At 32.3% G+C, this 144179-nt stretch overlaps 1 protein-coding gene across 8 annotated transcripts; it reads left to right on the top strand.

The window, feature by feature from the left end:
* Positions 1-40879: 40879 nt before the first annotated feature.
* On the top strand, positions 40880-135609 carry LOC143071327 (G-protein coupled receptor 35-like). 8 transcript variants are annotated; one of them, XR_012976870.1, is made up of 4 exons: positions 40881-41105; positions 79282-79325; positions 106546-106618; positions 134126-134263. XR_012976870.1 is itself a non-coding variant. In XM_076245569.1 (2 exons), the coding sequence occupies exons 1-2, from the start codon at positions 126094-126096 to the stop codon at positions 135255-135257; spliced, it is 1173 nt and encodes a 390-aa protein (XP_076101684.1). In that variant the 5' UTR covers positions 126002-126093; the 3' UTR covers positions 135258-135609. The 8 variants fall into 8 exon arrangements, 1 of the variants encoding a protein (XP_076101684.1); XR_012976871.1 differs by lacking the exon at positions 40881-41105 and adding an exon at positions 69076-69195; XR_012976874.1 differs by lacking the exon at positions 79282-79325 and having other exon boundaries at positions 40880-41105.
* Positions 135610-144179: the final 8570 nt, after the last annotated feature.

Below are 144179 nucleotides of genomic sequence, written 5' to 3'. Positions count from 1 at the left end.
TTACTTCCTATGGTTTTGGTGGCAGAGGAAGTAAACATGCGTCCAGCCAAACTGTTAATTGTGCCAAACAGTCCTCTACCACTGTATGCCTACTTTCAGGCGTAACCTTTCTTGATTTGCAACATTTATTATAGGATACTATGATGAAGCGCCATATATTCTTCGATGCTGATATATCTACCCTTTTTCATAGCATGGACAATCGACACAATTTCGTTGCGCACACCATTATTTCCTGCTCGGTATGCTGCAGCACACAGTTCCAAGCGATCTAGAAGCTGCTTGAAGTTGGAAAAAACACGGTTTGCAGCTCACTGCCAAACTTATATTTCTGGTAGATGTGGGACACGATTCCCATCCACTTGTAATTCTTACTCGCTTTCGGGGTTCTTGAAAAGATGGAATTGCCTTTATACTAGGGATGTCAAAAGATCTGAAATTTAATACTCGGATACTCGGTCAAGATACTCGAGTACTCGGATGAATCTTAAACGTCTATTGAAAAGTTGAGATTTAAGGTGGGATGCAGTGTTTTGTTACATATAAAACTAACGTACTATAAACATTGCTCCTCTGTTTTTGTGTCAATTAAGCAATGAATTACCGACTGCCGTTTTCTACAAATAACCTATCATAATAGCAGTTTGTGTACGTGTTCATGAACCAAATTACAATAAAAAAAAACAAAAATATTTGCATATAAAGTCCGACAAAGTAGCCAATATATGTATCATCTATTCATGAGGAGTTGGTATCTTTTATGATAGGACTTGTCCATTAATTTGGCCACAATAATATTGGACTTCAAATAACTGTTTTGTGTTGCTTAGTCTTCCCTTTTTGCACCATCGTTTATCTGATTTTCTTTTTTTTAAAGCCATGACGTTGTCAGTTTATTTTCGACTTTTGTTTTTTTAAGTTTAAAATACAGAGTGATTAAATTAATTTAATTGTACATCTCATACCAATAACGTTTACATAGAAGTCTTGATTAACAAACAAAGGTGAGTTTTATGGCTTGTGACGAGTTAATTATTAATCCATGAAAGTGTTGATCCGTATACAAACACCGTTAAAAATGTCCCTAATCTGTTGCGTAGGGTTCACCGCCGGTCACTTTGATTTTGTTCTTATTTAGAAATATGATCTGGTCAACAATTTCAGACGAAAGACTGTTTGACTTTCTATTTTTTGTTACAAGTAGTGCACATGAAAACATTCCCTCGGAAGGAAAGGACGTTGCTGATACTACTTTAACAAATAGTAGCCTCAGGATAATCATATCTATAATCTTAATTGATTTTATTTAATATTACGAAGGGGATATTTCAACGGAACTAAAGTGAGTGGAAATGTGAAGAGAAAATATCTCAAAATGTATAACAGGCAAACGAGTATCCGAGTACTAAAACTGTACTCGAGTACTCGGCCTTCCGAGCGAGTACCCGAGTACTCGAGTACTCGTTGCCATCCCTACTTTATACATATCACCGGAACTTTTCATGATCTCTGCATAGTCGTCAAGGTCGTCGTGCTCGAACGATTCTGGTTTCTTTTTCACCATAACTTCCCAGAGGCCAAGGGTTCCTTTGTACTTTACAATATCCATGAACAAATTATCGCCGTCAAAAGTAACTGGTCAGCTTCTGATGAAGATACCATCGTTTTCAGATCGCAATCAAAAGGTGTGGTCGGCGGATGTAGTCATACTGAGCTGCAAATGCTGCTGTGCTCGAGCTCCAAGGACTGTTTCTGTAGGTGGTGCAATTAGTAGTGGGTCGGCAAACTTGGGCGGTGGAGGAGGGAGTACTGGCACTGTTGCAGGAAGGTCTGCAATCTTTTTGGTGATCTGTGAAGCTGCCTCTCGCTAAGCCTCAACCACAGGCTTGAACACCTTGTAAAGGTCCCGGCTAAGTTCAATCTTGTAGAGGCGATGTTGCATATTACTGGCTTGAATCTTCCGTTTGGTGTCTTGCAACTCCCTGACAAGTGCCTGACGCTGCTTAGGGTCGATAATCTTGATAAATGTCATTTATCTAATAGGATCGAATGCTGTTGAACGCCCCTAAGCGTTGGTGTGAACGCCCATAATCAATGAGTTGCGCATGAAGGTATTACACAGCTGATACGGATCCCTTTTCTTCGAAAGATTCAAGTGTCATGGGTATGTGCACTGGTGGCCTCAAAGCGTCTTGGCAGGGCATTGAGGTTGAGAAAATCGCTACACCTTACCATAATGGTGGAGTTCCATGCATTGAAATCACCTCCACCGCTGTAGATCGGTCGAAGGATCACTCAACTGCATTTTCAACATGGAACCCACTCAAAATTGCATTTGCAGGGCCATTCGAACTTGCAGGGCTGGGGTTCCTCTGTGTCCAGATATTATCTATTTATATTATCTTATACCTCAAAGAACTCATTTAATTTGCATATTTTCCATTTGCCTTGGTGCTTGTAAAATCGATGGTTACAAATCCATAGGGCTTGGACCAGCAATGCTTACACAGAGCGTCAAACTGTACTGTTCCTTGGTGAGATCGTTGCAGTGATCGTGTCGGATGTGGTCGATATTCTTAGCATTCTGCTGAAAGAGGCAGGGGAAGTTGGCATTCTCCCGGATCGACTGGCGGGGCAGTGTGAAGTAGTTCTGGCACAGGTAGAAACAATCGACGTTGTCTTTACACGTGTTCTGTTTTCTTAGCATCAAGTCGTCGAACACCATGAGGTTCACCATGAGGTTCTTACGGCTGGGATCAAGTTCTCGGGGGTTTGGTACATCGCTTCCTTGATCGAAAAAAGTATCGATACCACTCGGGTGTCGTGGTGGTGATAAGGTGTTGACCACATCGATCAACGAGTAGGGTGACTTGCCTTTGCACTGTAGTAGGTCTCGATATCTTCTTTAGGGAAGCTTTTTTTCCAGCGCTTGCTCCAACTGCTGGTAGATAGGTTGTTGAAGCGATTATCCGTAGACGTACAATCGATTTTAGTCGGAGCCATCAATCGCGCTGAAATAAGTTGTTCAGCAGCGTCGTCTTACCACAGTCCGATTTCCCAATGATCAACTGACTTATCGATCGCTGAAGTAGGAGGTAGTGATTACTCCTCGCGGGGGCGTTGGCACTGTAGTAAATGTCTTCAACGTTCATTTATTGAAATAACATAGAGATGATTTTCTGCGTGAAAGTCATAGAAAGACGGACACAGTTAACACAAGCGCTAGCGAGGTAATGACCAGCAACGGGCGACGAAGAAAGGTTGGCAACTACAAGGTGTGCGATGCCAAGAAGTCTCAGTTCGTTGCCACAACCGGTACAGGGTTCATGAACAAACTAATCAACCGATTACCCATGGAATTGCATGTACCCGGACACAACTTCACCGGGCGAGGGACTAGACTTAGAAAGCTACTACTTCCCGATGGCACTCGAAGGCTTGGTCAAAACCCATTATTCAAGTTGACCAAATATCTCCACGATCATTGTTATGCCCAGCACAAGGATGCAACCGCACGCAACACCATATGTGACGAAGCTATGCTAGCCTCGCTTAACACCATTCCCAACTGTACCACACACGAACGCTTGGACTGCAGTATCGTCGGACCAATCATCGGTACCAAAGTTCGATTCCGTCTAGGTGTTAAAAAACTGTTCGCTGGACTGATGAGCTAGCTGAGGAGTTGCACAAACCAGTTTGACGTTAGTTTCATAAACGCTGTGTAGCGGTGGGTGGTGTAGATGAGACCTGAGCGGCCGACCTCATTGATATGAGTGACTTCTCTAGGGACATCAAGGGAAATAAATTTATCCTGAGCATTATCGATGTCTTTTCGAAATATGACTGGCTGATACCACTCAAGAACAGGAAGGAGCTGATGGTGCGGGATGCCTTCCAAGCGGTGTGCCCAAGAAGCTATGTACAGACAAAGGCACTGAGTTTTACAACACACATGTAAATCAGCTGCTTCAAAAGCATGGTATCGATCTCTACTCCACCGGGAACGAAGATAAATCGAGTATTGTCAAACGTTGAAACCGCACCATGAAAGAGAAAATGTTCAAATACTTTTCAGCCAACTCCACACGCACCTATATCGATGTCCTGGACGATCTTGATCGCCAGTGCAATACCACCAAGCACCGCTATCAAGATGGTCCCTGTTGCCGCAAGTCATAAGGAGAATGAAAACAAGTTGTATTGGAACCTTTACGGCAGCATACCTCCCATTAATCCACCGCGATTTTCCGAATCACCAAGATGAAAGATACATTCGAGAAGGGATACACCCCTGTCGAGGATAAATAGAGACAATCACATTACGCGGGATTCATACATGTACTTATACGCGTTACCGCTCTCTATATGTAACGTCATGGTTGCTATATATAAACGTCATTGTATTCCAGCATTAAATCATCCATTTGTATAGACGTCTTTTTCTCTATTCATACAACACAACGCAAACTACAATTATACGATCACGAGATTGGTGCCGTGACCAGGATTAAAGATGGATTCGTCGAGAATCAAGTGTATTCGAGCTGGAAATAGAGCCGCTGTCACGAAGTTTGCAGTGACAACAAATATCAAAAAGGCATTTCTGCAAGTTGGACTTCATAAATCTGACCGTGATGTAACTCGCTTTTTTTGGTTAAGTGACCCAACAGATTCAACCAGTCCGTTTACAACATATCGTTTCAAGTCAGTCTTATTCGGAGCTACATGCTCACCATTTATACTGAATGCAACTTTATTAAAACACTTTGAAGAGAATCCTAGTCCAACAGCTTCAAGAATTACACAAGACTTGTTTGTAGATAATGTTTTAACTAGTTTTACTGCCGAAAACGACTTAATGCAATTTTACCGTAATTCCAGGTGTTTATTACAGAAAGGAGGCTTTAACCTCAGATCATGGAACTCTAATTCTAACAGACTACGAGAACTTGCTGAAACAGAAAACGTACTAGATTCCAGTAACGAGGTCAACATATTTGGAATGCGCTGGAATGTTGCGGACGACAAACTTTTATTTGCCGAAGTAGACATAGATTCAACCATGGTAGATGTAACCAAAAGAGAAATATTACGACAGTCGTCTAAAATCTTTGATCCGCTTGGCATACTTAGTCCCGTGACAGTGAAAGCTAAGATACTAATGCAGTCACTATGGAAACGTAATTTTGGATGGGACGAACGCTTACCTGAAGATGTAACTACGCAATGGACTACTTTATCTACAGATCTTAAAGATACAAAATCAGTTGAATTTACCAGACTACTTAACAACGATGGATTATCGCCACAAACAGCAAGATTACACATTTTTACCGATGCTAGCGAACAAGCTTATTTATATGGAGCATGCGCCTACATTGTACAAGGAAAACATTCGCAATTAGTTATGGCTAAAAACAGAGTTGCACCGCTTAAAGTAATTACTTTGCCGCGATTGGAGTTGATGGGCGCCGTAGTTGGAGCGAAATTAGCTAAACATGTGTCAAATATTTTAGGAATTACAGAAATTACATTTTGGTGTGATAGCCAAATCGTTCTGAGTTGGTTGTATTCGTCAAAAATACAAAAACCATTTATAGCTAATAGAATTACACCCCCACTGGACCGAGGAAGTATTCACCATTTCCCTAGTTTTGTCAGAGGTCAACCGGGCAATCTTTTCTACGATCTTTTCATCTATCTTCTCAAGGGTTTCAACCAAGTCCTTGGCCGCGGTGAAAATCTAGTTTCCAGAGTGAAAGTATCTCTCGTTCTCATCATCCGCCTTACCTGTTGGATTAATCTTTTCAAAGGTAGAGTGCATGATCACATTGGTTTGCCCCTTACAATGCCCATATTCTATAAGTTCCCCACGTGACACCCGAGAGACCTCAAGGGGGGTCTGCACATCCATGCCATGATGGGGTCATATTCCAGGTAGTAAATACATCTTTAAAGGCTTTCTACGGCAAATGTACCTCAATGTTATCCCCAGTGGCCTTCCTATCTTCCCAAATCTTTTCCTGCACCTTCTTTAGCAGTCGATCTATCGACAGCCTGCTAACCCCTTTCAACCCAAGTTGTTTTGTCTGGGTGATAATCTCCTTCCTCGTGTGGGGTTTGGGACGACGAGGAAATTTAAGATTTGTCTTCGTTTCTATCACCTCTCAACCAACTGATCTTTCCTCAACCGGGAATACCCTCGAAGGTGGTTCATTTTGACTATACCTCTCAGGGCTTTCACGTTTTCAACTACTAACTCCATGTTCACTATTGGATTCATGTCTTTATCCTAACAATAAAAAAATCAATTTAGGTCACCCCAAAAACACCATCCCCAGTTCACTGTTTTTCAGACCCAGTTTTGGGACCTACAAAACCTATCCTAACACTCTCGATCCTACATCCTTATGAAAAATCAGAAAGTCGTGAAACGTACCCGGTGTGTCTGGATTTTTTAATCCCATAGCTCAAAAATTGCACAGCTCCATCGGTCTCTCTCTTTGCCAAGACGGTAGAAAGCTGCTTGTTTAATCTCTCACATTCCCATGGGCGAATAGTTTCCCCTTTCGAGCACAAGGTTACAATTTTGCAGACTTTTACTTCGTGTCAACATCTTTAATGTCTTTGACAATCCATGTTGAGTCCGGCCTTAATCCTTGCCATTTGAGAATTTCCTCGTCATTGCAGCGCTGTTCTCGATTGGCCTTAACAGCGTCCACTTTTTTTTCAGAATTTATACCTCTTTCGCCGTATTCTATCTCTGATCAGACATATTTTTAATCGTAAAATCCATTGTGTTTATTCTATTTTGAATTTTTATTGTCGAGCCTGCATCTTTTGTTGCAGAAAGCTCGACATAGGGATAGTGATCCGGCGGCGGCGGCGGCGGTGTTAGATTACTTTTCAAAAACTTTATATTTTAGAAGGTAGAAGATCTGGATGCTTCAAACTTTATATATAGATGCCTCATATTACGAACTTTCCGTCAGCCACATGTCCAATGTCATTGACCTCATTTTCATGGTTCAGTGACTACTTGAAAAAAAGTTAAGATTTTTTGTAATGTTAAATTCTCTCTTATTATTAGTAATAAGATAACTATATTTGGTATGTGCATACCTTGCAAGGTCCTCATGTCCGTCAGACAGTTTTCACTTGACCTCGACCTTATTTCATGGATCGGTGAACAAGGTTTAAGTTTTGGTGTTCAAGTCTATATCTCAGATACTATAAGCAATAGGTCTAGTATATTTCGTGTATGGAAGGACTGTAAGGTGTACATGTCCAACTGGCAGGTGTCATCTGACCTTGACCTCATTTTCATGGTTCAGTGGTTATAGTTAAGTTTTTTGTGTTTTGGTCTGTTTTTCTTATACTATATACAAAAGGTCTACTATATTTGGTGTATGGAATGATTGTAAGGTGTACATGATATCTAGCTGACAGGTGTCATCTGACCTTGACCTCATTTTCATGGTTCAGTGGTCAAAGTTAAGTTTTTGAATTTTGGTCTATTTTTCTCATACTATATGCAATATGTTTACTATATTTGGTGTATGGATTGATTATTAGGTGTACATGTCTAGCTGACAGGTGTCATCTGACCCTGACCTCATTTTCATGGTTCAGTGGTCAAAGTTAAGTTTTTGAGTTTTGGTCTATTTTCTAATACTATATGCATTTAGTCAACTATATTTGGTGTATGGAAATTATTTACATACTTATCTATAATAAAATTATGTCAGTCGCGCAGGTTTTATTTGATTGACCTCATATTCACGGTTCATTGCTAAGTGCTATGTGTTTGTGTTTTGGTCGGTTTTTCTTAATTTATAAGCAATAGGTCAACTATATTTGTTGTATTGAAGAATTGTTAGATGTACATGTCTACCTGGCATGGTTCATCTGACCTTGACCTTATTTTCATGGTTAATTGATCAATGTTTCATTTTCTTGGTTTATGTTGAGTTTATGTGACAGTTGTAATAAAGCTTTATATTTAAGACTATCAAAATAATATCAATGATTAGTAAAGAAGGCGAGACATTTCAGCGTGTGCACTCTTGTTTTTTTTGTGTGTGTGTGTGTTTCTTTCTTCCACAAAGAATGTCTTGATTAGGGATCGAATGGTTGCAGCAGTCCACTCCATTATTCAATATAAGCTATTTCTTAATGTTCAAGCGTATTTTAATATTTAGGTCCTTCGTTACTCCTATAATATGTGTTGCTGAACATGTTGACTATATACATTTTGTTCCTCTCGTAATAAGCTTTCTAATGAGGTGTAAGGTTTATCTATTATTAAGGGCTAAAGGGTCACAGCATTCCATTACATTATTCAAAATATCTATTTCATTATTCAAAATTGGCTATTTCTTAATTTTCACGCGTATTTTGGCATTTGATCCTCCGTAAACCCTCTAATGGTCATTGCGGCACATATCGTTTATACTCAGTTCATTCCTCTATCAATAAGCTTTTATTTAGTGTATAAATTTTGCCTTGATTAGGGACTGAAGGGTTGCAGCAGTCCATTACATTATTCAAAATAAGTTATTTTTCAATGTTCACGCGTATTTCGAAATTTAAGTCCTTTGTTACTCCTGTAAAATTCGTTGCGGAACATATTGACTATATACCTTTTGTTCCTCTCTTGATAAGCTTTCGATTGAGGTATAATATATATCTGTAATTAGGGGCTAAAGGGTCATAGCAGTCCATTCCATTATTCAAAATAACCATTTCATTATTCAAAATATCCATTTCATTATTCAAAATTGGCTATTTCTCGATGTTCACGCGTAGTTCGATATTTAAGTCCTTCGTTACTCCTCTAATATGCGTTGCAGAACATATTGACTATATACATTTTGTTCCTCTATTAATAAGCTTTCGATCTAGTTATAATATATATCTGTAATTAGGGGCTGAAGGGTCCTGTCAGTCCATTCCATTATTCAAAATTTCCATTTCATTATTCAAATTTGGCTATTTCTCAATGCTCACGCGTATTTCGATATTTAAGTCCTTCATTTCTCCTCTAATATGCGTTACGGAACATATTGACTATATACCGTTTGTTCCTTTCTTGATAAGCTTTCGATTGAGGTATAATATATATCTATAATTAGGGGCTGAAGGGTCCTGCCAGTCCATTCCATTATTCAAAATTTCCATATCATTATTCAAAATTGGCTGTTTCTCAATGTTGACGCGTATTTCGATATTTAAGTCATTCGTTTCTCCTCTAATAGGGCGGAACATATTGACTATATACATTTTGTTCCTCTATTAATAAGCTTTCGATCGAGGTATAATATATATTTGTAATTAAGAGCTGAAGGGTCCTGCCAGTCCATTCCATTATTCAAAATTTCCATTTCATTATTCAAAATTGCCGATTTCTCAATGTTCACGCGTATTTCGATATTTAAGTCCTTCGTTACTCCTCTAATAGCGTTGCGGAACATATTGAGTTGATACATTTTGTTCCTCTTTTGATAAGCTTTCGATTGAGGTATATTATATATCTGTAATTAGGGCTGAAGGGTCCTGCCAGTCCCTTCCATTATTCAAAATTGGCTATTTCTCGATGTTCACGCGTAGTTCGATATTTAAGTCCTTCGTTACTTCTCTAATATGCGTTGCAGAACATATTGACTATATACATTCTGTTCCTCTATTAATAAGCTTTCGATCGAGTTATAATATATATCTGTAATTAGGGGCTGACGGGTCCTGCCAGTCCATTCCATTATTCAAAATTTCCATTTCATTATTCAAATTTTGCTATTTCTCAATGCTCACGCGTATTTCGATATTTAAGTCCTTCATTTCTCCTCTAATATGCGTTACGGAACATATTGACTATATACCGTTGTTCCTTTCTTGATAAGCTTTCGATTGAGGTATACTATATATCTATAATTAGGGGCTGAAGGGTCCTGCCAGTCCATTCCATTATTCAAAATTGGCTGTTTCTCAATGTTGACGCGTATTTTGATATTTAAGTCATTCGTTACTCCTCTAATAGGGCGGAACATATTGACTATATACATTTTGTTCCTCTATTAATAAGCTTTCGATCGAGGTATAATATATATCTGTAATTAGGAGCTGAATGGTCCTGCCAGTCCCTTCCGTTATTCAAAATTGGCTTTTTATCAATGTTCACGCGTATTTCGATATTTGAGTCCTTCGTTTCTCCTCTAATATGCGTTGCGGAACATATTGACTATATACATTTTGTTCCACTATTAATAAGCTTTCGATCAAGGTATAATATATATCTGTAATTAGGGACTGAAGGGTCCTGCCAGTCCATTCCATTATTCAAAATATCCATTTCATCATTCAAAGTTGCCGATTTCTCAATGTTCACGCGTAATTCGATCTTTAAGTCCTTTGTTACTCCTCTAATATGCATTGCGGAACAAATTGACTATATACCTTTTGTTCCTCTCTTGATAAACTTTCGATTGAGGTACAATATATATCTGTAATTAGGGGCTGAAGGGTCCTGCCAGTCCATTCCATTATTCAAAATATCCATTTCATTATTCAAAATTGACTATTTCTTAATTTTCACGCGTAATCAGGCATTTAGGTCTTGTAATATTCGTTGCGGAACATATTGACTATATACAATTTGTTCGTCTTGTAATCAGCTTTCGAATGAGGTATAAGGTTTATCTATAATTAGGGTCTAAAGGGTCGCCACAGTCCATTCCATTATTCAAAATATCCATTTCATTATTCAAAATTGACTATGTCTTAATTTTCACGCGTAATCAGGCATTTAGGTCTTCTAATATTCGTTGAGGATCATATTGACTATATACATTTTGTTCGTCTTGTAATCAGCTTTCGAATGAGGTATAAGGTTTATCTATAATTAGGGTCTAAAGGGTCGCCGCACTCCATTCCATTATTCAAAATATCCATTTCATTATTCAAAATTGGCTGTTTCTTAATCTTCACGCGTATTTTGGCATTTAGGTCTTCTAATATTCGTTGCGGAACATATTGACTATATACATTTTGTTCGTCTTGTAATCAGCTTTCGAATGAGGTATAAGGTTTATCTATAATTAGGGTCTAAAGGGTCGCCACAGTCCATTCCATTATTCAAAATATCCATTTCATTATTCAAAATTGGCTATTTCTTAATTTTCACGCGTAATCAGGCATTTAGGTCTTGTAATATTCGTTGCGGAACATATTGACTATATACATTTTGTTCGTCTTGTAATCAGCTTTCGAATGAGGTATAAGGTTTATCTATAATTAGGGTCTAAAGGGTCGCCACAGTCCATTCCATTATTCAAAATATCCATTTCATTATTCAAAATTGACTATTTCTTAATTTTCACGCGTAATCAGGCATTTAGGTCTTCTAATATTCGTTGCGGAACATATTGACTATATACATTTTGTTCGTCTTGTAATCAGCTTTCGAATGAGGTATAAGGTTTATCTATAATTAGGGTCTAAAGGGTCGCCGCACTCCATTCCATTATTCAAAATATCCATTTCATTATTCAAAATTGGCTATTTCTTAATTTTCACGCGTATTTTGGCATTAAGGTCTTCTAATATTCGTTGCGGAACATATTGACTATATACATTTTCTTCGTCTTGTAATCACCTTTCGAATGAGGTATAAGGTTTATCTATAATTAGGGTCTAAAGGGTCGCCGCAGTCCATTCCACTATTCAAAATATCCATTTCATTATTCAAAATTGGCTATTTCTTAATTTTCACGCGTATTTCGGCATTAAGGTCTTCAAATATTCGTTGCGGAGCATGTTGACTATATACATTTTGTTCGTCTTGTAATCAGCTTTCAAATGAGGTATAAGGTTGGTCTATAATAGGGGCTAAAGGGTCGCCACAGTCCATTCCATTATTCAAAATATCCATTTCATTATTAAAAATTGGCTGTTTCTTAATCTTCACGCGTATTTTGGCATTTAGGTCTTCTAATATTCGTTGCGGAACATATTGACTATATACATTTTGTTCGTCTTGTAATCAGCTTTCGAATGAGGTATAAGGTTTATCTATAATTAGGGGCTAAAGGGTCGCGACAGTCCATTCCATTATTCAAAATATCCATTTCATTATTCAAAATTGACTATTTCTTAATTTTCACCCGTAATTAGGCATTAAGGTCTTCTAATATTCGTTGCGGAACATATTGACTATATACATTTTGTTCGTCTTGTAATCAGCTTTCGAATGAGGTATAAGGTTTATCTATAATTAGGGGCTAAAGGGTCGCCACAGTCCATTCCATTATTCAAAATATCCATTTCATTATTCAAAATTGACTATTTCTTAATTTTCACGCGTAATCAGGCATTTAGGTCTTCTAATATTCGTTGCGGAACATATTGACTATATACATTTTGTTCGTCTTGTAATCAGCTTTCGAATGAGGTATAAGGTTTATCTATAATTAGGGTCTAAAGGGTCGCCGCACTCCATTCCATTATTCAAAATATCCATTTCATTATTCAAAATTGGCTATTTCTTAATTTTCACGCGTATTTTGGCATTAAGGTCTTCTAATATTCGTTGCGGAACATATTGACTATATACATTTTCTTCGTCTTGTAATCACCTTTCGAATGAGGTATAAGGTTTATCTATAATTAGGGTCTAAAGGGTCGCCGCAGTCCATTCCACTATTCAAAATATCCATTTCATTATTCAAAATTGGCTATTTCTTAATTTTCACGCGTATTTCGGCATTAAGGTCTTCAAATATTCGTTGCGGAGCATGTTGACTATATACATTTTGTTCGTCTTGTAATCAGCTTTCAAATGAGGTATAAGGTTGGTCTATAATAGGGGCTAAAGGGTCGCCACAGTCCATTCCATTATTCAAAATATCCATTTCATTATTAAAAATTGGCTGTTTCTTAATCTTCACGCGTATTTTGGCATTTAGGTCTTCTAATATTCGTTGCGGAACATATTGACTATATACATTTTGTTCGTCTTGTAATCAGCTTTCGAATGAGGTATAAGGTTTATCTATAATTAGGGGCTAAAGGGTCGCGTCAGTCCATTCCATTATTCAAAATATCCATTTCATTATTCAAAATTGACTATTTCTTAATTTTCACGCGTAATTAGGCATTAAGGTCTTCTAATATTCGTTGCGGAACATATTGACTATATATATTTTGTTCGTCTTGTAATCAGCTTTCGAATGAGGTATAAGGTTTATCTATAATTAGGGGCTAAAGGGTCGCCACAGTCCATTCCATTATTCAAAATATCCATTTCATTATTCAAAATTGACTATTTCTTAATTTTCACGCGTAATCAGGCATTTAGGTCTTCTAATATTCGTTGCGGAACATATTGACTATATACATTTTGTTCGTCTTGTAATCAGCTTTCGAATGAGGTATAAGGTTTATCTATAATTAGGGTCTAAAGGGTCGCTGCACTCCATTCGATTATTCAAAATATCCATTTCATTATTCAAAATTGGCTATTTCTTAATTTTAACGCGTATTTTGGCATTAAGGTCTTCTAATATTCGTTGCGGAACATATTGACTATATACATTTTGTTTGTCTTGTAATCAGCTTTCGAATGAAGAATAAGGTTTATCTATAATTAGGGTCTAAAGGGTCGCTGCACTCCATTCCATTATTCAAAATATCCATTTCATTATTCAAAATTGGCTATTTCTTAATTTCACGCGTATTTCGGCATTTAGGTCTTCAAATATTCGTTGCGGAGCATGTTGACTATATACATTTTGTTCGTCTTGTAATCAGCTTTCGAATGAGGTATAAGATTTATCTATAATTAGGGGCTAAAGGGTCGCCGCAGTCCATTCCATTATTCGAAACATCCATTTCATTATTCAAAATTGGCCATTTCTTAATTTTCATGCGTATTTCGGCATTTAGGTCTTCAAATATTCGTTGCGGAACATATTGACTATATACATTTTGTTCGTCTTGTAATCAGCTTTCGAATGAGGTATAAGGTTTATCTATAAGAGGGGCTAAAGGGTCGCCACAGTCCATTCTATTATTCAAAATATCCATTTCATTATTCAAAATTGGCTGTTTCTTAATATTCACGCGTATTTTGGCATTTAGGTCTTCTAATATTCGTTGCGGAACATATTGACTATATACATTTTGTTCGTCTTGTAATCAGCTTTCGAATGAGGTATAAGGTTTATCTATAATAAGGGGCTAAAGGGTCGCCACAGTCCATTCCATTATTCAAAATATCCATTTCATTATTCAAAATTGACTATTTCTTAATTTTCACGCGTAATTAGGCATTTAGGTCTTGTAATATTCGTTGCGGAACATATTGACTATATACATTTTGTTCGTCTTGTAATCAGCTTTCGAATGAGGTATAAGGTTTATCTATAATTAGGGTCTAAAGGGTCGCCGCACTCCATTTCATTATTCAAAATATCCATTTCATTATTCAAAATTGACTATTTCTTAATTTTCACGCGTAATTAGGCATTTAGGTCTTCTAATATTCGTTGCGGAACATATTGACTATATACATTTTGTTCGTCTTGTAATCAGCTTTCGAATGAGGTATAAGGTTTATCTATAATAGGGGCTAAAGGGTCGCCACAGTCCATTCCATTATTCAAAATATCCATTTCATTATTCAAAATTGACTATTTCTTAATTTTCACGCGTATTTTGGCATTTAGGTCTTCTAATATTCGTTGCAGAACATATTGACTATATACATTTTGTTCGTCTTGTAATCAGCTTTCGAATGAGTTAGAAGGTTTATCTATAATTAGGGTCTAAAGTGTCGCTGCACTCCATTCCATTATTCAAAATATCCATTTCATTATTCAAAATTGGCTATTTCTTAATTTTCACGCGTATTTTGGCATTTAGGTCTTCAAATATTCGTTGCGGAACATGTTGACTATATACATTTTGTTCGTCTTGTAATCAGCTTTCGAATGAGGTATAAGATTTATCTATAATTAGGGGCTAAAGGGTCGCCGCAGTCCATTCCATTATTCAAAATATCCATTTCATTATTTAAAATTGGCTATTTCTTAATTTTCATGCGTATTTCGGCATTTAGGTCTTCAAATATTCGTTGCGGAACATATTGACTAAATACATTTTGTTCGTCTTGTAATCAGCTTTCGAATGAGGTATAAGGTTTATCTATAATAGGGGCTAAAGGGTCGCCACAGTCCATTCCATTATTCAAAATATCCATTTCATTATTCAAAATTGGCTGTTTCTTAATCTTCACGCGTATTTTGGCATTTAGGTCTTCTAATATTCGTTGCGGAACATATTGACTATATACATTTTGTTCGTCTTGTAATCAGCTTTCGAATGAGGTATAAGGTTTATCTATAATTAGGGTCTAAAGGGTCGCCACAGTCCATTCCATTATTCAAAATATCCATTTCATTATTCAAAATTGACTATTTCTTAATTTTCACGCCTAATCAGGCATTTAGGTCTTCTAATATTCGTTGCAGAACATATTGACTATATACATTTTGTTCGTCTTGTAATCGGCTTTCGAATGAGGTATAAGGTTTATCTATAATTAGGGTCTAAAGGGTCGCCGCACTCCATTCCATTATTCAAAATATCCATTTCATTATTCAAAATTGGCTATTTCTTAATTTTCACGCGTATTTTGGCATTAAGGTCTTCTAATATTCGTTGCGGAACATATTGACTATATACATTTTCTTCGTCTTGTAATCACCTTTCGAATGAGGTATAAGGTTTATCTATAATTAGGGTCTAAAGGGTCGCCGCAGTCCATTCCACTATTCAAAATATCCATTTCATTATTCAAAATTGGCTATTTCTTAATTTTCACGCGTATTTCGGCATTAAGGTCTTCAAATATTCGTTGCGGAGCATGTTGACTATATACATTTTGTTCGTCTTGTAATCAGCTTTCAAATGAGGTATAAGGTTGGTCTATAATAGGGGCTAAAGGGTCGCCACAGTCCATTCCATTATTCAAAATATCCATTTCATTATTAAAAATTGGCTGTTTCTTAATCTTCACGCGTATTTTGGCATTTAGGTCTTCTAATATTCGTTGCGGAACATATTGACTATATACATTTTGTTCGTCTTGTAATCAGCTTTCGAATGAGGTATAAGGTTTATCTATAATTAGGGGCTAAAGGGTCGCGACAGTCCATTCCATTATTCAAAATATCCATTTCATTATTCAAAATTGACTATTTCTTAATTTTCACGCGTAATTAGGCATTAAGGTCTTCTAATATTCGTTGCGGAACATATTGACTATATACATTTTGTTCGTCTTGTAATCAGCTTTCGAATGAGGTATAAGGTTTATCTATAATTAGGGGCTAAAGGGTCGCCACAGTCCATTCCATTATTCAAAATATCCATTTCATTATTCAAAATTGACTATTTCTTAATTTTCACGCGTAATCAGGCATTTAGGTCTTCTAATATTCGTTGCGGAACATATTGACTATATACATTTTGTTCGTCTTGTAATCAGCTTTCGTATGAGGTATAAGGTTTATCTATAATTAGGGTCTAAAGGGTCGCTGCACTCCATTCCATTATTCAAAATATCCATTTCATTATTCAAAATTGGCTATTTCTTAATTTTAACGCGTATTTTGGCATTAAGGTCTTCTAATATTCGTTGCGGAACATATTGACTATATACATTTTGTTTGTCTTGTAATCACCTTTCGAATGAAGAATAAGGTTTATCTATAATTAGGGTCTAAAGGGTCGCTGCACTCCATTCCATTATTCAAAATATCCATTTCATTATTCAAAATTGGCTATTTCTTAATTTTCACGCGTATTTCGGCATTTAGGTCTTCAAATATTCGTTGCGGAGCATGTTGACTATATACATTTTGTTCGTCTTGTAATCAGCTTTCGAATGAGGTATAAGATTTATCTATAATTAGGGGCTAAAGGGTCGCCGCAGTCCATTCCATTATTCGAAACATCCATTTCATTATTCAAAATTGGCCATTTCTTAATTTTCATGCGTATTTCGGCATTTAGGTCTTCAAATATTCGTTGCGGAACATATTGACTATATACATTTTGTTTGTCTTGTAATCAGCTTTCGAATGAGGTATAAGGTTTATCTATAAGAGGGGCTAAAGGGTCGCCACAGTCCATTCTATTATTCAAAATATCCATTTCATTATTCAAAATTGACTGTTTCTTAATATTCACGCGTATTTTGGCATTTAGGTCTTCTAATATTCGTTGCGGAACATATTGACTATATACATTTTGTTCGTCTTGTAATCAGCTTTCGAATGAGGTATAAGGTTTATCTATAATAAGGGGCTAAAGGGTCGCCACAGTCCATTCCATTATTCAAAATATCCATTTCATTATTCAAAATTGACTATTTCTTAATTTTCACGCGTAATTAGGCATTTAGGTCTTGTAATATTCGTTGCGGAACATATTGACTATATACATTTTGTTCGTCTTGTAATCAGCTTTCGGATGAGGTATAAGGTTTATCTATAATTAGGGTCTAAAGGGTCGCCGCACTCCATTTCATTATTCAAAATATCCATTTCATTATTCAAAATTGACTATTTCTTAATTTTCACGCGTAATTAGGCATTTAGGTCTTCTAATATTCGTTGCGGAACATATTGACTATATACATTTTGTTCGTCTTGTAATCAGCTTTCGAATGAGGTATAAGGTTTATCTATAATAGGGGCTAAAGGGTCGCCACAGTCCATTCCATTATTCAAAATATCCATTTCATTATTCAAAATTGACTATTTCTTAATTTTCACGCGTATTTTGGCATTTAGGTCTTCTAATATTCGTTGCGGAACATATTGACTATATACATTTTGTTCGTCTTGTAATCAGCTTTCGAATGAGTTAGAAGGTTTATCTATAATTAGGGTCTAAAGTGTCGCTGCACTCCATTCCATTATTCAAAATATCCATTTCATTATTCAAAATTGGCTATTTCTTAATTTTCACGCGTATTTTGGCATTTAGGTCTTCAAATATTCGTTGCGGAACATGTTGACTATATACATTTTGTTCGTCTTGTAATCAGCTTTCGAATGAGGTATAAGATTTATCTATAATTAGGGGCTAAAGGGTCGCCGCAGTCCATTCCATTATTCAAAATATCCATTTCATTATTCAAAATTGGCTATTTCTTAATTTTCATGCGTATTTCGGCATTTAGGTCTTCAAATATTCGTTGCGGAACATATTGACTAAATACATTTTGTTCGTCTTGTAATCAGCTTTCGAATGAGGTATAAGGTTTATCTATAATAGGGGCTAAAGGGTCGCCACAGTCCATTCCATTATTCAAAATATCCATTTCATTATTCAAAATTGGCTGTTTCTTAATCTTCACGCGTATTTTGGCATTTAGGTCTTCTAATATTCGTTGCGGAACATATTGACTATATACATTTTGTTCGTCTTGTAATCAGCTTTCGAATGAGGTATAAGGTTTATCTATAATTAGGGTCTAAAGGGTCGCCACAGTCCATTCCATTATTCAAAATATCCATTTCATTATTCAAAATTGACTATTTCTTAATTTTCACGCGTAATCAGGCATTTAGGTCTTGTAATATTCGTTGCGGAACATATTGACTATATACATTTTGTTCGTCTTGTAATCAGCTTTCGAATGAGGTATAAGGTTTATCTATAATTAGGGTCTAAAGGGTCGCCACAGTCCATTCCATTATTCAAAATATCCATTTCATTATTCAAAATTGACTATTTCTTAATTTTCACGCCTAATCAGGCATTTAGGTCTTCTAATATTCGTTGCAGAACATATTGACTATATACATTTTGTTCGTCTTGTAATCGGCTTTCGAATGAGGTATAAGGTTTATCTATAATTAGGGTCTAAAGGGTCGCCGCACTCCATTCCATTATTCAAAATATCCATTTCATTATTCAAAATTGGCTATTTCTTAATTTTCACGCGTATTTTGGCATTAAGGTCTTCTAATATTCGTTGCGGAACATATTGACTATATACATTTTCTTCGTCTTGTAATCACCTTTCGAATGAGGTATAAGGTTTATCTATAATTAGGGTCTAAAGGGTCGCCGCAGTCCATTCCACTATTCAAAATATCCATTTCATTATTCAAAATTGGCTATTTCTTAATTTTCACGCGTATTTCGGCATTAAGGTCTTCAAATATTCGTTGCGGAGCATGTTGACTATATACATTTTGTTCGTCTTGTAATCAGCTTTCAAATGAGGTATAAGGTTGGTCTATAATAGGGGCTAAAGGGTCGCCACAGTCCATTCCATTATTCAAAATATCCATTTCATTATTAAAAATTGGCTGTTTCTTAATCTTCACGCGTATTTTGGCATTTAGGTCTTCTAATATTCGTTGCGGAACATATTGACTATATACATTTTGTTCGTCTTGTAATCAGCTTTCGAATGAGGTATAAGGTTTATCTATAATTAGGGGCTAAAGGGTCGCGACAGTCCATTCCATTATTCAAAATATCCATTTCATTATTCAAAATTGACTATTTCTTAATTTTCACGCGTAATTAGGCATTAAGGTCTTCTAATATTCGTTGCGGAACATATTGACTATATACATTTTGTTCGTCTTGTAATCAGCTTTCGAATGAGGTATAAGGTTTATCTATAATTAGGGGCTAAAGGGTCGCCACAGTCCATTCCATTATTCAAAATATCCATTTCATTATTCAAAATTGACTATTTCTTAATTTTCACGCGTAATCAGGCATTTAGGTCTTCTAATATTCGTTGCGGAACATATTGACTATATACATTTTGTTCGTCTTGTAATCAGCTTTCGTATGAGGTATAAGGTTTATCTATAATTAGGGTCTAAAGGGTCGCTGCACTCCATTCCATTATTCAAAATATCCATTTCATTATTCAAAATTGGCTATTTCTTAATTTTAACGCGTATTTTGGCATTAAGGTCTTCTAATATTCGTTGCGGAACATATTGACTATATACATTTTGTTTGTCTTGTAATCACCTTTCGAATGAAGAATAAGGTTTATCTATAATTAGGGTCTAAAGGGTCGCTGCACTCCATTCCATTATTCAAAATATCCATTTCATTATTCAAAATTGGCTATTTCTTAATTTTCACGCGTATTTCGGCATTTAGGTCTTCAAATATTCGTTGCGGAGCATGTTGACTATATACATTTTGTTCGTCTTGTAATCAGCTTTCGAATGAGGTATAAGATTTATCTATAATTAGGGGCTAAAGGGTCGCCGCAGTCCATTCCATTATTCGAAACATCCATTTCATTATTCAAAATTGGCCATTTCTTAATTTTCATGCGTATTTCGGCATTTAGGTCTTCAAATATTCGTTGCGGAACATATTGACTATATACATTTTGTTTGTCTTGTAATCAGCTTTCGAATGAGGTATAAGGTTTATCTATAAGAGGGGCTAAAGGGTCGCCACAGTCCATTCTATTATTCAAAATATCCATTTCATTATTCAAAATTGACTGTTTCTTAATATTCACGCGTATTTTGGCATTTAGGTCTTCTAATATTCGTTGCGGAACATATTGACTATATACATTTTGTTCGTCTTGTAATCAGCTTTCGAATGAGGTATAAGGTTTATCTATAATAAGGGTCTAAAGGGTCGCCACAGTCCATTCCATTATTCAAAATATCCATTTCATTATTCAAAATTGACTATTTCTTAATTTTCACGCGTAATTAGGCATTTAGGTCTTGTAATATTCGTTGCGGAACATATTGACTATATACATTTTGTTCGTCTTGTAATCAGCTTTCGAATGAGGTATAAGGTTTATCTATAATTAGGGTCTAAAGGGTCGCCGCACTCCATTTCATTATTCAAAATATCCATTTCATTATTCAAAATTGACTATTTCTTAATTTTCACGCGTAATTAGGCATTTAGGTCTTCTAATATTCGTTGCGGAACATATTGACTATATACATTTTGTTCGTCTTGTAATCAGCTTTCGAATGAGGTATAAGGTTTATCTATAATAGGGGCTAAAGGGTCGCCACAGTCCATTCCATTATTCAAAATATCCATTTCATTATTCAAAATTGACTATTTCTTAATTTTCACGCGTATTTTGGCATTTAGGTCTTCTAATATTCGTTGCGGAACATATTGACTATATACATTTTGTTCGTCTTGTAATCAGCTTTCGAATGAGTTAGAAGGTTTATCTATAATTAGGGTCTAAAGTGTCGCTGCACTCCATTCCATTATTCAAAATATCCATTTCATTATTCAAAATTGGCTATTTCTTAATTTTCACGCGTATTTTGGCATTTAGGTCTTCAAATATTCGTTGCGGAACATGTTGACTATATACATTTTGTTCGTCTTGTAATCAGCTTTCGAATGAGGTATAAGATTTATCTATAATTAGGGGCTAAAGGGTCGCTGCAGTCCATTCCATTATTCAAAATATCCATTTCATTATTCAAAATTGGCTATTTCTTAATTTTCATGCGTATTTCGGCATTTAGGTCTTCAAATATTCGTTGCGGAACATATTGACTAAATACATTTTGTTCGTCTTGTAATCAGCTTTCGAATGAGGTATAAGGTTTATCTATAATAGGGGCTAAAGGGTCGCCACAGTCCATTCCATTATTCAAAATATCCATTTCATTATTCAAAATTGGCTGTTTCTTAATCTTCACGCGTATTTTGGCATTTAGGTCTTCTAATATTCGTTGCGGAACATATTGACTATATACATTTTGTTCGTCTTGTAATCACCTTTCGAATGAGGTATAAGGTTTATCTATAAGAGGGGCTAAAGGGTCGCCACAGTCCATTCCATTATTCAAAATATCCATTTCATTATTCAAAATTGGCTGTTTCTTAATTTTCATGCGTATTTCGGCATTTAGGTCTTCAAATATTCGTTGCGGAACATATTGACTATATACATTTTGTTCGTCTTGTAATCAGCTTTCGAATGAGGTATAAGGTTTATCTATAATTGGGGTCTAAAGTGTCGCTGCACTCCATTCCATTATTCAAAATATCCATTTCATTATTCAAAATTGGCTATTTCTTGATTTTCACGCGTATTTCGGCATTTAGGACTTTTAATATTCGTTGCGGAACCTTTAATAGCTGACTATGGGGTATTTTGGGGGGCTTTGCTCATTGTTGAAGGTTGTACGGTGAGCTATAGTTGTTAATGTCTGTGTCATTGTGGTCTTTCTGGATATTTGTCTCATTGGCAATCATACCACATCTTCTTTTTTAAATTTCCTCATTTTTATGCATTTTGTGGCATTTAGGTCCTCCGTAAACCCTCTTATGGTCATTTCGAATCAAAATATAGCTATTGTGTCACAGTCAATTTTTTTCTATATTTTTTTCACTATTCACCGCTTCAATTTGAATAATGAAACATAAACCATTTCATTATTCATTATTCATTTTTCAATAGTGAATAGTGAATAGTGAACTATTTCATTATTCATTATTGAATAATGAATAATGAACTATGAATAATGGACGTACTTCAGCGCGGTCTCTTTAAACTAAAAGTTAGTACTTTTATTACAACAATACTAAATTTTTAGTTAGCGGGTATATTTGTTTTATTACTCCTGCATAATTCTGTCACCGTATTACAGTCAAGTCACTGCAGCTTCCAATCTTATGATGATGGAGCTTGTCGATAGAGTAAACAGGTAAGCTGCATATGCCAATACGATTGAATGGTACATGTAGGTAGATAAAACACACAGTCGGTGAATGGTTCTTAAAATAACACGCAAAGTGGAAAGGGATTAATATAAGTTGCAAAACTTGTTTCCCAATCCACTATAAATAAATATGTTTAAACTAAAATAACTGACTTAGAACATTATCCCTTTTAGACTAAAGCAAACGCTTAAACATAGAATAATGATAAATATGTTCTAAGCATGAAATGTTAAGACGACAATGAATTTAAAAGGACTGACATTTTGATTTGTGATATTCATCTTGAATAACAAGATTTTTTATATACCTCTTGTGATGTCTAAAGTTAAAAATGGATTACATCTTACGACAAAGACGTCCATCAGTTTTATAGACATATTTATTATCAAGAATCTTAATCAAGTAAACACAATCTATACAGTAAGCATGAACTGTCTTTATTTGTCTTGTGACAATGTATTATCTAGCCGCGTCTGTTTTTGGAAATTTTTTATATATAATAAATGTATTTTAGCATGCGAATTGTAATATAGAAAATCTGGAGACAAACTGTCGTCCTCAAAATAAAAGACAATTTATATGTAACTACAGTTATAGTGTTAATGTAATCAAATACAGCTAATCTAAGCAAAAACATTCAGAAATAAGCCAAGATGTTTGGACAATATCATCAGTCAGTATTTAACTCATCCTCTGCTTTGTTTACGTATGCATTTGCTATATTAAAACCATTCAATGCTTTCATTTCTTTTAATGCCATTCGGTTTGCTTATTAAAACTTGTACTTTTTAAATCAAGTACTATCTGACTCATTCCTGATCTAGATTTACGCTGAATCTTGATCTGTTTTGGGTTGTTGTTGCTCTTCATATAAAAAAAGAAGATGTGGTATGATTGCCAATTAGACAGCTCTCCACAAAAGACCAAAATGACACAGAAATAACAACTATAGGTTACCGGACGGCATTCAAGAATGATCTTAGCCCATACCGCATAGTCAGCTATAAAAGGCCTCTTAATGGCAATGTAAAACAATTCAAACGAGAAAACGAACGGACTAATTTATGTACAATAAATGAACGAAAAAAAATATGTAATAAACGACAACCACTGAATTACAGGCTCCTGACTTGGGACAGGCACATACATACAGAATGTGGCGGGGTTAAACATGTTAGTGGGATCCCAACCCTCCCCTAGCTAACCTTGAACAGTGGTATTACAGTTTAACATTAGCACGAACTATAATTAATCAGTTGAAAAAGGCTCAACTCGTCAGATGGAGAAAAAAAGATTTTATGATATTTTCAACTCAAGAACCAGCGAACATGCGCAAATTTGTTAAAAACCCTTTAGTGTGAACAAGTGAATTTGAACACGTATAGACCAGAATATACATGTGTATTCCAATTTATTCTATACTATTCGCTTTTTATAAAAAAAAAAAAAAAAAAAAAAAAAAAAAAAAAAAAAAAAAAACATATTGATATTTGAACAGATGCTTCTCTGTCGTGCTGGCGGCGTTTAGAATGAACAGCATTACCCCTAAATAGTATCTCTGAAATGATGAACGAATGAAGACAACAGTAGTGTACCGCTATTCAAAACTCGTAAATTTATGGACAAAAAAACAAAATCGGGGTAACAAACTGAAACTGATGGAAAGGCATTAAATATAAGAGGAGAACAATATGATGACAGGTCTTCCTGCTGCTTGTGGTGGTGAAATTTCTTCCTTCTGTCTGGTATACTGACATATCGACGAGCTGCCTGCTATGAAGAAATGTCTTTATACTGCCTGGTATGCTGACATGTTTTTTGTCGCCAGTTGTGATGACATGTTTTTTTTTTTGTCGCCAGTTGTGATGACATGTCTTCCGCCTCTTATTTTGTTGGATATAGACCTGTATCTATTGTATAATGTATAATGTGCCTAACTATGTCTCTCGATTAGAGTTCACCCAATATAGTTTACAGTGGCTGTATGTTGATCAATCTATGTGTTTCTGTATTGTGTTTGTGGAATGCTGTTTCTTTTCGTTTTGTCTTGCACTATTGTTGTCTATCTTTTAAATGTTTATTTTTTGCAATTCCGGATCTGCTGATTTTTAACTTTCTAGTATGCATCTTCTTCCAAATAAAATTGTTTTTCTTTTTACATTGTATTGGAGGTTTTTTTCACAAAAAAAAAAACAAGCTTACATTTGTACAACATCGTTTTTTTTTCATTTTTTTTTACCAAAATATTGTTAAGGTACAACGATTCAGTTTGGTTGAAAAAATGCTGTATTCTATGAAATACAATCTGCTAAAAACGAAAAAGGAAGAAATTTTTTTTTTTTTTTCTAAGAGAAGCTAACCATGACTTATAATGTGCCTGGTCTAATTAATACCACAGTCCCACTAGGCCACGATCGCACTACGATCTGTGAAAAAAAAAATGAAAATTTTGAAGATCGTAGTGCGATCGTGCAGATTGTAATAAGGTCGTGGTGAGGTCTTGATGATCGTGATGAGCGTGACCAACTTTGAAAAGGTTCAAAACAATCGTGGTACGGTCGTGGCGAAATCAGGTCGTAGTAGAAGCGTAGTGAGAGTGCAGTAAGATCGTGGTAAGATCGCAAAGGTCGCTGTACCATCGTAGCGAGAGCGTAGCGAAAGCGTGATTCTATTCGGAGAGACTGCGCTACAATCTCACAGCGACGTTATTACGACCTCACTACGACCATCACGTTCTCACCGCGATCCAACTACGCTTCAATTACGACAATACCACGTTTAGACCACGCTGTTCAAGACCATAGTACGATTCTAGCACGACCATGCCGCCCTCATCGCGCGCTTCCTACGACCTGACTACGTTCATACTACGACTTTTATTTTTATTGTCATTTTTACATCAAATATATTAAATATTTCCAGGTTTTGATTGTCTGTATGTAATAAGGACTTCTTGTCCATTTCCACTAACTGCTCAACCATGCCACATTATGATCCATTATGTATGCAAGTGCCTATCCTAAGTCGGGAGCCTGTAAATCAGTGATTGTCGTTTGTTAATGTGTTACATATATGTTTTTCATTCTTTTTTTTTAACATAAATAAAGCCCTTAGTTTTCTCGTTTGAATTGTTTTACACTGTCATTTTGAGGCCTATGCGGAATGTTAGTTGTTAATGTCTGTGTTGTTCTGGTCTCTTGTGGACAGTTGTCGCATTGTAAATCATACCACATCTTATATTTTTTTTATATATATTCACACATCTGTGTCATCTCTACTATCGTTCACTAAAATTTCGTCATTTGAGCATGATGGACCGTAAATAGGTTGTAATTCAGGTTGTATTGGTCGTTCTGACATCTTTGCTGGATCAGGGTTCGTAACTATCAGAGCTCTCTCTGCATCTGAATCAACACCTGCCACCACGCCCAAGTGTTCTACTAGATTTTGGTGACATGACTGTATTGTTTCCGAGAAATCTACGTATTATTCGAAAATAGAAGGAATGGAACTGTATTGATATGGAGCACGATTTTGTTACTATTGCTAAGAACGTGATAAGATCGGTATGAACGTAGTATAATCGTGGTAAGAACGTGTTATAATCGCAGTCGAAGCGTGGTACGATCGTGTTGTAATAGGATAAATCGTGGTATGGTCTTAGTGACAATGTGATGAGCATAGAAAGATCTTGATAAGAGTAATGAGGTCGCAGAATAAGCGCGGTGAGAACGTGGTATAATCGTAGCGGGATCGTTGTAGAAGCGTAATAAGGACGTAGCATCATCCCGAAAGCAACGAAAATTTACATTTTTATGCCGCTCATACAGCGACCTCACCACGATCTGAATTTATTTTAGATCGCGGTGAGCGTGGTACGATCGTGGTCTAGTGGGACGGGGGCTTAACAAATATGAACTATTAAAGATTCTCAAACATGTACTTGTATACAAATACAATTGAATGAAAATAAAGACGTACCTGACCGTTATGTATTTTAAAATGCATTCGATATACATAAAGTAGAATAGCTTGAGAATTTAATTAAAATCTGTAATAATGTTTCATCAAACACACATTAAAAACTTGAAATATTGTTCAGGTTTAATCTACTAAAAGTTACTGCTATAAAATTGAAAAAGGAAATGGGAAATGTGTCAAAGCGACCACAACCCGACCATAGAGCAGACAACAGCCGAAGGCCACCAATGGGTCTTCAATGTAGCGAGAAACTCCCGCACCCGTAGGCGTCCTTCAACTGGCCCCTTAAAAAATATGTTTACTAGTACATGTTTACTAGTACAGTAATAATTGACGTCATACTAAACTCCGAATTAAACACAAGAAACTAAAATTAAAAATCATACAAGACTAACAAAGGCCAGAGACTCTTGACTTGGGACAGGCGCAAAATTGCGGCGGGGTTAAACAAATTTATGAGATCTCAACACTCCCTCTATACCTCTAGCCAATGTAAATAAGAAAAAGTATAACAATACACACATTAAAATTCAGTTCAAGAGAAGTCCGCTGTCAGAAGATGTAACAAAAGAAAATAAATAAAATGACAATAATACATAAATAACAACAGACTACTAGCAGTTAACTGACATGCCAGCTCCAGACCTCAATTAAACTGATTGAAAGATTATGTCTTCATCATATGAATATCAGACACAATCCCTCCCGTTAGGGGTTTAGTATCATATTTTCATAAAATATATGAGAAGAACATAGCCCGTGTCATTCCAACAACTTTTTTTTTTAAAGAAAATGTGTTTAGTTACGATGCAAAGACCCTATAAGTGAATCAATATTAAAGCCAAAATATGCAATCTTTAATGACCTGACAATAGTGTCGTAACCATATCCCTCCTTAATTAGTCTGTTTAAAGGTTTTGTAAGCTTTTGAGGTGAATACTGACATTTTTGTGCTTTGTAAAGAATATTACCATAAAAGATTGGATGTGAAATACCTGAACGTATAAGATGGCTGCATGTTGAGATATATTTACGAATTATTTCCTTATACCGATGATAAAATTTAGTAAATGTTTTGACTAGTTTGTGATATCGAAAACACTGGTGTAATAATTTATCAGTAAACCAGTCATAATTCACAGACAATTAAGCAATTAACATTTTTGAAGATAGAGTTTCATTCATAAAGATGAACATTATTTGTTGTTATTATTATCTTCTCATGGAGAATATATCAATTCTAACTTGATATCGTCTTGATCAAATGTATACACAAATATTTTTGATAGAGTTTGTTATTGGAGTTTTTCAATCTTTATCTCTTTTTCGTCAATACTTAGTCTAGTTATAAGTATATTAGGTTTCCAAAAGAGGGCGTGTCTGATTTCGATAATTACTCCTTTTATCACCAGTTTACATTTCCTGTCGAGTAAACACTTATCATATTAGTGAACAGAAGTCATTATTAATGCATCTGACTATTTACGTGTAGGTACAACATCAAATAGATAGGTTTATACAAAAAAAATAATTTTTAGATCCAGCACACTTTTTCAAATGTTATACATCCATTGTATTACTCTTTTTCGATTCAGAACTAATTTAGTTATTTCGCAGAGAATGGGATCAAATAATTCTTTGAAGATAACTATACTAATCATCGACTCAGTATTATGAAATCATCACTTTCAATAACTGATTTACACTAGTATGACCTAATATGATGTACTTTTATAAACTAATAACACCAAACAAGAGCATAATATACAGCTGTGACAGTTCCTGTTTGTTTGTTATATTTCCTAAGATAGCAAAAAAGTGATATGTTTGTACAATGCTAACTCCATATCAAAGGCTTCATAATCAGGGGTTCATTAATGGACGGATTTTATAACCTGCTATTTATTAAAGGGCTTGATTAATATCGCCCTTCGCCAATTGCAAAGCCTTTTTTCTGGCATGCCAAACATTGGTTATAGTAACAATACACAACTATCATAAGTAATGTAGAAAAAACATCCTATCATATTCTTGGATTCCATATTGGGTTGTATTAACAATGTTACTACAAATATTTATAGTAGGCTCCCTATTAAACAACTTTAGTGTAACCCACTAGTCTTAAATAACAGAACAAAATGAAAAATAGTTGATGTACCATACATTTTTATTTAATTAATGACAATGGAACAGTCTAAAAATAACTTCAAGAGTAAGGGTTAAAATATAAACAGGATAAGAAAATGAAATTGTTTGGAAAACTGTTATTTCATACAAAGTTTAAATGCATCTCTGTATCAGCGTCATTCGAAGACAAAAAAAAAATGACTCAATGAAGAGAAAAACAAATGAATAATTGATTAATATGAAAACTCGTAATACCTCATTGTAATATTTGTTATTTATGTTATACTTTGAGTCTCATTACCAGCACTTCATCTTCTAAACTTTTTAGAATGTAAATTGAATATTATTTGTTTAAATGTTTGTCTTTTGAACAGATGTATTTTTTTATAAAGAGAAAATATTGACAGTTTTATATATTGATCTGATTAACGTTATGAATACAAAGTCAAAGTACATTTGTAACTGAATCGTGCATCAAACTTCTTTACATTGCAACATGTTTTAATGAGTTTTCCCTTTATTTTGTTTTTATAGAGTTATTGCCAAGAAAACAGGATCAGTTAGGGCTACGTTATCAAAATATCTGCCTTGTTGTGCTTTCTTGTTGCATTTGTTTGTTTTAATAGTGATTGATGATGACACAATGTTGACTGCGGTGTCCCTACTTTTAACATTGTTACCTATTGTGTCACTCATCGTTGTCAATATAATTGAAGTGAGAGTTTTAGCTAGCTATAAAACCAGGTTTAATCCAGCATTTTCTACATCAAAAAATGCCTGTACCAAGTCAGGAATATGACAGTTATCCAATCGTTTAATGTGTTTGTGCTTTTGATTTTGCAATTTGATAAGGAACTTTACATTTTGAATTTTCCTTCGAGTTCGGTACTTTTGTGATTTAATTTTTTGTTAAAGTTGATAAAATACATTATCTTATTCAAACGATAAAACTGCTGATAATGATATTGTTAAAATGAATTTAAAATATCTTAAATGGCGTTTCATTAAAAACACATTAAGGATTTCAAAATATTTTTCTAAACATTATACAATAAGAGCTTCATAGTAAATGGAATAAATATAAACATAACTTGTTTTATGATGTTATGATATCATTATGAATGTAATTAGGTAATGTTTCGTGTAAGGCAACACAATAACAATCTTTCAATTATTTAATAACGGCAAACATCATTATCTTGCCTTAATATCAATGATACAAATTGCTATATATTTTTGGATTTCCGAATTTTTGGGTTCGTGCATACCTGATCAAAACATGTTTATTTTTCGAACTGAAATCATGATATCTTATTGATAATATATCGTTCTTGCATATGAGAACCCGGTCCATTACAGAAGATGCATGCAATAGACCCATAAACTATAAGATTAATGTAAATAAAGGCAACAGTAGTATACCGCTGTTCAAAACTCATAAATCCATGGACAAAAAACAAAATCGGGGTAACAAACTAAAACCGAGGGAAACGCATTAAATATAAGATGAGAACAACGACATAACACCGAAACGTAACACACACAGAAACGGACCAAGCATCAGACAAAACACCACAAGAATAACAAATATAACATGAAAACCAAATACATGAATTTGGGATAGACAAGTACCGTGCCACGTCTTATCTCAATTTCTCAAAAATAAGAGAAAACACAAACGACTCAACGTTAAAATGCAACACACACAGAAACGAACAATAATATAACAATGGCCATCTTCCTGACTTGGTACAGGACACTTTTAAAGGGGAATAAAAGTGGTGGGTTGAACCTGGTTTTGTGGCATGCCAAACCTCGCACTTTAATGGCAAAGTTAAATATAACATTGAAATGACAACATAATATTACAGGACTACAATACAAATTAATAGAACATATTCTAAAACATTCTTTAGAAATATATAGTCAGAGTTTAGCTGAAAGTTACAGCCCGTAACAGAAAAGTGATCGAATTGATGTTTCTTTATCGTCAAAATTGCCACGTTATCGACAAACTTAATTGAGTAGTGACCGAACTATTGGTACTTTAACGTTAAAAAGATTGCTGACAAACGTTCATGTGTCGATAATCAAGTTTAATACCGATAATATTGAAAATAATCCTAATAATATGAAACAAAATATGTCCATGCACCATTTCGATTGGGCGAAAAGTAGTCATTTCTTCAAAGTCAGAACAGAAAAAAAGATTTATGGAAGGACGTCTTGATAGTATTATTTCCTTTACAATTTTACCCAAAACTAAAAGAAATATACTGGTAAACAATTAAAAAGGTGTTTGATAGGAATGAAGTCCTTTATTTTTTCGGATTACAATGTGTACCGTACATTGTATGTGTGATGGATTTGAATTCATCCATAACTTTGAAATGTTTTCTCATATGTATACACAAAAGGGAGGACTGGTATTTGTACTTCTGTTAGAATATGTCTTCGTCCGTTTCACATGCCAAACTTTTTTCTAGTACAATTTAAACGGGAAATTTTGTTGAGAATTTTTTTTTATATGACAAAATAACGAGCAAAACTATTTCTTGCAATGACACACACAGAGAATATTTTTTTTAGTAAAAATCAGTAAAAAAAAAATTCTCCAAAATATACCATGGCCAGGACCTGACAGTTTTTAGCAGTTTACAAATGAAAATCGTCCGGAAAACTGCACTTGCTGTCATTTTGAGGAATCATGCACCATTTCACCTATTACCCATAAACAACATAGGTTCTCAATTACTAAAAAAAGTTCTAAAAGATAATTGCAAATCAGAGTAAACATATTAATTTCCTTATATCCAGTCGAAGTTGTCTATAGGTTACACAAAGCTGGTTCTTAAAACGTTTGTATCAGGGAAAACATTTTTCTTTGACTTTTAAAACGTGTAGGGGAAACGGATTTCCTAACCATTCACATATAATATTCCGTATTTCTGATTTTTTGTTCGATAACGTAAATTATACGACTTTTTTATGACTACGTGAACTTGTGCCATTTATTTTTGCTGGTCTTTAGGAAGACAATTTACAATTGTGCAGTGAACGGAGGCACTTATACATAACCTTATAATTCTGTTTGGAGACAAAAATAAATTCCCAATATATAAATATACATGTATGAATATACATGTATTATATGTCGTGTACATGATTGGATTTTATAGATATAACTACCGCACAGAAAAAATATCATGGATTTCGAGGCTTTCATATTCAAGGTTTTGAATTCTACTCTTGTTGAAAACCTGCGGAAAATTCTACAGTTCCTTAAAACATCAATTATTTTTTTGTAAATTGAGTGCCGTCTCCCTGAACATGCTAACACTCAAGTCATATCTTTTCATTTTCATGTTTTCCTTGTTTGTCTCTGTTGGCTTGATTGTTGGAACGGTTAGTGATATCTAACAATATTTATGCATTGTGACGTGTCATCGTATTCATTTTATATTAGAAAACTATAGCAGTTATATTAGAAAAGTATCGCATTCATAAATTTTTGATATTTTAAAAACATCGCTATGATATAAGACAAACATCGCATTGATATAATAAAATATAGCAGTATCTTTAACTTACAGGTGATTTCGGCTTAGCAAACAATTGAATTGATCTCAATTGCGTTCCACTGAATTTGCTACGTGATATTTATTGAATGTGTACATCTACAAATGATAAATCGTGCATTTATGTTTCATTTATTCAACAATTCAATATTCTCGTTTAAATACACCTTGCTTGGTATTACATAAAATAATTCATGGAAATTATACAGCAGACGTATGTCGTGTTAAATGTCACCCTGTTTTAAGAAAAGAGTAATTACTTTATACCGAGAAATCTGCCTTTCTTCGTACAAATGCTAACATTCGTCTGAAATTTCCCACAATGCAACTCGTTGATATAAGACAATATCGCTCGTTGATATAAGAAAAAATTTTATCGAATCGATTCTTCCATAGACTGATCATTGTAGTCATGAATATTTATCGCTTATATTAAATTGATAAAGATTTTATGAAGGTCGCACCAACTGTTTCTACAGCTAAGATCAGTTACATGTAACATGATCTCGTCGATTCCCACGACGAAGCCATTGTTTATGACAACACACATTCTAGATTATGTATTTTTGTTTCCGTCAGTTCGAAAGTATTTGATCATTTCAACTCCTTTGTATTTCATAATATGTGTCATGAACAAAGACATATGTTCGATTGAATAATGATTTCCTCGTAACAAATGGTAGAAATTTCGGAGATCCCGTATTTGATCCTTTGCCGTTAAAATGAAAATGCTTATGACAGAGGTTGATTATAAAAAATTTACTGCGTTAAAAAAACTTCGACTTAAACAATGAAAACTTACACATTGGACATGAAATATTTTGTCGATGAAGAAAGTTAAATTATGTCACTTCTGAAATAAGTTGTCGGTAACGTAACTTATTCTGACGGTAAAGAAACGCGAATTCGATCACTACTATGTTACGGGCTGTACATATCCTCATACCGATAGTTTTCTGCTAAACATCGTCATATAACGAGCTTAATATCTAAATTGTCGGTGCATTTTGTAAACTTAATTGAAAGGTTTCCTTAACATCAGTGGGATTTTCCTACAAAATTAGTTTCAAAATCGATTCAGTATATCCTATCAAAAAGTAAAATCACAAAAATAATGGACTCAGAGGAAATTGAATTCGGAAAGTCCATAATCACATGGCAAAATCAAATAACAAACCGCATCAAAAACGAATGGACAAGAACTGTCATATTCCTGACTTGGTACAGGCATTTTCAAATGTAGAAAATGGTGGATTGAACCTGGTTTTATAGCTAGCTAATTCTCTCACTTGTATGACAGTTGCATCAAATTCCATTATATTGTCACCGATGCGTGAACAACACAAACAGACACAATAGGTAAAAACGTCCAAAAATAGGGGTACAGCAGTCAACATTGTGTTATCATCTTAATCACTAAAAAACAACAAATTTAACATCCTCATTTTGCTTATATTATACGATTTAATTGCGCGTTTGAATGTCGCACAGGTAGACATGAAATAATTTTGTCGTTCAAAGTATGACGGGATACATAAATAAAGTCACGTAAAATAGATGTAACAAATACAGACTTAACAGTAAAAGTAATAGTAATAAATAAAATAATAGTGTGGCTCAAAGTAATACGAGATACATAAGTACAGAGTCACGTCAAATGTATATCACAAAATACAGACATAACAGTAAAAGTAATATTAATAAATAAAATAAGTTAGTTGTTTAAAGTATGACAAGCTACATAGGAACAGAGTAACATCATAAAATAATTTTGTAGTTCAAAGTATGATGCATAAGCACAGAGTTACGTCAAAAGGATATCTCAAATAACAGACTTAACAGTAAAAGTAATATTAATAAAGACAAATAAAAGAATAATATAACACGTTATTCAGATGATAAACAACGTCAGTCATATACAAAACACACCACCAAAAAATGAAAGACAATACAAACACATTGACGAGATGTATAAGTACCGAGCCACGTCAAACGGATATCACATAAAACCAGTAAACAGTAATAGTAATATTAATAATAGAACAAGGACAAATGAAAGAACTATAAAACACGTAGTTAAGATGATAAACAACATCAGTACGCAGAATCTATACATCAGACCATCGTGTATTATTTGTGAAGTTGATACAGAATATTTATCAACAAGGTCTTGGTACCTTCCGATGAACTTTTTTTAGAAAAAGGACGAGACGTTCTTTGACATACCCCTGGTTCATCAACTTTCTACTCAGACACTGATGACGTTTTACAAAGTCTGAGTAGGAGCTGCAAGCTCTTGAATATCGAATAAGTTGGGAAATATATATCCCATATGCAGGTGAAGTTGGTATATTGCTACTAAGGTGGGGGAAATTTACAATTTCAAAATTATAATCGTCTCTCGTTTGTCATAGATTAAGGTACTGAGATGACTGTGTAAGTCAAATTCGAGATGTAAGTCTAAAAATGAGGCGGAGGAAGCCGTGTCTGTTGTTTCTTTAATCTCCAGTTCTGGGGGCTATATTAATGGAACCAAATCAGAAAAGTTCGAATTGTTTATAGAAAGAACATCATCAATATATCTGAAAGTGAAATTAAATAATCTGGCTTCTTTGATCCTCTTGTTTTTGACAAGTTTCTGGAGGAACTCTGATTCATATGAAAATAATATGAGGTCGGCAAAAAGAGGCGCACAGTTTGTTCCAAAGTTATCAAAAGAAGTTACAGACAATTTGCAATCTAACGTATATATGTTAGACTCAGGCGGACATCTCTCATATTTTGTCTGATTTCCGAATTTAAGTAATTAATGCTAACTATATTTGTAGCTATGGGGTTTTCTAGCACCGTGGACGGTGCTGATGTGGTTGATCTAGAAGTCAAAACAGTCAAGGAAAAGATATAAACTAATGCAAACATTGCAGAAATGATAAAAGTTCTTCTACTGAACTTGTTTAACGGAATATAATGTGTGATGTATTACACGTCTAAAAAGTCGGTAAAAAGCTAAAACCATTTAGGTAAGAGTCAACTTTGTCAGAATGTAAGTGATGTTGGCTTGAAAAAATAAATATTATTTATTTATAAATAATTTACGTGAATTTTTAAATGGCTTGACGTCCGTTTACATCAAGTTTGTGGAAGCTACAGTTGAATCTTTACCCTTGTTATTGACTTTTTACCTTTCATTATCGACATTACAATAGAACCATGTATGTAATATCAATGTGTAAGTGAACCCAAAAGCATAAATCTAGTTTTCTTTATAGGGAGGTACAATTTTCCCTTTAATCCTTGGTATCTACCACCGCCCTTATCAATTATAAATCACTTGACTACGTTTTATGCAAATCAAACATGGAACGAAGACCACAAGTATGAACACGTTTAAGTCTTGGACTTCGTGATACGGCATCAGTGCATTTACATTTTCTTACCAGTACAGTGTGCTTTCTAATCTATTGATTTGTACGGAACTCCTTCAAAGTTTTTTTTTATGAAAAGGGTCGCTCATTTTTTATCTTTAATATTTTCTATCAATTTTAGAACAACGTAAAATGTTATAAGTCGATGCAAAATAGTACATGTATATTAATGCTTTCATTTGTGAAGTATACTTTTATTACAACACTTTTCGATAGAACATCTGTATTCTATTTGTTCAGTTATCCAATTTGTAATTTGTTTTTAACAAAAAATTGATGTACTTTTTATCCCTAACAAATGATGATGCACTAAAAACTAGTGATTTGGGAGATTTCGTTTCATAAGTTTTGCTGAACTAATTGCATTTTAATAGTAGACTGATCTAGGTAAAGTTGTTACACCATAGGCGCAGCACGTGACACAGATGAAGATGGATCAACCTTTATCTATTTTTTTCTAGATTTTAAAATTCTCAACGAGTGTCTGCACTGATGTTATATAATTTTAATATGATACTTTATTATCTTTCATTACCTAGGTGTAAAGAAACAGTATGAAAACACATTGCAGGATATTTGTTTTTGTTGTTTTAATTATCAGAGTGTTGACCCATGAAGAGATCTAGACTACTTTGAACGAAACATGGCGGTCATGCCTTATTTATATAAGTAATTGATTGACAGTCATAATAAAGGATAATGAGGTTAAGCTTTTTGTAACATACTTTGGAGGTTTCGTGTTTGTTTGTACTTTACAACTTTTTTTTATTCGGCTGTAATATTATGTAATTTTAGGTACATTTTGTGTGGGTTTGGAAAATCTCTAAGGGCGACAAAGACGAAGAAGTAGGAAATTCTTCCAAAATATTCAATCAACACGGAGGGTTTATTTTATTTGCCTTGTACCACAATTCTCATCAAGACAACTTCAATCGTACATATAGATGAAATATGAATGACATGTAAATTTCAAATTTGAATATCTTACTCTTAAATGTTTAGAAAATGGTACATGTTACATGTTATCTTCCTCGTACTTTCAAACCATAGATAAATGATAATTTTCTTTTAAACAAGCTATCATTTCTGTTTAATTGGAGTCAATAAATGATATCGAAATGAACTGTGTAAAGTACTATTTTATAAATATATTAAGAGTCATTTAATTTAATTGTTTCCCTACATTTCATTAATTCTTTGTTGATGTAGAACGTTCAAATTACAAAACGATGCATTAAGGATGAAATTCCCCTGTATATCAAGCAAAATAATCCATTTTGTTAAACTAATCCTCGATATCCATGGAGACATTTTGTCATTTAGTAATCAGAATGCCATTAAGTTTACTTGTCGCTATTTCGTAGAAATATAAAAGAGACGATATCTAAAACAAGAAAAAAACTTTTAAATTGTTTCGTAATGAAAGTCGAAATGTGAAAGCTGAAGTCTCTTAATTTGTTTTTGATGTGGTGTGTCTAATATACGGATTATAAAAAGCATTTCAATCAATGATAATGAGACAGTTGATAGAGTTTATTTCAGTCTTGGTTGGATTTATAAAATTCTTGCGTTATAGCATATCTTTTATAAACCATATATTTCACAAATGAAGTCAAAATAGAATATTGGCGTTGCAAAACAATCCAATTCGGAAGTTCATTATATATAGATCCAATTCACCCCATTAAAGATGAAAATGTTTCCAAAAAAGAGTGTTTCGTTTGGTGCACATGTGTTAATTGGCTTATCAAGAATATGGCAATTGGTATCCATTGGTTTGAGGGGTTCGATCTTTATATTTTGACATTTGCTTAAGGACCTTCCGTTTAAAATTTTCATCGGAGTTCGGTATTTTTTGTTATTTTACTTTTTAATTAGAGGCAGTTGTTTTCTAATGTTCAATTATCACAAGTAAATCTATGTATAATACAATTAAGTCCTGAGGGAATTGCATGAACTCAAAACGGAACGAGACCAGACGCACCGATAATCGTCTTCTGACATACAGGCAAAAACAAAGCTTAGTCAAAGTGTCACAATATGGAAAAAGGACCATTTTGAGCCCAGTCGATCTTACAACACTTAACTATAGATTTATAAGCCATGTTAGTCTGTCATTCATTTTTCAGAATTATCCCTAGTGGTAAAATCAGTACTGTTACCAATTTGCCGGGCGTACTGTCAGTTAAGATCAGTTCACCAAATGTAAAGCCTGGTATCTTTTAAGAGTTATTTCAGTTTTATTTCCGACTTCCCTGTAACCATTTTATGCCGAGTTTATGGGCATTATGTTTTCTTGTCTGCTCGTCCGTTCTTCCGTCTGTCCAGCTTCAGGTTAAAGTTTTTGGTCGAGGCAGTTTTTGATTAAGTTGAAGTCTTAGTACACATGTTCCCTATAATATGATCTTTCTAATTTTATTGCCAAATAAGAGATTTCCTACCATTTTCCATGGTCCATTGAACATAGAAAATGATAGTGTGGATGGGGCATCCGTGTACTTTGGACACATTCTTGTTAAACTTTGAAAGCAAACACACACTGAATGGTCTAAAAATGGTACTGAACAGTAGTAAAAGAGGGATGAAATATACCAAAGGGACAGTCAAACTCATAAATCTAAAACAAACTGACAACGCCATGGTTAAAAATGAAAAAGACAAACAAACAACAGCACACATGATACAATGAATAAACTGACTTCGAACAAAGATTTTAACATTACTGAATTTACCTAATTTATTATGTATCAGCACATTCACTGAAACTAAACGCTTTTAATTTCTGATCAGAAATTTCTGAAATTCGTTTGCTAGTGTGATAATTACAGTAGTAGTAGTAGTGGCATAATATGAAAGTAAAACATGTGTTGATTAACCTTTTGACCAAATAATTTTGGCTTTAATTGTAGGTTTTTGAAAATAACAGAAAATTTTAAACATTTCCTTATTTCCATTTTAACATATAATTTAAATTCCTTCACTAAATAATCTATTTACAAAGTCAAATGTAAAACTTGTGTTGAATCTTCCATATACATGAACCACTTTTTTGGTTGAAATTCTCAAACAAACAGGAAACATTTTCTATGAAAAGTCACAATACGTCGCCATACTATTAATATTGTAACGTGATAGACGACTGTGATTTAGGATTATTGTAAACAATCATTTCTACTTGAGTATTGTGTGTAACATGAGAATCCAAGTCTTATTAAACTGGTCACTTTAAGGCAATTGGATAGCAATTTATAATGGAACTTGGCTCTAAAAAAGGCATTTAACTGACGTCGATCAGACATTGCAGATCCGTTAATAACGATGATTATAAAGACGTCGCCGTTAAATGATCTCAAAACAACATCTTCTAATTCAATTCTGTGTTTATTTGTACGTAAACGCGTAATTTTGTTCGTCCTTTTAGACATTAATAGTATGTTTTCACTCCAGTGGCTTAAAAAATAGCAGATGATTCGTCTTTGAATAGGAATACTAAAGCATTATTCAGGTGGAATAGCCCAATGCCATGTTTCATGGTAAATGACACTTTAAAAAACACATGAATGAGTCATCTGAATCAAACGGTTTTAACTGAAAAGGTGAAAAAAAAGCGCTTTGACCCTAACAAACTGAGGTACCTTAACCACGTCCTTTGTCTAAACAATTATCTTTACTTTAACCGCTTCATATATTTCTGATAATGTTTTATTGACCTGTGTTTGGTTATTAAGCTCTCCGTTTGTGAATCCAATTTCTAGCCTTATATGCTAATACTTTTCAATTAATTTTAACGTTTCTAGGTTTTTACAATTTGTTATAGCGATGTATTTTTTTAGTGTTTAGGTTTTTATATACATCAAGCAGATGACTTATGTGTAAAATTTGTGTTTACTATTACGTAACAATTTTATCAACGCTTTCACCACACAGTTGGACCCAAGGGTAGACTGGGCTATAGTTTCATCCATGGACTTCTCACACCCGACAAATAAGTAATGGCATGGGTCCATACAGAGAGTGCGTGTACTGAATATGAGTGGCACGCTCTCTACACATAAAAAAAGCAGCAACTCTTTTGATAGTAGCCAGTTGCAAGCATAAATGTATGCCCCTAGACATACATAAAAGTACAGAACTCCAAGGTACAGAAAACATATCATGATTCCACTTGGGACTTTATCTTGGTAGATACATTATGACAGAATATTAATGATATCAGTTGTTGTTTGTTTTGAAGGGAGACATTTTGAAAAATGTAAACATTTTTTTGTAACGGAAGATATTAATTTAAAAATAGATATTTATGCAAGTTGAATAATACAATTCCAGTAAAGTTATGTCAATACACTTGTCAGGCTCGCCAAAAAACTAACAAATCAAGGCAGTAATTACACAAGTAGATGGTGTTTTTTTTTGTGATATCCGCGGTTGTCAGTTGCAGGAAGTTAACAAATGTTTTATATGTACGTACATTTTAACAAAGACTTATGAATACAATGTACATAGAAGTTTAGTAAGGCAGTAATTTCAGTAAATTTCCGTGAAATAACAGCAATATTTGAAAAATTTCGCCACAGGGAACATAAATATGTGCAGAATTCTTCTCGTTTCAAAACAGATTTTAATAAAATCATTTTTTTCGATTTTTGCAGAAGTTATTTCCATATTAAAATTTTGTCATGGAATTTTATCTTATTGATGTGTTTTTCTCTCTTTTGAAATGTTTTATGCAGTGTTTATTGATTGATGTAATAATTACATGTATCAACGTAACTTAAGTCAATCTTCAACATTGTCATTCAACATAATATTCACAATTGTTTGACTTTAAATCAACCGAACAACAAAAACATCTGCACATTAATTTATACAAACTATTAAATTTACGTTTATAATTACACGCATTACATAATATCGCGATTCTCATCGTATTGTGGTCTATACATTTATGTATAACAATACAATACATAATTTATATTCAGTTTATATCCTAGATGGATTTTTATTCATTCAATCAATTACAACAAGCTACAAAACGTTAGATAAGTTGTGCCCATAATCTGTTAGATATGAATAACATTTTGCTGTTGCAGGAAAAGGACAGTTCTATATGAGTTTTATAACAGTTAGCTTTAGTATTGAACATGCAATGTTTATCTAGTATTATCAGTTTTATTTAACACGGACGAGCAACTAGTCATCTGTTCTATTGCCAGAGGTAAGCATATATTACAAAAATGTTTGATTTAATTACAAGCTATAATTGCTAACAGTATGACACATGGCTAGATGTAAAATATTTTTTATAGGTTTAATTTGTTGTTAGAATACAAATCATGTGATATTTATTATTTCATTTTTTAACCGAGATGTGAGTTGTAGCTTCGAGTTCTTAATCTTATTGCTTGATTCGTACAAATAAATTTCAAACAGTGTTTACCAATTTTATTATAGTATATACCCAGTAGGTATGTAATAAAGTTAAAAGTAAAATGAGTAGTTATAAAGCTTGCTGAATCTGTCATATTATATGTGTAAAGAAAGCGTATTTATCCTCTGGTTTGTTTAGTGGTATTATATCATGCTGACATGTTATTCCGAACTATCTCCCTCATATATATATTTATCATATATGTTATAACTTTTAGTTCATAATAAATCATATAACTATATTTCAGTTTGTAAACAAAAAATAATTTCATTTTTGTATGAAGAAGGCCTTAAAAAAAATGTCACACAAACAATGCCAACTCACCTTGTACATTCTAATTTAAATTCTTTGAATATCAATAAAAACATAAACTTGCGACATATATCCGAATCCATAGGTGGAATAATTGTGTTACAGACAGTGCTTATATCACTATTTACAGCATTCTTAAGTCACCTAGATTAATACATTTTTAGTGCATTGTTTCGGAAATTTGTCAACTATTATTATGATACAATCTTAAGCTTATTAAAGTACAGATCATGCATGTGTCCACGCTCCGCTTGCAAGAATCTGACCGCGCTCCGTTATACTTTCAGGCAATATTTGATAAGTATTTGAAAGATTAGTTGGTCTTCTCTGTCTTTGTTTTTACAATATACATGTTACTTTCCAAATTATCGGCCGATTTTTTTATTGGATGATTTAACAATTACCAGAACGGATATGTTGATAGATCGTTGTAAGCCAAACATGAACAAGTCATCTGTGTTTTAGCCACAGTATATGTATTTATGATTAAAGGCGAATCTTAACGATATAATACAGGGACAGAATGCTTTTGAACAGAGCTGGTTTTTAGTAGTTTGTGCCTTCAATGACAGACAAATGCAAATTATCCTCACCAAATCATATACTATGATCTGCCATTTTTAACTGGAGATCGTTTAAGTATCTGACATTTTCCCAGTCATAAGTTTTGATTTGCACAACTTGAAATACATTTCTACATTTATGAACAGTAATAAACTAGATGTGTTGCTTGGTATAAAAGAAAATCAGCAAGTTTGGGTTGCTGTGTTCTTTGGGTTTGTTCTAGTTTGGAAATATATTTACTGGTTTCGGTATTTGTTTAGTCTTTTCCCGAAAAGTTGTCTATATACTGTTAATATACGTCTCGATATGTTACAACTTCTCGGTCGATTTTGTCTATCGAAAAGCTATAATTTATACAGGGCTCAAATCCACAATTAAATAAACCTCTTCTGAAATTTATCCCAACTATGTTAGAACTCCATTTACATGGGTAAATATTTTTTCTTCCATCAGAAGATTTCTTTTAGGTATATATTGTGTCATTGAATTTTATAACACATCCACTATCTTAAAGGAGCTACGAGATATGTAAAAAATCTAAATTATGATCTCGTTTGTTAAATCATTGGTGAAGGTGAAAAAGTGAAATAATCATGATCTTTAAAAGTGAAAAAAGGTAAATCATTTAATTAACTGATACATCCACAAATAATCAATCTTATAAAACGATGATTTACATATATGTTTAATATGAAATTAAACAGACCTAGAAAGATATGATTTCACGAGTTCGCTTAATTTATTTATATCTATAATTTTGTTATATCGCTTATATGACCATAGGAGGTCTTCGGATGTAATCTCGATTTTTGATTGGATGGCGTCTAGACTAAAATACACATGATACGAAACTATATATTATCGAGCCTATGCTCTGTTAACGGTTTATTTTAGACTTTGTATAGTTGGGATTTATGTTTTCCATTGTTATAAATCAAATATGAGAATTTGAGTCAAATCGGTGAAGATAATTTTGAAAGCTAGTGCCCCCTTAAGGTGGTACCCAACACTTTCACTAAAATTAATTTGGCTCGTTTAATTTTCATAAAATTTTGACAAAGTATTTACTTTGACTAATTGACAAAAATATAAAAATTTTAAAAATTGTGAACCAACCAATTTATCAGAAAATTTTCATTGGTTACATAGTAGTTTGACAAACACTAATTTTGATCATTGAGAAGCTTAATATTTCCTTAAAAACACTACGTAATTAAAATGTTTAGCTGATTTTGTAGAGTTATCTCCCTGTAGTGCTAGGTACCACCTTAAATACCTTTTCAAACGGTAATTGCAATCATTTACATCTTTTAATTTTGGTGGAATATGTATCTCCCACATTTTGCTCCATAATATAGAAATATCAAGAATAGTACCTAAATAGATCCTAAACACTTTATACACCGTAGGTAAAATATACCGAACCAAGTGGTGCCTTTAAGACAGCTAAAGTACAATTTAAGAATTTGGCAATTATTGATATGATCGGGAATGTTTTTTTAATTATAAGAAACAAGTTTACTAATGAAGGCATTAGAAAATGTGGTAAATTTGAATAACATCATAATAGTACGGTTACTGCACAAGGATATATAGTTTTTAATCGTTTATGAAAGAGGAACGAAAGATACCAGGGGGACAGTCAAACTCGTAAATCGAAAATAAACTGACAACGCCATGGCTAAAAATGATAAAGACAAACATACAAACAATAGTACACATGACACAACATTAAAAACAAAAGAATAAGCAACACGAACCACACCAAAAACTTGGGGTGATCCGGAAGGGTAAGCAGATCCTGCTCCACATCTGGCAAGAGGTTTTATGTTACTTTAAGAATTTGACCTCATTTTACGATTTAACATCATGAATACAGATTCCAAAAACATAAATACAATTACCACTCACTTTGTTTCAGAAACTTTTAAGATTAAGAAAGTATGCTGAATGTTAATTAGGTTACAGTGTATTTAGTCTGAATATTTAAGTCTGTTAGATAAGAAATACCTTGCATACGATGTTGTTGTCTTTGAAATGATATATTGAAAACATATGGACCATTAACTTCCGCGAAAGAGTAAAAAAGAAGAACAAGCTGATGTGCATTAGTAAATATTTTCAAAGATAAGTTTTACTTATAAGAGACAATCTTTAAGAGGCTTTATCTCTGCCAATATACACTGAGAAAATGTAAGATTTATTTCTCCATACAGCTTTAAACTTTTAACTTGAAAAAAACTATTTAAACGGTATTGATGAATAAAGCAAACTTGATAATTACAGATTCTGAAGCTAATTGCAATTCCAGCATAATTAATTGATTATACGGTCACAACAAAATTCTTCTGAGTTTAACACTAACACTAACTAAAGTTAAATCACATCAAGGAGTTTTGTTTATAAAGTGACAATTCAGTTATTGTTAAGAAGATTTTATCAACACAACTGTGTTTTCATAAACCCATGAGGACATTAGTTGTATGGGTTATTTACTAACACATATCTTTGACAGTAGATACCAAAATGAACAGTCCCAAGTTATAAGTCCAAGAAAGACAGATACCGCCATAGCAGAAACAAACGAACAAAGATGAATAGATAAAAAAAAGTCCAGAACATTACACATTACACAGTGCACCGGAAGGTCGGGCATATACTGCTCCCATTGTGTAGCTCGTTATGTGGCGTACTTAGCATTGCTAAAGCTATTTGCATATACATGTAGATGATAACAGTATTGATGAAAAACAAAACGAACCTAACAGGCAAGTACACACAATAAAATGAAAGTCAATATAATGACACCTACTGTAGACTGTAGACTGTCGTCATTTAAAAGACAGGGACGATACGATATAACAAATTTCATAGATTTATGCAAACAGATGTAGATGTTAATGATTATTTTTCTGAGATAATTTTCAAATTCCAAACGAATAAATCAAATAATGTTTTGTACATGATTTCATGTCAGACGTGTAGGTGACATACTTACCGAAACAGTTGCTACTGGATATCAAACATAGTATACGTGGTAAATATAATTCTACAAAATGGCAATAGTAGGGGAAAAGTGATACAAATAAAAGGAGTTATGATAAGTGATATATGATGCGTCAAAATATAGAAATAAAGCGTTTATATAAGTATGACATTGCTTTTATAAACTCTTTAACAGATACAGATAAACAAAAATATACCTGATTTTGTAGTCATTTTGCGAAAACATCCGAAAAAAACCCAACACGTGACAGAAGCGTTGTTTCATGTGAAGTTAATCGATTAATCTTACTGGTTATTTTTAGCTGAATACCTCAGTTGTTTTCAAATATCTCTGTTGTAAAAACCTGCAGGAGAAATCATTGTACTTGTCGCTTTTGTTAAAAAAAAATCTCTTTCACATGTTTTTTTACGTGCATAAAACGCCTACGTTTGATTATGTAGATATAATGTCATTTCATAGTTTAATTAATATCCAATCTGTTTTCTCCCCCATAAAGATAAGATATTATTAAGTGATGAAAAAATAGTTTAACACAAATTCCGTCGGTACCTTAGCAGAATATCTAGTCTGAGGAAGCATTGATTGATAAATTATCCATGTAATACAAAGTTTTATGATTAATCGCCATTCTAAGATTTGCAATAATAGATGATGACAGTTAGTTCATTCACCATAGGGCTTTAGTCTTCCCTAGTTACATCACGGTGTTTACTTTCCATCATAAAGTTGTTCAACATATCGACTTCTTTTATCATAAAAAGAAAGTTCGTGCCAATATGTCATTTCACAAGAAAAGACGATTGTTTACAAACAAACATCGAAATAAAGTATTTCAATTGGTCACATAACGTGTAATGTAAAAAAAAAAAACAAAGATATTGTTAATGATAAAAAATAAACTAGTTTACTTGGAAAATATAATATTTAGCTGTAAAGTGCATTTGATGCAGATTAATAGATGATGAAATTACAAATTCAATCTGCTCTCTTAAAGGGGATCGGTGTTTGAGAGGTCTACCAAAGTTATCTTTTGTATGAGTACCAGTTCAAACTTCGTAAGTGACACTAAAACTTTTAATTATTCAATAAAAAAATAACCAAAGAAATCAGAGAATTATAATATACCAGTTTGTCTTTCAGAATTACATGTAGCAGTATTATTTAAAATAAACTGCTGATTTAAAAATTTAAGAAAGTTATTATAACAAAAAAAAGTGAAAGAAAATGGAGAGTGTGTGGATTCATTAGAAGCGTGTTTAAGTCAAAACTGTTAACAACATTCAATCCGGTTGAGTTATTCATCAACTACTTAGATTTCAGTAATTGTGGATGAATGTTTCCCTCAGTTTTAGTTTGTAACACGGATTTCTTTCTCAATTGATTGATGAATTTCGAACAGCAGTATACTACTGTTGCCTTTATTTACAATAGATACAAGATTAACAACTATTTAGATATATTTCCAAAAAGGTTCATATGAACTATTAGAATGTCGAAATGTTCGCGATACAACAGCATCGAAATATCGACAATTGCATGAATGTTAATTTTGAGGACTTACATTTTTCTGTCTATTTAACTGACCTTGTGGCAGTTATTCGAATTAATGAAAACAGAAATCGAAAAATGTTAATTAAAGTACTCATAATTAAAAAAAAATAAGGAAGAATGTTTTTTTTAGATAAATTGACTGTTAGCAAATAATAAGGATTTTCTTATCTAAGGCATAGATAACCTTAACCGTATTTGGTACAACTTTTTTTTTTAATTTGGGGTCATCAATGCTCTTCAACTTCGTACTTGTCTGGCTTTCTAACTATATTGATCTGAGCATCACTGATGAGTCTTATGTAGACAAAACACGCGTCTGGCGTATTAAATTAAAAGCCTGGTACCTTTGACTACTATTAAAACGACAAAAACTTAAAAAAACAAAAAAAAACACAGGTGGAAGATAGTGAGAAATTTTAAAATTGGAAGACAAATCTAAACTGAAAATATTGCACGAGTATTGTCCTTTTTAGAATATAAATTACCCGTAAATATCTTGCAATTAATTATAATGTAATAACTCTTATGTTTTCTATACAGACTTTTAGTTTGACTGTGCCAATCCGACATTGTTATTCTCTCTTTCTGGTCAACTTTTGTTTACTGTATGTTTACACTGTAACGATTTAACTTGCGATTTTATTTCCATCATGATTGTTTTTGGTATATGTTTTTCTTATTCCATGGGAGCTATTCAATTAGTGCTTCAAGATGGTGAAAGTGTAATCATTCCTTCACACGGTCCTCGCCAAGTTCATTCATTTCTTTTTTACACTCACTCTGGACGATTTTAGCTTTGAGCTTTGATCTATCATAGTTTCCTCGGTAGAGTGTTACTGCTACCAAGGAATGTAATGATTCAATGATTCTAAGTGATAAAGAGTACCATCATGATTTGGTTGACCAAATATCTGTATTAATTATGACGACAGTTCTGCTTCCCTTGTCATAATCACAATCCTGTACTCTTTTAGTCGACTGTGACATAACCATATGCGACTTAAGTGGAAATGCATCCTTTGTATAGATGAATGTTATGAAAGAATCAGGATCAAATGAAGGAACAATCGGTGGAAAAAAATGGACAATTTAATTATGACTGTCGTTAAAAAATACCCATCAATTAAACGTACCATATGTTTTGCTAAAAAAATCAAGCATCATGATTATGCCAGTTGGGATAACTTTATGTTTGAGTAAATGTGGTCTTAACAAAGAATATACGTTGGACTTACCCTTACCAAAGTCATTGTTATTTTTTCAGTCAATTCTGTCATTTTTTTTTATAGAATACTCCTGTGTTAAGGTAACATAGATATTTTTTTATATGCCTTTAAAAAAAACTTTTATTTAGTCTAACAGATCATTAGATGCTTTACTATCCATATATGATTCACACTGCACCTGGGGTAGGATGTTTTACAGTAACCACGAACCCAGTTTTCATTGCTAAACGGACGCAATAAATGTGCGTTATTGTAAAAAAAAGTGTCCGAAAAGCTTTTTTGAAGTTAAAGAAGAAACAAAACATTGCATAAAGGACACGTGTGTGTTAAAAGAGAATTAGAGGAACTTTAATGTCTGATTAATTATCTGATTGAATTTCTAAAGTTCGAAAAAGTTTTGCCGAATACAACCATAGTAATCTATTCCTAGAGTGGTCATGTATTTATAAGTACATTATAAAAGTGCAGTTCTGACTCAACCATCCATCCTTTATGTAAATTCAAACATTATTAAAAAAAAATTTGAATATACAGACTTATTAACAAGTCATAAAACACCGCTTTATCTCAATATCTTTTCGATCTCAGTCCTTTTTCCCCTGTGTGTATCCATCAGTCTCGATATTGATAGAAATGCAGATATTATTTTAACTAAGTTATTTGTTTTTAATCAACAGTGCTAACACTGATAATACAAAACGTAAGTGATGTACATTTCCAGAATACTTTGTCTCAAAGGGATGTGTTCATCGTTTATATTAAATCAGATATTCCCACAAGAAGGAAACTTTAGAATCGTTTCTCAACAAATTAATCAACCATTTTATTTCGAACGTACAGCGTATAAATAAATATTGATTTAATGACAAAAGACAACTACAATGTTAATTGTTTCTGAATACAAATCATTCTGCTTTCTAATTATGTATTATCTAGGATTGACATAAGGGTGTCGCGGTGTACTGTAGAAGGACAGTATTTATAAACTTTATATGCATAAGGAAAGAAAGGCAATTAGAAACCCATGCATTGCAGATAAGGAGAAGTGTAGGACCGAAACCTCTTTGAAAACTTATGAAAAAAAGACGGAATATTAATTGAATAAATAATCTGAATAGAAGCGACGCTTAATTAAAGGGTCGCTACGTCTGAATTTTTTTTAATCATTTAATGCATTTTGGCAGATCAATTATGGTTATTGTAATGCCGTTTTTAGTACGGAGACAACATTTCCTTATGTTTTAATTGTGTTGAACATAATTTGCATTGTATGGCATGTAGTGTTGATGAATCGTTCAGCAAATATTAATCTACTATTCGATCAGTCAAATAGAACACACATATTCATTCACAGTTATTCTGGAGTATTTCATCTTTATACCATCACACGTTGGTTGACCGTTATGGAATAACCGTTTCACACAGGATATCGGGTATGTTCCTTACGTCGTAACTACAATCCCCTTCCCTTTCATGAATATGACCTACCGAATTAGACTATTCACCGGATTTGTTATAACATGAGCAACACAACGGGTGTTACATGTGAAACAGGATCTGCTTTCTCTTTCAGAGCACTTGAGAGCACCCCCAGTTTTTTGGTGGGGGTTCGTGTTGCTTATTCTTTAGTTTTAAATGTTGTGTCATGTGTACTATTTTTTGTCTGTTGGTCTTTTTCATTTTTAGCCATGGCGTTGTCTGTTTATTTTCGATTTAGGAGTTTGACTGTCCTTTTGGTATCTCTCCTCCCTATTTTAATTTATACTGAGTGACCAGTATATTAGAAAATCTCTGCAACTTTAAATTTTCATACATGGTAACATATATATAGTAAAAACATGGTGATCAATATGTTGCACCTCTAACTATTAATATTGATAAAAAGAAAATATAGTGATTATTATCCCTTAAATGAACCGTTTTTCTATAATTACGTGAGTTGTTTTTCGAGGTCAATCACATTTTGAATTTAACTTATTAAATTAATAAATACATCGCTAACATTTGTGACTTTACAATATCAGCTATTGACTACTTGTATTACTGGCATAATAGTGTCAACCTGCTACGTACAAGGTATCAGCTGTATGAACTTTCCGCATATTTTAAAAACATTTAGGTTGTTTTAATGACTGATTATTCCTCTTTTTGTGGACTTTGAATCGACGGAACCAGTTTAAGTGAGTTCGATTATTGTTGAACTGTTACCCAATACAACATGCAGTTAAAACGAATATGACAAAACCCCTCAGAGGTAAAATACCAGTATTTCCATTTTGAATTGTTCTTCAAAATCCCTGATTTTGATCAGTAATGGCCGTCATTCAAAGTAAACATTCACAATTTATTATACCGAGGTAAAACTTTATTCCGAGAGTCTAGTTTTATGTTAATTTTGAACAATTGAGTTATTTTAATTGATTTAAATGGGTGGTTACTAAAATATTTTTTTATACAGAACTATTTAAATAATGAATGAAAACAATATAATTACAAATTTACTGTTTCATCAAATCTTCAATTATATGAAGCACACATGGTTTTTCAACAACAAGTCGTTCTGTTGTCCGTAATCTGAACAAATTTTCGGAATTATCGGTTTGTTAATTTCCTTCACCTTTGTAATTGAATAGGCCTTCAATCTGATTTAATTAGATTGCCGCTGAAGATGTGTGTGTGTATACAAGCGGGGTAGAAGATACCATAGGGACAGTCAAACTCAAAATGCTCATCTGCCGTACCAAATATAAACCTGGTTCAATAAATGATTTGTATACAGCTACTATGTCCATTCCAATGTTATTGGTCGTCTCGTATACGAGAGTATGACAAGCCCCGTTGGAAGCACTCTTGTGCTGACAGGAAATGTTACGTATATATATTTATTTTCATTAAATGTATCGTTTAAAAATGTTGAGTTATTCGAAGCATTAACGTTTTTCTACTCAAGGAATTGGCTTAGCTGTATCACATTAATTTTCGAATTTATCAGTTTAAAATTCTCTTTGTATTTGATTTGGAGGTTAAACTGTTCCATTTCGAGCACCACTGCTGATTCCCATTGAAAGGAAATGCGAGTCTTGTTTCCTCGAAATAAGCCTATAATTTTAAAGGATTTTTTATTTCGACGCCAGGGTCAACGACACTGCGGACGGACATTTCGTCTACGATGCTTTACCAGTCAAGTAGTCAGCACGTTTTTGATTACATGTACTATCATTAGTTCATAATCTTAAAATTTACTGTAAATAATTAACCAAGTTTAATCCTCCCTGGCAAAAATTCCCATAATCGTATTTGGAAGAACGTTTTGAAATTTACAGTCGTTTATGCTCTTAAATTTGAAACTTGATTTCCAACTGTTCCGGTTTGAGGGGGCATTAGTCTTCTGTAGACAAAACGCTTATTATGCGTCCCAAATTATAAGTCTGTTATATTTAAAGAGTAAATACAGGAATATGATGTGTCGCGCGAGCGCAATATCATATCCTTTTTTTTTCATAATGAACGGCTTCCAAATGTTTGAAAAATGTTGTTCTTGAAATAGAAATGTCATAACAACAAAACTCTGAACTCTATTGGGAAATGAAGATAATACTCATTACAAAAATATATATATGATAGATGTGTTTATACAGTTGTTTTCTAAAATCAAGATCCTATCTTAAATATATACATGAAATGATATAATATCATGACGAACTGACAGTATCTGTCTGTTTGAAGTCGTAGAAATGTAATTTCAATTCATAGTGTTTGAGATCCTGCTATTTGATTTATCAATTGTTTGCCTTTTGATTTCACATTAAGTAATTTTATAAGACTTGTAACAGTATGTCTTTCATTGATTATTTACCAATGCTCAAAGAAAAAGAAAAATCGAACACTTTTGAAATTGACAGATCCGCTGCACATATCTTTCATCCATGCATATAATAAAAATTGTATTACCAACAACTGTTTGTCGTACGCAGTGTGTGTTATCTATTTTAGTTTGTTTGTATAGTTTGCAAGAGTAAATTCAACAGCTTTATAAATATAGAAAACATTACTAATTATAGCTGCCAAATCTTTTATTAACGATGTTATTATGTACTATACATAAGAAAACCCAATTTCATTCGATCAGTCTATTCGTAAGAATTATTTACAATTGTGTAAAAGAATGTATCAACGGTTGATAATAAAGATCCGCTATTTGCGAGTATGATCTCAAAAGACTCGATAATAGTCCGTCGGAAGGAGACGATAAATGACTGACCCGTGTTAAGAGAGAGCCATTTATTTTGCAAAAAGACACCCTTATAGATTTCAAAAAAGAGCAGGCTAATGCCGCTTCAAGGCAGCACTCGCATTTCCAAAGTGACAAGGGATTAATATAAGTTGCAATAACTTGTTTCCCAATCCACTATAAGTAAACATGTTTAAACTAATAAAGATCCGCAATTCAGGGTTCTTCTATTTTTAAATTAACTGGACCATGATTCTTCTTTATCTATGAAAGTACTCATCATCGAGGAAATTAATCACCACACAAACAGCCCTGTACTAAGTACTCCTTTCCGTAAAGATAGAGACTTTCTGGATAAGGGAATTAGGGACTTCAACGCCATATACTTGCAATGACAATGTCAAAGGAGTATGAAATTTGTTCTGCCTGCAGTGATGTTAATGTAATGATTTTATTTAATACTGCCTTACGGCAACAACGTAGTCATGGGCAAAAACATTACCATCGGCCTAATATTAAAAAGTCTTCCAAATCTAGATCGCCCTCTGGGAACTTTGATGACTTTCTTTTACATCTTCATCATCCATTAGGGTTTCATTGTATTATTATTATTACTACTATTCTTTTTTCACTGCCTGTTAATTTTCTTAAATGTTTGAGAGATTATGCACTTGACAAAGGAGGCATCAATACGTTTTCTCCAATATACAGACTTGTCAGCATAATTTGTGATGGAGCTCTTTTCCGTCTTTTCAAATCAGTAAGATCGGACTTTTTCTTATTCACTTTACAAATAGAGGAATTGATGTAATCAACATCTGCAACGTTCTTTTTCACAAAGAGGTAACATCTAAAATTCCTATTTATTTTCAAAATCAGTCAGTTCCTGTTGTATCCTACAGTTACACCAAACCAATTGCACCCAAAATATTTAACTATAAACAAGCATTGCAAGGCCTTGAACAATACAAAAAAAAAAAAAAAACTCTGACATGTGACTGTTCCCATTCGCCTTATACTTTCAGCCCCTCTGGTCATGTTATTATTGGGGATCTAAACATTATTCAACATGAAAATCTCCGAAAGGTCTATAGAACCCCGAGACATCAATTGGAACTATCACTTCAAAATAATTATGGATTCCATTGAGGACTACTCCAGAGCATGGACTGAACGAGAAGAAGTTGAACTGAACACTTTATCAGAACGGGTCAAAACTGTCAGATTTCTGATTAAACGTCGCATGTTTAAGTTGAAACATTTGTGTGAACGATCGACCAAAGTCCGTTTTCAGAGAAAAAGAGGCATTGAAATGTCTATCATTTCTTCATGATGAGTATGATGTTGTTCATCCGGACAAATCGTCAAATAATATTGTCTTTGTATGTTAATCGTATTACTACGAATGTCTTGTGTTTCTTTGGTACATATGACGTGGCTCTGTACTATTAAAGATCCCGTCATTGTTACTTTTCTATTATAATGCCATCATGTTATTGTCCTATTATATTTTTAAAAATACTTTGAACGACAAAATTATTTTACTCTCGTAGTGTTATTAACCATATGTGGATTCTTAAAATTTCTATCTGGATAATTTTAAATCTCGGTCTTTTTCTGAAATTTGTTCTTACAAAACTTTACATTTTTAACCCTGTATGCCACCATTGCTAATGTGAAATTTATTTTTTTAAAATACTTGGAACGACAAAAATATTTTATATTTCTTCCTGTGTGACTTTTACATTTTCTGGCGTCAAACACGCGAAGCAATGAATGTGGTTGTTAAATTTGATAGATGTTTTTTGTACTTCTGAATATTTGTTTGTTTTGAGATTGTGATTGTGAGAAGTGTAGCGCTTACGCCAAAAAAACAGGTTCTTTACACCATTTTCTACATTTGAAAATGCCTGTACAAAGTCTAGAATATGGTAGTTGTCCATTCGTTTGGTATGTTTTATCATTTGACTTTGCAATTTGATTAGGGACTTTCTGTTTTGAATTTTCCTCCGTGTTCAGTATTTTTGTGATTTTACTTTTTACAATGTTATTTATTCATATGAATATAATGTAAAGTACGAGAATACAACAGTTTACTGTCAACCAAGCAATCATTTTTGTGTGTTAGATTTTATTCGTAACCATTGAACAATATGAAAAGAAAACACTCTGAGAATAGCTGATTTATCAATAACAAATCAAAAGCACATAAAATAGTTTGTTTAACCTGTGTTTGCACGAGGCTGGTCTCTAGTGGATAACGAAAAAAGTATCTATAAGTGCCCATGCTTATGGTTCATTTATTCTTTTTTAAGCATAACAAAAAGCAAATAAAATATTGCAACATGTATAATATATCTTAAAAATGATAATATTTGTTGTCATGTCCTGCAGCCCAATAATACAAGCTTATCAAAATAAGCATATGAGTACCGTTACTTATAATTTCATACTTATACATCATTTGGTCTCTCATCTCATAGACAATTATACCACATTATTTTGTATTTCTATATGGGATAACAATTTGATTTTATCGAAAATGAACCATCAAAACGATTAGATTGCTGCATTTGATTGTTTTACATTAACATAAGACATTCACAAAGTCCATACTTCTCAATTTCTCAATTTTTACGACCAGTTTGTAATTAATGGTTAAACTAATGATGTTTTTGTGGTACATAAGATTTTTTTTATCCGTATGCTTATCAGCAAATGAACTTGAACACAAGCTCCTCCTTAAAGACCATACTTTCTTTTTCAGAATAATGTCAGTTGAAAGCAACATTTAACAAACCACATGCATTGAGCTCACTTTACACTTGTCTCATCGGCACATGCAAAATAAATCATTAGTACATGCAATATAAATTATCAACATTAGCTAAAACGATTTGCATGATAGATTCCTTTGAATGAAACTATTAAGCCAATTCGTTTAAATGATTAAGCAAGGCAGAGAGAATTAAAGTCGTGTTTATTTTGTGTCATAGCTATATTATTCAATAAGTTCTAAATGCTTTTAATGTATTTTACACACGATAGGTTGTAGTGACTTAACACTGAAACAGATTTGATAACATTTAAATGATCATGCTCGTATCTGCTGTTCAATTGATTCGTGCGTAAACTGTGTGACAGCTGTGGTCATCAGCAGGTAATACATACTTTGATTTTATCAGATAGTTTGAGATCACAGTCTTCATATTCAATAATTAATTTTGAAATGGTACACAAATATTCTATGTAAAGTTATACATTTGGTGTAAAGGATGTTGATCTCATCATTAATCAGTGTCATTGCCTGTTTGATGCGATCGTTTTGTTATCTTTTTTGTTTATGAAATAAAAATGGGAGAACTTTCTTTATTTTGAATGAATATGAAGCATATTATTCGTATATTTTTTTTCATATTTCCATACCTTATATGATTTATTATTGCCTGTACACGTGCTCTTGTGTCAAAAGTTATTCATATTATTTGAACCACGTGACTTTGGCCCTTAAATCAAAATTGCAGATAAAAAGAAAATATTTAAGAACAACTTAAGAAATCATGTAAGATCAAAGTTGTTTCACATGCAATTCAACCTAAAAGGTATTTCCCTATGTGCCAAAAAAATGAACCAAGAACTAATTCGGGATATGTACATACATCCCTTTTATCAAATTGTTCATGCATTTCGAAGGTCACTACTAAAATGGCAGCAAACGGATAATTTTGATTCTCTCAGTCAATATGGATTGCCAAATAAATACCTATGCATTTATTTTTTAGTAAAAGCAATAACACTTTTAAAACTATGATTCCCATATGTTTATTTTTCCCCGTGTTTATAAGGTTCATTTTATATGGCAATTGGAAACCAATCTTTACTTTAAAAAATCATAAAATACCTTATTTTATCTCTTTAAAACGAGAGTCAAATTTGCAAGATTTATTTCTCAAATAGACATGTTCATCAAAATTTGTTAGTTTTGATAAAAAAAAAAAAAAAAAAACACGAATGAGATTTACCAATATTGTCACCCTCCGGTAAACAAAGAAACAGACAAGGAGCCTTCCCTTATATATCTAGAGCACCGAGATTGCATTGCTCGGTATTTCTATATTTTGTAAACTATTGTTGGTTTTGTTTTATCGTTTCTAGTTTTTTGCTATGACATCGTCAGTTTGTGAGTAATAATTTCGAATATCCCTTTGTTGTTTTTTGCCTTGTATAAGGGTGAGTGTTTCAATAAAACTTCATTATATAAACAATATACAACGAGAACAAACGTTTCAGAACCTAGATGAATAAAAAGTTATGGAGCATCATAAACATTGGGTCCTTACAAAAATTTACCAAAGATACCAGGATGAAAGTGTTTACGCCAAACTTCAATAAATTAAATAATATATCAAAACTGGTTTTATTTGTCGAATAGCCAATTAACATTCTTTTTATATTTTGTATAATGAATTTTAAAATGTCTTTTGGTATTTTAAATACATAAATGTACTATAATTATTCTTATTACAGTATTGCAGAAGATTTTTTTCTCAGTTGTGATTTTTCCTACAACCGAAATTTCGTTACGTTGGGTCATATTTCTTAATTAATAAGTATGACACTTAGACACTCAAATTTTCAATAACAGTCGATTTAGAAAAAAATGGTCATCATATTTTGTCCTCCCAAAATGAATTAAGGACATTATAATTTAACAAGAAGGTACATAGCTTGCTTACATGTATAACTAATCTTGATAATATAAAATAGTCATTTGGTTTCACATTCAGTCAATACAAAAGTTTACAATATGTCCTTTAAACACTTTGCAGAAGAGCAAATTATTTATACGATATAGATATATTGAACAACGTTTTTACAAGTATTGCAAATACTTAATGTCTTTTGACGTAATGTGCATCTGGCGAACACAATTTCAATCGTTGTATTTGTGATGATATTATAAACCGCCACTTTGTCGATGATTCTGTAGAGGTTTACCTGTTTGATGATATTACCATTTGAGAAGTCAGCACTGTGTTAACATGTATTTTCATTGATATGGTAATTATTATATATGAACAGTTTACAAAACTTTTTTTTTTCGAAACGCTTCGGATTTTCTACACCAGAAATAGATAACTTAAGCAGTATGCTGCAAAACTTTTCGGAAATTCGGGTCATCGATGCACTTCAACTTCGTACTATATCAGGCCTGTTTTTCTTTTAATTCGAGAGTCACTGATGAATTTTAAAAACAAAACGCACGTCTGGTGTATACTAATACAATTCTGGTATATATGATGAGTTTATTTACAACAATGGGTCGATGTCACTGCTGGTGGAGGTTTGACACCGAGTGTATCACTAATTCAATAGTTTGCACATCTGTGTTGACACGAATCATCACTGATATGGCCATAATTATATATTAACTCTCTTTGTACAAAAGCTTGGCAATATTTTTTGTTTCTCAGCGCTCTTCAGTTTCGTACTTTATTTGACCTTTTAATCTTTTTTATATTCAAATGTCACTTGTAAGTCTTTGTAGAAGAAATACGTGTCTTCGGTTAAATGATTTATCCCGGTATCTATATGATCAGTGTATCAACAACCACTAGGTATATACTACTTCGTGTGGCTTTTACCTTCCCAATAGTAACAGCCAAGTAGTAAGTGTTGGTATGAATTATGATTGATATTGTCATTATATCTCTAACTGTTTAAGAATATAGTATTGTTCAAGATACAATAACTTTCTAACCGAGGAATAATATTGCCGTAGTTGTGTTTGGCAAAACCGCTAGGAATTTTGGACCAACAAATACTTCATTTTTGTTTTTTAACCTTTTCAATTGAGCGTCACGAATAAGTCAATTTCGGACGAAAAATGAGTTTTGAGTCAATCAAATATTGAAAGTCCGAATCGAGAAACATTTTTCTTATGTGGAGTCGTCGTAATTTCTAATATGAAATTGTAAATACTCAGATAATCCACGAGGAAATACATTTTTTGGATTTATTTTTATATTCATAGGTTCAGTCCGAAATTAAATCCAGTTTTACGTATTAACATTATTCAATAGAGAGTTAAATTGATTATTATCCACCTTTCAATGTAGTTCTATAGCAGAAAAAGGTTTACAATCACTAGTTAAACCACCAACATAGTATATTTTTTAATGGACATATAAACTGTTAACCCATCATTCGAATATAACATAAATTAAGTCTTGAAAACTTGCTCATTATCAAAGTAAGAGCAAACGTTTATGTCCTAGTAAACAATGTACTGGTAAATTCTCTTTTGTAAATGAATAATCAAATGTTATTTATTTTATCATAGATTCCATAATTATTTTAATGTAGTTGCGATATTTTTTTACTTAACGTTTTGTGTTATTTGAGTATACTTAACGTTTCGTGTTATTTGAGTATGCAGTTTTATCCTACTGCTTACTGTCAAAACATTTTTTTCAGACATCTTCCGAAATTTTCAACCATATGTGTATAAGATAAAAGTTATATGACATCTATTATTTGCTCCATTTGTTGTTTGACAGTTTTTCTGAACTTACCCTTTTTGAGTTAGCCTTTGATTTCGGTAAAGTTATCATACTTTTTTATATGTGAAGAATGAAATAAATCATATTGTATAGACCGACCCTAAATTCATTCACATTGTTGTCATCGACATAGCATCTTCAATTTTTATATTACTAAATGAATACCCGATGTTTATTTACATACACGTAGACTGTATAATGGTGTTTAAATCCTTAACACTATCTTACATACAATTTTGTACATTGTTTTAACACTCTTTATAACAGATGTAATTTAATAATATGCTTAGATTGAAGAAAGTATTAAGAATTGTGCTTAGAGTCATGTTTAATTTATGAATTGTTATGTCCTAAGTAAAGGAAACAGTAATATACCGCTGTTCGAAATTCAGCAGTCGATTGAGGAAAAACAAATCTGGGTAACAAACTAAAACTAAGGGAAACACATCAAATATAAGAGGAGAAATAATACACAACAGAAACACTAAAATGCAACACACACAGAAACGAACTACAAAATAACAATAGCCATTTGCCTGACTTGGGCAGGACATTTTAAGAAAAAATGGTGGGTTGAACCTGGTTTTGTAGGTAGCAAAACCTCCCACTTTAATGACAATGTTAAATATAACACTTACAAGACAGCATTACATGACAAGACTACAATACAAGTAAATGGAAGACAAAACATAGAATATTACGACAAGGTTATAGTTATTAAAGGTACATGACTTATCATTTAATAAAAACTTTCAATTCTTAAATACTTTTTGAAGTGTTAATATTCAAGACATGTGTACATTTAATGATTTCACTTAGAAAAGAGTTTAAATAATATTATAACTCTAAATACTAAAGGCTTTTCAAATAGATGATTGCTTGACATATTGATTGTTATTGGTTCTCCTTTATCTGACCTAATCAAAAACTTAACTTTAAGTAATCCAACACTTTCGGAGTCAATGAAGCATTATTCAGGTGTTGAGGCCGAATAATCTCCAAACTAAAAGTATTAGAAAAGAAAAACGATTCTTAGTTCTTAACTACAAAATTATGTTCTTACATTCTACATGTTAGCCTATCGGATGCAGTTCTTAGCCTTTTTGATCTTCATGTATAATTTTATTAAATTGCAATAACATTACACCAAATAAAGAAGTTCAAAAGATGTGTACAAAATTCCAGTATGGAGAAGTTTTGTCTTGCTTGTATGACATAATGGAGGCGTGCTGTTATCGTTGTCGTCAGCGGTGTCACCACTTTTTTTTAAATAGTTGATAAGGTAAGTTTTTTTTCTAAAAGGAAGACCACTATACATGAGTCAATGGAGAGTTGGTTTGCATTTGTATTATCATTGGCATATTCGTTTGGAGATTATTCGGCCTCAACACCTGAACAATGCTTCATTGACTCCGAAAGTGTTGGATTACTTAAAGTTAAGTTTTTGATTAGGTCAGATAAAGGAGAACCAATAACAATCAATATGTCAATAATATGTGTCATGCAGTTGTAAATGTAATAGCATTATCATATTTCATTTCACAGAGATTATTGGTCCCTTTAACTTCAGCCATGAATGTTTTACATAATAAATGCATGAAAAAAGTATTTTCGTTGTAATAGCAAAAATTGAATATAAATATAAAAAAAAATATATTGATATAACAGATGATATGAACGTATATCTGTGTGAACACTTTATTAACCTAGAATGACATATTGATTTAAAACCCAAACTTGATCAATATTGCACTCCTTTATAAATATATAATTGGCTTATAAAATACGTACATCATATAAGTCAATTTAAGTTATTTTTTTTGCCTGTACCGTCGAATCTGTAGTACATAATTGTCGATGTTCCTACTTCATTTGCAGTGTGCAATATTATCGTATTTTAAAATATATATATATATACATATATATAAAAATATTTATATATTTCGCAATAATTTAATTTTGGATGTAACGCGTCTTCTGATTGGCTGACGTTATTTTGTTATGAGCCCATAGACATAATTTAATCATGTGACCGTGACGTCATCATCGTTTTTTCAAGGTTTTCTACGGTTTAAAATGGAATTTAGAATTAAATTATAAGAAATGACTGTAATATTTTTTCTGTCTATTCGAAATAACATAAAAAATGTGCTACACACTGTTAAATAACCCGCTACGCGCGTTATTCAGTGTGCACCAAATTTTTTATGTTATTTCTTCATAGACAGAAAAAATATTACAGTCATTCCTTAATTGAAATTATTTTTCATAATGAAAGCATTTCACTATTTTATTAGAAAAAAAGTCGCTCTCATATAAGACTTTCGTATTCCACGTGATAATGGGGTAGCATGGAATCGAATAAGTTAAATATCCATATGCATTCCAACGACTGTTTTACATACTATTAAAGTATTTAGACACCTCAAAATTATAGATCCTACAAATATATTTTATTTAGTGCAAATGCATATTAATTCGTATACATACTACATACTATTAATTTTCAAAATACATGGAAAATTGAATCTTTACGTTTAACTTGTTAACTACGTCTGTGTTGTCAAAGGATTGAACTTTTCGATTAAGTTTTATTTATTCCTTCAAAGGGCTAAATTCGTCTGAGATTTCCCAACACTACATCTCATTTACAAAAGAAAATATCGCTAAGTCATATTAACGGATTTCTCGATTCTCACTTTACACTGACCGGGAGTACAAAATTTTAATCCTGGTATCGATGAGTTTATTTGAAAAGGTCTTTTTAGGTCTTATCAAAACGTCGTAAGTCACTGAATGTTAGAAACGACCATGCCTTTTTCGGTTAGAAGTATGTGTTCATACATTTTAAGTTCACAAGAAAGTGACTTATAATACGCCCGTTTCATGATTTCAATTCAGTTTTGATTTTAATTGACAAGTGTATACACACTAAGACAAGTTGTATCATGCGATTTTACATTATTATTTTCAGCTGCTCACTTGTTTCCTTGAAGGTGTATATTCATTTTTGAATATTGGTCGCTACATGTACTCATTTTATTTACAATTTTCAATGAAACGTAATGAATATACAAGAATGATAAGTGATGTTTCATTTGTCAATTCAATTTTGTCATAAACGATGAAAAAAATGTCAGACAATATTTTCAAAAGAATGTATTAAAATTCCCACACTTTTGAGTGCACGGGTCTTCTTTTGTTGGTGAAGAACAGCGTCCGTCCGTATACATATCATTGTCAAAATGCAGTCAACACAAGTGATTACAGGGCTAAACAGTAGAAGTGAATAACGAACACAACTAATTCAAACCCGATATAGAAAAACATCAATGAAGCAGTGCATCCTGTTACACAGAGTCTTTCAGTTTATATGTTCATTATAAGATTAAAAGTTGATGTTTGTGACATAATATCTGAGTTGAAGATAATGTTCTGTAATTACTAGATTGTATCTGTCCTCCGATTTTCAAAGGAATTAAATACAATTCCCTATTGGTTTAATACTGTAAACTTATGCTGACAGGCAAATCTAAATAAACAAATGATGGGATAGTAATTGTTTATAGTCATATAAGCTGAAATAAAATCTTGACATCGAAGGTGTTGACGACCTTTGAGCAAAATTTACTAGAATGGATTCGAAGTTTATTTCTTGATTAACTTTAAACCTGATTTTTTTTAGAAGAACACACGAATGCTGAATACATGATATATATACAAAATTAAGTAATTAATACTTGTCTGTCGTTTCTGCTTATGAGCTAGAGCTATGTCAATATGCCTTTTTGTTTTTTTGACATATTTGATTGTGTTTTTAGTGATTAAGATTATAACACAATAGTGACACTTATTTGTAACATTTTATTTATCATGTCTGTTTGTTTTGTTCCCACATCATTGTCAATATAGATGAGTTTGTTTTATGCTTCTGTTAAACAAGTCTGAGGTTAATCTAGCTATAAAACGAAGTTTAATCAAACATTAACTACACACGAAATGCCTGTACCAAGTTTAAGTCAGGTATACTTCCGTTATTATACATTCGTTTGATGTGTTTGCGCTTTGAACTGTACCATTTGTATAGGGACTTTCCGTTTTGAATTTCCTCGGAGTTCGATGATTTGGTATTTTACTTTCATTCTATCCGAAGCTCGAGAGTTTACGTAGTCGACAATATGTTATTTATATATATGTTAAATCGACAATAAAATGTGTTAAGTTTTGCATGATTAGTATTTCATGTAGTAATGGGTACTTATATTATATTTCTTTTGTCTGTATGGCTTTAAAGTTGATATTGTGTTATGCGGGAACGCTAGACAAATCGGCCCGGAGACAAGTTGGACCGAGTCCATCCGGACAATCTAAGAAGACAACGCGGATCGTATAAGAAGACAACTTGGGTCGACAATAAGTTATGCTTAGTGCTCAAATCACATGTATCTTATGTGAATGACTTACTTGTCCTGTTTGTGTACCTCTTATGTTTTACTTAGTGCTCAAATCATATGTATCTTATATGAAAGACTTGCTTGTATTTATTTTGTGTACCTGTTATGTTTTACTTAGTGCTTCATCAGGCACATACTTTTCCCCTTTAAATCATTTACTTTGTCAAAAGTTTAATGCTATACTTAGTCTGAGATGTTCTTATTGACGATCCGAGTTGTCTTATTGACGGTCGAAGTTTTCTTATTGACGGTCCAAATTTTACTTCTTTCACGATCCGAGTTGTCTCCGGGCCGACCTGTCTTGCACCCTTATGCGTAGTAGTTTGAGTTTTGAATTCTGTATTTCGGTATATTTATTACTAGTATATGTCTTATTTGTCTGTTAAGTCGCCTTAATTTCTATTTTTTATGGATAGATATTATGGTAGTTCAAAAATATTAATTTCAGGATTACTTTTGATAATAGATACGTCAAAAAAACGTCCCTTTTGGTGGCCTTAATCCATTCATGTGACTCGCAGTGTGTGGTGTCCTGTGCTATACTTAATCTATTGTAGATGTCCGTTGATATTCTGCGGATTACATGTTGTAATGTACTATTATATTATTTATTTATGCTTGTATCCGTGCTGCGTGTTCTATGTTCAACAGCATTGGTAAAGGTAGGGTTGTCATTTAAGCGACATTTTGTAGCATTGCCATATTAACGTTTTGCTAGCCATTGTTAAATCCACAATTATTTTTTAGAATGTTCTGTGTGAAGTCAAGAATATAACAGTTATTATAAGATAGTTTATACGTATGTTGGCGTTTGCTTTTGTTGTAGGTCAGTGTTTCTGTAGTTCCGATGTTCTTATAGTTGACGTGTTTTTCTTGGTTATAGTTTGTAACCCCGATTAGTTTTCACTGACAGCTACTTTTGCATAGGTACTATTTCTGTACCCAAAATCTGTAGTACTAGAATTCAACTTTTTTATATTTAGTACTATTTTGTTACTTTAAAAGTGTTAACATTTACTAAATTTTATCATCGTTATAAAGACATTATTCGTAAATATAGCTCAACATGCAGACTTTTAATACGTTCAGGTATTTCACATCCAATTTTTTATGGTAATTTTCTTTATAAAGCACAAAGGTGTCAGTATTCACCTCAGAAACTTACAAAACCTTTGAATAGACTTATTAAGAAGGGATATAATTACGATACTGTTGTCAAGTCATTAAAGATTGCATATTTTGGCGTTAATATTGAGTCATTGATAAGGTCTTTGTATCGGAACTAAACACATTTATTCTAAAAACAGTTGTTGGCATGACACGGGTTATGTTCTTCTCATATATGTTATGATGGTATGATACTAAACCCCTAACGGGAAGGATTGTGCCTGATGTTCATATGATGAAATCATAATCTTTCAGTCAGTTTAGTTGAAGTCTGGAGCTGGCATGTCAGTTAACTGCTAGTAGTCTGTTGTTATTTATGTATTATTGTCATTTTGTTTATTTTCTTTGGTTACATCTTCTGACATCAGACTCGGATTTCTCTTGAACTGAATTTTAATGTGCGTATTGTTATGCAATTACTTTACTACATTGGTTAGAGGTATAGGGGGAGGGTTGAGATCTCACAAACATGTTTAACCCCGCCGCATTTTTGCGCCTGTCCCAAGTCAGGAGCCTCTGGCCTTTGTTAGTCTTGTATTATTTTAATTTTAGTTTCTTGTGTACAATTTGGAAATTAGTATGGCGTTCATTATCACTGGACTTGTATATATTTGTTTAGGGGCCAGCTGAAGGACGCCTCCGGGTGCGGGAATTTCTCGCTACATTGAAGACCTGTTGGTGACTTTCTGCTGTTGTTTTTTATTTGGGCGGGTTGTTGTCTCTTTGACACATTCCCCATTTCCATTCTCAATTTTATTGTAATATTTAGGTACCTGTATTTTACAGTACTTGATTTATACTTGAAATTTAAGAACTACAAACATTTGGTTACATCGTGAGATATTCAGCATTTTGAAAGTTTGTCTATTTCAAATCTTTCTTTAAACATGGAATAACGTGATCACTATTGGTATTATTTCTGTACCAAAAATATGTTGTACAAATCAAGTACTGTAAAATACAGGTACATAAATATTACAATATATTTAAAGTAATAAAATAGCACTAAATATTAAAAGTAAATTTTCAGTACTAAATATTTTAGTGCAGGAATAGTACCTATGCAAAAGTAGCTGTGTATATAGTGTAATTTCATGAAACTCAAATAATTAATTCTTTGGTCTTGGCATCGCTTTAATAACAATGTCAGTTTCTTGAAATTAAGCTTTACAATCTTTCGTAATCATATAAATATTGCACATGGTATTCATATCTACATATTTCATCAAGATAAGTATAATCCCCTGATCAAATCGTTTCACTCAATAAGTACACTGATCTCATCTTGTCAATCGTCTAGAAATATTACAATCTTTTAAAGTCATTTGATAGGATAATGCATTTTCTGTAACCTTTCTGTTATGTTCTATATACCATGAGTGTGTTTAAATATGTTAATGACAGCTTGAAATAATACTTTAAATTGATCACGTGACCTCTTCTTTTATCCAATGAGATCAAAGCTCACTCAAGTCAATTTTGCGCTCTGTATTTATGATCGTATAATGCTTGAAAGATATTACAAGTACTAGCGGACTTGTCAATTTAAACAACTGCATTTTTTTCTGATTTTTTTCATTGTTTATTCAGAACTAAAAGAAGAAACTTTTAGTATTTTTGTAAAACTGAAGGGAACTTAAAATTCCCAATTAAGGTTTCTTGAAATGTAGTAAAATAGATTTATTGCTTTTTGTCATAAAATGGAAAAAAATGTTCATAACCTTTTACGTTTTTTTTTTTTAGTTTTGTAAATATTTCAGAGGCAACCATCTTTTAAAAATGGGATGGAGCTTCAGGCTTAGAATAACATGAAAAGGAATATGTTGTACCATAGCTAACCTGCGCCTTTTTTCCTTTGGATTCTATTGAAAGAGTAAAATCACCCTTTTAAGATGTTACAGTTACACATTTAAACATAACAAATTTTTACTTACCAATGCAATGGTTTAGTGAAATGTCTTTTATGTGGCCAGTAAAGTAAGCTGTAGTAACCCTTGGCATTTGTGTACGGCCAAACTGATTTTTATTGTAAACATATAGATACCAAAATGTGTTTTAAATACATGCAGCCACTTATAAGCACTTCATATATACGTGTGTCCGAAGCGTTTTTCTTGGTTTAGAATCACCGGCAACGATAAAACAAATAGACCATCATACCACATCTTCTTTTTTATATAAACAAATAAATGTCAGGGATATAATGAAAACGTACAAATGTTAGAATATATATAACGAAAAGAAATCATGAAGAATATCAATGTCCTTCAGATGGCAGTTTTCTCTAAGGGATTTGGAACTTTAGATTCTAAATAATTTCTAAATCATAATTAGTTGACTGGGATTATTTTTAATGAACGATACAAAGGCAGGTCAATGCCGACTTCTGTGTCATCAGTCCACTAACATTGAATATGCCTAACCCTAAAGATTAGCTCGTTATGAAAGTAAAAATACGTAGAAAGATTATAAATTATATAAACAGAAGACACAATACCACAAACGTTAATACAAGCAAAACATCCCTAAAACATAACGGCCTGCGTATAATTAGTTCTGAAATGTCACAAAAGAAAGGAATACATAAAACCTATACAAACAAATAAGTATGTTCACCTTCAACGCCTACGTTTGTGCTGAAATGAGAATATATGGACTTGCTGTCAGGAATACATATTCATTGTTGCATAGTATAACGAAGAAACGATACGTTTTACGGGGGAAAATGTTACATCGATACATCGTAGAATTTCAATTAAAAAAGTGTCCTAGTTATAATGACTTTAAAGTCGAATAAATAACATTGTAGTTGCTTTGTAGTGGAGTAAAGAAGGTCAATTATCGAAATGAATTTTCAAAGTGGTATAATCAGTGAAGGGCAGTGGGGTTTCTGTATTACAGTACAATAGTTTAATAGATTATATACCAATAGCATTTCCGGTCATTTTAATATACACAGTGGATATTGCTATCAAAATAACAGCTAGTTTGTAGAAATTTATTAACACAATACTAGATCAATTCCAATTAATAAAAAACATCATCGTTTACAATTTTACAAAAATACCCAATACGGTCATTAACTTTCACTTAACATAAATTTGACAGTACATAAGGACTAGAATAGTTTTCATTAATGTATAGCCTGTACATATTCAATACGTAATGGAATCCCAAAAGAGGTATCCAAATACAATAATTTGAAGAGCGAAAATCGAATTACATGACCATAAAACAGAATGTAAGATACAATGTAGAACAATCACCTCTCTCTTTTACACAAAAATACAGATACTAGTAACAAGTACCCAGTTGAAACCGAGGTGCTCATCAAGGATTACCGCCAAAAGTGACTTTTCTTTTGATTTTTATTACAATCATACAATATGTTGACAAGTTTTGTTCACACATAGTTGTCAATATAAAGGAATTTTATGATTTATAAATCAACCATTTCCTACATAGTAAAATGCCTGTACCAATAGTTATCAAAGGTACCAGGGTTATAATTTAGTACGCCAGAGTCGCGTTTCGTCTACATAAGACTCATTAGTGACGCTGTACCAAGTCAGGAATATATAAAAAAAGAAGATGTGGTATGATTGCCAATGAGACAACTATCCACAAAAGACCAAAATGACACAGACATTAACAACTATAGGTCACCGTACGGCCTTCAACAATAAGCAACGCCCATACCGCATAGTCAGCTATAAAAGGCCCCGATAAGACAATGTAAAACAATTCAAACGAGAAAACTAACGGCCTTATTTATGTAAAAAAAATGAACGAAAAACAAATAAATAACACATAAACAAACGACAACCACTGAATTACAGGCTCCTGACTTGGGACAGGCACATACATAATAAATAATGTGGCGGGGTTAAACATGTTAGCGGGATGCCAACCCTCCCCTAACCTTGGACAGTGGTATAACAGTACAACATAAAAACGAACTATAAAAATCAGTTGAAAAAGGCTTAACTCATCAGATGGATGACCGTTGTTATTCATTCGTTTGATGTGGTTGAGCTTTTGCGTTTGCCTTTTGATTAGTGACTTATTTTTTGAATTTTCTTCCAGGTTCTGAATTTTTACAGATTTTACTTTTCATTAATGTGAAGTAAAAAAGAGAAACAAAATAATGTCTCCGGAAAAGTGAAAACGTGATCATCTCTTACACAAAAAAAAATAAAATCATCATGATTTGTTATCCAACAATCGAAAAAGACTTTAAATGTAGGTGTTGGTGACATTTTGCTATGTTAACATTATAAAATACATGTAGTTGAATAGAAATATTTAATAATATGCAATTGATAATATTTCTCCCTCTTATATTCAAAAGTGCGTGCACATTTTCAACAATTATCTCGATACTCTATGCACCGCTATATAAGATTATTTTACACAATTGTATCAAGATAATAAGTATAATTTTAGTTTTGAATACAAGTTCAAGAATTACGTAAGATATCGACTGTGCAAATTTACTTTTTTGTCTTTTGTTTTTTTTATCGAATCCACGCAAATTATTCACAGGTGCATACACTTATATGTGTTTATTGTTGATGCAAACATTAATTGCCTGGCTAATTTTACGAAATTTGATTCCTTAAACTACCACAATACAACAATAGAAATAGTCATTTGGTAAACTGCTAAAAACATTACACATACTATTGCAAATATAGCTAGTTACCGTGATTCATTTGAGGTGACTGTACAGACACTTATCTGTCTAGCCTTAAGAGTGCACAACATATACGTTTAAGATTGTGAATTGTTTTCGAAAATAGGTAAGAAACTTGTTTTTCTGTTTTTCAATCAACACTATAAACAGCGTCTCATTTAATTAATATTGTTATTGTTTGAATCTTGATGCTCCATTTGTTATAAATGAAACGAATTTGATTACTAGGATTAATTTCAGTTTCAGCAGAACAGTTTTTACTGTGGAAATGGATTAATATAAGTTGTAATAACTTGTCTCCCAATCCACTTTAAATACATATATTTTACTAAATTAAACTAAACAGTTCGTAAAAGGTTTAGCTAGCTAAAAAATCCAGGTTTAATCACCCATTCTCTGCAAAAGAAAATGCCTGTACCTAGTCAGGATTATGACAGTTGTTATCCATTCGTTTGATCTTTTTATATTGCCATTTAATTAGTGACTTTCCTCTTTTAATATTCCTCGGAGTCCAGTTTTTTTAGGAATGCTGAAAAATGTATTAACGAAATGTAAGCATTGTTTGATTACATGTGAACATAGGAAAAGCACAATTTTTTTGTTTGTAAGAACAGATGAGAAAATTTGCACATAACTGACCACTGTTCAGTGATTCATTATCTTAGGATAAGGAGTTGCATACTCCGCATGGTTAATAAAGATCAAAATTATTGATTTTGTTACAGTTGTATTCGTTAGAAATGTGTTGTGGATAATTAAGTAGAGATACACGCGTATATACTCATATGGTCCGAAACATATACATATTTGGGGAAGCTTCGGTTGTAATTGAACAATACTGTGGAAAGTATGAACAATCCTGCTTCGTTTGTTATAAAATAAATGCGCAAAAAAAGGAAATGAAAATCTCATATTTGTTTTACCAAAAGGTACCTGAGGGCAATAAAAAGTTTTAAGGTTAAAACAAATTTGCATGACAAAAAGGTTTCAGCATCGGTTGGGATTGTATAATATGCGCGTTATTTAAACAGTTGTGTGTTTAAAAATAACAAGTGATTGTTATTTTTCATTCATTAATTCGTTACAGTTGTGTATGAAAATAACCAATATTTATTTTATTTCAAGCAAATTATTATTTTTCTTTAATCATAAAATAGCGACAATACCAGTGACTAAAGCTATTCCTTATAATATCAATGAATATATCATATTTATTACAGCTTGTTCTTCACTATCGACAATTACTAATAACAATTTTCATTATTTTATTAAACGAATAGCCTTAACAATTTTATTGCTAACAGTGTGAAATGTAAAATACATCGTGATATTGTTTTCTGTCTGATTTAGAGGGCACTGTATCTTTAACTGACAGTGTAATAAATTCTAATTAAGTCGGGTTCCTATTAATTGATTGATCCTCCAAACAAACTTCTGCATCCCAAGTTGTATTTTGCATTAGACTTTATTAGTCAATCCATAAAGATAAGAAAAATATACGCTACCACGCAACTGTTTTCACTTCATTTAATATATGTGCTCGAATTAAGGATGAAGTAGTCTTTAAAGGTTTGGAGTTTAATTGTTTTTGTTGGATTACCATTAATAGCATTAACCACCGTCGAGACATCAGATAATTATTAAGACTAGACTCGGTATATGTTATTATGTTTTCAATCAAATATATGTTTTGTATCTTAAGGAAAAGCTATATATAATGCAGTATTCAATAATCTACCAGATGCGAGTTTGGCAATAAAAAAAGTTTGAATTGTGTCTTTGTTTTTGAATTTCGTACAACATTACATGGTCTGTAAATAAATATTATCATGCTAAGATCATCAAACAGTACACCTTCAAAAAGTTGACTGTGAAGATAACACTTTAAACAAAATTCAGTGATATTCTTTTCAATTCATTATGTAGAATAGCTTGGGACAATATAATTTAAATCAAGAAAAATTTGAGAAATGGGAAGAAAATATTTATACTTATAATTGTTAAGGGTTCAAACACTTTGTTCGAAATAACCAGAAATTCGACTTAAAAGTATTCGAGATTACGAGAATCGACTCTATGTTGAAGTTCAACTAAGATTTTGTTCAAACAATGTCAATTCCAATATGCTCAATTGGTATTGCATTTTGTTCACCCAAAATAGTATAAATTTGTAATGGTTGGAACCTTAGAATATGAATATGAAATATTCTCATCGATTTTCTACTTATGTCCGATACCTTGTTGTTGAATACATTTTTATACAAAATCATTGTCTCTTATCACAATTATGCTTTATCTAATTAACCAGTTTTCATCCCAAGGTATTTCGTTGCACTGAGTTAACATTTATGTTATAACAATTTATTTTAAAAATGTAAACTCTTTTCAAAAGAACTATAAAAATAGCAATAACTATGATTATATTAGAAATAAGGATTGGTGTATGACAGATCATACTTGAACTTTTTGTTATGGTAACAAACAATTTGAAGCTTTCACATTCAGACAAAGAAAACAATAAATTAAGTTACAGAGGAGAGCCTATGAATTCAGATAAAAATTGCACTAGTGATTCAGAGATTTGTGACATCATCTGATGAAAAAAATCAATTTAATCGGCATTCTTAAAGTAAATGAAAATCGTTTGGTAGAAATCTTATTCCACCGTCAAGTTCAAACCATAAAATAGATTTTCATAAACCTTTGTAAGATATAAAGAAAACTTGACCAAGATACATGTAACATATAGATTTATTACAACCTATGACTATTCAAAAATTACACTCGGGCTAAAATACCACAGTAAACAAAAGTGTGTCTCATATCTCAGTGAGATCGGTGTATCTAAATTTGTTCAGGACAGATTGTCTTGGAAAGTGCTGATTGAGATAAATGAGTTTTTCTTGAACGCATTCCATTGTCGGTGTTGTTATTCCTAAAATCAGTGGGTGCCAGATCTGGTTTACGAAAAAACATCTGAAGAACTAAAAAAAACTTGATAAATCATACAAGATCTACAAATGATTAATTTGCTACCAAGATTCTACTCGTTTTTCACAAAAATTAATCAGATTCTTACAACTGGGAATGGTTATTTTTATGACAAAAAATTTAGCTCTTTGCACTTAATTTATCACTTAAAATAATGAAGTATCAAACAACATATTCATCATTTTAATGTAATGTAAGATGTTTACTAATTTATACTGGATGTGATCCAGATTTAACTGGCATCACTGTGATATGTTCATCGCTATCAACTTCCAAGTAGAAACTTAGTTTTGTCGCAAAGTACTACGTATTTAGTAACTAGTATACAGTGCTCATATCAAAATCAACAATAGAGCTTAAGACTGTACCGTAATCGTAAACACGCCATCGCATAAACGTCCTTAATAATCGAATATTTAAACCATAAAGTTAATTCGATATCAATGGTGATATAAAGGGAAAAGTACTTATATGAACAGTTGCTCCATAATCTTGATCAATAAAAAAAGTATTGACAGCAAGCAGAAATACACGTTAATAACTGGAGAAAATGACGTATACTGCAGTTCTTTTTGAATGTTTGTATACTGCACCTGTATTTAGATGCTTATAAACTGCACTCCTGTTTAGATGTTTGCGCACATGTATAGATATCATAATAGTGTTGAAAATAGAAAATTTGGTAAAAAAAAATATTCTAATAAGGATACTTTCATTATTACAAATGTATTAAATGTTAAAATCAGTACATAGTGTAGTATGCAAGAAAAGTCAATCAATGCGTGGACACAACATTTTTTGCACTTTCCTTTTTTTGTCATGTGCGAGACGGCAAACAGATAAACACTTACTAATAGGCATCGACAATTAATTTTTGTAATGGTAATAACTTATGTTAGAACAAGCACATTTCTCTACTTTAATATACACAAACTGCCCTTTTCAATACAATGTATAAAAAATATATTTTGGAAACACAAATGTGATTGTATTTTGTTTTCGTAATTTGCAATGGACACTAATATTTTTTCACTTTCCTCATGATTTTTTTAACTATAAATATTTATTCATTTTCAGTCTTTTAATAAATGTTCATATTCATAGATCGACTGCGGTAAATTCAGTACTGTACTGACAATTCAGTATAATGTTTATCTGAACCGATAGATAAAAAATACTGAACAGTCTAAACATACACACAAAACAATCTTGAATGACTGTTAGTGAGATGTTAAAAAAGCATTTAATTTACCGCATTGGATAAGCCTGCAAATTAACTCATCATAGATACCAGGATTCAAATTTTGTATTTGCGCGGGACGCGTGTTTCTTCTAAGACAATTTCAATCAAAACCAAGGAGTAAACAAAGACTCACAAAACCAAAGGACATTTACATCAACAGTTATAAATAAAATTAAGAAACAACACGAACTCCACTAAAAACCGGGAGTGAAATCAGGTGCTCACGAAGGTGCTCTAAAAAGACTCATTAGTGGCGCTCGATTAAAAAAAGCTAAAAAGACCTAATAAAGAACGAAGTTATAGAGCATTGAGATCAAAAATTTCCTAAACATTTTGCCAAATACAGCTATGGTAATCTATTGTTGAGGTTGAAAATTACTTATCTATAGTGCCCAGTTTATCAGAGCGGTTGAGGTCTAAAAAGTTTTTACTAGTATTGTACCACTTTTGAAATAAGCCGATACAATGAAAGTCATATTACTCATAATTACAACTACATTTATGATTGTGAAACAAGTTTGTTATTTGGCTTTATACGTACAGTGCAATAGATTAAAATCAATGTATTACTTAAACAAATGATGCATTCTATATTTTACTGATTAATCCCCACATGAACATGGATTTCTGTAATGGGTGAAGATTTATATGATTGTGCCAAACACTTATGCAATTTACATGTACATGTAGTTGTTTTGCCACTTGTAAATTATTATGTTAAACCGTCACTCTAATAGATACAAAACTGTAGAAAGATGTACAAAATAAATTGTTATATTTCGGGATTGTTTTTTTTTTTGTCATATTTGTCACATATTTGATTGAACTTTTGATTTTGATATTTGATGAGACTTTCCTTTTTGAATTTTCCTCGAAGGTTAGTATTATTCTTAGCACGTATATAGTACTGATTAAGATAAATAGTAAGCCAACGATATTGTTGAAAGTTTTGAAGTGGTAAGGATGGACGCGTTTGTCCAGAAAAAGTTTCAAAATATTGTGAAAGAATAATCAAACCTGTATGTACGAACAATCGATGATGACCTTCTCAATATCTTTCGGCTATAAAGCTATTGTCACATTTGCAGTCAGCAATCTTAAATTAGAAGTTAGAATGTTTGCTTAGAATCTTAAAATTATAACAAAACAATATTGATATCAATATTAAAATGTATAACGAGAACAAAAACGATAGTATTTAACTGTTTTTGTAGTTGTGTGGTAGAGATAAAAAGATAAATTGCTGAAATAGTAAAGTTTGCTTTTTGCCAAAATGGTCATTATCATCTGAACATCATCTGAACAAACATTTAATAAAAGCTTTAACAAATTAACGTTATATTTCAAACATATTCAATCCCTAATGTCATAAAATTAAAGTATAATTTAGTAGAATAAAATGTGTATGCGTAGAATTTTGCAGTTTTCCTTATTCAGTTGTGTCATAACGGTATTAGGGTGTTAAAATTTTGCGAAGTGAGACAGTCCCCGCAGATAACCTTTACACCACATTTTTTTTTTAATTCATATTAATTTGAAATAGGAGAAAAGATTATGGATAGTTTAAGACAATCATGATAATGTACAAACTACATTCAAACTATATCAAGGAAGCCACGATAGTTATTTAAGACATGTTCTATGATGTTGACGGTCATAAACAGAAATAAGATGGTAATTACGTTTAAGCTAGATAGAAGTCTTTTAAGTCAGTGAAAGGATAGCGTCCTCAAAAGAAATAAATAAACGTTTATATAAAATGGAAAACATTAATTAGAATAAAACATTACAAGTAAATCGTGTTTGAAATATATGATATCTCGTGATAGTTTAATGAATATTATTTACTTGTAAATAAATGATTGGATATTTGACCAGTAAGTAGTCAGGACCTCGGTTCTGACAAGTTAGGAACAAACACTGTTTTTTAAATCATACTTAAGTTTTAAAAATTAAGATGTTATTAAGAAACTTTCTCCGGCAAAGTTATATAAGTTGGATCCATCTATTGTTTTAGGTTCTTCCTGGTTCTGATTCATTTCCTACACTTTATTGGTGTTCTAATATTCGACTTAGAGCGTTCATGGTAATAATCATAATCTTTCTGATTTCTTAATATCAATTTTCGGAAATAGAGAACGTAATAAAAAAGAGTTACTTTTCCCATGTTTAATCCTGTTTGTTTTCAATTTGAAAAATAGGAAACATATTTATGTAGATATAGTTGATGTGTTTCCATCGATTTCGGTTTGTGACTCGGATATATTTTCGCTTAATCGATTTATGACTATTAAATAGAGGGCTAATACTGTTGCCTTTCATTAAATTTCATGTATGCAAATTGTTAATACAAAGAATAAAAAATACAAGGCACCATTAATTCTTCAAAGGTTCAACTTCGATTTTATATCAATAAGATAAATAAAATTAAGAATGAAAATGGGGAATGCGTCAAGGAGACACAACCCGACCAAAGAGTATAAATGAGTATCAATGATACGTCGAATATTTTGTAGGGTTAAATATATAATAAAAAGATGATGTAGTATACCTGTTGTTTAATTAGATCTGCGTAAACAAAGCTTTAAAGCCTCCTTTTATGCTTGTTTTCAAAACAAGTTAAAGTTTTTTTTATTGTTTATCAATGTTTATCAATTGAAGCATACACAATCTTTTGATATTTTTTTTTGTAAAAGTTTAAATAATTAAGTACAGCACTTCATCAAGTGTAAATTGTTAAGTGTTTTAATCATTTAACCTCTAATTGATTATTATCTTTTCGGCAGTTAGTTTTTTTCATCAGCTATTTTAGTGTAATAACACTGGAATGATGTATAAAATGTAAATGTTTACGCTTTTTAAACTTTTGACATGTTTCTAATTTAAAGTTTGCGTATACTTAATGATGGTATAAATATTTTTATTAGAAACATCAAAGGATAACATTCAGTTTCTTGAATGTTTTATGTATTTTTACAAATGGTTCAATGCATTGTATACATCATTGATTTATGAAATTCAACTAACACTTTATCTTTAATGGAATTTTGTCCGTTCGAGTAAAAAAATATGCAGATTTTTGTGAAAATTCACCGATAGGAATTCATTTTAAAGTCTGCATAAGTGTGTTTGAATTATATATATATCATGCGAGAATGTTCCTCATAAATCAACGTAATGCGATGACGAAACAATCATATCATACGCATTTCATATTACATATTTTTGGTCATAAACTCTGTTAATTGGAAAACAACCAAAATTCTGTCATTTGTAACCACTATTTGATGATATTTTGTGTAATTGTAACTGCTTGCTGTTCGGTGTGAGCCAGAGTCCATGTTAAAGGCCGGACCTTGACCTATAATGGTTAAAACTTCTATAAATTGTTACTTGGATTGAGAGTTGTATCATTGGCACTCATACCACATCTTCCTATATCTGTATACAATAAATAGTGTATAAAATAATAATTTTAAATGATAAGTCCCTTCCTCCTAGAAACTTATCGAATGATTTTTTCTTATGCTAACTACCTGATAAATTCCTTTAATTGTTCATTTGACACGATAAATAAAAGGTAACATATAAACGATGTTGAGTCCTTACCCTTAAGACCCTTAACTTTACAAATACTTCAAGTCTGCTTACAAGAACGTTTTTGTGACCAAGGGTCTTTTCATGTCGAAACTTGTGCAATCTTTTAATCATGCCATCCATATATGACTTTCAAAGAGTATCTATGTGACGGATAATCAAAGGAACTTCTCCATTTGTTGAAGACAAATCAATTCATATGATTCACCACGATATAGAAATTGAACCAAGTTCTTGCGAATGAACAAAACGTACAACCCACTTTTTTTCTGTGTGCGGCTGTTAAGATGTTGAGGATGTATATAAACGTAGCCATATCAAGTTTGATGCATGACATTAAATACCTATGTCTCGTATCGGGACGATGCAAGATTTGATTTCATTGCAATTGCTAGGGACCATGTGTCGCTTAAATTTTCATCATAATATTTTTTTACTTAAAACAATGATAGGTTGACGATAAACAACTGATTTAGTTTTTCATTTTTTTTCTTTTTTAATCATTTTCTTAAAGGTAAAAACTATAAGGATTTTCATAATATAACTGCATCAGTAAGCCACCTGTCATCAATCGATAAATAAATCAACTATTAAAAGAAAATGTTTCATAATCGTTCAGGCTTACTATTTTATTGTAAGACATATTCCTCTGAAACGATTTTTTTTTATGTTCGTCAGGAAAATTCTTAAAATAACTTGCACAGGAGGTTCAGGTAAGCGACGTATATTTTGTTAAATGTTTCTTGTTTATGCCTAAGGTATATAAAAGTCAAATTTAGGCTAGAGCCATAATATGAAGCATTGTCTTTTGGTCATTTACAGCAACGAAGGCGTCAAAATGAGTCATAAAGGATAACCAACGGAAATACAATTGGGAATTTTATGGAACGTCGGTTGATTATTACCAATCTGAAAGTAAAAACAAAAGCTGTCTCGGTAACATATTTAAGTTTAAACAAGAAAGTTTACTTAATATATGCATAATTTAACCTGGTTAAATTAAGTCATTTGGATTATTCACATTTGATAATGACCACCCAAATGATTGACTGTGTGTATGCATACGGTCATTTGGAAAGGAAAAGTTGAGCTGAGGGAGATGTACGTTTGACTTTGTACAATGTATGAATACGCGATTATGCCAATATATATCAAGCATATCGAAATGCAGAGTCCATCAACCCGGCTGATTCACGTTTTACAACGTACCGGAAATAATAATAACTATGCTTTCGTCCTGGATATGCATAAAATATTTGTGAATGGGCTTTACGCAAACAGCAATCAATTTTTTGTCCTCAATGCTCTTCAACGTTATACTTTATTTGGCCTTTTTTTTTTATTCGAGCGACACTGCTGAGTCTTTAGTACACGAAACGCGTTTAATTAGTACTCTCTTATATGATTTTGATATACAGTCTAGCATATACCAACTTTGTAAAAATTGAAACTTATCTGACGTTAGTATATCTTGTTGAAAACTTAATCATCCTTAAAAGATTCGTGTTTATTGGTCAATTATTCGTACCAAAAAATAAACTAGATTGCAGACATGTTAAGTGGAATGTTAATCGGATAGCATTTTATGTCTTAGATTTTCCATCTCCTTCAACGAATTTTATTCAGTGAAAAAGGAAATGTAATTTGTCAGACAACAATTTATACGTTCATCTGCTATTAACTATGTACACTCGTTAAGTTTATACGAAATAATTTGACCTTTTAATATTAAACCACCTACAAGGAAGAGATATTATGTTTTTCTTCCCTAAATCAATGACAGTATATAGTATCCAATAAATAAAGTTAAAATCGAGCATTAAATTTAACGTATTATATTGCGAATACAAATATTATTCTGAATGTCAAAAAAATGGCAAGGATGCAAGACTTGAAGTTATGTTTTTCTATAGGTAACTTATGATGGTGAAACCACATACATCGAAGGAAGACGATATTATGTTGTTTTTCTTTCCCTCAATCAATACAATTATATAGTATCCTGTATATGATGATATTTGAAATTACAATTTAAGTATTTAATGTGAAAAAAATTTCAATTATTATTATAGATGTCAAAATAATAGGAAGGAGGTAAAACTTGTAGATACATTTGTTGTATGGGTAACTCGTGATGGTATATTCCACGTTATAACAGCAGTCAACCCTGTCGACTATTGATATTCATTTCACTGTATCATGACACACGTAACAAGACGTTTAAATTGTTTTCTCGATTTCTTGACATTTCTATGGATACAATTAAATAATTGCAACAAATCAGTGATACTTTAGGTTAATCAAAATATGTTATAATTATCCTAATGGAGGAAAACGCTTTATAATTTTATTTTATTGCAGTGACTTCACAATTCAAGGGAAAACACGCATGTTACTGAATTAAGGTAAGAATTTATAGTTATATGTTGTTTTCTCTTTTTTCAAACGATCAAAAAGTTTGATTTAAAGCTTTTAAAATACCTATAGCAGTCAACTTAATTTCAATTATTGTAATAAACTTTTTTTTGTTAAAGAGTTCGCGTTAACACAAACTTAATAGAGCATGTGTCCTGATCTGAGGTATTCTTTGCATAGTTTACTGTTCACAAATAATTCATTACCTGCATATCCACCATTTATTTTGTATTTAGTTTATTTTTAATCTGAATTTGATCGAAAAGATAAAGGATAAGAGTCATTTTATGGTTGAATAGCCGAATTTTTGCAAAAATATATGTGCAATACTATACGAATGAATTTTATTTTATGATTTTTTTAGTCCTGGACTTAAATGACTTTTCTTCTGTGTATTCAAATAACATTAACAAGTGAATGTGTTCACATAATTCAAATGTAATAATTTAAAACAGTATGTGCACTCATGATGCACTGCACGGGAACAATATTTTTTTTCTGTATTTTTTTCTTTTTTACAAGACATTTCTACAATCTCAAATATTTGTTTTGTCTTTTTAAATTCTTTACCATAAATCAGGTTGTTAGTTTTCTGGTTTGTGTTGTGTAACATTTGTCATTCTTGGCACTTTATAGTTTACTGTAACGGTATTGGATTTGCTCATGATTCAGGGTCGTATAAAGACCTATGCATGGTTACATCTGTTCCCCTTGGTTCCTGTCGTATAATTGTCTCATGGGCAATTATAACACATCTCATCTCTTTATTTCCATAAATGCCTCTAAATAGATGAATAACTGTAAGGGCATATCATGTTTAACCTGATGGGAAAGCACCAAAAGTCCAGATTAAAAGTTTTATGTTGACTCGATGGGGTTCTCCTGCATTCGTGACAAGAATGCTTTAATGAGATTATAGAAACGAATTTTAAAATGAAAAGTGTCTATAATGCAATTAAAAATATGTGTACGCTTACATTGTGTGGCAATGATCTTACCTCGAATATATAGATAATTAATTTGTAGACTATAGATTTTAATTGCAAGTAAAGGTCAATGCATAGCAAGGTTCACTAAATAAGTTTTTAGATCTGTGTTTATTTATATACTCAAAAATATTTCTGTATTATCATTTTCCCTGACAACAATTTCAAAGGTAGTTCTATACGGTCCCAAAGGACAAACTGTCAACTATATCCAACATGGCGTATTTTTTCGTTCTGCTATTTTTTAATTTACCTTCAGAAGGAGGACACAACAAATCTTCCAAATTGATTTATTTTTGTCCTGAATATTTCATTATACTGTTAGCTATGGTAATCATCAAATCTAAATGTCAATTAAAGGCTATGTAGGATATATAGCAAGGAGATATAAAAACATTGCGATGTTAGCCAAATAAACAGGGAGGAGGGTGGGGTAGAAATCTATCAAACATCGAAAATGCATCTAGACCAAGTACTGTCTGAGTATTTTTCATCATGAAACATGTTTAAGCATTCTCTTTTCTTTTATAACATCTGTTCAAATTGAATGTAATTTACAATACAAAGAACATAAACGATTTGTCATTCATAAGAGCTTGGAAATAAATTATGTGGTGGTCCATCTGTTAAAATACACCTTACCATCTTTCACACACAAAGTAAGCGTATCATAACCTCTTTCTTAACATAAATCTTGATGTTTAAATACACTGCATCACCCTCTTGAATGTATTGTCTGTAATATCTTATAATGAGTAACTTCATTAGTTTTTATGAACTGTAGGTTATTGAGAGTTCCTTCGCTGGAAGTTTCAAAGAAAATAAAAGAATAGTTTCTATATACTATGTCGCAGGTGTTTGTAAAAAGAATCTATAACTATATGATCAAAGATTGTGTTCACCTTTCAGCTAAATAAATGAGTTAAACAATCGTGAAAAATTTGGCATCAGAAATAACCTAGTGGCATCTAAAGTCGATATACAGTGTAACAACAAAAAAGGCGAGTTAAAATAGAACCATATTTTTTTTTAATTTAAAGAATTATTATATTTAACAACTTATTATATAGAATATTTAAACCCTTTAACCATGGCAGATACTAGCGTCTTAATGATTCTTTGACTATAAGTTAGGCAAATAGATACACATGTAAATACAGACATTTTTTCTTTTTTTTTTATTATTGGGAAATTGCGACGGGATAGATTTTGAAGAAATAAAACCTCGTATTTTAAATGTTTGTCATAATTTGTTTGCGTTATTGGTTTTGCCTTTTGTTCATTGTGCAAAAATCGCAATAATAAATGCACTTCAATAGTCTCTTAATTTATAGTAATCATACAAAAAATGTATTCATCGTCCGTGGTGCTGTCTACAAATATTGGAAATATTGGAAGTACTTTATTTTTCAAAGTAATAAAGTGCATTTAGTATCGGGAGTTTTGCACAATGAACAAAAGGCGAGAATTTTTTATTCGGTACATGTATCTAAAGAAAGTAGTTATAAATCTTATAAAAGCAAACATAAATATGAAAATACCGATCCAAGACGTGAAGTCTGAAACAATTTTACTTAAATTTTCGCAAGTTATATTATCATTTGAATCACAAGATACCATTTGACTGTTTTGTTGTAAGTTTTTTTCTTTTTGTGAAACCAATCGCTGGTATAGAACTTAAGAGTGCTGTAATTTGAATAAAATTTTCCTATTATTATTTACAGTACTAATATATTAAATAGACTGCATTATATAACTAATGGTACCGCTTTTACTGAACCGGTACCAAATGTGCATTTGTAATAAATTTATCTCAGTGATGCACGAGGTAAAACTATTCGGCATTCAGAAATTTGAAAACTGTGAAGAAGTGATTAAATCGAAAAAGTAAAAAAAAAGTTGCTGTACATGTAAGTCAAAGCCAAAAAATTCAATATAATTAAAAACGGATACGGTTATAGTGATAAGTTGAAATTTTATAACTAACAAAAATCAATGACGTTATGAAATATCCAAAGCGGCTTGTTTATTCGATAGAAATATAATTATATAATTGTGTACATAGATTAATATGATGCATGTCCACTTTTTTTTTCTCTTCTAATAAAGTGTATGTGATGACGAACGTGAAACGTCAATGTTTAATGAAAGTGGTCAATGTTCTGTTAAAAGACAATCCACTTACATTCCTAAAATCTACCGATCTTGTCTGATATTAGAAAAGCTGTCTCATAATAATGATTGGATGCAACTTCAAGATGAATAATTCCTCCTTAACCCCTATTTCTCAAGGGATTTAACGATCTATGGTAGCGATCAAGTTTTACGTGTGTCAATCACGAAGATTTGCTGTCTTCATACTGAAAACATTTCTTACACAACTATGTACTTTTTTTTCAAATGCCATACATGTACATGACGGAAATATTTAACAAAAAAATGTGATATATTAATAGAAGTAATGTATGGATTGAAAGTACGAAAAACAAAAACTTCCTTCGACACCAGTTTGTCACTGTTTTTTTTTTTTTTTTTTTTTTGGTGTTCAATGGTCAATGTGTTCAACGTCTTGAGAAAGGAGCCAAATAAAACAAAGTAAGATTGTAGGGTAATAGAGGTGTTTTTACTTTTTGGTGCACTGCCAAATTACATTATCCCCCAGCTACTTTTAAACTGCGTTCCGTGTGGTTTTGACTCCGTTACATATATAGGGACCGTTCCAAACTAGGCAACCGTGTGGTTTTTGAGTCAGTTATATAATTCTTTTTATAACAACATTTTAAATGCAAATACCGTATCATTTTTATTCAAATCAAATTCTATTCTAGTAAAGTTTAAACTTGATTGTATCCCATTTAAACCTGCATAACAATATCGACTTCCTCCTATAAATTATAAAAATATTTTCTGCACAAAATATGTGTTTAATTTTGGACTATTAATGGTTTGCGTTAATAAAAAAAAAATGATTTATTCGTTAACAATCTAAGGATGGTTACCTCTTAAGATAAATCATCCTACATGGAAACGTTTATTTCTGTTTGTTAATAATGAGACTCATCTTTAAGGACTCAGATTGAGAAGTCGTATAAAGTAAAATTTAGATATTGAGTGGAACAGACAAGTGAAAAGCACTTTTCCTCTGTCAGATGTTCTAAGGTACAATGTTAGTGGTGAAATACAATCTATCTAAGAAAGCGTAATAAAGGAGGTTCTTATCCGCCTTGACCAAAGAAAAAAGATTATTAAGTGCCTTGGTGGCCATCAAATTGAAAAGTTTATGTTGTTAATTAAAAAATAGGAAAGTTTGTGTAACAATGGATATATAAAGATGGTGCAGTTAAAGCACATTTGTGTTTCAACACAACATATATGCTTGTTTACAAACACCCCAAAAAATAGTGCTAATAGTATGTTTTCCTTCCGTGAATCTCTTTTCCAAATATCTCATATCAATAAATTGGATACCGAACTATGGGTTCTACAGTCATTTCAGGTGACTGTTTTTTGTTTTTTTGTTTTTTGTTGTTTTTTTTTTTGTTGTTGTTGTTTACAATTTGATGTAGAGTGTGGTATTATTGGTTGATAGTTACGTGTAAGATGAACAACAGTATTATACGCTTTTGAATTTTCTTTCCAATCTAACTATGTATGAAACTGAAGCGCTCCATCACTTGATTATATCGTTTTGCTTCTTAACGTTTTTTTCGTTTGATACTGAACTTTATGCTTTTACCAATGCTTCTGTACTATCATAATGGTTAAATGTTTTGCAATTGAGTCAGATAAATAAGACTTTTAAAAGTCATAACTCACTAAACTAGTACATATTTTGTTTAGGGCCATTTGATGTCCTCTTATATATCTTTATTTCTATCCGGGTGTGGGATTTTCTCGTTTTGCTGAAGACCCATCGGTTGTCCTTGGCTGTCGTTTCTACACTTTGGTCTGGTCTTTGTCTCTTTGGCACATCCGCCCATCTCCATTCTCTTTTTTATTATTATTAATTAACTCCACTTACAACTGTTCATAATATATTGCGAGAATGTCTTTTATAATCTAGATCATAATCTAGATTTAACATTTAATGTTCAGGATTAGAATCTTTATGAAATCGTATAAAGCAAGCCAATATACAGCAGTTAATTACAATTTAACTTGCTTTTTATATTGCATCATATGAATACAATCAAGTTTTATGATTTTCAAACAGAGATAATATTTCAATTTTATAACATGTGTTCAGAGTATATAGTTTTAAATTTAGATTTTTACATGTGATCAGATTTAATGTCCTTTTACAGTTATTCGATTCCATATCACTTTATTTTTGTTAAATATTAAAACCGGTAAAATAGCGGGGTTTACTAGAAATAACTGAAAATCTTTCATTAGAAATATATTGAGTATTAAACTCTTTAGTAATTGCAATATGAAAATGTCATGGAGTATGAAAAGTACAACAGGCGTGGAATGTAATGTAATCTGACTTTGCTTAATTTCCCTTCTACATGGATTTCTATCATAAATATAATGAGTTTAAAGGAACGAAATACAATTTAGTGGCCTCAATGGTATAACGAGTTTCATTTATGTACTGATTTTACATGCTTAGCTAGAAACCTGTTGGCAATGGCATGATAGTTAATAAATTTCAAAAGAGAAATTAACGCATGTTTTAAACCTTTAGGTATAGGCAATATCTTTACTGAATCAGAAAAGTTCGTTTGAGAGGAAGTCATATTGAACTTCTCTTATTGAGTAGGGTGAATTTCCTGTACGTTTGAGAATTGGTATGATAACCAGTGACAAGAAGGTGCCTTATCAGATTGGACCTGACGGGTACTCATACGGATATATTCTATACAGATATGTCCACTGCAAGTATATAAGGTTGAACGGAAGTAGTTGATATAAAAATAAGTGGTATGATTGCCAATGAGACATTTATAGACCAAAGTTCCAAAATGTAAAATTTTAATATAGAGCTGATCTCGTAAATACTAAATACGACTGAAATTTGGAATTTGGAAATTCCCAATTATCCTCTTATAAATAATAAATAATTTTGAAGTCTAATGACTTCCTGTTTTACATAACCATGATTTTAATGACATATATATGTTACAGTAAATAGGTGAAATTAGGAATTACATGTAATTACTAAAATTTAGGAATTACATGTAATTCCTGATGCACTTAGTAAATACAAGTAATTCCTAAAACTGCCCAGTAATTACCAGTAATTACTGATTTTAAAATGAATTTTTACACCTATTTACTAACTGTTAAAACAATGTAGTAATATGGTCAACTGATCAAAAGTTATGGTAATACTAATTAGAAAATCAGTGAGTATTCAGCTATCAAAATTTTAAGGGTTTTGCAGAATCCAGTGTCTCGCCTATTTTTGCTGTGAGTCGCAGGCCCAACAAAAATAGGAAAAAAAATATTTATAATTTTCCTCTAGATACTATCTTTTGACTAGTTCTGTAAGAATCTTCTATCAAAATTTGTTAAAAATTCAGGATGGCTTATGAAATCTAAACTTTAACTGCAGAGTGTATGTTATGTTAACTGGAAAAAAATAGTCCGTTTAAATAAGTAATATACGGATAGTTTTTTTTACAAACTTTATTTCTAGATATTATCTTATGATCATAAACAAGCTTCTGTCCAATTTTAGTAGAAATCCAGGATATTTTGAGAAAGTTATTAAAATTTAAAAAATTTAACCACAGTGTGAATGTAATGTTAACTGGCATAAAAACTAAGTCCCTTTATAAGGAAAGTACGGAAAAACTTGATTTTATTTTTACAAAATTTACTTCTTGAAATTTATCTTTTGATCATAAACAACTGAAGCTTCTGTTCAAGTTTGGTAGAAATCAAGGATAATTTGAGAAACTTATCAAAATTTAAAAAATGTAACCACAGAGCGAATATTTGTAGACTGGCGACGGAATTATCAGGTTGGTTTGCTATGTCTCGCTTTTGCGACAAAAAACACAGGCTCGACGAAAAGGAAAAGAATGTCAACATTGAAAATAAAACAAAAGGGATGGACCATTTAGTTGACTTTGTCAATCCACAAAAAATCATTTTATACAGGAAGAAACGATGATAAAATTTTGTTGGAGGTATATAAGCTTAAGTTTGGAGGTCTTAAAGAACTCATAAAAACACGGAAATATGAAAATGTGACCGCCATCAATTTGTATAAATTTGTTTGTGAAGAATGTCAGCTTCATCGCAAATGTCTGACAAAAGAAGTCGTAGTTAAACCTATTTTGTAAAAGGAATTTAACTCATGTTATTGGCCAAGTTGATATGCAGAGTATGCCTGATGGAGATTTTAATATAACAAAATTATGAGATTTTAAGAATTATCAAGATCATTTAACCAAGTTTGCCATAATCTAATCACAGGCACTTGTCTCAAGTGCCTGTGAATCTAATGTCTATCTTAAAAAATAGCTGGCTAAATTGCCTATAAATTTCTCAAAAATGTTTTTCTCAATTTTGGATTGATATCATTGTCTTGCATGCTCAAAATGATTTTTAGGGAGTTTCAAAACTTATAAAACAACCATTTCCCAGTTTCAATTCACAAACACTGAAGAGTATGCACTTTTAATGTGCCTTATAATCCTTGATCCTTAACCCTTTACTCCATGGATATTTTTTTTTTAAATACTTGATTCGCATAGGATTTTTTTCAGTAAAAAAAATCATCAGGTTTAAAGTGTTAATGCATTGTGAAAACTAATATTTCATCAATGAAATTCAAGTCAAGATATTCTCATGAATCTCCTTTTTATATTGGATACAATTTTTTTTAAGTCTGATGCAGACATTTTGGGGACATAGCATTTCAACTGAGGTACTACACAGGCGTCAAAAGGCGTCATTATGGAGGAAAGGGTTAAGTAAGCCCTAAAAATCCCTACCCTTTACTTTCTAATTTGATATCTTGAATTATGTCTTTAATTTTTAAACAAAAATATCAGGTTAGTAAATAGCTGTAAAAATGACAAAAAAAATCAGTAAATACCTGTAATCACTGAAACAACTAGTAAATACATGTAATTACTAAATTGACTAGTGATTACAGGTATTTACTGAAATGTTTAGTAATTACGTGTAATTCCTAATTTCACCTATTTACTGTAACATATATATAGCATTGTTACAATAAAATGGTGTGACTTGGTTTAGCAATAATATCACACGATCGTGTGATGCTGAAATAGATGTAATTATACAGTGTTTTGAAGGACACCTACTTCAATTCTAGGTTTTATCTGAGGGTTTTATATCCATGTTGACACTTTTAGTACACTGTTACATTGTTAAGCAGATTAGGTTACGGGTGTCTTTTACCTACGCAGTGTGACTGTCTTTTATATTTTTATTGCTTTTTGATAATATATGAAAATGATCTAGCGGGGTTTAAAACTAATTTAATATCTTTCATACAAAAAAGTTAAAATATTTATATTACATATCTGTAAGGGAAATAAAAGATAGCATGTGTGGAATACTACATAATCTACTGCGCATGTATTTAATAAAGTGTATGATGACAATTTAATAGGAGAGAAGTAGCATGCTTATTGAAAATAAAACAGTTGTTTATACGTCAGCGGTGCCTTTACAGATTCTGAAATAGGTCATATATGTAATGGTGGCCTTCAATCAGTCATTTCCATTTAAATTACAAATAAAATTTCGATTATCAATGCAGGTCGACGTAAACATAGATGGGTATTACATCTATGACGTAACCGTACATTTTTTGGCCTGCGTCCGTGTATTATCGATTTATTCAAACATATTATATCGACAAGGCCTTTTTTTTAATCCATTTAGATTCATTGTTACATTGCAGGATAAAAACTGGGTATTATCATTGAAGGAAAATATAGAATGTATTTTTACTCGCTACGAAACAAATGCAAAACACAGTGGTGAAACTCATATCTCGTCCTGTTTCTTAACCTCGTACAATGTAAAATTGAACGTTTATTGCTACTAAAACGATGACCTTGATTTGTTATTTTTTTCATATGAGTATATAAAAAGAAGATATGGTATGTTTGCCAATGAGACAACTCTTTAAAAAAAAAAACGAGTTCATGTTAAAATTCTTTTCAACAGTGATGTGGTTTGTTTACTTAGTATTGCGACCTCATTGCAAATGAAAAAAAACAACCTTAGAATCTTTTCAAAGGCTATCGGAGGTTAGATTTATATCGACTGTTTGATGTAACAACGACAAAAGTGGGCAAATTTTCAAAACAGTTTTTTCTCCTTTTTTATAACATTCTTAATTTTATTGTTCAATGCACATGCAACACACCGAAATGCATGCTGCAATCTTAAATACCGTTTTGTTTCTGTGAAAAACAATATTGCATTATTCTTTGAACATCTATATAAGGAAAATTGGATTAATTTCAGAAATTTAATTTTCCAGAACGTTCTTTTTATCTTTAAGCCATAAACAATGGATAATAATACAATACCGGCTGCGCAGACAGACAACGCATTAGTCCGTTAAGGGGAATGATAATAGAACATAGGGCTTCATGCTATTTTCCTATAACAAGATTTAATCGTTAAGTCAATATAGATTAGTGCTACTTGAAATGTCTCACGGTTAGAATTAACACTGTATAGGAATCAGATAGATCGAACTATTAACGACTTCTATCTATCCTTTATTTTCTTCCAATAAAAGGGAAACGTGTTCTGTATCCCACCATTAAATACAAATAACCATGTTGATCTGTCCTTTTCACACCATTTATCTTCATAAAGAGATAAGCCAGAGAAATCATCCCATTTACATCCGACTACAAACGTATAATTTCCTTTAAGAAAAATGTCTTTATTTTTTTTGCTTTTATGATACGGTAACAGTAGTATAACGTTGTTTATAAAAGAAATTTAAAAAACCGGATAGGTGGTATTGAGTTTCGTGTAATGTAAAATATAAAACACGTTAAGAAAATCAGCAGGCTATATCTTAACAAAGATCGAGAGGATACGATATAACAAGATTACCCGGTAGGTAAATGTTTCTTTTTTCTTTAATTTTGTGTAAATGCTGCTTTGTATTTGTTGAAATATCTGCAAGCAGCAAGTAAACTAAGCTATAAGATGTTGAACATGTTGCATAAAACTGCCAATCAATATTATAGCATTTAAGTTTCTGGAAAAGGTTTTATGACGGATATGATGGCAGATATTGTAAATGTAAGGTAAATGTAAACGAGAGATACAATTTATGTCAACAACACACTCGTGCACAAACACTGTCTATATTGATATCCTCAATGAATTGGATTGTTATCGATGGAGAAGTACCCACAGCCCTCAAACAATGTGAAAAACAAGCAAAAAACACGTGTATGGCTGTTGTAAATCTTAAATACTAATCCATGAAATCATTTAACGAGGACTACTAATTCATAGCACCTTATAATCGGGACAGGTTTTATGTCTATCATTATTATAAAACAAAATACTCAAAATTACTCAACAAACAGAAAGCGACAAAAAAACAAAGATTTGAAAATGCAAGCAATTTCAGTAAGATGCCAGAATAACAAGACAAAATACACATTTTCCCCCAAAAAAAGTAATTGAATTTTGGTTTAAAGTGTAATTACTGAAGATTTTTATCTGATTTTAAATACATATTTCTCTGTTGTATATTTGGCGTACATCCTAGAGGTAATGCAGGACTATGCTGATACATGGTTCCTCGTTAATGGAAGTACATGTATAAATGTCTATACATCATTGACTGTCATAGTTCCCAATGTGCGTTCACTACTGCTCAGTCTTTAGGTTTCTATTTTGTTTATTGTGTACTGTGTACTGCTGATGTGTCTTTTGCTCTGATGGTCTTTTCTTTCTTTTTTCGCCATAGCATTGTCTTTGACTTTTGGGTTTGAATATCCCTTTGGTATCTTTCGCCTCCCTTTAACTAGAGCGTACATGACTAGATTTATTATAACATAGTAGATTCATAATATATTTTACTGCAAAGACTTGAGAAGTAAAAAAATATCAAACCTAGACAATATGGAAAAGTTAAACTCCATGCGTTTTCAACTGTTTTACTAAATTACAGTATCTATTTAAATTAAAGTCTGTTTTACATATTAAAAGATTGTGTAACTACATTAAATCTGCGTGGTCAATCAGATCACATATTGTTACTTAATGTTATTTGCTTTCTTGTAATGATTTATATGTATTGATCTCTGCTGTTTATCATTTGTCATGTTGTAAATATGTTTTTCGTTGCTATAGCATATATATGCTTTTTGCAATAAAGTATTCATTCATTCAATGCAAATCAAATTTATTGGAATAGTCAGAGCCAAACTATTTGCATACGGAAACCGTCAATTTTCGGTTCACACATTTAATACAAAAGAAAATAACAATACTTCATTAACGGAGAACCTTGAGGTAATTATGTACACGCTTTTGTTTCCAAATGTTATCTAAATTGCTAATGTTTAACCTGTGTAACCAATGTTTTCGTTTCTAAGTGCAATGTATATATATCTTCTACGGTTTGTGGGAAATATTCATGCAATTAACGAAAGTATAATCAAGTGACGAATAAAAGTATATTTATGTTTCTATATATTCTCATCATAAATATTGTGTTTGTGCTAATTTAAACAAATGTAAACATAGTTAATAAGGATTCTGGATACGACCGCATTAACAAATTAAAGCCTGAAGAGATCTTGTTTGATGTCATGAATTAATGAAAGCTTCTCAAGCAGTGAGCACTTAATATTTTTAAGTACCTTCTTAAAACTTTACACTGATACAAGAAGAGGGCAATTGAAAACAAGTTAATTTTACGCCTAACAAGTAAAAATATAACTTGCTACACGAACTCGTAACAGTCTCTGTAAGTATGTGTTATCAATTACTCGGTATTTATACAAATTATCATAATATATTATTTCAAAAGAACATTATGACTTATTCGTAATATTCTAGTAATAAGAAATATAGCAAAATTATTAAAAACATCCACATCCGATAGAAGTAACAAACAGTGATCTTAAAAATAAAAATATGTTGAGTAAGTTAATGTCTTTCAAAGTGCATATTTCTACAGTTCAAAGAGAATAATTCTGGCTTCATGATGAATATGATCTTTCGGAACATCAGATAAAAACGTTACTCTTCAAAGTCAACAGCTATTACATAGATTTGAATCACCAGTAAATGAGAAAGAAATGGGTTTACGAACACTTTATTGTTATATAACAGATTACGAAGATCTTAGTCTTGTGGTGTTGGAAATAGAATGCTTGCAGAGTTTTGATCCTAACATTATAATTACGAATTACTTCTTTAAGCTGTCTCGTAGATTAGCTCATTATCTGTTACCGTGAACGAGTGTCGGGACTTATCGGATCGAGTCTAAATAAAGTGCCGTAATAGGTTCCTAATATAATAATAAACGATAAAAATCTCTAGTGTTTATCACTGTTTATTAAGTGTTATAAATGTGATAGCATCTTAATACTACTTTATACCATGGATATATATATCTTCTTTATCTTTTACATCTTCTTCGGTGTCTTCTTCTTCCGCTACAAACGAGTCCGCCTTGTAGTGTACCTGACCAATTTCAGTCGAAATACTGTGTCTTAATTGATTTCGAGATGCAGTGTATCATTTTAGAATTTCAGTGTAAGTGACTTATTTGCATTAATAAAGGTACAAATGAAGAAAAATTATTCCTAGACTTGCCACTTATAAATTTCTAATTATTATTTGCTTTTAAACGCCTAAACAGGTTTACTCTTATGACTATAAGTGTTTGTTATTATACTGACTTCTGCAGAGAAAAACAAACCAGTGTAAAATGCTATTCACTTTTGGTTGATGCCTGTTATTCATTTCTGCAAAAAAGAAATTTCTCATATCACATTGAACGGAGTGTCCCCAGGTTTTTTTTTAAAGTCGAAGTTTACCGATTTTCACCGTATAGTAAACAATCAACAAAAAAAGCAAGGATATTGAGCACGTGTATACCATGTACAATCAGATAATAGTTTATGGACTTTCCGAATTGATTTTCCTCTGAGTTCAGTATTTTTGTGATTTTACTTTTTATTTAAATGACAGATCCATGCGTATTGCGATTACCGAATTTTTACGAGTAGGGTCACGCTGAGGTCACTTGCATACCGAAAATATGTCGACGAATTGCTTCCTGGAAGCAAGCAGTTAAAACAAAGTAAACTTCTTCTAAATGTTGACAAATTAAAGAATTTTCTTTAAACAGCCTAAATGTACATAAGTTTTATAATGAAAATTATCCATTTAGTTATAAAAAACATATGCATCATTTTTTTTTTAATTTGAGGTTTCATATGACTTTAAGTATAATAATAATGCTACATTTATTCGAAGAAACTTATTTGCTAACCGTTTGTTTTAGGACGTAAGCATTTCTGAAAGAATGGTAGAATAGAAACAAAGTAACTTTATTTCGGTTTTTGTAAATGCAATGAAGGAAACCTTCGGAACTGAGACGCAATCATTATACTGCTCTATACTCGTTGATAAACAACGTGTATGCTATAATTAACATATCCAGTGGTCAACGGGCAGTTTTTCTTATCACGATTGACTGAAATCTTAATTGAAATATCTGACACATATCAGACAGCAAATAATGATCTAGTTAATGAATGAAACAGGGGAATCCTTATGATAAGTCATAATCAAGAAGTCTAATATATTAAAGAGAGCTTAAGTATAGCTGATAAAGTAGGCATGTGTCGTCAGATTCGTTATAATTAACACTTGCCGTTCTTGTAAGGTTAGGCAAAATGGACAGAGGTATCATGGTTAAGGTTTAAAGTGCAGCCAATAATCAATCAATGAGAAATTTTATCAATGTATAAGGAACAATCGATGCGCGAGAGCTTTGATAATATGGAGTATCGGCTAACACTATGTATTTTGATCCATGGAAACTGGATAGTTATACATCACTCATAACAAACGAATGCCTCTCTTTTACTGACTGACGGGAAAAGTCTATAGATGGCAAGATGTATATATCCAACTCAACCCCTCCCCTCCCCAACCCCCCGGTTTTGTTGCACTATTTTCTTGCCCATGATAAATAAAACACTCTCCAAAGTGACAAACTCCCCTAGAAAACTAATTACTATTGTCATTCGCTGATACGTGTAGGTCCTTGTTAACATTAATGAATCTCTGATAAATAGTTAATCCTCTCAGTACATTATGCGCGGTGCAAATGAAGGCCCATTCGAGTAACAATGCAACTTCATACATTACTCGGAATGTCTGCGAATGTCTTTTCAGGCAACAATGCAACCTGTTTGATAGAACAACTCGTTACTGTAAGTTTACCATAGGGCAATGCGTTGCTGTTACTTTGTGTATCCTTGCACAATGCGTAATAGTTCGTTCCTGTACACTAAAGGAACGTGGTACAGTTACTTCACGTATTTTAGAGAAACTCGTTGATTCTTAACACAGAATGTGATTCGTGTTCCTGTACAGGAACATATACATGTATCATAGAAAACCTGTCATTCCTATTATAAAAAAAACCCTATTACCTGACCCTGTTTCAATGTCTCATAGAATATTCACAGTGCAATGCAGCGTTTATCTTGTTATATATATGATAACCTTGATACAACTAGGGACTGGCTATATTTCTCTGACATCGGCTCTAAATTTTCGTTTGATATCTTTCAGAAGTTGCTTCTTGTCTAAATTTTCGTTTGATATCTTTCAGAAGTTGCTTCTTGTCTAAATTTTCGTTTGATATCTTTCAGAAGTTGCTTCTTGTCTGTGTCTCATTTGATAATGTGAAGAAATAGCTATTCTTACTGATAAGTTCCTATAATAATGATAATAGGCGAGTTAAGAGATATCGTTTATAACTACTCAATGTGTCTACAATTGTACTGTAACCCGAACAAGCAGGAGTGACTGAATGTTTGTGATTTAGGTTTGTTATTGCTTGGTTTGGTTTTTTAGGAAGGGAGTTGTTGCTGATTCATTGACATCATCTTACGTTCATATTAATATTATTTATTTTGTTCAGATAATTTTATAAAGACAACAATTTTCCAGATGACAAATCTTGTTTAGGTAAACTGTATTTTCAGTTTCAACAAATACCTATAAAACTGGACAAATTTTACTGTGTTAAATCCGCCAATGTAACTTGATACTTATGTACGACCCTTTTGTTAAACTACACTGGATCCATATATTATCTTTTCTAAATTTGAAAGTAAGCATACCATAAAATGCAAATTTAAGATTTATTTTTATATCCCAAATATTTGTGCCAAAAAAAAACATATAATCATACAAAAGCGGACATTTTATATCATTACCTTTTTGTGTCAATCTACAATTTTTCATTACAGTTCAAACTATATATTAAAAGTACTATATCTTATAACAGTTGTTTAATATTGAAATTCTTTCAATTCTAAAATTCAAGCATAGGATTTTAAAGGACGATAATTAAAATTTAATGTAGATTTGACGCCAGATATTCAGCATAATTATGTTATTTATATTTTTGATTTAAAAGATAAGCGGATTGAAACTTATAATTTCACAAATACCTTTTTTCCAATAAACTATTATAGTATGAAACAGACATTTTCAGGTTATTTACACCTAAAAATATTGTGCAAGAAAATCTATGATGGAAAATATTGAATCTGAATCTGGAAAGTTGACTGTTTTGCACGCTCTTTGGGGTCTAATTAGAAAAGTTAAAGTCTTAATTCAATAAATTTAGAAATTATAATCTGAATACAGATAATTTTGAGCAATTATCTTGAGGATGGGAATCGATTAGCAATCAGCGCTGTCATAATTTCATTAAAATTTAATAACGAAATATCAATAATTAAGTATGATTTTGTCTGTATTCATTCCTCATTGTATGAAGGATGTCAATATCATGAAATAAGAGACACTCATTTAAAGATCTTATCAGTTTGACAGGTAAAATTAACTTTATATTTGCGGTCCTTGACTTATTTTTTCACGAAGTGAATTTTGAAACTGTTTTTTAAATATGACGGTATTTTCAAATAAACATTAATTATGTATTTACGGTGATGTTTAAAAGTTGTATGTCGAATCTATTACTTTATTTCTTCCCTGATTTATTCTTCTCGTTATAAATAATATCCTGGACATTGCATGCATGAATTATTGTCCTGTATCTTTGTATTTCATCATGAATTTTAACGACCTATTTTGTAGCAGGATATAAAAGTACCACATTGGATTTTCGATCAACCTATATATTACAATAATGTTTAGAATAAGTTTCTTGCCAGTGCTATACACATGAATATATAAATATAAACACAATTGACAATGAGACAACCCTCTAACAGCGACCAAATGACATAGAAGTAAACAAATATAGGTCACCATTCATCCTTCAACAATAAGCAAAACCGATATCGAATAGTAAGCAAATAAGGCCCCGAAATGACTATTGTAGTAAGGACTGTATATATGAGACAATGTTCCTCGGTCCTTTTTTATTCACACTTACCTATAATATGGTTTCAATGACTTAAATCACCTAATACAAGCACTTTTCTTGTGTGCTTCAACAAACATATCCACGATCAGCATCACTAGTCAGAAAGTACTGTGTGCTTCAACAAACATATCCACGATCAGCATCACTAGTCAGAAAGTACTGTGTGCTTCAACAAACATATCCACGATCAGCATCACTAGTCAGAAAGTACTGTGTGCTTTAACAAACATATCCACGATCAGCATCACTAGTCAAAAAGTACTGTGTGCTTCAACAAACATATCCACGATCAGCATCACTAGTCAGAAAGTACTGTGTGCTTCAACAAACATATCCACGATCAGCATCACTAGTCAGAAAGTACTGTGTGCTTTAACAAACATATCCACGATCAGCATCACTAGTCAGAAAGTACTGTGTGCTTTAACAAACATATCCACGATCAGCATCACTAGTCAGTATCACTAGTCAGAAAGTACTGTGTGCTTCAACAAACATATCCACGATCAGTATCACTAGTCAGAAAGTACTGTGTGCTTCAATAAACATATCCACGATCAGTATCACTAGTCAGAAAGTACTTTCATCACCCATTTACAGTATATTTTTTATGAATAGACCAGAAGACGGAGAATAAATATTTAAATAAGTATGCGACTAATTATTCACTAATTGCACCTTTTTTGTTTTTATGATCGATAAACCTATAACAGCAACTAATATTTACTTTGAATTCTTGTTTGTTTCTAAACTTTAAAGACAGAGTATAATCTGAATTTTGATCAAAATCACGACCCCAAGAATCCAAAGCTAAGCACTACCATGAGACAACACTGGCGGTAAAAGTTCAAAGAATTAAGACAGAACTGATACATTAGTGCTGTTTAATAATTAATATTATAATAACTATGTTTAGATAGGTTTAAATGACTCTGATTTCCATGTTGCACGATCAACTATAGAAACTCTAGCAACAAAAGATGATAACATTGGAGATAATATTTACCGGTAGTATAGTAGTAGTTCCCAAAAGCATTAAAGATTGTTAGTTATTTACTAGACATCCATCTATTATAGTTAGATAGAAATATTTGACTGATTAAATACACATACTTATCTATTAAACAGTGCAGGATCTACGTTAACGCTATAACATAAGGAGTAAGGACAATTGTGTCTTGTTTTTATTTAAAAAAAACACAGTAATAATCATCTCTCAAATAGAAATGATAATACAACTTATTCTCATATAGAACAACAATATATATTTAAATTAAATAATCTCTCAAATAGAGACTGCTATTAATAGAATAGCAAAAATAAAGTAATCTGTCAAATAGAGACGACTTTATATTTTTGTTAAAAAAAAAGTAATAATCATCTCTCAAATGGAGATTGATAATACAAGTTATTTGCGAAAAGAACATATAACAATCTCTCAAATAGAGACCGCTATTAATAGAATAGCAAAAATAAAGTAATCGCTCAAATAGAGACTACTTTATAACTGAATTGTTCTCAAATAGAATAGCAAAAAAAGATTTTTAATCTCTCAAATATTAAAAGCAATGAGAAAATGTGTTGCATACAAAAAGACATAATATTATAAAAAAGTATTTAACGAATTCAAAAGAAGAAAAAAAATACTTAAACAGACGAAATAAATAAAGAGAAAATAATATCACGAACAATAAACTAATTCAAGAGCTTATAAATAAAAAAGAGGAAACAATACAAACTAACAGAAAAAACATAAAACACGATTGTGTAAACAGGTGTCGTATCCCTATAAGATAAAACACGATTGTGTAAACAGGTGTCGTATCCCTATAAGATAAAACACGATTGTGTAAACAGGTGTCGTATCCCTATAAGATAAAACACGATTGTGTAAACAGGTGTCGTATCCCTATAAGATAAAACACGATTGTGTAAACAGGTGTCGTATCCCTATAAGATAAAACACGATTGTGTAAACAGGTGTCGTATCCCTATAAGATAAAACACGATTGTATAAACAGGTGTCGTATCCCTATAAGATAAATCAAATTTGAACTATTCTACATATTACAAAGGAGGAAACATGTAGGCTAGGGATACCTGATGAGGATAGGCCTAGGTCTACATGACCGTAACCGACACACCTTTTTTTTAATATACACACCATTATCAAACTACAAACATGCAATTGTGAATTTCTAGAAAAATATGGAAATAAATGCAGAAGAATGTATTCCATAAGCAGAAATATTTATCATACACTGAGTCTACCAGCTCTTAATTACTCTAAATGTATGCATATAGGAAATTGATTTAAAAACGAAGGATTATGATAAGATATATTATACTGGATTGGTCCTGGACCCGATTGATTTTAACAGCAACAATGCTTTTGGGAACAACTATTAAACTATCGGTAAATATTATCTCCAATATTATCATCTTTTGTTGCTAGAGTTTCTGTAGTGGATCGTTAGTCCCCTAACAAGGAACAGTGGTATAACAGTACAACATAAGAACAAACTATAACACATCAGTTGAAAGGCTTACATGTATCTCATCAGATGAATACAAATAGAAATACATCTAACAAAATCACAGAGTGAACGTGGACGGGTATCTTTACATCCCAACAACAAAAATACACTGAGTACAAATATGAGAGTACTAACTGTTACTGACAGCTAGATCAAAGCAATCAACTTATAAAAAAGTCATGTATATATTTAAGACCTAAATATCAATCAGTACACATCCAAAGTGCATGGATTTTGAGTAAAAGACGTCATTAACATTCAGAGAAAAAAAATAACCCTGTCCAATGCCAAGATACAGGTACAATGTATTTCGTTATAGAGCAATGCATGTGCATATGTAAAAAACAATACGATTTAGTTTGATTTAATTTACTGATTACAAAATCAATACCATACCAATAAAAACAATATTCAAAGACCCTATTGTAGCGTTGAATTGGAATAAACATTTAATACCAAACCGAAAAAACAACCTAAAATTGAAAGACAATACATTTATGGATTTAAAAATGAATTTATAGGTCTATGGAAAATATCACATAAATCAATTATTTACGATATTTTAACATTTCATGATTATGTAAATCTTTCCATATAGATAGTGGCTAAACTATCTAAAATTTAACAGAAGTCTTAATAATAACTTATAGACTCAATACACTTAAAGTACAGTTGCATCTTTGTTTATTTTACGCAAAAACAAGAAAAGATAGTATCTAAATATATTTAAAACCTATTGCAAGGGATATTCTATTTCAACAACATCGTTTTAAATTACATTTTAACTCATTATGTTTTAAAAGTAGATAATTGAATTCAATTTTATAATGCAGTTCGTCAAGTAATTTTCGACAGTTGGTAATCAAGATAGAATACTAATGGTTATTATGCTTGTAAATATTATCATTTGGACACATTGTGATGAAACATTTTCTTTTCTTTACGCTAGTTTGTATAATAATAACTGCTAACTGTTTCCCTTATTGAAGTAATGTAGTAAAGAAAACGTTTAGATTGGTTGATTGTTGGTTGCTTAACGTCCAGTGGCAAATAGTTCATGCATATTCAGGACGAGAACAAGTTCACAATAAATACAATAGGTAGGTTGATACAATAGAGACCATCTGGGATGATGGTCCGGGAAATTTGGACTGCCACTGGAAAATGAGGGTATATTGGATAGGATCAGAAATTTTGTCTTGTAACAGGCCACCTACGGACCCCTCAAAGAGTTGTTGCAAAAACGTTTAGAAATGGCACCATCTACAGCAGTCGACTATTCATTTTAATTCTTATTTGGTATTTGAACGGTTAACCTTTTTTTAAAGATTTGGGAAACGCCAATGAAACCAGTACTGTCCTTGTACATATCAGCCCTGGTGTCATTCTGAGACTCCCATGTAAGCCCGAGGCCAGGGGCGATATGGAAAATAGAAATGCTATTATAATTCATAATTATTACACAACTGTGTGTTAAACAAAACAAATATGATATGACAATTTACAAAAACAGAATTCGTATTGTTTTCCCTACTTCAATGGGATACTTATTATGTGGACCATCAACTCGTTCATTTGTAGGAGTCTATAACTGGAGATCGAATCAAATGTAAAGCATGTATACTATTCTTGATGTACATGTAAATGTACGTTAAATAATAGCGATAAATTAATTTTATATTATGCATATATAATAGTCTTTTCAGTCTATTTTATAAATAATTATACAGGCTTATTTTCCATTATGTTTTAAGCAATGAAATGTGTTACAGGAAGGAAAGACTGTCATCTATCTATCAAACAACAAAGAGTTAACATTTAATATAGAAAACCGAAAAACCAGACTTGGTTTACTTGTGTTCGCTATGAAGATGGTGTAGTTAGCTTATGTTATGTAATCTTATAATTATGTCATGGTTTTTATAAGATTATTAAAGATATATTATTTCAAGGTTGCATTTCAATCCTGAATTACAACTTCCTTTTCCAACAACATATGTATTATGTCCTCATTAAGAAGACATGTATGTAAAGCATGTATAATAGGCCTATTATTTACAATTAATCCTTCTGTATTGCGTGCCTTTTACTGAGGTCGTTCACGACTTTCTTTCAGAAGTTGTTAAGCCATGAAAACTTCACATATCTTATTTCATACCGATAAGTGTTGTAGTATATTCACATTCTTTTTATACATAAATTATGAGGCCGTTAGTTTTCGTGTTTAAATTGTTGTACATTGTCATTTTGGAGTCTTTTACAGCTGACTATGCGGTATGGGCTTTGCTCATTGTTGAAGGCCGTACTGTGACCTATAGTTGTTAATTTGTGTGTCATTTTGGTCTCTTGTGGTGAGTTGTCTCATTGCAGTCATACCACATCTTCTTTTTTTATAAACATGATAAACCCTATTAGGGTATATAAAATCAAAAAACTTCTGGTACATATCGTTGAGTTGGAGCAGTCACATATATAGTCCTGTTAAGCATATAGGTATTCCTCTAGTCTTATTAGAGCAACTTTATGTAATCATCTAGTCTTGTTTCAGCATACAGGTATTCCTCTAGTCTTGTTTCAGCATACAGGTATTCCTCTTGTCTTGTTAAAGCATACAGGTATTCCTCTAGTCTTGTTTCAGCATACAGGTATTCCTCTAGTCTTGTTTCAGCATACAGGTATTCCTCTAGTCTTGTTAAAGCATACAGGTATTCCTCTATATAAAGTCTTGTTAAAGTACAATTTAAACAAGTACAATGTATATCCTTTTAGTCTTGTTTAAGCATACCGGTATTCCTCTTTGTCAGGGCCGTAACAACCTACGAGGCAGGGGAGGCAGTTTTGCCTCCCCTGAATTTTCTACACCAATTTTTTTTTTTTGAAGTAATAAAAAGAAATATTGACAATATGTACACGAAGAACTTGAATTTGTATTATGAACAACACACGTTTACAGTTATAACAGTGTTATCGTGATACGTGATATATATCTGTCATTTTCAGGATTTTTTATCGAAAGTGAACCATTTCAGAATTTGTTTTAGTTTTTTATTTCGTCTGGCCATCCATCTGTTATTCAGTATTTCCTATGTCGTACGAGAACGCATATGAAACTTAGCTTTCGGTAATTTTAATTAAAAGTTAACTAATCACTTTTATTTACCATGTTAAGGGGCCCATTTAAGCAGAGGAAGTTCCCTTTGTATTGTCAAGATTCAAAGTTTTATTTAGAGTCGATATTCAATAAACTACATAAACACAAGCTCTATTGAGCTTTTCAAATCGACTTTTGAAAGAGAACATTATGGTTAATGCCATTAGTAGTTAAACACTCCCATTCGTTGTAGTTCTATACATGTCTGTTCAGCTTTGAAACTATGATATTGAAATTCAAGGTCCTCGATAAAAAAAAATTATTCTTGCGTTCTATTATCTTGCTTTTATATGTTTTTTTTTAACATACCAGTTTGATTTCTAACAAAAATATCTTTAAATACAGATAAAAATTGTTTGCAAAACAAATTGCTCCCAGGTTCAAGCATTACTGATAAGTCGTAAAGTAAGGAAATCGAAGGAAAACGGGTTTTTTTTCGCCATTTTATTGAGAGAAAACAATCGGCGGTCACAATGTATTTAATGTTAATAATTATAGTTAAAAGTACGACCTTGAAGACGGAGCCTTGGCTCACCCCGAACAGCAATCTCAGTTTGTTTTTGCATAAAAATTGCTACCAGGTTCAAGCAACACTGATGAGTCTTCAAGTAAGGAAAGCGAAGGAAAACGGGTCATTTTAAACCATTTTACTGAGGAAAAAAATCGGCGGGGGCTGTGCCCCCCCCCCAAACCCCTCTCTTGGGGCCTCAATCGGCGGCCAAAAACCCCTGCCTCCCCTGAAATCGATCCCTAGTTACAGCCCTGTTTGTCATGTTTCAGCATACAGGTATTTCTCTTGTCTTGTTTCAGTATACAGGTATTCCTCTTGTCTTGTTAAGGCATACAGGTATTCCTCTAGTCTTCTTTAAAATGTGTCTTCAATAATAAAAAAAAGTTTACAGTCAATCGACACGGTTGTAGTCATTTCGTGAATAAACCATCCAGAGACTATCAAAGTTCTATAATCCAACGGTAAATTCCACTGTCAAAGACAAAACACATTTCTATCAATTTGATACATTTTCAGTGTAAACTTATCATCATTTTAAATATTATGTAATTGTTCTATTTTCAACACAAGCGGGAACATCTTATCGACGATTTTCGGTTTTCAGTTAATGTTTTCTTTTAATTGTGATGCTATCAAACGTTTTGTCTATTCAGCTCCTTAATGTGCTGGTCTCTAGTGTGTTACATTAACACGTATCATGGACACTTCTATCAGTATCATTCATTTGTGTTTCAGAGGACTCCTGTTGAGTCTGGTAAGTTTTAATTCAGGGCTCATTTGGCTCATAAATCAACTTGGTATCCCAACATCAGAGTTTGTCAGACTATAATTGGATGTCCGGTGTATTTACATGGGTAATCAATTATAGCTCAGATTCATCATTTCGCCATATAAATATTTATAAACCTTCCCGCATATTCTGTCTAAAACCGAGACGTGAAATTACTGCAAAGAATAATTGAACCTGAGCAACAAAAAATGTAAGAAATATCATTATGTCTGGTTAATGTAGATTTTTTGTTGTTTGCATGTTGGACGTTAAACGGAATGTAAATCATCGGAATTCTACATATAACTGTTAAATTATTTGACGAAATAAATAGGAAGTGCATCAAGCTGTACATATACATAATTGACACGTGACATGAAAAATTAAACAGCAGGTAAACTGCTACTCTTTAGTTCCTGAACACCAAAATACTCTTTCGGAATGATGCAAATTCATTTCCTAAAAATTTTAACAAGAAAACATTTTTCTGCTTTAAGTATACGAGACATATTCATAGATGAATGTGGAAATGCTTTTAATCATGTAACATTAATTTTTCAAAATCTATTTTCCGTTCTTTCTCAAAGAATTAGAGTCAATTTCTACGGACTAAAATCAGAAAGTTATTAAAACATACCTGAAATAGGATAGAAATGAGTTCATGTCATATAGCTAATCAAATTATCAATAATTGAACCTTTTTTGTCACTTAGTGCATGTGACACGCGTCATGTAACTCGTTGCAAGTAATTCGCATTTAGTATTGTCACGCTCGAGGACAGTGTGTTCGGGATTGTAGTTACGACAGACAGAACATATCTGTCGTCATCAGTGGTATTGATATTCTTTAACAGTCAACCAAATCATGATGTCGTCCAAAAACTTTAGACTGGAAGACTTCGACCTTTATCATTTTGAACCTTTAATGCAGTTATCTTCTCTAAATCCTCTTATAAAGAAATCATGTTTTGAAAAAACGCACTGTATCGTTTTAACTGGTACATTGTGTAGATATACAATATAGGCGCTGCTGGAATGTTTTCTCAAAGAAAGAGAAAGTTCTCAATGAGAAAATTGAAATAATCTCTTTTGTCGTAAAGTTATAACACCAAGCCTCCAGATTGAATTTAAGACATGAAGCAGGTTTAACTGTAGTTGTGATTTCCTTAATTTCAAGTGCATTCCGATCGAAGCGGTCAAGATAGTCACCTATGCAATGAAAAGTCTAGAAAATGATATAAAAAAAAAACAAGTAGAGGGACACAGTTGGTTCCTAATGGAATATTAATTGATGTAAAACACATCTTCCAAACGTAAACAATAATGTATCAATTGAAAAAAATCAACCATCGTGATATTAGAATTAATGTACGAAGATATGATTGCCGTATTATGTTAAAGAAAGCTGCTAACTTATTTATTCCATCGTATTTCCTTCTATATTATATATAAAGGACGAACGAACACGGTGCATGAACAGAAAATGACACAACCGCAACGATTCAATACAGGATTAAGATGCAAAGTATAAATAGTAATACTATTGTATTTATACATTGTTCAAAAGCCATTTTTTCCTTCCGATAAATAACTTTATAGAAAAAATAAATATGTAAGTAGGGCAATTAAATAAGTCACACAGACCATAGATGTAATAATAGTTCACGTGCTTCTGAATTGAAGTCGGTTTATGTACAGAAGAGAAAATATTTTGACAGGGAGGTTCAAAAATGTAAGCAAAAGTATTGGTTTAGTATGCAGCAGGACCTGTTGTTGGAATCAAAAAGAAACCAACAGCAGTTTTGGAAAAAAAAGTGGTATAATTGGGGTATCGGAAAACCGGAAGTCAGTAATTCCTATGGAGGTCATAGATCAAGATGGGAATGTAAATTCAAATCTGACAGATGTTTTAGATAAATGGAAGTCGGAATATAGTAATTTGTTAAATCAAAAGATTTCAACCAAGGTTTCTGAAACGCAAAATTATGCATATACGAAAAATACTTTTAATGACTTTTTATTGACGGAACCCATTTCGTTTGTTGAAACAGCGAGTGTTATTGACAAAGCAAAGAAAGGCAAATCTTTCATATGGGCAGACATTCTGAGTAAAAAACATAAGTGTATAAAAAATTGGAATTTTTATGTAAGGAAAACATTTTCTGAGTATAATGCAGAACATTTGTGTATCATTACAGACTATGTTGATAGTACCTCAGTTGTCAATACTGTTATGTCTAAAATGTTCAGTAAATATGTCAAACAGTGGCAAAGCAATTTACAATCAGATCAGAGAAAGCTTTATGTGGTAAAGGTGGTAACAAACTTCGTACATATAATCTATTTAAGAACAGTTTTGAAACGGAAACTTATTGTAAAATCCCAATGCCATTTTCGCAAAGGAGTTCTTTTGCCAAATTTCGATGTGGTGTAGCACCACTAAGAATAGAAACGGAGAGATTTGAAAAATTAATTTTAAAAGATCGAGTCTGTGATAATTGTATGAATATTTTAGAAGATGAAGCCCATGTTATTTTATCGTGTCCTTTATATGACGATTTTAGAAAAAAATTATTTGATGAAGCAACACATTTTAATAGTGATTTTATGTCTTTTAATGATAAACAGAAATTAGTGGGGTTTTTTACAGATAATAATATGATTCGTAGCTGTGCCAAAGCCTGTAATATAATTTTAAATAGACGTAGAAATGTTTTATACTGTAAATAATGTTAATGTCAATATGTTTTATAATAGATGCACTCTTTATATAATTTTTAATGTTATAGTCTCTTGTAATTCTGTACAGAATGGCTCTCTTTTTATATTCATATATTTTTACATTTAATGTAATGTTGTATTATATATTACTGAGAGATGAGACTTAAATAAAATATTGAATTGAATTGAATTGTAATACCATTGGTATTACATCTATGCACAGACAGATTCGAGTGTGTTTTTTTCTTGAATAATTTTATCCTGAGTGTGCGCAGTGCCGAAGTTTAGATGAGGATAATGCACGTAAATCATTGAGAGAGTTTTAACATTTTCATAGACAAATACAGCATTGTAAAATACTGTATATTTTGTATGACAAAATATAGGTCTTGTTATGATAAACAGCATAAAATTCAATACAGCGGCTAGAAAATTGATTAACCCAATTAATTAATTGATTAAAGTCATACTAAACGACAGATATACCCAATGGAATACATTTCATCCGTTATACATCATTTAGAAAGTATTAGTTTCACCTATAAAATAAGCATGTAAAGTGAAATGTGGAAAATCGCAAGAACAGTCGCATAACAAATTCAATGAATTATTGAACTGTAGTGCCGGAAATTTACACAATATACCACGTTGACACTATTTTCATTGAGTTGATTATATACATAATTAATTTTACTTATGAACGTTGTTATAATTAAGTGTGGAGGGTACCAGATATCCCAGTTAGATACTGAACACAGACCTCCATGGGGAGAAATTTTATCAATAACGCTCACCAAAGGCAGTTGGCTACAGTTTCCTATGATAACAGTTTATTATTGCTAGTTAAACAAAAATCATCGATACATTAGTAGTTAAGATCAAGTGATAAAGGAAAATTCTTTATTTTCAGATCATGTCGAACAAGTAAAAAGAAGTAAGAAAAGGAATATACATTTCACAATTAATATCCTGATATACAACTGGTAAGTTTTATTGCTTTTATAACTTTTTCGCTTTTGGAGCAATTGTTTGACTTTTAATTGATTATCAATTTTATTCATTCATTTGTTTTTATTTATTTTTTACTGTTTTCACCTAGATTTTGTAAAGAAATTAAATTCTATAATTGAATAAGAATAATTCATCTTTGCTTCAATTTCTTTAAAAAGCCCAGATGAAACATATCAGTCCCTTTAGTGATGCCTTGTTTGTTGACAAACATTTGGACAGTGATGATATTAATAATGAGAATACTATTTCTTTCTTAATGGGAAAAAATAAATTAGAAAATAGAACACGCAATTTTTATTGTATATGATGCGAAATAAATTCAGTGCGTTTTGATAAAATATCTTGGTTTCAACAGTTGATACTGCTATACATTTAGAAAGAATGTCCATAAGTTTGATAGTTTTGACAAATTGGACAAATGCCCTGTCGAGATTGTTTCCTTACATCCCACTGGTTCAAACTGATAAATTTTGCAAAAGTATTGGAAGTATATATAATGTAATCTTACTGACTGACCATAGTATATCTTAAGGCTGTATATAAACATGGATTATTAAAATCGATGGGACATTTGTAACACGTGACAGCAGCTGTTGGTACATCAGGATGGTTAACACTTCATTTTAATGTGTTTATGGATTAATAAGGTATTGTTTTTAACAGGTAATGACTCATTCTTTAATTTATTGATAAGAATTGTTGTAAATTGGACAGGATCCGAATACTGTACATTTAATGTGTTACAGTAATTTTCAGAAATATACATGTTTTATTTGATCTTCTTCAGTGTAGAGTCGTTAATTTAAAAAAAAAAAAGCAAGTTGGTATGTTATTTCTGGAATGACTTTCGTAATTGCATCTCTTATTTCAAATATTTTGACTAATCAATTGACGGATCAGATGTTGAGAAATTTCCTGATATCAAATTTGTAATGCATAGCTGAAAACAGGTGTTTATCTTTTAAATAAATCAGATTCAAATTTGAATTAATTTCGAGTATTTTCAATAATATAAATTAAATAAAAACATTTGCAAGCAAGTTCATTCTTAATGAAGCTTGTAATTTGATGATTAATTTTCTAAACATACAAAATGAAACGTTGTGTTTTTTCTATGTTTCGGTTGATAGTAGGCGTTGTATGTTCTGAGATTTAAATAAACAGAAGTAAGAATATTAAATTATTGCTTAACATTATCAGTAGGGGACATTTATAAATTTAAATTTTCAAAAGTCATGTATGTTTCATTGTTGTCCTCTTGAAATAAAAAAAAAAAATAAAGAGATGTTTCTCGTTTCTTGTATTTGTATATAATATATAATATATAGTATTTTAGAACGTTGGATTCCGGTTAGAGTGGTTTCACGCTAGCAATTTTTGGGGCCCTTTATAGTTTACTGTTCAATGTGAGCCAAGGCTCCGTGTTGAAGAACGTTTTTCTTTGTCTTTTCTTTGTTGAACATTGGTATAAAGTTATATGCATGCTTTGCTAAGTATTTGGTGTTTTTTATTTTTATTTGTTGTGTGCGTCGTGTATGCAACCGTGATTTTAAAGCCTTTTAACCACCCTTTAAGAAAACAAGACATTTCGTAAAACAAGTAATTCAGCTTCGATACGTGTATAAATTGGTGTTTTGTCGCCGGACCATATAGTTTTATCCTAACGAATGTTATTCTTACGAAATCCGCCGTGGCTTAACTACTTCAGGACTTTAGAATTATGTGGTACTAAAAGACATTAAAATAATGTCATACTTAAGGACTTTATAACTGTATGTCATACAATATATACTTGCAGATAGTATTCCAATGTTATGTGTGCAGCTCTTACTTGTACTTGTATATCAAGTTTTTGTTTCGTTAAGGTTAAATTTTTTTTTGACCACATTGGAGCACTGAGACCTGGCTAAGATAATTTCTTAAAAGGATTATTTACAAAAGTTGACATGTACTCTTAGCTGACATTTTGTATGTGTCTGCAGAATGGGTAGTACAAAAATGTATCTTCGTAGCTTTGTGCTTCATTCCCTGGTCCTTGATCCACTCTTGATGCAGTATTGATATCTTCGTAGCTTTGTGCTTCATTCCCTGGTCCTTGATCCACTCTTGATGCAGTATTGATATCTTCGTAGCTTTGTGCTTCATTCCCTGCTCCTTGATCCACTCTTGATCCAGTATTGATATCTTCGTAGCTTTGTGCTTCATTCCCTGCTCCTTGATCCACTCTTGATGCAGTATTGATATCTTCGTAGCTTTGAGCTTCATTCCCTGGTCCTTGATCCACTCTTGATGCAGTATTGATATCTTCGTAGCTTTGAGCTTCATTCCCTGGTCCTTGATCCACTCTTGATGCAGTATTGATATCTTCGTAGCTTTGTGCTTCATTCCCTGGTCCTTGATCCACTCTTGATGCAGTATTGATATCTTCGTAGCTTTGAGCTTCATTCCCTGGTCCTTGATCCACTCTTGATGCAGTATTGATATCTTCGTAGCTTTGTGCTTCATTCCCTGGTCCTTGATCCACTCTTGATGCAGTATTGATATCTTCGTAGCTTTGAGCTTCATTCCCTGGTCCTTGATCCACTCTTGATGCAGTATTGATATCTTCGTAGCTTTGTGCTTCATTCCCTGGTCCTTGATCCACTCTTGATGCAGTATTGATATCTTCGTAGCTTTGTGCTTCATTCCCTGGTCCTTGATCCACTCTTGATGCAGTATTGATATCTTCGTAGCTTTGAGCTTCATTCCCTGGTCCTTGATCCACTCTTGATGCAGTATTGATATCTTCGTAGCTTTGTGCTTCATTCCCTGGTCCTTGATCCACTCTTGATGCAGTATTGATATCTTCGTAGCTTTGAGCTTCATTCCCTGGTCCTTGATCCACTCTTGATGCAGTATTGATATCTTCGTAGCTTTGAGCTTCATTCCCTGGTCCTTGATCCACTCTTGATGCAGTATTGATATCTTCGTAGCTTTGTGCTTCATTCCCTGGTCCTTGATCCACTCTTGATGCAGTATTGATATCTTCGTAGCTTTGTGCTTCATTCCCTGGTCCTTGATCCACTCTTGATGCAGTATTGATATCTTCGTAGCTTTGAGCTTCATTCCCTGGTCCTTGATCCACTCTTGATGCAGTATTGATATCTTCGTAGCTTTGTGCTTCATTCCCTGGTCCTTGATCCACTCTTGATGCAGTATTGATATCTTCGTAGCTTTGAGCTTCATTCCCTGGTCCTTGATCCACTCTTGATGCAGTATTGATATCTTCGTAGCTTTGAGCTTCATTCCCTGGTCCTTGATCCACTCTTGATGCAGTATTGATATCTTCGTAGCTTTGAGCTTCATTCCCTGGTCCTTGATCCACTCTTGATGCAGTATTGATATCTTCGTAGCTTTGTGCTTCATTCCCTGGTCCTTGATCCACTCTTGATGCAGTATTGATATCTTCGTAGCTTTGAGCTTCATTCCCTGGTCCTTGATCCACTCTTGATGCAGTATTGATATCTTCGTAGCTTTGTGCTTCATTCCCTGGTCCTTGATCCACTCTTGATGCAGTATTGATATCTTCGTAGCTTTGTGCTTCATTCCCTGGTCCTTGATCCACTCTTGATGCAGTATTGATATCTTCTTAGCTTTGTGCTTCATTCCCTGGTCCTTGATCCACTCTTGATGCAGTATTGATATCTTCGTAGCTTTGAGCTTCATTCCCTGGTCCTTGATCCACTCTTGATGCAGTATTGATATCTTCGTAGCTTTGTGCTTGATTCCCTGGTCCTTGATCCACTCTTGATGCAGTATTGATATCTTCGTAGCTTTGAGCTTCATTCCCTGGTCCTTGATCCACTCTTGATGCAGTATTGATATCTTCGTAGCTTTGTGCTTCATTCCCTGGTCCTTGATCCACTCTTGATGCAGTATTGATATCTTCGTAGCTTTGAGCTTCATTCCCTGGTCCTTGATCCACTCTTGATGCAGTATTGATATCTTCGTAGCTTTGAGCTTCATTCCCTGGTCCTTGATCCACTCTTGATGCAGTATTGATATCTTCGTAGCTTTGAGCTTCATTCCCTGGTCCTTGATCCACTCTTGATGCAGTATTGGTATCTTCGTAGCTTTGAGCTTCATTCCCTGGTCCTTGATCCACTCTTGATGCAGTATTGATATCTTCGTAGCTTTGAGCTTCATTCCCTGGTCCTTGATCCACTCTTGATGCAGTATTGATATCTTCGTAGCTTTGTGCTTCATTCCCTGGTCCTTGATCCACTCTTGATGCAGTATTGATATCTTCGTAGCTTTGTGCTTCATTCCCTGGTCCTTGATCCACTCTTGATGCAGTATTGATATCTTCGTAGCTTTGAGCTTCATTCCCTGGTCCTTGATCCACTCTTGATGCAGTATTGATATCTTCGTAGCTTTGAGCTTCATTCCCTGGTCCTTGATCCACTCTTGATGCAGTATTGATATCTTCGTAGCTTTGTGCTTCATTCCCTGGTCCTTGATCCACTCTTGATGCAGTATTGATATCTTCGTAGCTTTGAGCTTCATTCCCTGGTCCTTGATCCACTCTTGATGCAGTATTGATATCTTCGTAGCTTTGAGCTTCATTCCCTGGTCCTTGATCCACTCTTGATGCAGTATTGATATCTTCGTAGCTTTGAGCTTCATTCCCTGGTCCTTGATCCACTCTTGATGCAGTATTGGTATCTTCGTAGCTTTGAGCTTCATTCCCTGGTCCTTGATCCACTCTTGATGCAGTATTGATATCTTCGTAGCTTTGTGCTTCATTCCCTGGTCCTTGATCCACTCTTGATGCAGTATTGATATCTTCGTAGCTTTGTGCTTCATTCCCTGGTCCTTGATCCACTCTTGATGCAGTATTGGTATCTTCGTAGCTTTGAGCTTCATTCCCTGGTCCTTGACCCACTCTTGATGCAGTATTGATCTTTGGACAGAACAATGGGTCGTTCGGATGCATTTTACTTACAGACACATATTGTTTTGAACAACCTGATCACGTTATATATCCTGTATATTTCTGAAAGAATCATCACTTGACGCTTATCATCAACTTATCCTTCAATTTTTAGGGTATTCCCTCATTTTTTTCGTCTGATCACTAATATATACCCATGAAAAAGGAGAGAGCACTGAAATAAGATATCTTTATACTGTACCTTCAGTACATACCTATGATATTAATTCATCTCAGTTGAATATTTCTATTTCAGTCAAATTATAATTCTAATAGGGTTAACATGTTATAGTAGAATTTGCCTTATTAATATGCATGTGTATGTTTATGATCCCAAACAGATCATAATATAATCTTCAAAGAATACTTGTAAGTCATTAAAACTAAGTGCATGCATATTAAGTTGTATTCGTGCTACAAGAAGTAATTGAAACAAAATAATACATTGTAACCTCTGTATCATTATTATCCTAAAATATACAATATAATGCGTTTATATGATGAATTTGTATTGCCACTCTGATGTTCCATTAGTTTTTTGTCTTTCTTTCGTTATCTACACTGAAAATAGGAGAAAAGAATTATAATTAAGAAAAGAACTGACTTCATGCACCTAAACCTGGTTTTACATTTGCATGTATGGGTTTAGCGGCAACTGACTTAAATTGTCTGTCTCTCATTCTTTCTTTCTTACTTTTTCTTCTTTTATTTTTTGGAAGGGGCTTACTTTAAGACACGCAGTTATACCGTTATACACTCGTTGCATATGCTTTCGATATACTTCATTGTTTCAAGACCCGGAACCACAAGATGCATTATAATTTATTAAATTACATGAAATCAATAACACTTACTATTTATAATTTCTTTTGATGTTTGTGTGTCCCTCGGTTGCCTTTTGATTGACGTATATACCATATATCTTCCTATATTATTTATATATACCCTACATTTAAGTTTTGGTTTTCATTTCTGTTTATGCTACTGTCTTTTAAATGAACATATATAGCATCTGTCACCGTTAACAATTTTGCTCGTTGGTGCACAAAGTGATATACTTTAACAGTGCTAATTTAATGTACCATTGAAATAACATTATATATTTACATGCTTTAACTTAATATGTTTAAATTTCTGTATTAATTACTAAAATTGTTAAAGGCCAAGGGTTGATTAGGTATACATCTCTATAGAAGTCGTTCCTCACTATCCTACTACCTGTCGATACATTTATGTTTGGCATTGCACAAGTCATGTCTTCTCTGACTGTTTATGACGTTAAAATACTAAATCCCTGGGATGTGTTTTAGTTGATTTTAGTCTCTGATGCATCTTTTTTTATTATTAATTGTTTTTGGCTTTTAACTAGCTGTAAGTAACTGCGAGTACTCTCAAATCGTATTTTCTTGTTAATTCGACCTGTTGATACTGTTTATAATGTTTTTTTGTAATTTTATATTTATATGGATCTTGACTATATACCAGCTTTGATTATTTGGAATATCTTCTAATTTTCACATCGTCTTACTACATTTGTATAAACTTCAAGATTTACCTGTATTATTATAACCGTATTTTTTTTCTAAAGTGAATATTTTCGAAGGGTTAAATATTTCGCAGTGGTGTCTTGCCATGGCTTTGTTTGGACTTGTTTGTTTGCCTTTTGGCCTTGAATGTTTGTCCATAATATTTTATTAACTGTGCATTTGCATTTAGATATTGCAGATCAAATTTATTCGTTCATAATGTAATAATTCAATTTTGTCTTCTGATTGGCTGACGTTATTTTGTTATCAGTCCATAGACATAATTTAGTCATGTGACCGTGACGTCATCAACGTTTTTTCCTGGTTTTCTACGGTTTTAAATGGAACTTAGAATTAAATTATAAGAAATGACTGTAATATATTTTCTGTCTATTCGAAATAACATAAAAAAAATGTGGTGCACACTGGCAAATAACCCGCTACGCGCGTTATTCAGTGTGCACCAATTTTTTTATGTTATTTCTTCATAGACAGAAAAAATATTAGTCATTCCTTAATTAATTTACGTTTTTTTATTGAGTTAAGCCTGCCAATTGATATTTTATCGTGTGTTTTTCTATGTTGTGATGTTATGCTATTGTTTCAGAAAAAGGGAGAAGGTTTGGATCCATTAAAACGTTTAATCCTGCTCCAAATGTTTGCACCTGTCCTAAGTCAGGAATCTGGTGTACAGAAGTTGTCGTTTGTTTATGTAATTTAATACGTGTTTCTCGGTTTTTTTTTTGTTTTTTTTTTTTTTTTTTTTTATATATATAACAATAACATCTTCATGCCTTATATATCATGTACTGTAGTACGCCGCTAGATTAAAACTGACGAGGAAAGGTAACACACGGCCAGCGAAAGCTCTTTTCTTGAGAGCCCAGGTGGTCGTGTGGTCTAGCGGGACGGCTGCAGTGCAGGCGATTTGGTGTCACGATATCACAGTAGCATGGGTTCGAATCCCGGCGAGGGAAGAACCAAAAATTTGCGAAAGCAAATTTACAGATCTAACATTGTTGGGTTGATGTTTAGACGAGTTGTATATACATTATGTACACAGCCATGTATCACCATCATTGATGGCGATCCGATGGATACAACTGTTGTAGAGTTGTCACTGACTCAGACGTACTTATAAATATAATTATTTTCTGTGACTGTATATTACATTAATTTGTAGGATCCTTTACTATAGATAATTTAGCTGATCTGTAACAATAACATCTTCATGCCTTATATATCATGTACTGTAGTACGCCGCTAGATTAAAACTGACGAGGAAAGGTAACACACGGCCAGCGAAAGCTCTTTTTTTGAGAGCCCAGGTGGTCGTGTGGTCTAGCGGGACGGCTGCAGTGCAGGCGATTTGGTGTCACGATATCATAGTAGCATGGGTTCGAATCCCGGCGAGGGAAGAACCAAAAATTTGCGAAAGCAAATTTACAGATCTAACATTGTTGGGTTGATGTTTAGACGAGTTGTATATACATTATGTACACAGCCATGTATCACCATCATTGATGGCGATCCGATGGATACATCTGTTGTAGAGTTGTCACTGACTCAGACGTACTTATAAATATAATTATTTTCTGTGACTGTATATTACATTAATTTGTAGGATCCTTTACTATAGATAATTTAGCTGATCTGTAACAATAACATCTTCATGCCTTATATATCATGTACTGTAGTACGCCGCTAGATTAAAACTGACGAGGAAAGGTAACACACGGCCAGCGAAAGCTCTTTTTTTGAGAGCCCAGGTGGTCGTGTGGTCTAGCGGGACGGCTACAGTGCAGGCGATTTGGTGTCACGATATCACAGTAGCATGGGTTCGAATCCCGGCGAGGGAAGAACCAAAAATTTACGAAAGCAAATTTACACATCTAACATTGTTGGGTTGATGTTTAGACGAGTTGTATATATATATATATATATTATTAAGAAGGGATATAATTACGATACTGTTGTCAAGTCATATAACTTATTAAGAAGGGGTATAATTACGATACTATTGTCAAGTCATTAAAGATTGCATATTTTGGCGTTAATATTGAGTCACTGATAAGGTCTTTGCATCGGAATTAAACACATTTATTCTAAAAACAGTTGTTGGCATGACACGGGTTATGTTCTTCTCATATATGTTATGATGGTATGATACTAAACCCCTAACGGGAAGGATTGTGCCTGATGTTCATATGATGAAATCATAATCTTTCAGTCAGTTTAATTGAAGTCTGGAGCTGGCATGTCAGTTAACTGCTAGTAGTCTGTTGTTATTTATGTATTATTGTCATTTTGTTTATTTTCTTTGGTTACATCTTCTGACATCAGACTCGGACTTCTCTTGAACTGAATTTTAATGTGCGTATTGTTATGCGTTTACTTTTCTACATTGGTTAGAGGTATAGGGGGAGGGTTGAGATCTCACAAACATGTTTAACCCCGCCGCATTTTTGCGCCTGTCCCAAGTCAGGAGCCTCTGGCCTTTGTTAGTCTTGTGTTATTTTAATTTTAGTTTCTTGTGTACAATTTGGAAATTAGTATGGCGTTCATTATCACTGGAATAGTATATATTTGTTTAGGGGCCAGCTGAAGGACGCCTCCGGGTGCGAGAATTTCTCGCTACATTGAAGACCTGTTGGTGACCCTCTGCTGTTGTTTTTTATTTGGTCGGGTTGTTGTCTCTTTGACACATTCCCCATTTCCATTCTCAATTTTATATATATATATATCTATTATTGTAGAGCCCAGGTGGTCGTGTGGTCTAGCGGGACGGCTGCAGTGCAGGCGATTTGGTGTCACGATATCACAGTAGCATGGGTTCGAATCCCGGCGAGGGAAGAACCAAAAATTTGCGAAAGCAAATTTACAGATCTAACATTGTTGGGTTGATGTTTAGACGAGTTATATATATATATATATATATATATATATAGATGTCGTTATTTCCACATGTTATGTCGAAATTACGACATAGCGATATCTTTTTTTTTGAATGGCCCTTATCGGCTCCCGTACTATTGCGATTCAAAATGTCTGACTCTATATGTTTTCCAGTGTCAAACGGTTTTCTCCTGTCATCTCAGACGATTTCATGTTTTTTTAAATTGTTGAACTGTTGGATTTATTGTAAATCATTTCTCGTTTGTAAATATATGCTTTAAATATGTTTGCAACTTGATGTTATACAAAAAGCAACATTTAATTTGGCATAGTTTGGTCAAAACTTTAAAATGAAATTAAACAAGATATATAACTATAACTATAATTTAGTATGAACTATTTGTCAGTGTAATTCACTACTTTCAAATTAACTCAAAACAAAGAAATTGAGAGATTTGTAAGGTGAAATGATTTTTCAATTAATATGGACACGGGTACCTGTTTTGAATCTTCAATCTGCAATTACAAAACAAAACTATATCATCAGCGTATATAATATAAAGAATGGTATGTGTTCGCTAGAATCCCAATCGTATGCCTATTATTAAATGTTTACCTCGGACAACATACTGCATGGGTGCCATAGTTTTACCTCGAATAGCACATTAAGTTCCATATATTTAAATTACAAGTAACTGCTTACATGTTTCATGTCGGAAAGCTTCGTTTTGTATAAGTACACCCCTTGTAGTTTGGACTACGATTTTCATTTTTCTGGTTGTACGTTGGTAAATTTATCTGAAGGCTTTTTCCAAACTAAATTATTTGATTTATACTTATCGACTCCTAAAAACACAATCCTGTATTTAACTGACTCGTGATAAGTCCATGAGATTCTCTGCTAAGTTCTTTCCAAAACTTGACATTTTGTAAAGACAACAATTCTCTATTGGTATAAACTGTATACTGACCTCTAGATGGCCTTCGTTATTTATTATTTGTCGTTAGGTTGCTGTACATAGACGTAAACCGACAGTACATATATGTATGCTGAATATAAAGGTAAAATTGAGTAGTTGACAAAGGTTGAAGAACCAATTATTAAAACCATAGAGAATATACAACACTATATAACACTACAATAATTCCGGAAATGGGAAGACCATGACCTATTGCTGATCTTAGATCTAATACACAATGATAACCGAGAAGCGAAAGGAAATATATCAGCCAGAGAAAAAAAACAGGAAAGAAATGTCATTTCTCTATTATTTTGGTGTTTCTGTTGTTAGTAAGCTATATGGCAATAAATCAGGGCTTCCGAAAATACAGGAAATAATCGAATGTATATAAGAACTTTCTTCATTTTAACTATAAGGATAATTAGGTTTTATAATGCCTTTTTGTTTTCTTGATTTTGTCTATATGGAGATTTGTAACGAGAAATGTCAATTAATTTCTAAAGAAATAAGAAAAAAAGATTACAATTGAAAGATATGAAATCTTTTATATGTTTATTTGTTTTATATTTGCTTGATTGTGTTATGATTTTAATGTACATAACGCGTAGTGTGAAATATACTGTTGACCATTAACTTATATAAATCCGCCTCATTTTACAAGATGGCAACATTGGGGACATTGACAATGTGTAAAACAAAAGCTATAATATTATTTCAAATTACATAACATGTTATTCTGTGATTTGTCCGTTACGCAGAAGTCAGTTTTATCCAAGCATGTGTATCTCAATAAAGAAATTATAAAATAGGGGGAATAATTGGCCTAAATGACTGCATATAGGTACCATAAGAACTAGTTTATTTTAATGCGGATTTAAGTAGAATTAAGATCAAAAGGATAATTAAGTATTTTTGAGATATGTTTACTTTTTTCACAAAACTATTATGAAGTATAAAAAATATGTGTATTATAAAAGTCTTTCTGAAAGACTAAATCGCCATGAAGTGAAAAATGTTACTTGTTGCGCCAGTCTTATATACATATGGTGTTGTTTGTCTTACATGACTGTTGCCACTCTCAACAGCTATCACATATTGATTTTGAATTGGAAGTTTCTATATAAAGTTATGTTGATACATGTAAATCTATATGATTAAAATTATTGGATAGCTTAGAGCATTTTAATTTGTTTTACGTTATTTAAATTTTAGCTTGCTATATGTATACAGTTGCTTGTGTTTGTTTTTTTTTATGTAGCTACATACGCTTGATGGCTTTCTCCTTTCTTTTTAATTACGTATGATACACTTTGGTAAAAGCATTGAGTAAAGGAATGACTAGTCTGTTTCCCGGCCGTTATTGAAATTCTTGACAATAATATTTGTATATTCCGAAGGCATACTGGATATTTTACGGAGGGGACCAACATAGGGAGTGACAGAACAAAGTGTTTGGCCTATGAAATTTCCAATACTGTAAGATATTTGATTATATTAAAATTGGGAATGGAAATAGGAAATGCGTCAAAGAGACAACAACCAAACCAAAGAGCATAAAACAGACCACCAGTTAACCCGAATAATGTCAGTCGTTATATTCCGGTAATCTCCGACTAATCTCCGATTGCTACATTATGGTATAGCCGTTAGAGGGCGCAGAATTATTCCAGTTTGCCACCAATCGGTTTCAAATGAGCGAGCGAATCCCGCCACTGGAGGTAGGCTACAGCTGACCCCTTTACAAAATATGTGTAATAGTTCAATGATAATGGACGTCATATTATTATTGTTTGATAATATGTCAAAAAATATATATCGAACAATAAATGTGTATTTGACTAGTGTAAAACAATCATCAATATGCTATTTTGACAGAATGATTATACTTTATATAATATAGATATAAGCACTATGTTACTGACCAATCAGAGGATTGGTCCTCGTTCTCTTTTGTCGGCATATTTATCATGCCTTTCTCTGGATAACACTATATAACAATTTATCTTAATAAATAGGAAATAAGGATAAACCATGTGTAATTCTTTAAATAACATCCACTACATTGTATGTTGTTATTTATGGTCTAATGTCTCCGATATATTAAACAGCAACTACGTGTACAAATTAGAGGCTTACATTCATAATTTATCTCTACCCTTCGTCATTATGTTCCTTTTTACTTTTTTTTGGGACAACTTATCCAAATTATACAGTAGATCCATGCAGCTACATTATGTTATGCTGTCAGAACACAGTTATATATTTCTGAAAGAATTTAAGCCATAAAAATGTCTATAATATGTTTGATGAAGCATTAAGATTGTCCTTCTCCGTAATAAAGAATAGTAAATTGGGAAGATGGATAAAGGTATCATTAAAGCATGACTCCGTAATTTAAGTTTATAGAAGTCTGTAAATACTAATGGGATCAGGAAATGGGATTCATGTACCATTTTATTGCCATATAAATGAAGATAATTCTTATCGAAATAACTACTTTTTATGGTTTACATTAGAGATACAATCATACAAATCTACTGGTATAATACACATTTTTATAACAATTTTACTATTTCTAAATCTGTAAAAATATATTCTTGTCCGTCGGATAGCGATATAAGCTTTCATTCACATAGCTATAAATCTAAAGTATTTTATTTATTAAGCCATGTTCGTTTTGAACTTTTGACCTTCTTAACTATGAAAAAAACTCAACTGATGTTGTTTAATAATTTAACGACGATAAATAAATATATATACAAGGAAAACAATCTTGTAAAAGTTTTTTTTTTATTGGCTTTGAACTAGCTGTCAGTTACTGCGAGCACTCTCGTATATGTACAAATGTACATAGTGTCTTTTTGTTGTTGGGATGTACGAGTATACTCGGTCACGTCCACTGTGTTTTTGTCATTTCTATGTGTATCCATCTGATGACTTAATCCTTTCACAACTGATTTTCATAATTTGTTTCGATGATGCAATGTTACACCACTCTCCCAAGTAAGGGGAGAGTTGGGATCTCGCTAACATGTTTGACCCCTCCACATTCTGTATGTATGTGCCTGTCCAAGTAAGGAGCGTGTAATACAATGGTCGTCGTTTTTTGCTGTTTTATATTTGTTTTTCGTTCATTTTTTTGTACATTTATAGTAACATCGTTAGTTTTCTCGTTTGACTTGTTTTACATTTGTATTTTCTGGGCCTTTTATAGCTGACTATGCGGTATGGTTTTTGTTATTGTTGAAGGCCGTACGTCGACCTGTAGCTATTAATTTATGTGTCATTTAGTCTCTTGTGAAGAGTTGTCTCATTTCCAATCATACCACATGCCCCACAAGTAATTGTCAAAATAAAGTTAAATTGTATATCTATAATACTAAAATTACGAGGTCCAATTTGTCAGCCGTCATCACGTAAAAACGACGAATCAAAGAATTCAACTTTATATACAACTAATATAGTAAAAAGGTGTAGATTAAAAATTACACCACTCCAGGCCCTTTTGTTTTCCACGTAATTAATATCGCCAATAATTAGGAAGTTCCGGGTCGAGTCCGATGCCGATACCAATAGTATAATCACCTGTTACCTATTACCTTATCTGTACGTTCCGCATCTGACAGGCGCACCACCAAACGGTGTATTCAGGATTAATATGCTATATAAACGGGTCATAATCACAAGGTTGACACTACTAAATTGTCAAATTGTTACCTATTGTAGTATTTTAATCCGTAAGACTTTCTAAGATAACAATACGAATACTAAAAATCTGGACTAAAAATAAGTTTCAATTTGTTAGCGGGCATGACGTAAAACAGCGAATCAAAGAATTCAACTTTATTTATAACTAATATAGAGGGGGGGGCAAGGGGTTTAACTGTTATGCTGTTAATGGGGCAATTTAATTCTTTGTTATCTGTTATTTTGAAAATATATTTGTTGTTAGCTGTTATTGTCTTCTTCTTTGTTAGCTGTTATTGGGCTTTTAGTTTTTTTGTTATCTGTTATTGTGATAATGTATTTGCTGTTAACTGTTATTGAAAATTGGAATGTTAGCATTTTTTTTGACAGTCAATATTCGGTATAAATTGAAGATCATTGGACATTGGGGTCTACCACTACTATAAACATGTTTGTCCCATATTCAGAGAAGGATTCCATTAACATATACCATCTCAGAAGTGATCGAGGTCCAGGACAATTCAAGTATATCTTATGATTCTCTTATGATTATCCTTTGTAATAAATTCCATTTTTTTATGAATGTGTATTTAGAATTATATTAATTTTTTGTATGATAATAATGTTCCTTGTTTCCCATACGAACATATTAAATTAAAACAATTCTTAATATGACAAATAGGAGAACATATGGCCAGGAATATCTGACAAGGATCTCAATTAAGAACTAGGTCCTAACAACCACTTAACCTTTTATATAACATGATATATAGACTCAGCTCTGTAATTCTTTTCAAAGCAGAACCAAATGCATTGTACAATGAAAGTTCCAACCATGTACTTGGGCCGAAGCTGCACATAACTCATTACAAACAAAGATTTATTTCGTTTCAAGCCATTGTTCCCTACTAAACTATGTATTCTACTTACGAGTACACTTGGTACAATCAAAAACCTCAGCTGATAAAAAAAATTGTTCAAATAAGGCCTTTGAAAATAGTGGAATAAATTGCTTTAGGAGTGTCAAAATTCGTTCGAAGTACTTGATAAATTGCATGCTTATAATTGGTGTTTTTGATTTTTCTACCCTATATACCACTTTGCCTCCTAGTCTTATTAAGAAAAATTCACACACCTCATTAAATGGTCATTTAGAAAAAGTCAGAATATTCAAACTCTTTTAGGTCAAGTTTTTATTAGCAACAAAGGGAGCTTCACTCAATATATATAAACAATACACCAACGTTTCATGAGAACTGCTGAAAGCATTTTTGAGTTATTTTTGAAAACTAGAAAATACCACCTTTTTCTAATGAATAAAATCCCTGAACTCAATAACATAAAATCTAAGATTAAAAAAAATCGAAAGGGAGTTTACAACAATAGATATAAACATTTCAGCAAAGTTTCATGAGAACTGCTGAAAACATTATGTGTTAATGTTTGAAAACTGGAAAATCCCCCCTTTTTAATTAATAAAACCTGTTAACTCGGAAACTTAAAATCTAAAATTTATAAAAATTGAAAGTGACCTCATGTTAATAGATATAAACAATTCACCAAAAAATCCTTGCTTTGTGAAAGCATTTTTGAGATATTATCAGAAAACTGAAAAAAAACCACCAATTTTATTGAATAAAAACCCATTACCCAGAAACTTAAAATCTAAAATTTATAAAAAAAAGAGGAGCTCACATCAATAGATATAAACAATTTCCCAAAGTTTAATGCAAAATGGTTAAAGAGTTTTTAAGTTAATGTCCGACATTTTGACAACAGACGGACAACAGTATACCATGACACGTTCCGTAAACGAGCGTATAATATTTTTTATAATATATTGAGTAGTAATTTAAACACATTCTAGATACATAAATTAATACTAAAAACAAAGTAATAGAAAATGGAATGCATTACAAAGGATTATATCCGTAATAAGAAATACTGATTTGCCAAAGACCAAATTATTTTAATATTTCATTTACTGTTATCTGTTTTTGTCCATTTTAATTCCTTGTTATCTGTTATGAGCCAAATCAATTTGCTGTTTTGCTGTTATTGGGACCCCCTTGCCCCCCCCCCTCAATATAGGACAATGCTGTTGATTAAAAAATACTCCATTTCAGGACCTTTTGTTTTCCAAATAATTAATATTACCAATACATTGTAATTGATAAGTTCCAGTTCGACAGGTTCAAACAGAAAGATTTGAAAGCAGAGAAAATTGTGTATCTTATAATCGGCATGACTTTATCAGATGACAGTATTAATACTAAGATAAGGCTTGCGCATAGTTATATACTTTACTTCAGTCACGGACCCGCGATATCACGGGTGTGTTCTAGTAGGTTCTAGAATACGTGCTCAACCAAAGATCAGAATGCATGACACATTATTAGCGCTCTATGGCAGCTTCATGAAGTATAAAATAACATTGGAATTTTGGATGGAAAGCATATACTTATACATGCCGAAAGTATAAAAATCGGTAGTTTTTTTTCACGCGTTAAAGAAGCTGACAAAGGAGTAGGAGTCAAGACCAAATATAAAATTTTATATTTGGTTATCGTAATACCCATGCTATATGTTTCAAATTCAAAACACATTATGACGACTTACAAGTGATATTAAAGTTCGAGCAAATGAAATAGTCAATTTCATACTCAATATAAAAAAGTCAGCTTAGCAATTATTTTAATGGGCATGTTTCATTGTCACAATAATTAAAAGTTCCTTGGTTAAACAATTTTGAGCTAAATTTTCCATTTCTAAAGTGATTTCCACTTAATAAACTTTAATATATGTACACAGTATTAGTCAGATCGGCTATTTCTGTCAGAAGGGAGTAAACTTTAATATATGTACACAATATTAGTCAGATCGGCTATTTCTGTCAGAAGGGAGTAAACTTTAATATATGTACACAGTATTAGTCAGATCGGCTATTTCTGTCAGAAGGGAGTAAACTTTAATATATGTACACAGTATTAGTCAGAAGGGAGTAAACTTTAATATATGTACACAGTATTAGTCAGATCGGCTATTTCTGTCAGAAGGGAGTAAACTTTAATATATGTACACAGTATTAGTCAGATCGGCTATTTCTGTCAGAAGGGAGTAAACTTTAATATATGTACACAGTATTAGTCAGATCGGCTATTTCTGTCAGAAGGGAGAATACAAAAGTGAATTGCTTCAGTGTTTGGCTTCTTTTTAGAATAAACATGACATAAAAATATTGTTTTTACTCAGTTGCAGGTAATTTTTGAAATTGCTTTTTGTTTTCCTTTGTTTTTTATAACTTAGATGGTGTAAGCAATAGTGGAATTACTAGTACGTAATGTCAAAACATTCACTCTTAAAATCTTCTTCTCATAATGTAGTTTCCTGATCTCCAAAAGTCAGAAGTTCTTTTCAGTAATTTCATCATTACAGATTTTCCATTTGACTATACTGAATAATTCAAATACAAAATGCATATACTGAATAATTAATACATACAATGCAGATGGGTCGGTGTGAAATCGATTCTTAACACCAGATTTTTCCAAGCGAGACGGATATCGGTAATAGAAAGGGATCTAGACTACATTGCATTAAAAGTTAAATCACAAAATTACTGAACTCCGAAGAAAATTTAAAACAGAAAATCAAATGGCAAATCAAAAGCACAAACAATCAAACGAGTGGACAACAACTGTCATGCTATTTTCAATAGCAACTAAGCTGACTACGTGTTTTTTTTTTTTTTTTTTTTTTTTTTTTTTTTTGCAGTGATTAATTTGCTTAATGTTTGGTTATATATATGCGTGAGTCTGTATTGTTACCAATTATTTGGGGTTTTTTTTCATCTGTTTGGCAGTACAAAAAGGTCACGTTGCCTGCTCTACCTGTTAGATTTACTGTTAATTTGTTCTGGTTCGTAAAATACATAAACTATTTCCCACATCACGTTTAGTAATCATTTGTTCTTTTATCGTATAACCCATCAGAAAATAACTTGTTGATTGATTGGTTGTTGGTTTGCTGTAATTAAAACTAAATACATATGCAGGTTTTTAAGTGGGTGGACTGCAATGAAAGACGTTCTTTTTTTACAGATCTGAGGGTATAATGTATGTAATATTAAAATAGATCGGATTTATTTTGTGTTCGAGTTACCTACCTTTGACTTAAATGTTAAAATGTTGAATGTAAAACATTTATCATTTTAACAGTAATTGATTTTTATAAACAGCTGCAGTTATGATGTAAATTCAATCAATCAACCTTCTTATGCGAACATGTGTAACGCATTCCTCACTAATTTCACGGTATACATATCAATTATAAATAATCTTGAGAAGGACCAACAAGGGACACATCACGTAGCTTCAATTAGAAATCTTGTCTTGTAACAATAAGAAAAAGGAATGTGATGTATTGATGTATTACAAGACAAAATCTATATCATCTCTTCACTGCATACCAACTACGTTAAACTATACCAGCTATATAGAGTTACGAAGATAGACATTTTTACAAATATTTACCTTATATGTTTCATTCTCTAGAAAAATAATCTTTGTATCTTTAATAATACATAATACTTTGAAAAGTGGCTTTCATCTAAAAAAAAATGCAGCAAGGGATATACTGATTAGCTTTATCTATTTCTGCGAATTCATGTGACTCACTGAAATTTAATCGTTTTTCCATATTTTTCGTTGTTGTTTTTTTAGTGAGGGAGAGATATTTCTTATCCGAAGTATGCTTTCACGTTGAACCTCTAGTTAATATAATATTTTGCTACATTCTTGTATATAAAATGAAAATTCTGTTGTTTGTCTGTAAGATCGTCTACTTTTTTTCTATTTTCGAATTTTGTTTTTTTTTTACTTTTTAGATTGGTTTCATGTGTGTGCGTTTTATCTTCCAATAAAATAATATTGAGCTATTTTAATACTTGAACACTATATTTGAAAACTATTATTTATGTATTTATGTTGTGATAAGAAGCGATTTAACAAAACAGCTTACGAACATATCTTATCATCTTTTCATCCTGTTTGATGAATATTAATAAGTTAGATTGGAGTCAAGGCGGCTTTTACATTTATACGCAGTAAGTCCGGTCTCTGTTTAAGTGGGATTTATCTAACGATTGGTGGAATGTCTTAAGACAAAGTAGGACACACTTCAATTGACTTCATACCTACTAAAACTGTGACATATATATCTGTACGTGAGATACTTGTAGTAGGACACACTTCAATTGACTTCATACCTTCTATGACTGTGACATATATATCTGTACGTGAGATACTTGTAGTAGACTTTGGACGCTTTATCATGGAAAATATTTTTTTATATTTTGAATTCACAAAGAACAAAATTAGTTGGAAAATATCATTAACCTATTTGTAATGGTTTTGTATGACAGAGATCAGTTGCTTATACTTTTAAAGTAAGTATCCTGGAACAGTGTATTCGTATTTGTTTTAAAAACTACAGAAGGAAAATGTGTGGAATTCTGATTTTTGTGGTAAGCTAACAAAGTCTCTGATATCACGTCCGCTTATAATAAGTATGCGGTGATCAAAGTCCCAGTTTAACACATTTGTCACTCTCGTATACTACAATGTATATCTATATTTTCACTTGCGACAACTGTATATATAGTGTTTCCTTTAGACACTGAAGCAACGGTTGATTGGAAATATCATATGCATTTTGTTACGTCTTGAATTCAACCAAGTAATGCATAAGCCGCAGTTTTGCACTAGAAAATTTACATCTTTTCCTCACCGGGATCCATACCTCTTATTATTTTTTTCTTTGGACTATACTATAGGATTATGTTATCCCCCCCCCCCCACACCACCACCACCACCACTTTTTCGAGGGTTGTCATTTCCCACTGTTATCTTGCTTGTATCTTTGTATTATATTGCGTTGGTTACCAACATATTGTGGCAGTTTCACATGTAGATGTTGTCTTGTTGGACTGACGATTTTTTGTAAATTTTGTTGTCTACTTGCTATTTTTCCATTTTTTTTTATCTCCCTGGTGCAAATAAATGGCCGTTATATATTTTTTTTTTATAATATTTTCATCAGATTAGCAACGGTGCATATTAACGATAAGATCAAAGTAAAAGAAGACCACTCACTAACTATTTTACTATAACTGCCTACAATAAAATATAAATTAGATTTCTATGAACGCATATCGTGGTTTTTTTTTTTTCATGATAAACGGGTTGTTTTTTTTTTAGTTTTTTATAGAGATTTTGATATTAAAAAACATTTGTGTTTATTTATATATATGATATCTTGTTTTTTTATTTACTAAATACAATGTACACATCTATTGCACTGTACGTTTAAATTAGTTTAAATTACACGTTGGTTTAATGTACGCATTGGATTATCATACACATTGGTTTAATGTACAAGCACTTTGTTCAACGAAGATATAAGTAACTTTCATATTAGTTTGAAAAAAAAACATTTGGCTAAACTGTCACCGTTTGACAAATGGATTTTGTTCTCTATGTTTTTTTCATACGACTTTCATTTCCAAAAGAATTATCTATAGTCTCTAACACAAAAATCTATGACATCTAATAACACTGATTTATATCCAGACTCTTCCTTAATGATAACTATAGGATGAAACTAAAGATGATAGGTATTACCGTCAAAACTAGTTAATATGAATGTCAGGAGATCTGGTGCTTTAAACAAATATATTCACATTTATATTTTCATCTTTTTCTTTGCTATCTCGGAACTAATTTTAACCAATCTTAATAAGAATAATGTAAAAGATGTTCTATTTAAACTATCTTCATTTAGTTCTGTTCAGATAAAAATAAAAGACATGACCACCGGAGACAATGAATGATTTTGACTAGCCAATTATTAAATATTTTCTACTTTGAAGCTAGAATTATGTTGAAACTATATATGATGTATGCTTGTAAAACCCTTTGCAAAGCATCCACATTAAATTCAATAAGGTTGAAACATGGTGTAAACGGAGGCACGTTCGGTTCATTAAAACAATTTGGAAATCGTGTTTTTAAAAAGTAATTTTCTGCGCGGCTAATTCGAAATAAACTTCTAATTACGGTCATTCGAATGCGTTCTTCAATTCTGATTGACCAATATCTAAACTCGTGTCATCTAGAACACAAAAGTTAAGAAACAATCTATGACTAATGATTTCGAGATCTTCTCAAACGCTGCTGTATAATTTTGATTGGACTGTTTAAAAGTCGGCTGTAGTGCCGGGTATAAAGGAACAATGGAAATCTCATCGTGCTCATAGCAAATAAGATTTTCTTTTTCTCCAAAATTGTGCAAACTTTGAAAGATTCGGTATTTACGTTATATACGGACCTCTTCTTTCGATCTAACTTGGATGAAAAGCATTGTTATTTATATTGAACCCTCCTTTTAATCTGAAACAACCATTGTTTTACTGGATTAACAATTAAACATTGGTATAACTTAAACATTGGTCAAATGTTCACATTGGTTTTTAAAAAATAAAAATCATCAATAGCTACTTCTAAACAACTGGATTTTGGTCTCTCTTTTTTCATACGGCTTTGTAGATATGATAGTCTTTTATTTTTTTATGCAGTAAAACAACCTATAATTGTTTTAACGGAGTGTCTATTCGTCCGGCTAGCCGGACGAATAGTTAAAAATCTCTATTCGTCCGGCCATCCATCTGCGGATGCGCAAATCTTCAATATCAATAAAGTATCATGTGACGCGGAAAGTGTCCCGGATGAGGTGTCGGATAACACACGCGGTGTCGGATAACACACGCGCGTATGCAATGGACGTTTTGAGAATTGGAGATCGTGATTTATATTTAAAGATGTCATAGAGAAAACCAGAGAGAATGTGATTGCTTTAAACAAATGTCTATAGGAGTGATTCCAGAACAATAGCGTATGCATGTTAACTGTGAGGAATAAGCCTGAAATTAAAGTGAAATTGATGATTTACCCAATTTACCTTATGGAGGCAAAACGCATTCGGAAAAAATATTATATCAATTAAACTTGCTTGGATGCATTATTTTCAAGTTATACTACAACGGAGATCTATGAACATACTGATATGCCGTGACTGGGAATAAGACACCAGGGTTGGGGGATCCCCCCTTTTTTTCGGTTGTATCTAAATATTTATTATATACATTTTTTTTCTAAAACAAATCTTATCGAAAACACAATGCTACTTTTGGGGACAGGTTACACGTGCCTACCATTTTCTCTAATTTCCTATGAATTAAAAATCGCCGAACAATTTAAGTGAAGAATTGTGCACTGATAATCATATGAGGACCTTACTTTAACCAAACTTCACAGAAACAATAAATTCAGGATCTTTTAGAATCATAGATGAAGCCAATAATGATTGGCCCGACTATTTACTTTACAGGAAATTCATATGCAGAACAACAAAAGAGAGAATCATTCCCCCTCCCTCAGTACCCAAAAAAATGGAGGGATGGATGGCCATCTTTTTCAAGACAGACAAATAAGAATTATTACCGTTAAAAAAAATGTGAAGAGTCCAAATTTTATCATAAATTTGATTGTATGATGTATATTAAATAAAGCCATTGCATATTGATACACAAAACTATGACTGGAATCAATACAAATATTGGAATACAAAAGACCATGCACATTAAACCACTATTTTTAAAGCCCTATTCCTCAGAAAATATATGCGCACATAGAATATTAGAATAAAAAAGTCTGAATCAAATGTATAGTTTATTTCTTTTTTTTTTTAGAATGACTTCTTTTTTTATAAAAAGATGTTAGACAATATAAATTAAAACAACTCGTGCTTTATTAAAAACCTTCAAAACACGATGTTATATCTTCATCATTATATTTTTGGCCGGACAAATAGCGAAAAACCGTAAAAAATGCTATTTGTCCGGCTTGCCGGATGCATAGACATTTTTGACTATTTGTCCGGCTAGCCGGACGAATAGCCACTGCCTTGTTTTAATGCATCTTCAATTAAAGACTTTCTACAAACAACTGGCAGAGTTCAAAGCATTGTGACAAATATTACACATGGTTACTTTTCAAAATTGAAAGGAAAACATATTCCTAAATTGTTATTAACCTATTTTAGTGGGGATAAAGCAAGTTAAAAAAATCCTTCCAAATGGACCTTAGATTTTTTAAGTATTTTTTGTTAGATGCTGTCTTTTCATTGTAGGAAGAAACTCGCCAAAACCCAGTATTTCAAAAGATCTTATAGATCAGTCCAAAGTTTGAAAAATCAGACTACATGTACATGTATGTTAAACCTTTTAAAACACAATTCTCCAAAACAGGATAAAAGAAATGTGTAATGGTTTTATGTTTCTACTGATGAACTGGTCGCAACAGTTTTGCCGACCAGTACGACATGCCTGTATTACTGAAGTATTTAATATTAAGGCTTTGGAAGTAAAAAGATAAACATTTTGACGACAGACAAGTTAAGAAGTACATTATATTGAACTGCGGAACAAAAATCTAAAAATAAACATCTAGATACATGTATTAAGTTATTTTGATTCTTAAATCATGTACAAAAAATGCCAATTATATCCCAAGATTGGATATTAACTTTTGTCAACAATTTTACAAGCGGGCGATTTTTTTTAAACCATTGTAAAGGGTGTTCAATAACATATATGAATATTAGCAAGAGCTGGTATATGTACGATTTAAAAACTTTATGTATTTTGGCAAATTTTGTGCCATAATCTGCGGTTATAATAGATAGTATAGTATTAAAATTGTTCCTTCCAATATAGAAACACAGCAATAATGAATATAACTAAAAGAAGTCCTATGACTTTTTGGCAATAATACACGACATGTAAATTTAAATTTTTGAAAAGAAGAGGAAAATCGGATGTTGAATGCATGTTTTTGTGTTATTAAACAAGAAAATATATCTTGATATAAACTGAACATTTGCTTCATGTTTAGGCAACAGCTGTATGTCTTATTGTTTTTATTTGTTTTGCGTTTTAGTTTAAGCGTTTAAGCGACTGCTTAGATACGTTTTTGATGAATAATATGATTTTCCAAAAGTAGTTTTTGATTTGCTTAAAAACTACACGAAAAGAGTGATATAATGTGATAACTATGCAAATATTTTACACGTGTCTTTATAAAAGATTTTTTTAAAGAAAGTAAACAATGTTAAACAATAAAATGGACGAGAGTGATGTACGATTGGTGACGAGAGTGATGTACGATTGGTTTAAAGGCTGTAAGTTTTAATGTAATAGGAGTATGTTTAATGCTAGTACATGTAGATTTATAAATAGTTCTTTATATAAAGTCCGATTCCTTACTTCATATGATTAGTCAGAATTTAACGAATGAATTGTTCTGGTTATTGAACTTTGTGTTATGTTTTGGTGGTTCTCGTTGAATTTTTTCCAAACTGAACTAACTTAATGGGAACAGGAAATCCTAATGTAAGAAATAAAAGGAAAACAAAACTAGTTCCGTGTGTAAATGTTTGCCTAAACCGTTTAAAAAGATTGTTGGATAGAGACATTGCAAAATATTTCAATAATCGACCTTAGGTTTTAGCAGACTGAGCTTCTGTCGCCAGAAAAATAATTACGGAGGTATGCACTAGTGCACGAATATTCGCAATTTCAGATGAACTTCTAATCTTTTTCGTAGATATAAATAGTTGATGGTTAACGCGCGGTTTCGAATGTTTTGAGCAATTTCGAGATATGAACAAATTATACATTATATCGAATAGGTAGAACTTAAGTGGGTTTCCATTGAAATGATAATTTGACTGGCACTTGAACAAACGGGAATATGAATAGGGAAAGACTGTTTTACAACGGGCGAAACCAGATGTGGTTGCAGCATGATTTCCATTTTACCAAGAATTAAACGTTTACGGACAGAGTGGATTTTCATGTTTCAAAAACGAACATAATCTCTCAGATCAGGGAGGATCGTAGTGCCTGACTCGTAAACTATAAATGTATATTTCTACCAAATCTTCCTAGACTAATATGAATGGTTCCCTTAAAATAACAGATCGACATTAAAACAAAGCCTGTATATAGTGTCAATGTTATGACTAAATAGTTCATTTAATCAAAGAGCTGAAAGCTCTGAGGAAAAATGACGCCACTGTCTCTAATATTGGGATATTTTTTCTGCAAGTCTTGATTTTCACATACCGTAATTAGTTTAACATTGCAACATGTCTCGTAATTGATATTCGTATATGTGTGTGTGTGAAGTGAAGAAGACAACTGACTGCTTTTTTAGTACAAATGAATAGGTCAAGACTACCTGAATGATCTACAGTATCCAATGACTACTGGCTGTTTTTTTTTTTACAAATAAATAGGTCAAGACTACCTGAATGATCTACAGTATCCAATGACTACTGGCTGCTTTTTTTTACCAATTTATTATAAATAGATCAAGACTACTGGAATGATCTACAATATCCAATGACTACTAACTGTTCTTTAATTTGTACTAATAAATAAGTCAAGACTATTTAAATGATCTACAATATCCATTCTAATGCAACAACGTTTGTAACGTTCATTTTGATTGGATAACGTCACTTTCTTACATGGCATCAATTGACGATGCTATGGGACGTACGCGCATGCGCAGACGGCATATGTCAGGTTTTAAATACATGTTTTAACGTTGTTTTCTGTCAGTTTCATTAGGCTGTTTTTGTATATACACATAAAGAGTACCTGAATGATCTAAAGTATTCTAAGTAATGTAATTTTTTTCTTGCAATTACATTTTTCTAAAAAATACAAACTACGATTCATACACCGCGTGGGTATAACCGTATTACTTATTTCCAATTATTAAAATCTTCGTAAATCTGGATAAAGACCAGTATCTATCCAATGGATATCAAGATAATTCCTATTTATACTTTTTTAAAGGTTTTTAAGTTGAAATGGTAAGAAAGGCTGACATTATTTAGGAGAACTATTTTGTCTAGCGATTGCTGATCATTGGAGTGTAAAAAAGTCCAACACCATAACAAAACGGATCTATTTATACATACGGATGATTTACGATTGCAAGACATGTGCATAAAAGTGAGAGCTCGAATAAATATGAAAAATATAACAAAGGGATAGCTCCAAATACCATTAATAATAAAAAGAAAATATGGACAGGTCAAGATTTTTTTTCTGTAAATAGAATAAAGTATGTAAACTGGTTCCCGCTCGACTACAACACTTTGTTCGAGTGTAGCGTAATACAAGTAGATTCCAGTTAGTTTGTAAAATTGTAAATATGAAACAAAGTGCGGTAGGCGGAAGCATAATCGACTTCCGTTAGTTCTGGTCAATGGTATCGGAAACATGCCGCTGATAGCGTCATTTTCCAAAAATTGTTCGATATTCAACATTTTCAATATTTTTTATTATAATTTGAGTATTGAATCAATTCTGCTGTGTTGTTGTAAGAGTAGATTACTTTTATATATTTTGGAACTCAAACGGGAAATCGAGCTACAGTGAACATGACTGATTTTAGAAATAAAACAAACCTAAAATAAATCAATAATTTAAAATTAAATATATATTTACACTTGTTGGGTGACATTGTGAACACAAACCAAATGTAAATTAAAAGATTATGTATGATTATGAATAGAGTTGTAGTTGTAAGTGATGGAAAATTGGTGATAATATACCTTTTACATGCTATTAAATCCGATTTGTACTTGCAACACATGTGCTGATTTATAATCTGCAATTCTAATTTGTAAAATAAATCTCATAATTTGACAACTTGTTTTTTTCCCTCGGAAAAACGCTACAAGATAATGAGAAATGAAACAATTTAAGGACAAAATGTGAATTTAGGGAGATTTGTTTTATTGATTTAGGTCAGTTATAAAATATATGCAGTAAGTTTTGGATAACGCAATATCCATTATAACGTACATGTCGAAATGGGGCAGACTAAGGGAAGTATTTTTTTCTATGGTTTTTCATGTTTTTTACTTTGATATTTGCGTAACTCTTCGTTATCAGTGGACTCAACTAATGAAAACATTGCCTAATATTCAATAAACGATTTACATGTAACCAATCATACCACATCTTCTCATTGTTATAAAATTGATTCTTCATAATCAGGGTAATTTATCAAATACTTATTATTTGACCTGAAAAAAATGATCTTAGCTTATAAATTGTGCTATCAAAAATTCAATAATGACATTATTTCACAGTAGCCAAAGTAGCTTTGGAAATCTTATTATGCTTGCTTGGACTGGTATGACAACAGGTTTTATTAAACGTAGCGTAAACTTCAAATGTTAATACACTGGTGTAGGTATGTTTTTATTTATGTATGTTCTTTTTTTTTCTTTTAACAGAATAATGGAAAACACAACTCTGTTTGAGAACTTGACGACACGTGACTTCTTATCAAACATATCCGAAATAGCACGGCCTTCTACAACAGAAATTCTTCTAAGATTTGAGCCTTACAGTGTATATATCGACAGAATTGTATCTCCAATATGGTACATTATAGGTCTTTTCGGAAATCCGATATCTGCAAAAGTATGGCTTGGAAGAAAGAGTCGCAAAAATTCATCAGCTATTTATCTTGGATTACTTGCTATTGTACATATGTTTCAACTTATCATTCATTTTGTATTTGTGGAGTTAACGTACACGTGGGACATACCAACAAATAACAAACCGGTATTATGTGAAACTTTAAACGTTTTATCAATTATTCCTCAGTATTTGGCGCCGTTACTGGTGCTAGGCTTTACCGTTGAACGTTATATTGCTGTTTGTCATCCGTTTAAGAAGGAAACATTTTGTACCGTCCGAAGAGCTATTATTGTCATAGCATGCTTGACCGCTTTATCGGTTGGCTTTGCCTGTGTCCAAGCTGATTTGTGGACCTATTATCCAATATATAAGGAGTGTTTTTCAAAAGATGGAAACCAAAAGTTTCAAACAATCTGGACAGCTAGTACAGAAATTATGTTTTTCTTAGTTGTCCCCCTTTGTGTCTTGATGTTTAATATTTTAGTTATTAGAGAAATAAAGAGGATAACTTCTCATGGACCCGCTGTTACGGCTGGTGGAAGTCAAACGTCTACTGTTACACTCCTTTCAGTGTCATTTTACTTTATTTGTACTCTGTTACCGGCGTCTGTAGTATATGCCATTCAAAACGAAATGCCAAATGGGAAAATGGAAAACTTGCTAAGCTTAGAACGGATTGAGTCTGATCCAGTTTGGCTGAGTTTTTTCACGTATATCGCAATAAGAAAAGTTGTGGAGGAAATATGTTTATCAAACAGTGCATGTTATTTCTTTATTTATTATATCACTGGGAAGTACTATCGCCAACAAGTAAATTCGTTTTTGAGGATTGATAAATGCTGCAGAAAATTTTCTGATAAGGACTCCACATTGTCTTGTGAGAAAACAAAATACAGCCTTGTATCAACTAACGGTAATGGGATGCATGCTACCCAAATATAGATCCAGTATTTAGCTAATAGAAGCTGCACGTTGTTATTTACATGTCCGACAGGTGGAGATGGAAATTGGATACGCGTCTTAATTTATTTAGGATGTTGAAATTAAATATACTTTTTTATTACTCCATTTGAAAAATTTCTGATTATATCCATTGTACAGGCTCATACAATTATTTTTTTCAGAATGCACTACATGAATAGCTTTCTTTTCTAGATATTCTAGTTGAGATGTATATAAGTTCTAGCTTAGTGTATCTACATACATAATCGTACGACATGAATCACACGCACAATCTTTTTGAAGCGAGCAGTTTTTGTTCAACATTAAAATATTAAATGTATTCTTAATTGTGTGTAGTCTTATCAATTGCATCCATTCTTTTTGAATATGTACATGTACAACATATTGAGCTTAAAAATGATTGTAATTACACGTACATGTCATACATATACACGTTGATTAAAAACAAGTATTTAAAGCAAGACATGTGTGGACTAAAATCGATATACATGTTAAACTTTAGTGCACATAGTACACAATTTTATTAAGGGCCAGCTGAGGACCACCTCGGGGTGTGGGATTGTCTCGCTGAGTTGAAGACCCATTGGTGACCTTCAGCTGTTGTCTGCCCCTTAGTCGGGTTGTTGTCTCTTTGACATATTCCCCATTTCCATTCTCAATTTTTATAATCTAAATATAAGTTAGTATGTTGTTACACGGTGGGTATGGTTGTTCTGCGAGAGAACGTTCTGTGCTGGTGATTCGGTTCTGACGGGTGCTGGTGATCAATGAAAAAATGTAAACAAAGACGAAAATGATGATTTTTGACGTTTTCACTCATAAAAAATGGAAGAAAACAGTTGAGATTTTTCAATTTTGTTTCTTATGGGTTCATATGTAAACCATTAAAAAGTTGACTCTCTAAACTGTTTCAGTAAGCGTAACACAAAAATGCTCATTTTCAGAAAATCTAGCACTGAAAAAATAAAACAAAAATGCTCATAGAGTCCGCTTTCTACACCGCAATCCACACGACAAAACTATTTTGTGAAAAAACATTGCAATTTATTAAAATTTAGCATTTTCTCAATTTATTCATGTCCTGATACTGTGCTGGTGGGTCCTGTCATTGTGCTGGTGGGTCCTGATACGGTGCTGGTGATTTCGTATAAGAAGTTGGTCATATTTGAAACAAATGTTACAAAATCAATAAAATTGGGCAGATAATTGTTGTCAATAGGACCTATGACTCCTATTTTAGCTCTTGTGCATCCATTTGGCTGTTTAATGTGTGTTTTCAAATGATCGTAACTTGTATTACATAATTACATAAAAGGGCAACATCTGTCGTCCAATATCAGATAACAATATATAGTATCTAAAATAAGAATAGTTTTATTAAGATATTAAATGCCCCTTACATTGATGCTTCAACAATGATCAAAGCCCATGCCGCATAGACATGTTTGTTAGCGCTCCGCATACCCCTCTCCACTTCCACCCAACCAACCCTCCTAATTTCCTCCTTCATTGTTACAGTGGTGTACCAACACAACAATTTATCATATAAAATAATAACACAAAGACACACATTATTGAACAACGAATGCTCGCAGATACTGAAAGCTAGTTCAAAGCCGCATTTTCAACTAATAGATAAACCATGTTCTCATATACAAAAATCCTAATCGTGTCGATTAAAAAAGTCTTAAAACTTAAGTTAACATTTTAATGTTTGATGAAGCAGAACTTTAAAAGTGTGCAGTGAATCTTGTGCTCACAACAGTTATTGTCATTATTATGTTTACATAAGACTTATAAAGGAATTAAGAAGGTACCAAGAAATATTTCAATTTAATGATCATGAATGGAAGGAAATGGTACGGAAGTTTACATATGACAAAAAGAAATTGATAGTATTTTTTGGCGAAAGACTTAAACTCTTCTTTGCATTATATAGTACAGCTCTTCTATAAAAGCATGCAAAAAAAACTTTGATTGACTTGCTTGTTATGTTTGCTTGGATGTTTTCAAACAATAGGTAGGCGGAGTTTCAATACATACTGGGATTTGATTGGACAAATACAAACTGACAGAAATTGAAGTTAATGTTTATTGTCCAAACAAATTGTAGTATATAGTAAACAGACTACTTACCTGTCGTTTACAAACATCCAAACAATCATAGCAAGCAATTTTATCAATGGTTTGCTTTGCATATATTAATAGAAGAGCTGTAAATTCTAAAAAAAAAATTCTTGTTGTCGTAGATGGTTAAATCTTCAACAAAATCTCTATAACTTTGTTGGAACGAATAAAGGTTTTAAATCAAATTTTCGTGGACTTTTTAGCTTCCACCCTGACGAGGCATGTTAGCTGTTCGTATGCTGTTGCACCTGACGCACGGAAACTTTCACATTTCCATCTTCTTTTCTGAAATATTTTACCCAGCTCATACTTGACAGGATTGTTATCCTAGTAAAAGGTGTAACCAATGAATTGAACACATTCAAGTTAAAAATTCCACAATACTATATAATCCATTTTATGTGTCAATTTGTTCGAAAAAAGTCGAAAAGAGGAGAGTTTTTTTAATGTCATGATTATCTGTCGATTTCTAGATCTATGCTTAGCATTTGTTTCAGATGACATGGACTCCTCACCCTAGTGATCCTGCTGCCTTTCATAACTTTATCCGTATACATATATTAATAGATAAACAAAAGGTTGCAACTGGTATTTTTGTATTTAAAATGATTCGTTGTAACGAGAATATTTGTGGTGAATGGAAACTGTGAGGGTAAAAATCTTAAATTGCTTATAAATGTTGCTGGACCCAGTTTCGTTATCTGATCTGAATTTTCTGAAATGTGCAAGGTAGATAGACATTGTCATTTTGATTTTTTTACTCGGTAAGTTTTGCCCTAATTGCTTGAACTCTTGCAATATTAAAGCCGATTTCAATGAGTGTGTAGACAAAGGAAATATCTTTGGTTATCTTGCTTGCTGAACAGAAAAGTCATTTTTAGATTATGTAAACTACCCTACTTTAAGAGTAGACTAGTCCGATAAATGACACATCTTTCTGTCTGTAGGACCAGGCTACTTCGAAAGGAGGGTAGTATACCTTACCTAACAATGACTTCACGATTTAGCTAACAAGTAAGCTAACCAAAAATATAACCTTTGCCTACATACTCAATGGAATCGGCTGTAACTAAAAACTCTAATACATTTTAACAGACAGTGGTCATGTTTGTTGATGAATATTGTTTTTCCTAGATTCACTCTTGAAAAATCATTTGGTAACATTTGGTCAAGTAATTTCAGAAAAGATCTTTTTGTAATTGCGGACGCCAAGACAATACATGAACCTCACACGACCCCTCGACACAGGTGAGCTTAGGTATGATCTTATAGCGATTCGGGTTGATAACCAGTTGAAACTAGGCCAGTTTTTTGTGCGTGTAGATTTGTTTTGTTTTAAACTGTTATGACCTTTTAAAGTTAAATGTAGGTGTTTAATCTAAGAATTTATTTTTTAAACTTATATCCTTGTTTTATACTCAATTGGTAGTATGAAGCTACGAGATATTTTAATTTTTGAAATTGAGATATTCTACATTTGTAGTCTGCCCTTTCATAAAATAGTGAATTTTTTTTAGTGTTCTATCGAACTTTCGAAAAAAAATACCTGATAACCGTTCAGACAAAAAAATTATGTTGCAAAAATCTTACAGATACAGCAAGTGATTCTTAAAAGCTATTAGATACATTTTTCTTTTAAAATACAACTTTTAAATGTTATGGGAAACTATTCCAAGCTTAAAACTTTCACTGTAACCTCGCTCTAACTTATCCCCCCTCCCCAAAAAAAATTCTTATAGTCAGCACTTAATTGTTCACAAACAAATGTGTTTTAAGCTGCTAAAGACATATGATTCAAACGCTCAGAAAGTCCTTTGTTTTATATTTTTGCTCTCCATTTTTATGCAAAACCTTTTACATTTTTATTTTATGGGTTATTGTTGAAGGTCGTACGATGACGTATGGTTGTTAACACATACTTTCTTTGGTTTCTTATGGAAATTTGTCCATTGACAACAAACATACCACATCATCTACTTTATATAAGTATTGTATAAATTACAACGTATTTTGGTGATCTTGCAAAATGATCGTAATCCCGAAAATCGTAAACATATTTTCTTATCTTAAAAGGGGGCAAGAAGGGTTCCATTAACAGGTCAATAAATAAGATTACAGTTAATTTAAAAAAAAATTAAAAATAGGGGTATTTTTTTCTCTCATAATAACAGTAAACAGATTCACAACAATGTCAATTTCAAGAAAGCTGACAACAGTTTATTAGTCAATAACAGTACAGCATCAATGATCTTGAATATATGCCACTTTTAACTAAAATATAAAGGCACAGAACCAGGACATAGGAGCACAGAACCAGGACCGTTTTTCTTATCACCAGCACAGCGTCAGGACAATTCCGTTTAACAAACTTGCACGACTTTTGCAATATAATATTGCTGTAATATACTTTGCCTGGTACTTATGACGCATCAGAGAAAAATTAAGCAACAAAACAGTCGTTTTATTGCCGTTCTGATACAATGTAAACAAACCCACCAGCAAAGAATCAGGACCCACCAGCACCTGACAGGACCAAATCACTAGCACAGAACGTTCTCTCGCAGGACAACCATACCCACCGTGTGTTATGTTCTGCCTTGCTGTGGTCGTCTAGACATACATTATTTCTTAAAAGAAACAACAAAGACTAATATGACAGGAGTACACACCAAACAGATTTAATTTGTAAAATTCAAAATAAATCACAAAGATAAGTTCATATATCATATTGTACACCTTACTGTTCATACTTATATCTATAGCAAGAAAACACACACAATTAAGAATTATACAAATTGCACAATATCTTAATCCAAACATACCTATTGGACTAAGGTGTTATTTAAACTCGTTCTGTATTTTTGTCGCAGGGACAGGAAAACGTGTAAAACATGAAAGTGTCTGATTTTTACATTAATTTTGAACTAATAATTCGGGGAAGCGCTGCGTATGTAAAGGTACATCAGAGTTTACTAAAAATCACCAGGGTGACCAAACTGAGGAATAAGAACCTGAAGGTGCTAGGATGCATGGCAATGTGTCCACTAGCATCCTTTGTTAAATATTTAGAGAAGAAAAAAAAAACACTAAAATGTTCTGCACTCAGGACGACTTTGATAAGGATAGTAATACTTCGTTTGAAAACAAACTAATTTGATGCACCTATGCCAATTCTCATATTTATAACTTGTGATACTAAAAAGTTTAATAAAAAAAATACCGAACTTCAAGGAAAATTCAAAACGGAAGGTCCCTAATCAAATGGAAAAATCAAAATCTCAAACACATCAAACGAATGAATAACAAAAACATGTGGATTTAACCTGGATTTATAGTTAGCTAAACATCTCACTTGGATGACAGCCGCATAAAATTCCATTATTTTGACAACAGTGTGAAGAAATCAACAGACTCAACAGGTAAAAATGTCAAAATATGGGCTACAGCAGTCAACATTGTGTTATAGTCTTGATCATTATAAAACAAACAAATAAATAACACAGGAACTGAAAAAAAGCATATAGTCAAAGCACATTAGCATACATGAAAGACACGAATACATAGATTTACTATAACACAATGATGGGATGTATAAGTGCAGAGCCACGTCAAATGTAACAAACACAAAAAAGATTTATAGACAACGTACATAAACAAAAATAAGACACGATTACAAAAAGTTTCCATAGCACAATAACACAATGATGGGATGTTATACAGAGCCACCTCAAATGGATATCACCAAAAAAAAGAGGCTAAACTGTTAAAGTATTGTTACGTCTTATGTAACAACGAAACTCAAAAACGCTTAGATATAAAGAAAATTAATTAAGCAAAAATGAAAGATAAGAATACAAAAGTTTACCATAGCATAATAACACCATGACGGGATGTATAAATACAGAGCCACCTCTAATGGATATCACCAAAAATGAACTAAACAGTATAATGAGTATTCAAAATAACAAATAAAAAAAAGACTATAACAATTTATTAAGATGAAGAACAACGTTAGTACACAGAATCTATATTTCAAAACCATCGTGTATTATTTGTGAAGTTGACACGGAATATTTATCAGCAAGGTCTTGGTATCTTCCGATGAACATTTTTTAGAAATAGGATGAGACGTTCCTGGCTTGTCATTTTTCTGCTCAGACACGGGGGAGTCTGCAAAATCTTGAATACCGAATAAGTTGGGAAATGTATATCCCATATGCAGGTGAAGTAGATATTCTGATACTAAGACGGGAGAAATTGATAATTTCAAAATTAAAATCGTTTTGTTTGTCATAAATTCTGGTACTGAGATGACCGTGTACTAATGTGTCAAAGTTAAGGTACAAGTCTTAATATGAGGCAGAGAAAGCCGTGTTTGTTGTTTCTATAAATTCTTGTTCTGGGGGATATTAATGGAACCTAATCATAAATGTTTTGACTGTGGATGGAAAGAACATCATCAATATATCTTAATGTGAAATTAAAGGGGCTGGTTTCTTCGGTCTGATTGTTTTGGACAAGTGTTTGAAGGAACTCCGACTCATATTTTTAATATATTTATAAATGAAAATGTATTATTCTATTATTTTGATTTTGGTAACATTCCCTTTTTATAGATATATTGGTTCGCAACATATTTTTTGTACTGAAATGAAAAAATAAAAAAAACAAAAAACATATCCAGATCTACCATTTAGTAATTTTTTAGATGTCATAGCATTTGACATATATAAAAAAGTTAAATATCACAGATTTCTGGCATTTGCCAGTTAACAGATTATCATGAACACTCTCGATTTATGTTTTTTACTTTAACTAATCAAATGCCAAACATTTATTTATTAATACGACATTTGTCATATTATAATGCCAACTCACCTTTGGACACAGTATATAAATCGGACACAAAATACATTACATACATTGTACAAGGAGTCCAAAGTGTTCGTGCATTTCTAATTTTAGGTAAGTAGAACTAAAATAATGCGACAAAGGAAGCAAATGCGGCTTTTGTAATTGCCTGCTGGCTGTTAAATGTCTTATGGCAATCAGAAAAAAAAACATATTCCAAATGAGAATGTGATATGAATCCGTGTGTTGTAATAAACCAACACAGACGTGTCACCTACCAGAACGCATTATTCTGACTCCAAATGTTTATTTGCATACACCTACATCCCTAGTACTGGGTGGATAGAAAGTAGGAAGAACTATTCTAAGTCTTAGAATTGACATCGACGTGTTCATGTACCGTCCGTATTGCAGTTTTTGTCATAACATGGTTGTTCGTTTTAGCATTTAATTTTGCTTTTTTCAAACTTGACTTGTAGTAATATAAACCGGATTATAGGAAATGAATTCAGAGAATAAAAAAAGATGAGTGTCAAAGAGTATGAACAGTATGAACAACTTTAACAGAAATAATGTTTTCATATGGTCCGAGATGGTCCTAATTTCAAAGCACACTGTCCTAGACTAAGGGTACAATTAAAAGCACACAAATCATCTTTTGAATCCGCAATGCACTTGTCAAAAGCAAGACGTCCGCAGGCAGTATTTTGTTCTTCTTATTTATCATTCATGTGTTAATTTCTTGAATTATTGAGTAATTTTGATATCATAGGACTCTTACGGGATAAAAGATTACACAATAAAGATCTACATTTTAGTTACATAATATTCAATAGTTGGTGTAAAAAGTAAAATCAGAAAAATACTGAACTTAGAGGAAAATCAAATTGGCAAGTCCCTATTCACATGGCAAAATCAAATGACAAAACACATCAAAAACGAATGGACAACAACTGTCATATTCCTGACTTGGTACAGGCATTTTCAAATGTAGAAAATGGTGGATTAAACCTGGTTTTACAGCGCTAAACCTCTCACTTTGTACGACAGTCTCACCAAATTCCGTTATATTTACAATGATGTGTAAATTAAACCTACATAATAAATAAAATAGTTAAAATATGGGTACAGCAGTCATCAACGTGTTACAATTTTAAAAGGAATAATTCCGCGTGTCTGACGTCAGAAAATTTATACGTCGCATATTTTTGTCGTTCAATGTTTATACAAACAATTTTAAAATTTCACATGGGCAATGTTAGCATACAGGGTTAAAAAAAATTAAAAGTGTGTAAGAATATATTTCAGAAATAGACCGAGATTTAAAATAGTCCAAATGCTCTATAGAATTTATATAAGAATCCACAAATTCATTTCACTATGTGATTAAATAATTTTAACGTGTGTGGTTCAACGTATTTTTTAATTTATACTAAAAATACGTATAATTTTTCTTATTTAAAATAGAAATATAACATAATAACATATTATAGAAGAAAAAAAACATACTGACAGGATCTTTTAAAGTACAGAGTCACGTTATAAGAACCAACGAAACGCAAAAAGTCGCATATACAAAACACACCAATAAAAATGAAAGATAATACAAATACATTGACGGGATGTATGAGTACCGAGCCACGTTAAAAAGATATCACAGAAAACAATACAACGGTAAACGTAATATTAATAATAGAACAAAGACAAATAAAAACAATATAACATGTTGTTAAGATGATAAACAAAGTCAGTACGCAGAATCTATACATCAAGACCATCATGTATTATTTGTGAAGTTGATACAGAATATTTATCAACAAGATCTTGGTACCTTCCAAAGAACTATTTTAGAAAAAGGACGAGACGTTATTTGACCTACCCCTGGTTCATTAACTTTCTGCTCAGACACTGATGACGTTTTAC

Source organism: Mytilus galloprovincialis, chromosome 4 (genome assembly GCF_965363235.1).
Source record: "Mytilus galloprovincialis chromosome 4, xbMytGall1.hap1.1, whole genome shotgun sequence".
NCBI classification, from domain to species: domain Eukaryota; kingdom Metazoa; phylum Mollusca; class Bivalvia; order Mytilida; family Mytilidae; genus Mytilus; species Mytilus galloprovincialis.
This window is presented reverse-complemented; position numbering and strand designations above follow the sequence as displayed.

Coding starts and splice junctions, on each gene's coding strand:
- LOC143071327 (XM_076245569.1), top strand. CDS start 126,094: ATGGTTTTGTATGACAGAGATCAGTTGCTTATACTTTTAAA. Junction 126,135..134,125: donor CAGTTGCTTATACTTTTAAA/GTAAGTATCCTG, acceptor TTCTTTTAACAG/AATAATGGAAAACACAACTC.